The sequence below is a fragment of the Aythya fuligula genome, chromosome 11 (assembly GCF_009819795.1).
Source record: "Aythya fuligula isolate bAytFul2 chromosome 11, bAytFul2.pri, whole genome shotgun sequence".
NCBI classification, from domain to species: domain Eukaryota; kingdom Metazoa; phylum Chordata; class Aves; order Anseriformes; family Anatidae; genus Aythya; species Aythya fuligula.
In genome coordinates this window covers 10,883,169-10,999,950 of record NC_045569.1, presented here as the reverse complement: position 1 = coordinate 10,999,950, position 116,782 = coordinate 10,883,169, and the positions used below count along the sequence as shown (strand labels likewise).

General features: G+C 48.5%; 4 protein-coding genes across 6 annotated transcripts; all 4 read left to right on the top strand.

Moving 5' to 3' along the window:
- Positions 1-4,095: 4,095 nt before the first annotated feature.
- On the top strand, positions 4,096-31,080 carry LOC116493726 (mucosa-associated lymphoid tissue lymphoma translocation protein 1-like). Its single transcript, XM_032195291.1, has 14 exons — positions 4,096-4,125; positions 4,559-4,677; positions 5,022-5,175; positions 5,832-6,010; positions 7,506-7,602; positions 9,886-9,912; positions 10,733-10,936; positions 15,774-15,951; positions 19,516-19,590; positions 20,182-20,309; positions 20,581-20,712; positions 20,829-20,980; positions 27,133-27,258; positions 28,788-31,080. The coding sequence occupies exons 1-14, from the start codon at positions 4,116-4,118 to the stop codon at positions 29,115-29,117; spliced, it is 1,911 nt and encodes a 636-aa protein (XP_032051182.1). The 5' UTR covers positions 4,096-4,115; the 3' UTR covers positions 29,118-31,080.
- A 14,035-nt stretch (positions 31,081-45,115) lies between these two features.
- Positions 45,116-84,358, top strand: ZNF592 (zinc finger protein 592). Of its 3 annotated transcripts, none has more exons than XM_032195214.1 (10): positions 45,116-45,194; positions 46,006-46,120; positions 50,083-52,421; positions 67,483-67,661; positions 72,037-72,213; positions 73,002-73,161; positions 77,012-77,290; positions 78,489-78,601; positions 82,322-82,457; positions 83,773-84,358. In XM_032195214.1, exons 3-10 carry the CDS (start codon positions 50,091-50,093, stop codon positions 84,307-84,309), a joined length of 3,912 nt encoding a protein of 1,303 aa, XP_032051105.1. In that variant the 5' UTR covers positions 45,116-45,194; positions 46,006-46,120; positions 50,083-50,090; the 3' UTR covers positions 84,310-84,358. The 3 variants fall into 3 exon arrangements, with proteins under 3 accessions (XP_032051105.1, XP_032051108.1, XP_032051107.1); XM_032195216.1 differs by lacking the exon at positions 45,116-45,194 and adding an exon at positions 45,388-45,411; XM_032195217.1 differs by lacking the exon at positions 82,322-82,457 and having other exon boundaries at positions 83,773-83,926.
- Positions 84,359-85,845: 1,487 nt separating this feature from the next.
- On the top strand, positions 85,846-94,752 carry SEC11A (SEC11 homolog A, signal peptidase complex subunit). Its single transcript, XM_032195289.1, has 6 exons — positions 85,846-85,935; positions 86,056-86,165; positions 88,529-88,678; positions 92,355-92,474; positions 94,061-94,118; positions 94,278-94,752. Exons 1-6 carry the CDS (start codon positions 85,885-85,887, stop codon positions 94,326-94,328), a joined length of 540 nt encoding a protein of 179 aa, XP_032051180.1. The 5' UTR covers positions 85,846-85,884; the 3' UTR covers positions 94,329-94,752.
- Positions 94,753-104,731: 9,979 nt separating this feature from the next.
- NMB (neuromedin B) lies at positions 104,732-109,026 on the top strand. The gene is made up of 3 exons (XM_032194926.1): positions 104,732-104,903; positions 105,367-105,569; positions 108,744-109,026. The coding sequence occupies exons 1-3, from the start codon at positions 104,768-104,770 to the stop codon at positions 108,789-108,791; spliced, it is 387 nt and encodes a 128-aa protein (XP_032050817.1). The 5' UTR covers positions 104,732-104,767; the 3' UTR covers positions 108,792-109,026.
- The last annotated feature ends 7,756 nt before the right edge of the window (positions 109,027-116,782 follow it).

The following is a 116,782-nucleotide window of genomic DNA, read 5'->3' as shown; positions in this document are numbered from 1 at the left end:
CCCGATGTGACAGGCAGGATGCTAGGATGGGACGCCCAATGTGTCATTCTCCTATCCCCATTTTTTTTTTTTTCTGAAAGGAGGACTTTCAGGTCCCACAACTTCAGGAATCCTGGACTTAAGTCCCATGATATGAATTACACATGTCATTTTACTGTGCCATCACACTGAGCTCTATCTTTCAGGGTGTTGCCCTGATAGAATAGACACTCATCTTGAGAAGGGTGTGCAGAACAGGTGAGTCTTTGTGTTGGGGATGAAACTGTGTCCAGTTTCAGACTCTCCAATACAGGAAACACATTGATATACTGGAGTGAGTCCAGTGAAGACCACCAAGGCAATTAAGGGATTTCAGGCGCATGCCATACAAGGAGAGCTGGAGGGAACTAGGCTTACATCTTAATCAGAGGTCTAAATGGAGACCTTCTTGCTGTGTTCAGTACCTCTTGAGTGGGCACAGACCAGACGGAGCCAGCCACTTCCCAGAGGTCCAGAGTGATAGACTGAGAGGCAACAAAAACAAGCTGCAAGGAGGAAAATTCAGATTAGATGTTAAGGAAAAATAAATAAATAAATTGCCCCATCAGGGGGATCAAACAATGCAACAGGGGCCAAGAGGTAAGCGATCTCCATCCTTGGAGATTGTTAAATGTGGATGGGACAAGATGCTGGCCAACAGATACAGGTCCTGCTTGGAGTGAGGGGCTGGATCAGAGACCTGGAGGTGCTCCTTCTCACCCCAGTTATACTGTGGTTCTGCACCTCGCCCCACTAGCAAACGGAAACCTGGGTGGCGGAAGCAGGTTTAACACCTAGCAACTTAAGTGTGGTGGGATGGATCCTGCTGCAGTGTTTAAGCCTTCCCCTAGACACATGGTGAATGTGTATTTCTCTGCCCTTTCAGGCTCTGTATGGTTCCTGTGCCAGTCACCCTGCTGAGACAGAGCTTTCTCTTGCAGCATTTGCTCTCCAGTCATTCTGTTTGCAGAGTGACAGTGCCCTCTGCTCCTGTCTCCACTTGGAAACTCGCTCTCGCAGCATTTAGTTTTTGAAGTCTAAGCCAGTCAGCCACAAGGCTTCAAGCCTTGTTAGCAAAGCTTTCGTCCTCTGCCTGCAAATCCAGCGCTGACTCACAGCAAGTGTCACAGATGTTTTCTCACTCCTCTCACACAGTATATCCTTCCCTTTCTCATCCTGCACACACACACATGGGTTCCTCCCTTTCTAAAATAACAGGTTTCTTCCTGCTCTCCAGCACAATGTCAACAAACTACACCATTGGCATGCAGAAAAAAACATATTCTTGACCAAATATTCATGCAGAATGTGCCATGGCAGGGCTTTTAATGACCCAAGGACAAGCAGAACAGACTAGGCTTATAATAGAGGATGTTAGCCCTGAAACCCAAAGAAGTGATCTATGGGGAATGCAGCAACCTCTAGCTGATTGAAAAGACACTGCATCAATCAGAAGTGTCATTTTTAGCTCACGGAAAGTGTTCAGGTTAATGTAATGATCACTGTTATTAGCTGCCCGTGCTGTATTTATGTTGACTCTGCATGAGAGATGTGACAGAGCTACCGGAACATGCTCAGACAGAACCTTCATTTGCAATACATTAATATCTGTATTTTAAACATGTAGGGTATATTTCTAAATATGTGTGGAGGGAGAGCATCCTTCTTCCATCCACCAATTCTGTTGGTTTTATCTTTTTTCTGCAAACTGCACCCCCATCCTTTTTAAGAGAAAAGCAGCAGGAAGAGTCCCCTCCCTGGAGAGACATGGCTCAGCTTTGTCCCTTCCCCAGGTAAGCACATGGTGGTGGACCCCCTTGTGCCCAAGCTCCTCTCCTCCACGCCCTCTCTCCATCCCTTTTCTCTCAGCCGTAACAGCTTCCCCCTGTCATCCAGACATCCACCTGCACCCTTCCATACTGCTAGTGAAGGTGCTTGTGGCAAGAGCTGAGGGAGAGACCCAGGGGGAATTTGTCTGCTGGTGGGAATTTGTCCATGCTGGTCCTGAGCCCAGACCTGTTTCATCCCCATTGGTTTTGTGTCATATTCCCTGCGTGGTCACATCACAGAGTAACAAATTTGTTGGGAATTATAGCCACCCCCATGTCCCCCTGTGTTCTCTCAATTCACAATTGCACAGAGCTCAGGTTCAGCTCCAGCTCCTTTCCACTTGGCCCAGTCTTTTGAAAGGTGAAGAGTTTTGGTTTAATGAGTCTCTTCTTACAGAGGCCACTCCAGACCTCACATCGCCTTCACCACGCCTCATGTACCTTCTGTAACACCGCCGTATTGTGCTGCAAGGGAGAGCAACTAACCATGACTTGGTTGTGCCACAGGGCCATGTAGCAAAATTAATTGTAACGAAATATAATGATGGCGAATCCTTTTTATTTCATTGTTCTGGATGCATTTGCAGCCTCACCCAAGATACTGGCGGCAGAGGAGATTCTGCCTTTTGTCCTAAGTGTGTAAATAAAAATCACAGCACAGCGATAACAATTCTTACATTCTGCTTCTCCAAGTACAGCCTGCATCCGAGTGTAATTCATTTCATTAAGCTGTAGCTCTAGAAGGGCTCAAGGATCTCTCATCCTGCTATAACGGACTGTTTGCGATAGAAATCCGACAGGCACAAGTGTTCTGGTCTCAGAAGGCCTCTCTGAAATTAACTCCTAAATCAATTGGCTGCTTTATTAATGAACCCTCAGACCCATTTCCATGGCCAAGGAGGGAGATTTCAGGAACCAGGGGAGCAATTTCACACTTTTCCTTCACCAGAAAGGTTAAGTTTGGGATTTGAGTAGAAAAGCAAATAACTCGGAGACCATGAGTAGGGCCAGTTCCCAGCCCAGACTCCAGAGCTCACGGCACCGGCCCTGCGGGGCTGGGCTGTGGGGCCAGGCTGTTCCCAGTTGTCCCCATCTGTCGGCTTTCTGCCCTGTCCCGAAGGGTCTTGTGCAACCTCTGTGAGGGCTGGCCCAGCCACACTTCCCCTGGAGCCCTCGTGATAGCCAGCCCAGGCGGCGGGGGAATTTCGTGGCGGAAACAGCCCAGAAGGTTGTCGTCAGTGCAGGCTGGGTCTCGCCACACTTTTCCCAGCTGAAGGAGCGGGGACAGCACGGCTGGGGTACCACCATGAGCCCCCGGGCGGTGGCCTTGGGGACAGAGGTGGGGCCAGCCGTGGGGATGAGGGGAGAGGGGCTGGGGGTGGCCGTGGGGATGGTGCCGGGGGAGACGGTGGGGATGGGGATGGAAGCAAGAGTGGGGCTGGAGATGGAAGCGAGGGTCGGCAGAGGGACGGGTGAAGACACCCGTGGGGACAACGGGGAGGGGACGGGGACAACGGAGGGGACGCGGTGCGGACAACGGAGGGGTTGGGGATGGGGACAGCTGAACGGATGGGGCGAGGACAGCTGAGGGGACGGGGCGAGGACACCCGTGGGCACGGGATGAGGACACCCGTGGGCACGGGAGGACACCCGTGGGCAGCCCCGGCCCCGGGCGGAGCCGCCGGGCTCCGTTTCGCTTTCGGAGCGGGGCTGCGGGGCGGGCCCGGCGGCGCGGAAGTGCGGCTGTGGGGGCCGGCAGGGCCTTCCCCGGGCGGCGGGGCCGGCGGCAGGTGAGTGCGGGGCCGCGTCCCCGCGTCCCCAGCCCGCAGCGGGGAGACCCCCGGGTGGCCCCCGGAGGAGCTCGGGGGCCGCGGCGGGGCGAGCACCCCCCGGTGAGCGCCTCCGCCTCTCCGCAGGGCCCGCGGGAGCCCGGCCGGCTCGGGGAGCCTGAGCCCGGCGCTGCCCCCCGAGGACGGCGGCTCCTCGGAGGTCACCATGCCGGCAGGTGAGAGCCCCGCGGCACGGCTCGGCTCGGGGAAGCCGCCGCCGTCGAGGGGAGCGGGGAGAGCGGGCGGCTGGGGCTCCGCCACGCCGCCCGGGGCCGGGCCGGGGGACCGGGGGGGGGGTCCGGGGGCCGCCTGCCCACCTCGTGCCGCTGCTTCTCCCCTCCGCAGGTGCTCGGCGGGGCCAGGAGCCGCCTGCCGGGCCGGCGGCTGCAGAGGGCGGCCGGGGCTGGTGCGGTGCGGGGGACGAGGCGCCGGTAGAGCGATGCAGCCAGGTGAGCGGCGCTGGGCACGGAGCCTCGCGGGTCACCCTTGCAGCTCGGGGTGTTGGTGTGTGTTTCGCAGCCAGCAGCACGTTGGTAGCGGCGATGCTGGGGTCATAGGTTGGGTGATCTGCACCCAAGGTGCTGCTCACCCAGCTGCGGCACAAAGCGTGCACCGCAGGGTGCTGCTGCCTGCGTTTAAGCTCGCAGAAGCCGCCTTTAAAACAGCGTGGCAACCCGCGGGAGGTCAAGCATCCTCGTTTTTCAAAGCTTCCCTTCCTCAGTAGGCCCTGTCTGCACTCGGGGCCTCGCTCCTGTTGTGAGTGGTTGAGTGCCGTGGGTTGTGCTGGAGGGTTTCTCCTCGGAAGGAGAAAAAGTGACCCACACAGTGCCTCCCGGGTTGTGGCCGTGCTCCTGTTTCAGACTCACTCCTCTTTCTCCGTAGCCATTGTGATCACCGAGCAGCCGGTCTCCGTCTCCGTCCCCGTCGGGTATTCCTTCACGCTGCGGTGCAGAGCTGAGGCTCGTACGTCGCTACAGTACCAGTGGTTTTGTCAGCGCCAGGTAATGCTGTGAGCAGAGATTACTCCAGTCCTTGTGCCAGGCTTGCTCCCTGCCCCGCAGCATGGTGGAGATAGCCCTTTGTGGGCAGACTGGGTGGGAGGCAGGAGGCTAGGACAGAAAGGAGGAGGGGGAGCAGCATGCAGTTACGTGACCATGCTAAGGGCTTCAGCAGGTGCCATGGGGAGTGCCATAGAAAACATCCTTCTCCTTGTATCCCTGTGGCGGGAGGAGGTGACAAAATGAGGGATTCCTGCTTTGCCTGCTTTTAGCAGGAGCCTGCTGGTCCCTTCTGCTGCCAGCAGTGAGTGGCAACTCGCTGCCCACCACTTGTGTTTTCCCTTTAGTCTGTCTGCCTCCAGATTCCTGGTGCTACCAAGCAAGACTTGCCCATCACTGCACAGCAGACCCAACTCTACACCTGCAGAGTCAATGACCGCTACAGAAACGCCGTCTTCTCTGACTGGGTGAAGGTGGAGGTCCATCCGTGTGTTGCCAGAGGTACTATCATGTCTCGTAGCTTTTCTCTGTTTTCTGCTTTGCACAGATACTGCCAGACATCACTACAGTCATCGCTCTGTGCTTCCTTGGACAGTGTGTCCTCCCAGCTTGAAAATGACTATACAGAAAGATCGCCCCAGTGATGTGAGCATGCAGGTCTTAGCCAGACTCCTGTGTCCATGCTATGGATGTTTCAGGTCCCTGTCGTGGTCCCAATAACCCCAGCTGTATTTATCTGCTCCTCCTGTTGATTACTCGTCATGGGTTTATCAGAGGGACATTATACTGGGTGTGCGTTGTTTTGCATTGGACAGAGGGACTAGAAGAGGCAATCTGGCAAAAATACCTCTGGGTGTTGGCTGCACCCTTGACAGGAAAGGGTGAGCATCACCAGGAATCAGGGCATGTTTAGGACTGGGAAGCATGAGGCAGGGCTTTGGTGTGTCATGTTCTGTTGTGGGTGTTGCTCTCAAGGATTCCCTGCAGAAGGGTGCAGCGGTGATGCTGCAACTACAGCCGTGCCACGGGATGGCATCTCTTGGTGCGGATGGAAAATGTTCACTTCTCTGGCAATGCACACAGACTGCAGGGTACAAAAATACCATTGTTTTCTCTTCTCATGGATGGGGAACCAATTTTGTGTTCCTGCTTCATAGGACTGCTCCCTCAGCTCTGGCAAGGAGAACCAGTCATCATCCTCAACCCCACTGAGCAGAAGGTGGAGGTTGGGAAGCCACTACTGCTACAGTGTGCTGCCATGGGGGTCCCAGCCCCCAGCTACCAGTGGTACTGCAATGGGAACGTGCTGGAACACCAGAAGAAAAAAAAGCTCTGGGTAATGTTACTTCGGGATGGTTCAGAAACCTTGACTACTGGGCTGGGTGGTGGGAGAATCCTGACGGGACAGTGAGTGTGAGAGAGCTTCAGAAGCCTTGGAGAGACTTCTGAAAATCCTGTGCTGTTGTCATCCTTGATAGGACAGGTCACAGTCCTTAAGCCTGGCTCTTACCTGTGTGTAAAGGCTCAGGCATACTTTGATCTGTGTGATCAGGTGAATGGGGTCAGAAAGCAGTCTCTGCTTGCCTGTCCTCCCCCTCTCTTCAGCCCTTGAGAAACAACCTCATGCTCAGCCGTGTTTCCCTGCAGTCCACAGATTACGCCTGTTGCTTTGATAGCCCTGACTGAAGGATTATGGTTGAAGAGGGAATACATTTTATGGGCTTCTTTCAAAGCTGTGGATGTTTCTGTAAGAAATAAGAGACTGATGCCTTGTGCTGGCATTGAGGGCTCTCAGCAGGCCTCTTGTGCTTTTTTGCAGTGGCCCAAGAACAGCTATTGTATGTACATGCAGGGGGCTGTAGGTGTAAAGTGATGGAGCTGCAGGAACAGTGTCTGCCTGCAGGAAAGCTAGAAGGAAAAGTGGTTAGTTACAACAGGAAAGAGTCAGGGAGTCAGAAAAAGGTCTGGTTTTGTGGTTGGTCCCTGGCTGAATGTGCTGTCTAGTCAGTGCTGTCTTCTGTGCGAGAAAGGTGGATTTCCTCCTGGGGCATCACTTAAAGCATGGTAACAAGAGCCAAGCTCTTCCTAGGTGGTGTTACAGGGGACAGTGGCCTCCAACAGAACTTTTCCCAGGGAAGTTCAGCGTGGGGACTAGGAATAGATTCTTCATTCTGGGGTGGGTGCAGTGGTGCAGCCTGTACACAGAGAGGCCACAAGATCTCTGTCCTCAGAGGTTTTCAAGACATGTCTAGACAGAGCCACAGCTGCTTTGACCCGCTTGTGCCTTTAGTTCCTCTCTGGGCAGGAGGCTAGGCTGGGCTGGAGAGCTGCAGAGGTCCTTGCCAGCCAGAACTGCTGGCATTCTTGTCCTGCTTCAGGAGGGATGGATATGAATTAGAAACTTGCTAGAATAGAGCAATGGGCGTGATGGATATCTAGAAAATGCCACCTAAGAGAAAAAATGGGCAACCTTCTGATGTTGGCCATGTGCTGTCCTGCTAGTGTGGTTCATGGGGCAGAGTATGGCCATGACACAGCGTTTTAGGGCTGCTGGATAAAGAAAAGAGGGCAACTGGGCAGAGCATTCTTGCTCTCTAGAAGTTGGGGTTTGCAGCAAACATTACTGTGTGGCCTTACTGAGCTTCTTAGGAAGACAAAAGTCATGGAAAAGATATCTTAGGTATCTTTCTGAGGCGATAAATGAGGTTGCAGGAAATACATGTAGCTACAAAAATATTTTATTCCAGAAACAAGGGTGCATTTGTCAGATACTGTTGAGAGGGTGCAAACTGTCACCATAAATAATGTGATTTAACTTTTGATCTGTCTAGATCTCCCATGCCAAAGTGAGTGACTCCGGCACGTACCTCTGCTGTGCCTCCAATAGCCACGGAGAGCACTGGACCAACGCAGTGGACATTCACATAGGTGAGCAGAGCCAACCCACATCTGCTTTGCTGCAAATCATCTCCTACCTTGAGAAGTAATTACAGGATTTTAGTGCTCTTGCCTGGAAATGCCATGCCGGTGGAGAAGGAGGCCAGTGCCAGGGTGTTACCCCGGGGCTCACTTTGTGCAGGGGAAGCTGCGCTGAGGGGTGTGGGATTAGGAGAAGTAGGGTGCATGGCTCTGCCACTCTCACCTTTCTCCAGCTTGAACAGACTTTTAGTAACACAAAAAAAAGACCACTGGTTTTAAATAACACTTACATGGGGAGCGGAACATAAGACACTTCAGAGTGGAGAGGCAGTATGGGGCTCTGCAGAAACCCTGGAGTGTCCTGGCAGTCCTGTGGCAGCTGTCACAGGAGCAGCCTGCAGAGCACAATTTCACACCCTGGATATACTGGACGATCTCAGCAGAGCTGCGTAAACCCTACTGAGCTGGGAATGCAGGCATCGGCCTCCCCATGATAAATGGGACCTCTTGATAACGGGGTTCAGATTTGGCGAGGGAAGTAGCAACTGTAAAAGAAAAAAAACAGCATTCTGTCTGCCTGGCTGTACCGCGGCTTGGGATGCTGCTGTGTCCTGTGGATGGTAGGAAAACAGCCACATTAGGGTGCACTCTCTGGTGCTCACTGCAGTTTTTCTTGCCTTGCCGAGGTGCTGGTTTAGTAGATCCCGCAACAAATTGCAACGGGGCCCTTCACTAAAACTGATTCACAGCCTTGCCAAGACGAAGCGATGTGCTCAGACGCGTGGAGCTGGAGAGGATGGTGTTTATTTCAGGAAGGTTCAGCCCCATCGGGCTAGCAGCCCGGGGCTGATGCAGCACGTGCTGTGTGACCTGATGGATCCTGGGGAGAAGATGGATCCCCGGAGCCTCGGGCATGCTCCACCTCCAGTGTGATGGCTGCTTTGGCCTTCTGCCTTTGCAGTGAGTCAGAAATAGCTTTGTGGGCTCTTTACTCCATCTAGAGATTTTTCTATGCTATAAACTTCTCATCTGGCCTTACAGGCTGTCTTTAAAACCTCTCCAGGGAGCAAACTGGTCCTGTATAATCAGAGCCTTGTGTATTCTCCCTGCCTTCTTGCGTCTGGCAAAAACAGCACCCAGGAGTAACAGTCAGCATGAAAGGGACATCAGACTGGGTTGGGTTCAAAATGCTATGGCTGAGTAGCTTTAAAACGCAACAGGTAGCTCTGTCAGAGGGCAGAAAAGGACAAATAGGCTTGCTCTGATGGATGTCCAGGCATCCCTGGAGCATTACCAGCACTGTCATCACTGTGTGTTCAGGTGCTAAAGGTCTTCCAGACTCATAAGATTTATGCAATTAAAAATATGCCCTTTCTTCATTTAGAGCTTATAGAGTTCCAGGCTTTTCTCCTGTGCTGGATTTTTTGTTTTTTTAAATAGGGAAATCTGGAGCTGTCAGGGTAATGATGATTTTCAGAGACTGCATGCTGGGAGCACTGAGGGGTGGGATTCCTGCATGGACTCCCCACAGGCACACCAGCACCCACAAAATGCAGTGCTCAGACAGGGGAGCTGATGAAGCTCATGAAAGTGAGTCACATTTTGGGGTGGCCTTCCTGAGCTGGAACTACTGAAAGGCAGGAAGAGACAAACCAGGGTGTTGAAGGTGCTGGGAATATTATCACCACCAAGAGCAAACAGCCAGCTTCCTTCCCGCTTGCGGGGAGCAGCTTTCAGTCCTGAGGCTTATGTTGACTGAGTTTCTTCCTGGAGTCATTCTGTTTCCTTTCCTTTCACTGCAGCGAGGGAGCAGCACCGGCATTTTGGGAAGCACAGCAGTCCGGGCAGAGCTGGTCCAAGCAGCACAGATGTCCTGATAGGCAGCAGCTCCTCCACGCTGGCTCTCCTGCCTGCTCCTTCTCTCAGCTTTGCTTCCTGGCTGCTCACACACAGGCACCCTCCTTTCCGACATGCCCTACCTTTCAACTCCAACCACTTGCCGTTCCCGTTTGCTGCTGACATGGGGTTTCAGGTCCCTCCCAAAGGCCAGCTCAGGCAGGCTCCTGAAATCAGCAGACAAGTGTCTTCAAGGTTACCAAGCAGACAGTGAAAAACTTGCCCAAGGAGCAGCCTGTTTTACTTCTACAGATGCGGATGAGATGCAGATGCACCGCATGATCCAGCTTTGCATTGCCAGAGGCCACAGGAACAGGTTTCAGACCTGTTGTGGGGGCTGGCACTGGGATGCTGAGTGCTGAGCACTGGCTTATCGTTCCCCTCTCTCTTTTCCAGGTTCCTGTCATTCAGAGAAGTTTTTTGGTGAGTGCTGTCATCATTTCTTCCTGAGCAATTATTCCCTTGATTAAAAGGCAAGCTCCAGGGTGCATGGGAGGGCAGGGCATAGGGGTGCTTTTCTTGCAGAGGCCATTTCAAGCCTTTATGGCCACATCGTCACAGGCTCCGCTGGCTCTGAGCTTTCTGGATCAGAGCTGTGAGGCACAGGATGAGAGTCTTTTTCCCTGCCAAGACCTGATCAGTCTCAGCCAGTGGAGTAAGATTATTCCTAATGAGTAACCCAATCTCAACCTCTGCGCTTGCCAAATGACTTTACGAAGTCTGGGTCACACAACGCCTTTTCCCTTCTTTGAAATACCTCCTTGGACCAGAGCAAAGCTCCATGCTCCCACAGCTGCTGAAAGCCAATCTGATTTTCCTACAGGGGAAGCTGGGGGCTAAAATGAAAGCAAGAGCCTTGGCTTTCCCTCTTTCAGTCCTGTGGGGGGAAAGGACCTCTGGCTCAGAGCTTCCCCCTCCCAGGCACCGCCAGCATGCAAAACAGTCACAGTAGGGCTGGTGCCAAATAACCTCAGTAGTGCAGATCCTCCTCCACTCCTGCGGTTTTGCTTTCCACCTGGAAACTTTTCTGGTCTTTCTTTCAAAATGATGCCTTGCACGTTTTGCCAAAGTATTCAGAAGGCTGAGGGCTTTTTGGAGGGCACTCCAGGCTCGTGACAGGGTAAAGTCTAACCTTCCTGCCTAAAAGTGAGAAAGATTTCCCCTGCCCTCACACCAGCCGAAGGAAGTGAGACCTTGCCACCTGCTGTGTGCTTACAGCTTTTTCACTTGGTGTTTCTGTTAGCTACAGGCAAGATAGCACTTTTAGTGGGCAACAACCGCTACCAGCATCATCCAAACCTGATGGCTCCCGTCACAGATGTGTTTGAGCTGAGCGTTCTTCTGAAGCAGCTGGGCTTCCAAGTTGTCTCTCTTCTGGACCTGAACAAGGCTGAGATGGTGACAGCAGTCAGTCGGTTCCTGCAGCTCCTGGGAAAAGGAGTCTATGGTAAGGCATCAGTTTGTGTACACGTAGCAGTGGTTGATACAAGGGAGGAGCAAAAAAATAATAATAAAAAAAATACCTTTTCTCTTCAGGTAAACGTTTTGTCTAGGTTACAGGCAAGCAGAACAGGTTTTTCACTGTCACATGGCTACCCTGTGGCTCAATTAGCATGGTTTTCTGCTGATGTTTTGGGGAGTTAGTGCTTCCAGTTGGGGTTGGGAGAGGGTGTTTTAAAATTCAGGAGATTGTTGATTGCCCCACTTGGCCCTTTTCCAGGACAGGAGCTCCTGTTGATCTGTGATGGCTACAGCTGGCCACATTTTGCTTGTTTCTCATTCCTCATGGTCCAGCTTGAGCCTCTGACAGCCTTTTTTGCAGAAGCGCGTATTCCCAGCTGCAGATGGCTTTGGGGCTGGGCTTCAATGGGAAATGTTCCTTAAACGTAAAACCAAAGAGCAGATCTTGTGGGTCTTAAAGCAGGTGTTCAGATTTTGGTGGTGAGAAGTAGCTTCTGTGAGGTTTCTAAGGGTCTTCCAGCCTGATGGATACCCCCAAAACACCTGGCAGATGTTTTTTGTTTTTTGTTTTTTTTTTTCCTTTGAAACCTCAGCATGAGGCACAGCCTGCTTCGGAAAGTGCTTATCGTCACCACCCTTTCAGCTGCATGGCGAACCAGGGTATTGAGACAGCAAAAGTCAACACAGGCCAATTCCAGCACTCGGTGTGAGGCTGGGAGGTTGTGCAATGGATAGGGACGAAGCCACAGATGGAAACATTGCAAAGCTACCTTGTTCCGGGAGGCACTGAGTCACTCAGGGAGGCTGAGCTGGCAGGGAAAGGCATCATGCAGTTATTGCTGCTCCAGCCGTGTGTCATCTGATGACAGTGTATTCCTATGACTTCACCTGCAGCTTCCTTTTGTGGTTGCTGTCTGAAATCCCCTTGCACCTCAGGCTTTGCCTCTCCTGGGCTAGTGTCCTCCCTGGGGAGGTGCTGTGCTTTTTCCATGTCTGTGTAAGGCACTGCCATTCCTACCTGGTATCTGTAGCAAGCGAGGACCAAACGGCATTATTTTCCATGGCAATTCCCCTGTTTTCGTAAGCAATGGAGAAGAAAAAGATTTGGAAATGGTGAACCTTTCATGCTGTCATGCCTTATTTAAACTTCTAGTGCTTTTCTGCATTTGTGGCCATTGATCCTTCCTGGCAAAATTGATTTTGTGCACTGGCAAGGAAAGCATTAACAGCTGAATTACTGAACCTTGATAATCCTCAAGTGTTTGCTAGGCATAGTCCTGCTTCAAATAGTAGTTTTCTTTACAGCTTTCTAAGCTGAGTGGTCTGCTATTATTCTGAGGCAGTGAACCTTGGCACAGGCTGGTCCCAGCACTGTGTTTGAGTGGAAGACTCTTGCAGTAAATGGGTGGCATCCAGGCTTAGGGTGGGGTGTTGGGTCAGTCTGCCTGCTGATTGCCCCAGGGCTTCTCCACCTGAACTGTGCTGCATCTCACTGTGATGCATCTGCCAGTAGTTTTTCATCTGTTTTCTTGCATGAGATTAAAAAAACAGGTGAAGCACAAATCCTTTAAATTACCTTGTCTTGTTAATGCATATTTACAAGGAAGTCAACAACTCCTTCAACAACTGCCATCTTTCAAGGCACTAGCTCCAGGATAAACACCTAGAAATGATTGAGAAATTCAGGTTTCATGCAACTCGTACATGGTGGATGATGGTGGTGAGGCTGCAGTTCCAGTCACAATCTAGGTAGCCTGTTAGAACTTCTAAGATCCCAGGGGTGCCCATGTGGGAACCGATCCTGTACATCCATGTGGGCGTGTTGGATGTGCACAGAGACATCTGCACAGAGACATCTCAGTGCCTCTACCTGTGGGTGTTTTCTTTTTTGGAGACCTCACCTCTCCACCTGCCCATTTCAGGGCAGACCTCCTCCTGGGAAGTTGTTTCTGACCCTCTGGAGCTGAGGTTGCCCTGTTTTATATGGCCTGTGCTGATGAGGAGAGCTGGGCTTTGCTGTCTCTTTAATTGCTCCTACAGCAGTTGCAGGCTCTTGTTAGACCCTCCCTTCACCGCCACATCACCATCCCACCCCATCTCTCCTTGCTTTCTTCCCAGGCCCTGGACCCCAGCATCTCAGTAGCTCCCACTGCCCTTTTTCTAGCTTCTCCACCTTCTTCTTGAACTGAAGTCCCTAAAACTGGACACAGGACCTAAGTGGGGTCTCCTTAGGGCCAAGGAGAGTGCTGAGAACTTCCCTTGCCCTGCTGGTGCTCTGTCTCCTAACATAGCTCTGTTCCCAGGTGCTGGCTCATCATTATCAGGGTGTCTGCTGTGACCCCAGGTCCTTATCTCCAGGGTTGCTGGTCAGTCAGCGCTCAGCCCCGGACAAAGCACGGCCTGGTGTTACCTGCCTGAGTGCTGGACTTTGTGCTTTTTTGTTATTGAGCCTCATCTGAGATTTCTCCATCCCAGAACAAAACCAGGCTTCATTGTTAGGCACAGAGGTATCGTATGTCTGGATGTTTGAGGTGATTCAAAGGCTTCTCTAATTCACTGCATGGAGGTGGTGGCTCATCTGGCTGCTTTTCCTCCAGACCTCCTCTTAGAAATGGTGATTTTGAAGGCCCCAGACATCCCCTGAATAGTCTAATTATATAGTCCTCGGATAAACAAGGAATCTCCCTAGTAGTTATTTCAAGCGTCCTAAAAAGTCCTGAGTCAAAAAAATAATGTCAGAAATGCAATAAGAGCAGAAAGTTACAAGCGAAATACTAGGAATAAGCTGTCATGTGTTAATTAAGCATCATGCTGACATTTCCTGTATTATAAGCAGTGCCTGGAGCTTCCCCTTTTTAATTTGGTACTCGGAAGCTTGTCTCTGTTCAGCAGTTTTGACTCACAAGATGTGGGAAGAGCACTGAAATGTAACTCAGGGAAAACAAAAACAAAAAACAGCAAAACAAAAACAACACCTTTTCCCCCTCTAGGCAAAATGTTGACGTTCCTGTTCAGGAAGAGAGATTAAGTCTAAGGAAGATTTGCAGCAAAGTTGTTCAGCTGATGTAAAGAACCTGTCTTTCTGTTTGAACTCAAGTCTTTGTGGTTTATATAGCACAGGGAGCATTCAACAGTGTATTCAGGGTGCAAAACAGGACCCCCAAAGTTAGGGGATTTAATGATTTAATGATCTCTTGTGGGCTTTTCTGTAATATTTCAGGTCTTTCCAAGCGTTGGTGACACTGTCAGGTAAAGGATGTCATCACCTCCATTTTATGTGCAGAAATGGAGGCAGACAGACAAAAGCCAGAAGTGCTTGACTACTTTAGAGCCCAAGCCTGAAATGCCTGCATCTGATTTTTCCAGAATGCTTCCCATTTTATACTCTTTTTTTGGAGCAGGCTTTTGTGGCTTTGATTTGTGAATTATGAAAGTTTAAAACTTCTGCAAGTCAGAGCCCTCTGTCTCAGGCTGGCAATCCATAAGAAGAGGAACCCAAACCTTGTGGGCATCTGTGAAAACATCTATTTGAGTAACTTTCCATCGTACCCTGAGAATGGAAACCCCTGCTGACTTTAGGCCTCCATACGATGAGATCATGCTTTCAGTCCTTCAGCTCCTGCCCCACTCATTGCACCCCTTCCAGCATCAGAGATCAAAGTGAATTTCCTGCAAACTACAGGGGCAGGAAGAGGGGAAGGGAAATAGAGGAAAGGTTACCTAATGAAGCGTGGGCTTTGGCAGTGAATCTGGCTTATGAATTTCTCTTACTTTTGCCTCTTAGCTGCTTGTTCCCATTTCTGACCTCATTCTTCACTGTCCCTCAATTGCGGTAGTGCAACTGTTTGCGTCACCTCGTGGAGCTATTTTTAGCAGATTTCAGTTCCCCAAGCTGTCTTTCGACAGCATCCCACAAGCAGTTTTATCAGTGCTGGGAAGGGGCAGACAGCCACTGCGCAGCTTCTTTTTGGGAAGCTACAGCCCAGCTGGGGGTCCCAGGGCAGAAGGAGAGCCCATCCCTCAGCACATGTGCAGGGGCTGGAGAAGCACCAGCTTTGGCTGTGTCACCTTCCTCAGTGCTGGCTTTCCAAGCTGGATGTTCCCATGTTCTCTTGTAAAGGCAGAAACCATTGTTGTGTTTCATATGCTCGAGAGTAAAACTCAAAACCAAAATTCGCATTGGATGTTGGACTTCCCACAGATGTCTGGATGAGACATCTGACTCCTCTCCCACCTTACAGGGCTGGTATCTGGCTTGAGATTGTTGAAGTCCATGGTTTACATGATCCGGACATCTGGAGAACTCATCTCTCTGTCTTTCTAAATCTCATTTTCCACTGGCTCATAGTTGTATAAATGCAGGCTGACTTTTCAAACCAGAGGAGTGTTTCCCATCACCTAAGGTGCTGATAGTCTCTCCTCCAAAACTAGGAAGCTGTGGTGTTTCTTACTTAAAAGGTTGTTAATGTGTTGTAGCACAAATAATTACATTTTAGCATCCAAGCCTGGATGTTGTAGCACAAATGGTTACAGTTTAGCTAATGTATACCCAGCGACTTTGGTGTCTCCTGAAGAACTGCTGGAAACCACAAGTACAAGAGAGCTTCTTAGGCTACTGTCAGCTCTGCTGAAGGGAATGGATTTGGAAAAAGCTGAAACTGTGAGGCCAACATGGCTTAAGTTCTCTGCCTGTAAGTGCTCCTGGTGTAAGTCTGTCCCATGCCAGTATCCCTCAGCGTGGGAGGTGAAAGATGGCCATGGGAAGCTGGTTACAAGCCTACAGGTTTGCACCGTGACTCATCCTCTCCTCTCCTTGTTTCCAGCTATATTCTACTATGCTGGGCATGGCTATGAACATCTGGGGAGGAACTACATGGTCCCCATCGATGCTCCACAACCGTATGCCCCTGAGAACTGCATCAGCGTGCAGAGGATCCTCCAGAAGATGCAGCAGCAGCAGACGGCCCTGAACCTCATCCTGCTGGACACCTGCAGGAAATGGTAGGGTGCTCTTCCCCCTTCCTCAGTGGGGCAGGCAGATTGTGGCATCTCGAGGGCTTGGGGAAACAGCTGCCAGCCTCATCCGCCCTTCAGCAATGGGCTCCTGCACAGCCACGTGAGATGTTTGTCCTCTGTTGCACAGCTGAGGGCTCTGTGAAAGGTTATCCGTCTGTGTCATAAAATCAGTAAGGCTGTCAGGTCTTGCAGGGTCTCCCGGGAAGCACAGTCAGTCACGTGCTAGATGTGGTTTTGTAAGCATCAGATCCTGTCTGAGATGTGCTGGAGAGAAGGGGAATGACAAAGCCTGACAAATAGAGGCTATTCAGGCAGGTCAGCTGCAGTCTGCAAAGGGCTGGCTGCACTTTGGCATAAAGTCATAGCTGAAACTCAGCGTAGCTATAGTACGGGTTGGCCTTTTATGTCTCAGCCACCTGCACTGACCCACCCAGCCAGGCAGGCTGTAGCAGTGTCCCCCTGTCATCTCACTGAGTTGCCCCGCATGCTCAGCCTGGGGCCATTTAGCTCATCTCTTTCTCTCGGCTGTGTTTTTGTTAAGATCTCAGTAAGAAGAGGCAACACAATGTGAAAAGTATTTTAAGCCATGCCACTTGATTTTACTGGCCTTAAAGGCTTCTGAAGTCGTCATGTTAAGTGGGACCAAGGCTGCTGCTGAGGTCAGGAATCAGCTTTTTTCTTCTCAGTGTAGAAAACCTATCATCCTGCCTTGGCCTGCACATCTCCATCATGCATCTTGTGGGCTGCAGAAAGTTACTACTTGCCCATTTCCAACAGAGGTAGTTAGGCTTAGCCAGTAGAAGCCGTGATAGTTTCATTTATTTGGGGCTCCTGAGGTAGATTTACAGGACAGAAAGGACCTGGAGGTCAAAGGCAGAAAATTCTCCCTCTTCCTTCTGTGGTTCCTGCACTGAGCATTGGAAAGACAGTAAAGATTTTGATAGCACTGTCCCAAAAGAACTGCTAGCCCCTGGAAAGACATTAGGTCTTTGACATCTTTTAGCTGCAGAGCTGGGAACACTTGCTTTGAATAGCTTGCAAGCTGGTTGCACTGGGACTTACCTTGCATTTTGCAGCTCTGAGTTGCCACCACTGATAGAGCTTGCTGTCCCTGGATACATGCCCCAAAAGCCCTGTGGCGAAGCATCCCTCTCCTCCTGCTGTCTCACTGCCTCTGCCAGCACACGGCAGGAGCACAGCGCCTTGATTCCCTGCCCTGTGCTGCTGAGAGCCCTTGCTGAGGGGCACTGCTGAATCATCAGCCCAGCTCCTGCCAAATCCGAGGGCGGAGGTTAGGCCAGGAACTCACCCAAATGTCAAATGCTCCACCTGGAAAGAGCAGGGCAGTGCTGCATTGGGGTTTCTAACACAAACAGCGACAACCCATGAAGTGGATTTAGGGCTGATACCTCCGTCCTTGGTGTCGCTGGCTGTTTATGTGCTTCGTGAATTCGTACGGTGCTTTGGGAAAAGGATGCGATGTGAGATCTGCTCTGATGTTTAGGCGTGGTGATGTGGCTGTTTTTCTCTCTTCCTCCCCCAATCTCACACTTCTTTTCTACCCTTTCCCACAGCAAGCGCAGCACTTAGTGCAGAAGGTGTTATCCCTGGGCTCACAGGGAATTGTGGCAGAAGCTCTCTGCCCAGCTTGTTTTTCTTAAGAAGTCACTGCTTCAGCTCAGCAAAGCATCTGGATTTCATAGATGCATGTGTTTACAGCACTCAGTAAAACAGGGCTCCCAGGGCCCCCTTTCCCAACACCCTTTTGGTTAAACTGATGTTGTGAATTGCAGATAGCTGTTGTCTTTTGGTGGCTTGCCCAGCTGTCCGTGAAGCAGGAGGAGCCGTGTGTGTGCTAAGAGGGATCTCACGCGGAGTATCTCTTCGCCCCATATGTCGGCATCAGAAATGCCAAGGCGATGAGAAATACACGGCCCTTTGCCAAGTGGTGGCAGATGTTCAGCTTCAGCACAGAACGAACCAGGAACAAGGAGCCTGTGTGTAACCTAGTACATGTATATGTTCATTTAGGGTGGATGCGATTGCCTCTTCCAGGAATTCCCTGATTTATGAAGGTTTCTAGAGTGTGTTGCTTAGGACAGGAGGAGGACACTGTCTTCTGTCTGGGGTGCAAATCAGAACTGGGTTGTATGAGAAGTGCTGTGTGAATGAGCCTCTATAGGGCCTGAGGCAGGAGGAAGCTCTGCCACCTTCTCTGATGTCAGACATCTTCCTGTGCTTAGTCATGGTCTGGAAAAAAACTTTGTCTTCTCATGGGGCAGGGAACCATGGCCAGAACTTCTGCTGCATGCACCAGCTGCATCTGGAGCTGTGGATGCCTGCTGATGCCATCATAAAAGGTTTGCATCAACTTTTGTCTGTGCAGCCTCAGGTGGATGTTCCCAGCATGTGGACAACAGGCTTATTTTGGGATGTGCTGTCTCATTTCTTCTTGGACCCGGCATCCCAGATTTCTGTATTCATTTAGGAGCACCTGGGAAGCAGATAAATCTCTCCATTCAGTGTTCATATTTAGAAGTGTATCTCCTTTTCAACATTTTCTCTTTTGATCATCTTTAGAAAACTTATACAAGCCAGATGAATACTGCCATTGAACATCTTCTACAGGCTGTGCCGCCAGCAGTAGGTAACTCACTGGCTGCTGGCAATACAACGATCCCTTCTGCTCTCTTTAGCGTGCCAGCTTCAGTCCCAGCAAGCTATGCTGGAATTGAATAACACCAAATAATGCCATCTTTGTGCCTGGCTTTTATCCCTGTGTGATTGGGAACAGCTCCAAATCACTGGTGTAGACCTCCTACCTCAGAAGCAACCAGTGCTTGTGCTCTCCAATATGTCTTGATTTGGGCGAGCTCCTAGGTAAGGCTTGCCAAGAGTGCTACCAGGACATCTATTTTGGTGGAAACCAGGACTATCACTTCAGATATAACTGATTTTGAAAATAGCAGGCCTGTGCTCACCCTGCTGTCAGAACCAATACTGGGCTTCCAGCTGTACTGATCCCATCCCCCAGTGAGACCTGGCCATGTATTCGCTTTGGTTTCTTGGGGCAGAAGGTATGTGTGTGGGCTGGAAAAGAGCTGTGGAGTACCCCAGAACCCTGAGACAGGCAGTCAAGCCATAGCCACAAGCTGTGCTTTGGTGCACACCTCCAAGTCCTTCATGGCCAGCAGTCCCTTGCAACCCACACATTCTCTGCAGTGTGCTGCTGCTTGGATTTGTGAAAAACTAGCCTCAGAAGGGAGGAGGCATGGTTGCACCCACAGCGCTAGGCTCACTTGCAGGATAGAGAGCAGTTACCAGTGTAGATAGCTCAGAGGTGACCCTATCTGCTCATTTTCCCATGGTTTGGGTTCTTAGGACTCCTAGCTTTAGTTTCAGTTGCTGCCCAAGTAACATGAGTATATTTGACATGGGTGTTAATATTATTGTCATCCACAGCAGGTGGATTTTGTGGAGCACACTGGCTGTCCCCTCCAGGCACACACTGTTGCTCTCAGCACTGACTGGTACTTTCATCTCTTACAGGTACAACCTAGAGTGTGCCCTCTCCCAGGTACAGCCGCTGGAGCCCTGGGGCAATATCGTTTATGGCTACGCCACGTAAGTGTATTTTGCTATGCCCACACTGTGACACAGGACCAAATCCTGGCAGGAGCTGGCACTTTCCCAGCTGTTTTCGTACCTTCATGCCTGGGGGCTTTGGAGGCTTGAGACTGCTTTTCTTATGTTTTCTCTGGCTCTTATCCTATCTCTAGCATTTCCCGTTTGAACACTTCTTCTCTTCCTCCTGCCATTGCTAGTGGTAGCCTGTTTATCAGTTACAGGTTACTTGTGAAGGTGGCATCAGCTCCTGTCATCTGTTCTTCTAGACCTGAGCCTGATTCCCAAGGCATGTGTGCCATGAGCAGGTCACCAGAAGCCTCCCAAGATGAAGATGAGCGTTGCTTACTGCTCCAGTGCTAGCCTTAGGGGCTGCTCAGCTGCTGTCACCCAGCCAGGCTGACAAAAGAAGTTGTGCTCTTTTCTCCTGTCCCCTTTCACCACTTCTTCCCATCCCATTCCCTTCTCATCCTCTCTGGGGCTAACATCAAGCACTTGGCAGCATTGCTTGAGGAGCTAACTCAGGCTCAGCCAACAAACCCTGATTCCTCCCCATTGCAGAAAGGTAAAGATGAATCATTACCCTTACAGGTGTGAAGATGCGGAAGCCTATGAGTTGCAGGATGGGGAGTTCAGCTCTGGGATCTTCATGAAATATTTGAAGAAACATATTTTGCAGGAGAAGAAGGTTACACACATGCTGGAGGATGTGTTAGAAGGTAAAGAAGTGCTTTTAACCCGAGTTAGAAACCATTCATTTCAGCAGCAGGGATGAGAAGAGAGATCAGCAGAAGCCAAGTCCCAGCAAGGGGGACAGTGAGGATAAACACCCACACTTCCCCTGCCCCCAAAATCAAGTTTTGTGCCATGCCCCGTGGAAAGTTTTAATGACCTGGCAGCAGGACCAGGATGCTAATGTTGGGTCTGAAAGGCAGGGTGGCAAATAAGGAACCTGGAGTGACCCTTGTGCCTCTAAACTGTCTCCTCCAGACATCGGCCGGGATCCCTTGGTCACTGGGAAGCAGGTGATGGAGATCAAACACACTCTGAAGGAAGCCCGCTCCCTGACAGACCCCATCTGCCCCCTGGGAGCAGCCGTGGAGCGCTGGGGATGTGGCCATGGTGAGCTGTGCAGGGGTGGAGGGAGCAGGGGGGTCGCTGTGCCCCTCAGAGGCACCTCTCTGCAGCGGGATCACTGGAGGAACTGCATGCTGACCCCACTCTGCTTCCCCTTGCAGAGCCACCGAGAGAAACAGTGACATTCCCCTGTGGGGCACAGGCAGAGCTCCGCTTCCAACACCTTTTCTCCAATGTGATGTCTGTCTGCGCCAAGCTGCAGGAGCCCCCGGCCCACATCACTGATGCCCACCTCATGCTCCGCCAGCCCACCGTGAGTCTCGAATGGGGAGATGCTGGTCCCATTCCCCTTGATTCCCACTGGGGCAGGAGGGGGAGGGAGGGTTGTGGTGAGCCCAAGGAGTCCCAAGGGCTGGAAAAGGCTGAACCCATCTGAAACAGGATCCCCGCCACTGTTACTGCTGACACTGCCTCCCTGCAGGAGCTTTGTGCTCTTTAAATGCTCCTTCCACACATCAGTGGTTGGCAGACTGCCTGCCTTGCTCCTAATGCATTGTGAAAAGGATTTAGTGCCAGTTTCAATGCCTTTAACCAGTTACTCGTCAGACTGATTTCTGGCCTGCCTGATTAAATTATTGCATTTAATCTGATTGAGATGAAGAGCCTGTCTGTTTTCTGCGTTTGGAAGCAGGTCTGGCTTTCTGAATGATTCCGTCTTAACCCGCTGTGCTAAAATATCTCAACACAATGATATATTCTCATGGACTTGTTCCCGTTTGATCTATACCGGCTTCCTCATACCCCTTCTCACACCTTTCCTAGCAGACCATGCTCACAGCACGGTCTTTTCCAGTGGTCTGCACGCTATTGCCAAGGATTTAATCCTCTTGCTGATCCTTTTTGCTAACAATCTTCCTCATTTTTCTGTAGTCCCTTTGCTGAAGTGTAGCATGACTGTGGTGGATCTTTTGGCCCTTGCTGCTCATGGAGGGATGCTGCCCCTAAGTACGTTGTGGTCACTGATGCGGAGCAGTGCGTCCAGTGGGAGGTTTGGAGCCTGATCCTGCCCCTTAGCAAAACCAGATCATCATTTCCCCTTGTGAACTCCCAAAAAGCACCTGAAAATTTTGTGTGTGGGTGCGTGTGTCCATGCCACAGCAGCGCTTGTGGGAAAAAGGAGACCCATCTGCTTGCTCCTGCATCCCAGACTAGCGCAAGAGGGATCAGGGAGACAAAAAGGGGACCCAGGAAAGCTGGAGTGGTAAAATCCCTGTCCCTGTCTGCTCCATGGCGGTGCTAGCCTACACTGACCTCCAGTGGTGTCTGCTGACATGGCAGCACATCCTCACACCTTGCAGTTCATCGAGCACGCCAACCATCCACCCTGAGGCCACCCACACTCACCCTGGGGACCAACCCAGAGATTCAGGGTGTAGGAGGACACCTGGCTCCTCTGGGGATTTGGGCACTCTGGCTGCATCCTTGCTTGCCAGGGACACTGAGAGGAGCCAGAGGACTGTCTGAGCGCACTGCTGAGATGCGGGAGCTGGAGGCTGAAGGCAGGCAAACACAGGCATGATGTGAGGTGTATGTTTTAAGCCCTGGAAGATGAGTCCAGGGGGTGGTTTGGCTGAGGAAATGTCAGATTTTATAACATTTGCCATATTCTGACTACCAAAGTGACTTCAGCAGAGAGCTTGGGCTTGATGTAGGGCTTGTCAGAGATAATTATGATGGGCTTTTCTAGCATTGTTTCATTTTCTTTAATTGTCCAGTGGTAGTGTTCTTTCCTGTCCCTTGTCTTGCATCTTCCTCAGAGAGAGAAGCTATTTTAGGACATAGGTGGAAATGAGTAATGCTGAGAGCTAAGACATTCAATTTTTTTTTCCTCTGTACTGTTTAAATACCTACTTTTTTAAACTTTTGTGTTGAAGCTCCATATTTTCAAGTCAAGTCACTTGATCTGGAGCTGTTTGACCTAATGGTCTCCCCATTCACCTTCTCCCCATATTATTTAGAGTATCTGAATCTCTGGGCCCACCAAAACTCTGGCCTTGCCAATTCCAGGGCATCATCCTCATTAAATAGTACATTCCATCATGGGGAAACATTTGTCAGTAATTACAAATGGAATATAAATATTAATTCAGAAAATTCTTTTCTCCATTTCCTGACTCCTAGCCAGCCAGAAATGATAAAGGAGACTAATGGAAGGAAATACTTGCCTGTGTGCATTGTAATTAGATTGTGGAAGTCATTGGCGCAGGAGGCTACAGAGGCTGGGAATTTAGCAGAGTGCATGTACTTGTGGATAACAAGTTGCTGTCGGCAGAGAAGCTCTGAGTCTCGTATGTCAAGGCTTTAATTGATCCCTTGAGACTAGGTCACTCCTTGCCCAGATGAATGTCTTGAAGGTCACCAGGCTCAAGAGGTATCTTCAGTGAGACGCAGTCCAGGAGAAATGAGAGGTCCAGCAGAGCTGGTGGGGTGGTTTTTTTGTTGCTGTTTTTTTTTTTTTTTTTTTTTTTTTTTTCCCTTCTCTAAGCTCAGGAATCCCAATGAGCAGGCAAAGGCTGCAGGAAGCCTGCATGGATGTGCCAGGGGCTCCTAACTGAGCTCAGACATGACAAGCAGGAATGTGAGAGGTAGAAGGAAGGGCAGATGGCACAGGAGGACTGTAGAGACATGGATTCAGAGATGGTATTAGGAAAGCCAAAGGCTGTCTGGAATTGAATCTGGTGGCAACAAGAAGGGCTTCTACATCAGCAAAGGAAGGCAACTAAAATACAGCCTTCCTGCTAAATGGGTCACAGACCCTGGTGACACAGGACATGGTAAAGGACAAGGTACTCAGTATCTTCTTTGCCTCAGTCTTTACTGTTCAGAGTGGCCTTCAGGACTCCCAGACACCAGAGAGGAACTCTGGGGCAAGGAGAACTTTCCCCTGGTGGAGGAGAATCAGATCATGGAGCACTTAAAGAAACTAGGACATAAACCATGCCATGAGTGCTAAAGGAGTTGGCAAATGTCACTGCGAGGCCACTGTCAGCTCATGGTGGTCAATGGAAGTTCCTGAGGCTTGGAAGAAAGCCAGCATCCCTCCTGTCTTTTAGAAGGGCAAGAGTAAAGATCTGGGAAGGTGATGGAGCAAATAATCCTGGAAGGCCTTTCCGAACACAGTAAGGACAAGGTGTACAACTTGAATCAGCCAGTGTCGACTACAGTGTGGACTACCAAGGGGAAGCCATGCCTGATAACCTGATAGCCTTTGTCAAAAGGCTTTTAGCAGTCTCTCACCTAACTTCCTCATAGACATGCTGAGATAATGCTGATGAGATAACAGACTAGATAAGTGGATGGAAAACAAACTCAATTGCCAGGTTCAAGAGGTTGTGATCAGTGGTATGAACTCAAATGGGAGGCCAGTCACTAGTGGTGTACCCCAGGGATCAGCACTGGTGCCAGTCCTGTTAAATCTTATTAACGATCTTATTAGATGTTAAATCTTATTAACGATCTGGATGACAGGTCAGAGTATATTGCCAGCAAGTTTGCTGGTGACACAAAACGGGGAGAAGTGGCTGATGCACCATCCAGGGGAACCTGGGCAGGCTGCAGAGGTGGGCTGGCAGCAACCTGATGAGGTTCACCAAGAAGTGCAAAATTCTGCCCCTGGGGAGAACGAGCCCAGCCCAGGGACGTGCTGTGGACACCCAGCTGGGAAGCAGCCTGGCAGGAGAAGGCCCTGGGGATCCAAGGTGAGCAGCAGCCAGCAGGAGGAGGGAGGGGATCCTGCCCCTCTGCTCAGCACTGGGGAGGCCGCGCCAGGAGTGCTGGGTCTGGTGCTGGGCTCCTCACCAGAAGACAGGCGTACTTCTGGGGGGCCAAGGAAGGACACGGGGAAGCTGAAGGGCCTGGAGCATCTCTGCTGTGAGGAGAGGCTGAGAGAGCTGGGAGTGCTCAGCCTGGAGAAGTGGGGACTGCTCAGGGGGAGCTCACCAATGTCTATAACCACCCATGGGGAGGCTGCAGAGAGGCTGGAGCCAGGCGCTTGTCAGCAGTGCCAGTGCCAGGAGCAGGGGCACTGGGCACAAGCTGAAGCATGGGAGGCTCCATTTAAACTTCACAGAAAACTTTTCTACTCTCAGGGTGATTGAATATGTTTCTTCTGGAAAACCAGGGCTGCGGCTTTACTTTCAGTTTTCATTAATGACATCAGTGATGTGCCACAGCATGAGCTTATTTAATGTGCAGATCCCGTAACATGGGGAGCACTGCAGTGTGCTGAAAAAACAGGGTTGGGTTTTAGAAAGATTTGGATAAGCTGGAGGTGCAATCTGACAGCAAGGCTGTTACTTGGCAGGTGCAAGGTCCTGTGCACAGGCAGAAGCAAGCACGAGAATAAGCACGGGATGGGAAATGATTCAGTTGCTCTGGTCAGTCCACAATGATTGGTGCAACCAAAGCAGGGCCAAAAGCTCTGCCAAGAGCTCCCAGGTTTGTGTGAAGCCCTCTCTGGCGCTCAGTGTTGCTGAGGCTGGAGCACTGGGTCCTTGTTTGGGTCAATTTGCTCCCCCGGTCTGTGCCAGAGAGAAGCAGCACATCTGATCTGGATGTTCGATGCCAGGGAATGGCTTTGTCCCGTTCAGGGAGGCTGTGTGGTTCTCCCCATCCCAGATTCCTGGTGCTGCTTGGCTTTTCATGCACCAAGTCTTAACTTGCATTGGAGTCTTTTATTCCTGCTAGTCACATCTGCAATATTTGTTTTTTTCTTAGGTTGAAAAAAAGGGTAGCGTAGCCACAAGGGGCTTGAAGTTGCAGGACAATAGATGTTCAGGAGAAGAGTCTTGTGCATTAGAACAGATCTGAGCATCCCTGCCCCGCTGGCATGAACCAAATTGTGATCTTAATTGCCAAAGATTCATGGTGACCACAAAGGCTGGTAATGCAATTGCAAAAGTAGGCACTTCGAAGTCATCTGATCCACAGCACATCTGTGGATGCAAGGAGAAAGAAGGGAACATGGCCCAACCCCAGCTCCAACAGGCTGATGGATCCCAGAGGAGGCACTTGTGGACAGAGGTTGTGGATGTGGGGATGCACTGGGGAAGTCTGTGGAAGTCCAGCAAGGTTCAAAGATAACTTTGGCACTTTCGTAACAGTCCAGAGATGCTACTGAAAGCATAGGCATGCTTGCCCTGTCCTTCCATCGCAGTGCAATGTCAGCAGCATCAGGTGAGGTGAAGCTGGCTGGGTGCGGTAGGAGCACTCTGCTCCTTTTTGTGGTCCTCTTGCTGAAGCCCTGCATCGGTGGCTTTCAGGCTGCTCCGCTTGGTCCCTCTGTTTGGTCTCCAGGTTTATCTTAACCCAGCTGCTGAGCGCAGCACAGCAGTGGCTGAGTTGAGGGAGCTCGAAGCAGATACCTGATGTGATGAGCCAAAGAAGGAGAGGGCAGGAGAGGGCAGTGTTCATCTGCAGAAGGTGCTCTGCATTGCACTCTGTCTTCTGTTTCAGATGCAGTTCATTCCGGCTGAAGGAACCTTGAGGAGGCTCCCTGAGCAGGAGAGCTGTTCCATCCTCCTATGAGCTGTGTCCTCCCTTTGTTGGCACAGCCATCCCCCTTCCTGCAACTCCATTTGCTGCCCTGATCTCTCCTAAACACCCTCCAGTTTATCTTTCCAGTAATGAGTAGCCAAGTGCAGTGATGGGATTTGGCTTTGCTTTGTCCTGAGATAAATGCTATTTCTTCAGCCTGCCTCTGGTCGACCTGCTGGATCAGCAACAGACAGATGATGGGCTGTTTACTCCTGTTCTGCCAACACTGCAGGCAAAAGTGACTGTGATGCCTGTAGATCCCAGCCAGCATTTGAGATCCAACATTTTAGCTTCCACCCCCGGTATTCTGGCCAGAAACAAATTGCTTTGGCCTTTTGCAGGCCAAAAGGGGAGGCTCCAAGAGACGATGGTTACTGAATAGGATCTCATAGAGAGGGAGCTGTTCTGGAAAAAGTTTGAGTAATTAGGGAAGAATTGACAGTTCTGTAGATGGCAGGGGCTAGCTCAGCACCCAGCACAGCTCAGAGCTTCCTCCAGCTCTGCCTTCAGAAAACTCCTTCCTCCCTCCTCGACACACCCCTTACACTACAGGTGGCTGTGATATGGGCTGTTGCTGCTATCTATACTGCTGGAGATCCCATTACACCACAGATTTCCTGTTGCTGCCCTCAGGGGATGTTTGGCTAGGTTTTCCCACAAGGCGTGTGTGTAAAATCTCTGTATTTCTTCTGTTTGCACTCTGTACTACTTCCCTTAGGGTACGCAGCATTGCCCCTAGCCCGTGGCAAGGGCACAGGCCAGCCCTGGTCCCTGCCATGTAGAGAAGCATCATGTTTGATGGGCAGTTGTTCCTCCAGGCCTAAGCTGACACTGAAATTTCCTTACATTTCCTTTGTCTTTCTGACCCAGGAGGTGGATGATGTGGCCAACCTGGAGGAGAGCCGCCCGGATCAAGTGGAATCTCTGCTGGCATCTGTGTGCAAGGAGGAGGAGCAGGACTGCATCTTCCAGCTCTGTGGACTACAGAAAATTCAGGTAGAGGGCTGCCATGTGCAAATCTCTGTTGTTCCCTTGCTCCCTCACACAACTGGTACTCCCCATCCCCACTGGCTGTGCCCCTCTGACCATGCATCTCTTGGCTCCATGCAGAAAGTGGCCAGCATCTGGGCTCAGACCCTCCTGTGTTGCAGTATAGTGCCCATATTGATGTTAGAGGAGCTTGTTGGTCTCCAGGGCACAAAAGCTGACTTCTTTCTCTTGGCTTATCCTGTCCTTCTGTGCTGTCTGGCCAGAGAGGCTGTTCCTTGCCTGTAGCAACCTCGCAGAGGTCAGGATTAGCCCAAATGTTTTGGGTGAAGGATATCTCACTAAGCATTGTGCTTGCCTGAGAGATGGGCACATAGGCTGGCCAGGAACTCGAGCAGCAGGAGAGTTCATCCCCTGCTGTCAGAGTGATACTACCAAACCTGGGCCAAACTCTGCCTCTGGCACACTTCAAAAGACTCTCAAACTATTTAAAGACCATGAGAAGGCAGAATTGCTAGTTGCCTGCCTTGTCTCTTCCAACAGATTCTCTCTTTGCAAATAGCAGCATGCACCTGCTTTCTCCCTTATTTTTTTTCTCCCTCTATCACCCAGCCAGTGGATCTTGCCAGGTGCTTATCTGCTCTGCTCCATGCAGGCTCACCCTGAACGTTGCTCCCGAGCTGCTGTGTGGATCTGCCTACAGTGAGCTCCATTTGCTGAGAACAGTACGTGCCTCGGCATATGGCAGCTCTTTCAGCCCTTGATTGTTCCTGGAGCTCTTTTCTTGAACCCTTCCCAAGCTGTTAAATGCAGACAAGAGAGCTGGACCCTGTGTTGCCTGCCAGGCACACAGGGAAAATCTCCTTGCTGCATGATACATTTTCCTGCTTTGTACAGCCAGGCATCTCAGGCACAGCCCCATGCTAGAGTTTCACGTTCAGGGATTTGGCTGCCATGAATCTGCTATTTTCTGATTTTTTTTTTCACCGTATTTTATAGAGATCTAAAGTAGTACTAGACTGCAAATGGATCCCTGCAGAGCATTGCTGTTTTAAACTCTCATTTTTTACTCTGTGATGTGAGTTTTATATAAGTGATTCATATGCCTGCCCTTGCACGCCTCCCTCTGTGTGTGCAGTGCTGTACTGTGGCTAGGACAGACGTCATGACCAGGACAGATGTCATGGCCTTCCTTGTGTGGGTGCAGTTTGCCTGGGCACAGTCCCTGTCCCCTCCAACTCCCCTGCACCAGCGCCCTGGGGTGATGCTCTCCTGCACTGATAAGGTCTTAAGTGAGGTGGCATGATCTCAGGAGAGGTCCTGAAATCCAGAAACCATGGCTCAGGCCCTCGAATGCCACAAGCGTACACAGCAGCTCATCTTCTGTGGCAGCAGCATTGCTCCAGCACACCACAGCATGGGGCTGTGAGCCTGTAGAACAGCCAGCAGAGTCCGTCAGGATTTTTGACTGAGCAAAAAAGCTGTGCTTCAAGTCTTAGTCTCCGAATCACCTCGTGTCTTTTGCTCTCCCCTTCTAGGTGGATGTGGTCCTACAGTTGGATTTGCATTACACCCAGCTGAGCACAAAGAAAAGGACTTGTGAAAGCCTTCAGAAAATCCTCCCAAAATCTCTGCTGGGGCAGTTTTTCAGCCAGAGGAACTATGCCCAGCCAAAGTACCAGAACACTCCTGCCTGGGCGGACCCGAAAGGGCAGCAGGCATCCTTGAGGACAGGCGCTGGCCACAGCTTGCCCAGCAGCAACCCCTCCAACTCCAGCAGTGAGCCAGAGGAGAATGATGAGAGCAGCCTGAGCGAGCTCTGCTCAGCATTGCTGCGGGCTGGCCCCCGGGCAGGAACAAATCCTTGACCCTGCAGGCTGGTGTACTCAGCTGAGGGGTGGCTGCCTTGTAGAGGTAGCAGTTATTCAAGTGCTAAAGACGGCGGAATTTATCTGCTTCCCAGCCGCAGCGATCGCCCTGTCCAAATGAGGCCAAGGCTGCTTTTTTGGAAAGGCTTCTCCCATCTGGTCCTGAAGCCTGCTGGAAACGACCCCTGTCCCACATGAGGCTGTAGGCCAAGGAGTCGCTGTCACGTCTGGTGGAGGACCCAGCCACCCGACAAGCCATAACATCTCCAGACAGAACCCAACAGTGCTCACAGTCAAGGGCACGGGATGATGTTTTCTGCGAATCGGAGTTTGTGAAGCAAGTGCCTGAAAGCGAGCGTTGCAGCATTAGTTGTGTTGAGAAGCCCACAAACACTACAGTCCTGTGCTACAGCAGAGGCACCATCTCAAAGGCCACAGCTGCTGTTACTGCTTGTGCAAAGGACACAAGGAATGACCAAGGGACCCAGATAAAACTGTGTGAATGTGTAAGCTTTCCCCTGGGGTTGCACGGGGGGTTTCCTTCCTTCCAAATCCTGCTTGTGTCCAAGCAGGTTTTAAATTATGTGTTTATATATTTCTACAGAATGTATTTATACTCGAGGCAAGAAAAGTGCTTGCTAGGAAAAGGAGGCTCAGACGTCCTGTCGGGTGCATGTTTACAGTGAAGGCTGGTTTTCCGTCAGTAGTAGCCCCTGGGCAGGTAAATTTCTGCATGCCCCTTGTAGCATGTTACATAAAAGGGTGTTAGATTCTGCATGGTCCTGAGTTCCTCTCAGATGCAGAGGCTCTACATGTGGGAGATGGAAAAAAACAGGATGGAGGAGGAAGAACCTCAAAAATAGTTATTACTGCGACTGTTTTTTGATGTTGTTGTTTGGTAGGTTTTGTTTTCTTTTGTAAGTGCCTGTCTCAGTGTGCATGCACTGTGGGCAGCCTGAAGCACTACTTTCTCTGGAGAACCAGCTGTCCAGGGAGGAACACAGGTGAGGAGGCACAGCTTGTGTGGTTGCAGTCTCCTCCCTGCCTGCTTCTCTAATTTTTCTTTAATAAGGATTGTCCTGGGAGGACAATCAAATAGCACACGGAGGCCAGTGACCCTGTTGAGGTGTGGGATCTCCATCCTTGGAGACGGTCCACTCCAGACTGGAGAAGGTGCTGGTGAGCTGATGGAAGTTGGCCTTGCTTGGAGCATGGAGCTCTACCAGAGAGCTCCAGACAACCCTTCTGGCAATTGTGATCCTGTGGCAGGAGGAATTTGGAGCTCAAAGACTTCTTGAGAAGTCAAGGATGGTGGGGTGGGATGGGGAGAGTGCCCGAGCTCTCTCCACTGTCTTGTTCTAAAAGAGGACTGGGGAGAACATTTTCTGAGTTTTGGTTCTTCTTCAGCAGTGAAGATAACAGCATATCAGTGTACAGTGGGGACTGCCTATTGCAGCATGGAAAAATATGAAATGCTTCTTCCAGATAAACCATCCTACAAATGCTGGAAGCCTGTCCAAAGAGAACAGAGGAGGCTTTTATTCTCCTCACAGTGAGTAGAGCCAAGGGAAAGAAGAGAGGCCCCATCTGGCTGAAGTCTAGAAAGCCTACTAGGAAAAAAATGTAAAGCTCCAAAAAAAAATAAATTACAGGATGAAGTTTAAATAAGATGGGCTGATAGAGAAACTAAACCAGAAAATAATAAACTAATTGAGAGGAGAACCAAAGATTAAATCACCACCAGCAGAAATTTAAGACGGGTCAGTGGGAATTGCTGTGGAGCCATTTAGGAGGAGTACAGTACTCAAAAGGAGGGATTATACACACCCTTCTATACCGGTGGGGCAAAGTGTGTCTCTGGCTCGTGTAATTACGGCAGATGTCGTCTCATGTGAATGTTAATCTCATTCAAAGCAAGGCTGTTTATTTTTTCTAAATAAAACACTTGGTGTTTTTGAATGCATAGTTCCGTGCGGCTCTAAGTTAATGGTCTTTGTTTTTCCCTCTAAGTGCCAGGGTGTGACGTGTGATTTAATATTGCCCTAATGCTTTTTATGCTTTTTTATGCTTTGAACTGTGTCTTCTAACATTTTATGCATGAGGACTGCTTCCTTTAGGTAACAGTATACTGAAGTGTGGATTTAGCAAGTGGATCAAATGTCATTAGGTAGGATGAAATCCTACCTAATGGACCCTTTGAGCGGGTGCAGAGAAGGGCGACGAAGCTGGTGAGGGGCCTGGAGAACAAGTCCTATGAGGAGCAGCTGAGGGAGCTGGGCTTGTTCAGCCTGGAGAAGAGGAGGCTCAGGGGCGACCTTATCGCTCTCTATGGGTACCTCAAGGGAGGCTGTAGCGAGGTGGGGATTGGTCTGTTCTCCCACATGCCTGGTGACAGGACGAGGGGGAATGGGCTTAAGTTGAGCCAGGGGAGTTTTAGGTTAGATGTTAGGAAGAACTTCTTCACTGAAAGGGTTGTGAGGCACTGGAACAGGCTGCCCAGGGAAGTGGTGGAGTCACCATCCCTGGAAGTCTTCAAAAGACGTTTAGATGTAGAGCTTAGGGATATGGTTTAGTGGGGACTGCTAGCGTTAGGTCAGAGGTTGGACTCGATGATCTTGAGGTCTCTTCCCACCTAGAAATTCTGTGATTCTGTGATTCTGTGAAATAATGTCAGATGAAATGTAGAGATAAAATCATGTCAGCATTCATCGTGAGTTATCCCCCTCCTTTGTAAAGGGTGGCCCGCAGGTGGCAGGGCCAGGCTTAGCAGGCCTCCTGTCCTGGTGCCAACTGTAGGACGGGGACTTGTCTCCCTCAGCAACTCTCCTGTTCTCCAGTCTTGCCAGCACTCTGCATTCACCCTCGAGGGGGTCCTGCACCTCCTTCACCCAGAGGTCAGGGTCATCCCCAGCCAGCCTGATGGTCACTCCCATGTGGGCCTGGATTCATTGTAGGAAAAGGTGAAGCTGTTTCTATATTCCTACCGTACTGTACCCTACCGTACACATGAAATGCTGTGGTGGGATAAATGTTTAGTGCCAGTAAGTCTTCCCTTCAATCTGTGGTTCCGTCACGGTTGTCCTCTGCTTATCCTGATCCTGGCCCAGCACTGACCCTGCAGCCTGTGGCCATTCCTCCTACTGCATCTGTTTCTCACCTGGCAGCATGTATCCCACCCATCTTTCTGTGTCATTTCAGGTTATCCCTCCATCCCCACCAATTCTGAGTAGATTTCCATGCCTGTTCGTACATTTCCTGAAGTAGCTGGTGATTGCTCCAAGCTTAGAGACCTGGAAATGTGATGCTATCCCACTGCATTTCTTTACGGGGGTCAAAGCTTGGGCAGATCCTATAGCTGAGCAGTACGGGTGGGCTCACCTGTCTAATTCACGCTACCTTTACTGAGAAAACCACCCCATTACTTGGTCTGTTTCTCCAAGAAGGACTATGAGACCCACTGAAGGCTGGACTCCTTCATTAGCTGCACAGCTACAGGCAAGGTGGGACCCCAAAGCAGCTCCAGTTACATTCCTTCTCTGCTTCCATGCCTCCATATAACTGTGGCCACCACCCTCTGCCTGCAGCTGTTTCTGGGCCAGTCTGTGCCCAGGGGCTACGAACAACAACTTGAGCATAGCATTTTGAAGCATTTTAGTAGGTAATAAAGCTGCCTTCCCTTTGCCAAAGTCTGCTATGCTTTCTTTAACAAGCGAACTGAAGCTTTAAACAGTCATTAAACTCGTGAAAATAGCATCATCTAAATGTTCAGTAATTTGGGGATTAATTTTCACTTTTTTTTTTCCTCTGTTCATGCAAATGTGTTGAAGGGAAGCACCTTGGTCAACAGCCTGATGTGCTCGTCCTGTGCTACATGGTTTGTCTGGGATCAGTTCTCAGGTTTTTTTCTGCTGATGTTTGGCAGTTCCTGACAAAACAAGGCAGATGCACCCAAACAGAGTGAGAAAACAAGGCAGTAAAAAGCAGGGAAATGCCATTTTGTCTGTTTTATTTAGTTGCTGGAAAATCACTGGCCCAGCACGCAGCTGAGAATTGTGTTTTGTGTGGGCTGGCATATATACTCGAACCTGGCGTGCTTCCATAGGCAGCAGATTCTTCAGGGTTTGGTCTCAGCTGGCTTTTTTTTGTGAATGGATCAACGAAAGGGTAGATTTGTCCCAGATCAGCCACTCTCCAGACTCAGCCAGAGAGATAAGTGTAAGGCAGCTCTCTCTCCACCTGAAGAGCTGATCATGCCTGTAAACTCCCAAGTTAGGGATGAGAAGAGAGCAGAAGCAGTGGGTTCGTGTCTCGGGACAGGCAAGGACACCAGCTATTCCCGTCTGGTGGTGCGAGCTGCTGCTGCTATGTGTTGGCAATGGGAGCTGCCTCTGAAAGAGCTGCATCTGGTCACCAGCTCTCTTCATCCAGATGAACATATCATGCCCGGTAGCTTTGGGCCTTCCATATCAGCAGCTCTATGGAGCGTGTCCCCATGCCAAACAGATCTTCCTGGCACATTTGGGTAGCTGAGACATCAGCAAGCCATGCCACCGGGGCATTAATGACACGTATCCAAGAAGCAGCATGGAGTTGGGGCAGAATGTGGGCTGTTTCTGGGTTAGAACAGCCCCTCACCGGCTGCTAATCCCACCTGGATTCATCCCCGTTTGCTCTGGGTAAGAGCTGTTTCCTACTGGACTCATCAAAACTGCACAGGAGAGAGCCTGGGATCCACTGACCACGTCTGTGAACATGCCTTGAATAAGATAATGACTTGAGTTGGTCCCATAGAGGAACTTCTCTATTTCTAGAGCACCGTTGTAGGTTGTGAGCCGAGGCTCACTTCTGAAATATGAGGCAGTGGCAGTCGACTTCTTAAGGCACAGCAGGACCGTGCACAAGATGGTAATCAAAGACAGCAGACTCAGGACTAGCGGGGAGCTCTTGAATCACTGAATTCGGGTGGTACTCTCAAAGGCAGCATGTCCCAGATGGCCTTTATCCATCATGCCTTGCACATGCTGACACCCACGGCTGTGTTCTCCTCTCCTAACACTGGCAATCATCCTACTTTGAGCAGGAGGTTGGACGAGGTCCCTTCCAACCAACGCTTCTGTGATTCTCCTACCAGATCATATGTCCAATAGAATATACGTGTTCTGGGTGTCTCTGAACAACAGGCAGGCTGGGAGATGCAAGACTGTGAAATATCCCTACTGCCTGTCCAGAAGGCAAACAAGAACATGGGTTCAGCTCAACTAGTTCTGAAACTTCGTTTTGAAATTAAAATAAAAATAAATAAAAATAGATCAGGTCTAGAAGACAAGGGAAAGGTGGTGAAACAGCTCATTTGGAAATGTGAGATGGTTCAGATTCAGTCATTCCAGGCTTCCTCAAGAAGCAGATTGTTCAGTAATGAAGCCAGGAGGATGGTTTTAAGTAAAAAGGGTGAGTGAAGTCATCCACCATGAAGGCAATAAGCCCAGGACTGCTCAAATTTAAAGGGCTGATCTGCATTCAGGCAAGCTATCCTTCTGCAGAGTGCTGTGATGCCTCTTTGGAAAGCAAAGGCAGGGGCAGGTTTGGTGGCATGGTAAAGCCTGCAGACGAAGACTTCATCAATGGTGATAAAATTATTGATAGCACAGCCTCCTCACATGGTCACAGAGGTCTCTCCTCTATCAAAGATTATTTCAGTGACTGCTTTGCCATTGTTACTAATCGCTTGAAATTGGGTCCATGACATCATGTGGCAGTGAAGAGAAAAGCATATCACTGAACAAATGAGACTCCTTGAAATGCTTGAAGTTGCTTCTTATCTTCACAGTTTGGATAACCTTTTGCATAGTAATCAACAATTTCAAATGTATTGGTCATATCACCTCCTCAAAGAGATGGAAGACTCTCTTTGAAATTACAGACCAGACTTCATATATGCGAGAAGCACTGATGCGGTGTCACGCAGTAACGATGAGCTAATGTCTCTTTGATAAAGCTGTCTTCACCAAGTTTGATTTTCTTGCCATGGTGTCAGAAATAGTTGACGAGACAGACGTGTTATTAAGTGGTAAAAATAAACAGATGGAAGAGGCAAGTGAGAGATTTCAGCTATGATTTTCCAGAATGTTTCAGCAAAGAATAACCTAATTTCCATTCCCTACTGGAGATGAAAGATATGAGGTACTTACCCAAGTGTTGTGTGGCCGCCGATCTCGTGCATCAGTGGGGCCGACTTGCACCCACTGTAATGCCTCTGCTTGAAGGTCACGCAGTTGATGGAGCAGTTGGTGGGCCTGGAGAAGCGGTGCTGGTCCTGACCTGCTGCTACCTTTGGAGGCAAAGCCATCACTGTGGAGAGTGTTGCTGGATGTTCAGGTGTGTGCCTTGGTTCCTGCTGGGCATCACCACCTATTTCTGAGCCCCCCCACCTCTGTGCCCTGCCTCTTTTCTCATCCTCCCCAATCTGCAGCACATCTTCTCCACAGCTTTCTATTTTGTCTCACCCTTCCGCAGCAGTTTGGCCAGGGTTGTCAGACCACACCTGACCAGGGGAAGGGCAGATCACAGGCAGGCCAAGCATTTCTCTTCCCCTGGGATTCCAGCAGCTGGAGCACTGCCTCATGCAGAGATGTGACGCTGGCACAATGCTACGTGGTGACAGTATGAGCTTGGAGGAGCCTGCCTCTGAATCTGGGTCCTTGCCACAAATGGGCTTGAGGGAAATCCTTTTTTTTTTTTTTTTTTTTTTCTGTGGGGTCTGTAGAGGAGGGCTGTTGTGCCCCGACCTGGGCAATACATTACTGGAAAAGTAGAGGGCAGTTTCTGCCATGTCACTGCAGGGCTGCAGCCATCTCCAGCCTGTCTGTCGGATCCTTCTGTGTTGCTTAATATCAATTATAAAATATTAAATCAGATAAATACCTTTGGCCTTTCTGGATGATAAGAAAATACATTGTTCTCCCTCCTCAAATGCTGTTGTTTTCACTGGAAATGCTAATGGGATTATATAAAGGTTATTTCAGCCTCCTCTCAAGACTGGAGACATGGCAAAACAGTCACAATGCCCTTTGTGCCTTTTCAATGACTGCTTTTATCTCCAGGTATAGGGCCTATGCATCTTCTCAGGTGCTCACTTGCAGAGTCCTAGGGCTGAGTTTGGGAGGGAACACCATGGAGAAGATAAACATATCTGCACTGTCAAGTTGGAGATCTAGAGGAGAGCTGGCAGAGCAGAGACCCCTGGGCGTCTGGCAAGGATCTGATGTGCATGCCCGGATGCCCTCGGTTACCTGCCCTTCTGCATTTTTCATTATGAGCATCCAGGAGCTCGCACCCATGGCTCCGACGTGCTCCTGCAGTACGTCTGCGCACCAGTGTCCACACGTGCAGCCTGGGGCTCCGTCTTCTGGCTTGCTTTCTTGGAGGCTTCTGTCTGTGAGCCTGTGCTAGGATGCACGCATGAGCGCACGCGGCTCTTGCGATGAGCAAGTAGCGCGGCACGGTCCCTGCGTGCGACCTCCAGTCTAGACGGGCCTTCACCACAGCATGCAGAAGCGACAGGCTGAGTAAGAAGTGTAGCTCATGAGCCAGAGACAGCTGCAGAAGTAACTGTGGAGTGCCCTTCCCTCTGTTCTCTGGGAGAGTGCTTCTAGATGCATATTCTCCTCTTTTTTTTGTTGTTGTTTTTTTCAGCCCAGGCCATTGATTTTTACCAAGTCACTCCCTTGCATCCCAAAAGCACCCCTGTGACATAGGGAGGGCTTCTGATGGCCTGATAGCCATGTTGCTTTCCAGAGAGCAGCAGTGTACCGACAGACTATAGGAATTTGGGTGGTCCTGTGCGAAGCCAGGGGTTGGACTCAATGACCCTTCTGGGTCCCTTCCAACTCAGGACATTCTACAATTCTACGACAATTTCCAACACCAGAAATGTCAGGAAATAATCTCTTCTCACTGGAGAACCCCCCCAGCCCTGCCTCTGTGTGGGCCGATGAATGTATTCGTGTAGGCAGGCACTGCCGTGAGGGATGGGGTCACAAACCTCATAGGCATCAGGCTCTGAGCAAGAGGCTGTCACTCTGTCAGCAGCCTCTCTTTGAGCAGGAGGCTCAAAGGATTTTTGGCCTGGGGATCTTCAGAGTGGCCTTCCACCCTGGGTCCTTTGAGGAATCTAGAAAAATTGCTTCAAAGTTATGCTTGGCTGTGGTCTCCTGCCTTCGTATGTTCTCCTGGAAGAGACGACGTGAAGATAAAAATGGGTATGTGGCCAATGCAAGTACACCATTCCCTGCCTGTACCACCTAAAACTTCATGTTGCTCTGGGTCTTTCATGGTAGTCAGTGGCAGATGGGCTTGTGCTGATACCCAGGGGGTTGCCAGAGCTGTAGGATGGGGATTCACGTTTTTCCTAAAAAGTGTAACTTCATTGTGTCAACACATTAGATTGAGAGGAACAAGAGGTCCTGGAGAGCAGGGGGACATTAGGTAGGACAGCCAGGATGACATCTTTCAAAGAGAAGGAGACGGTGGACGTCACTGCGTGTTGCAAAGAGCAACATTTGCTCATGTAGCAAAGAGCATGGGCAGCAAAACGGGTGCATTCCTGGGGTTCAACGGATATATGAATTGTAAATATTGTTGCTAAAAGTTGTAATTCTCTCTTTCGAAGTTATTTTGTTGGTGTCCCTGGAGGATCATGCCTGAGAGGTCAGAGACAGCGCAGAGCAGCTGCTTTGGGAGGACAGATCGCTTGCTGCTGATGGGGGGTTTCTGATGCACGTTGACTATGCAAATTCAGATAGTAGGTTTGGTTTCCTCACCTAATTTCGCACCTAACTTCAGTGAGACCGTTTGAATCCTCCCAGACTGGAGAATCGCACAGCAGAGGAATCCCACAGTTTGATCGTACCCTAACAGGCTGTGATCTTGGCCACGTCTGCAGAGGTGCATGGATGGGATCCGCGTGCTTCTGTGTGACTGCTGCTCCCCACCAGGCTCTTTTGGATGATCCTTATGGTGTGCTTGAAGGGAGAGGAGGGAAAAGGCTTCAGAAGGCAGACAGCCCTTGCCACGTTATGTCCTTAAACCACCACCGCTCCTGCTAAATTAATACCTTCATTCCCTGTGCTGTTCCCCAAAGCCCCACTGCTGCTGTGTAGTTCTCATCCTTTCTCTTCCTATACTTCTTTCAATAGAGTCTCCCCGGCACCTGTGTTAATTAAAGAAAGCCTGAAATCTAATTATTAACTCAACATTTCCAGTCTTGAGATCATCCTTTCAATTGCATTGCTGATATAACAGAGCCACCGAATTCCCTCCCAAGACTGCTGAGACCCACAAGATCACGAGGAGCAGCAAGATGAACCAAGCTGCAGCCAGCTCCCTGGAGCAGCACTGTGGGCAGGGAGCAACCCCACCCAGGGCTCAAATTTCAGTGAATTTTGGGTGCCCATGCACCATCAACTCTTCTGTGCATCTTGCTCATGAAACAGTAGGGTCAAAGCTGGAAATTTCACATGAGAGGTGAGATCTCATCTGGAGGTCCAGTCTTGGCACTGTTTTGGGAAAGCGCTACTGAGGATGTGATAGACAACACCAAGAATAACACTGGAAAATGTACTCCATGAGGAAAAATGGAAGGTTCTTGGTTGTTGAGACAAAGAGAAAATTCATAGAAGGCATAAAATCGATCCCTCCCAGTGGTCTGCATACTTAGTCTGACAGACTTTAAAGTACCTCAGGTGATGGATGCTTATCACTCAGTGAGACAAAGCAAGAGCCTATTTAATGCTCTTCCCTTTGATGTCAGCTGAGGCAACGCACCTCAGCTCCTCCAGCTGGAAATCAACAAATGCACTGCAATCCCACAGCACGTCAGCAGGCTCTGGAGGCTTCCTTTCAAGTGGCTGAATCAAAAGGACTATCTCAGACACCAGCAGTCCCCATGCAACCTGCAGTAGTGCTTGTCCTGAAGTGTTTTCGTGGTGTGCACCACATTTTGCCAGCCCTGACTCTGCAGGGCCTGACCCAAAACAGGCCTAAGCCTGGCTGGACATTGCTTCTGCTCCCTGCCCTGGTGACCACTGTGGAGAAATGCAGAAGGGTGGGTCTGAAAAGAGACCAACATCCACTCCAGACCCTCCTCACCATGCTTTGAGTACAGGCGTGTTTCGGCCATGAGGAATGGGTGCTGATGCTGGATATAGGACCTACCAGATCAGCCCTCTCCACCTCCCCTTGGAAAAGTGCCTTAAATCTGGGGGGTTGTAGGAAGCTATGATAGTAGCAGTGGTGTTAGATGGCAAAGCACCGATGCTCAGAAAGGACTCCACGAAGCCTGGGAGGAGACGCCCCGAGAAAAGGGGATACAGGAATGGAAAGGACAGTCACCAGGATTGCTTTCAGCTCAGTTCGTCACCTGCAGCGATGCGACATGGCAAAATGCTCCAGGGGAAGACTTGAGAAACCTCCACCACCCACACAGGCCAATTGATTTATTGCCTGTTTCCTTCCTACCTCAAAGCCATAGGTTGTAATTTTACCCTGTCTTCCCCATTGTAATTTTACTCTTTGTCTTTATCAATGTTTTAATGAATTCTGCTTGACCCTTTCATTGGAAAAGGTAGTTTTTAATTCCCTCCCCCCCTCCCCGGCCCGTAATTCAGCAATGAAATAAGGCAGCTTATTCATTCCTGGCTCCTCTCCACAATTTTCTCTTGCAGGAAACACTTCTGCTTCCAGGTAGACTGCAATAAGAGCGCTTAGCACAGCTCTCTGCTGCGCTGGAATGAGTCAATGTGAGTTCAACCTTTGGAAAATTGTTTCTTGAAGGCCAGAGACATTTGTTTGTCCTACCCTTAAATGTCTTTCACTGACATATCACAGCAACCACAGCCCATCACTTAGCACCCTGAGTGACAGCACTGTGTAACTGATGGCCCAGTGGATGCCTAACAGGATAAAAAAGAACATGAAATACTCTAATGTCCACAGTTAATGGGGTCAAAAGAGGCCTACTGTAGACAACTACATCTTCAGATGACTTTTGACTGTGCTAGTACAATGCTTCCTTATCATCACAGTTCCTAGTGTTTTTAAAGCATTAAAAATATAAAACAATGAAATGAAATGAAATGAAATGAAATGAAATGAAATGAAATAAAATAAAATAAAATAAAATAAAATAAAATAAAATAAAATAAAATAAAATAAAATAAAATAAAATCACCACAACAAATCCTACAATTGTTCTTATTTTTTTCTTTCTGAAAAACCTGCTTGTCACAGCCCCTTTTAGCTTCATATCTTTCTTCATTTTCCTACCAAAGCTTGGTTTGAGCAAAAAGTACTCAGCCTCCTGCACCGCTCATGAGATGCTGTGTCCTCATTCACAGCGTTATTTTTTTCTTTCTTCTTTCATAATGGACTTGTAAACAGACAAGGTAGCTTCTATTGTTAAACAAAGCAGCGAAAGCCTCCAGGACACATGAGAGACACCACCGGTAATCTCACTTAAAATCAGGTTTGAATTTAAGGACAAAGTAAAACGAGAATGGAAAGATACGGAGATAAATTCCCAAGGTCCTTCTCTCCCTTGGGACTGCAAAACCAAAGGTCTGGAGAAGAAGGAGGAGAAAGCCACTGGCAAGTGAAGATCAACTTTTAGGAAACAGATTTTGCATCTCACATGCAAGTACTACAGGGCTGAGAGGGGTTGCTGAAGGCTGTGACTTCTCCAGGGATGTAATTATTGCTGCTTAACACCAGCCTTCTGCTCGAGGTTTTTCTCGGTAAGGCCTACAGAGGAGCTCCGAGCCTCATGCTGGGCTCCCCAAGCTGACGCAGCTCTGCCCTGCCACAGCACGTGGGACTGGCAGTGCCGAACCCAGCAGCGTTACAGATGGGGTCTCCATCCACGGGGATCTTCCAAAAATGTCTGGAGGTGGCCCTGGACAGGGGAGCAGGGATTAGACCCAGGGATGCCCCCAAGCTCAACCATGCTGTGACCCTGTGATTCCGTGAGAGATCAGGCATGGAGGATTTCTGCCTCCCCTGGGATTCCTAGAAACTGGCGATGCTTGAAAAGCAAGAACAGGCTGAAGGTGTTGCATTGCCCAGCTACAAATCCTCTTGGCTGCTTTCAGGGAAAATCCCACACCAGCAGCACAGAGCATCCCCACGTCTGCACCTACATTGCTCTCTCCTGCCTGTGAACATGCAAAGCAACTTTCTGAGCTTTCTTGGCAATGATTTTCTAGGTACAACTGCACTAAAAATGCTGTGAGCATGCTACGGGCAATTTAGGACAGGGAGTCCTTGTAGAATTATTATTATTTTATTTTATTTTTTGCATTTTTTCAAGCTTTGGTTAAACTTTTCAGCAAAGTCCAGGAGCGGTGTGGGCTGCAGCTCTGGATGCTGCTGGTCTGGCCTTCCTGCCCCAGCAGCTCCCACTAGGGCTGGTTCCCACCTGGTTGCAATGTCCCACTCCTCATTTTTGCCCACACGACCACAACATGAAAGATGATGGGGGAAGTATCGAAGTTTAATTTCTTCCCCAGAGAGGTTTATAACGTCTGGATCAGCTCTCTCTTGTCTGTAGAGTGGTTCAGCTGCCATCACATTGTTCCACTGGGGGCACAGAGGTGAGAACAGCTCAAGCCAGCCTTGTCCCTGATCATTCTGCACCCGGTTCACGTTCAGCAATCAGGTGTTGAGCCCCACAAGCAGTTGTGTTGGCAACACTGAGGCACAGCCACACAGAGCGCAGGGCTTTGCGCTGTCTCTGCTGTCAGCACAGAGGATTGTGCAAGGGACTTTGCCTGCCCAGGCCTTGGAGCATGTTCGTACCGCACCAGAGCCTGCAGCTCTCATGGGTAAAGAAGGCTGTCTGGAAGTTATTCCTCCAGTTTTCTTGTTGAGTAGTAAAACGGGTTCGATATAGCTCCTGTGAAAGCTGGTAGGGGAGAGTTGCACTGATGCCATCCCAGCAGCCCTTGACTACAATCTCCTCGTGAGAAATCAGCCAACCTCAATTCCCAGTAAATGGGAATCAGAAGAATGGCAGGGCACAAAACAGTTCTATAATCCTAAAATATAAGGGGGAGAACCCGAATTAGGGTTCTCACTGCAGTTTGCAAACTCCCAGGGATACAGGGCTTTGCTCTGTTTGATTTGGTGCAGGAATGGATCTGGAACAAGGGCAAGATTTTCCATGTTGGTGGTTGATCAGTGTTTGTACGGGGCGCTCTTTGTTGAACAGTCATGTTGGCTCGTTGGTGTACATGCCAAGAAGCCAAAGGGAGAAAAATCTGCTTGGGGCATGCCCTTGGAGTTGGGGAGACCAAAAAGCCAGAATGAAAGGTGTAAATGGTTTTAAATGCATACAGATGACATCTGTATAATTAATTACCTTGATTTAAGTTACGCTGATTTTTTTTTTTGTGTATGTGTGTGCGTAGATAATGCCGAAGGCTACACTGTTATCTTAGATAAATGTTTGTGTCTGGGGATTCGTTCTCACCCTGCCAATAATAAACCTTCCCTGGAGTTTCTGAAACATTAATTACAATTTTGTAACACACAAGTTTTGCAACCAGCTCAAGGTAATTCTCTATAACACCAGGATCTGACAGAAACAAATTAATCGGTGAATTGAAAAATGACAGTTGCCTAGGCATGAGTGCTCAAGACTTTGCTATGTTTGTTATGAATAAATAAAATGGGTCTCACCGTGCTTGCCAGCCCGTTTGCCTACATACGCACACACACACCCTCTGACACAGCTTGCACCTGGGAAGAGCCCACCTCCCCCAGACAAATGCAAGCTCAAACAACCTCAAGCAGGAGAAGAAGCTGAAAGCGAGGCTCTCAGACATAGCTGGACAACACAATGTTTCCTTCCCTGCCCTAAAAAACTGGGATGGATAGCTGCTTGACTTGTCAGCCCACCTTGGCCAATGGATGGAGTGGGGAGCGGTAAAAACCCCATTCTGAATCCTCATCCTGCTCCTAAAGCTAGCTCATGCTGTAGTGGGAAGCGTGATTCCCTTGGGCAGGAGCTGTCTGTTACAGGCCCATCCAGGTCCACCAGAGCACAGGTCCCATCCAGGTGCCATCAGAGCACAGCTGTGCCCATGGAAGCTGCTCTTTGCAGCACCTTTTAATACTTTTTGGGTTTCTGCTGTCATATGGAGAGGAATTAGCCTCTCAGCCGGGCACTCTATGGCTGCCTTTCCTCCTCATCCATTTGGGATGGAGCTAAATTCCCATTGGCATTATATTTCTTAATTAGCACAATCACTCAAATTACAGTGGCTTCCCTGCAAGCCACAACGTGTTCAGGACTGTGGCAGGTCTTCATAAATTGTATAAGAAATGTCAGCTATCTTAGCAGTTATAGCTTACAGCTCCCAAGTAGCTTTTTATAGAGAAAAAGACGTGCTAAAAATATAGGTACCAGTCGTGATACTGAAACTCTTTTCTCAGCGCAACTTCCTTTGCCCTTTCATTAGTTTCAAGGGACTGGCTGTCACCTCCTAAAGGAGAAAGGTGTTAACATCAATTCAGAAATGAAGGAAGGGAAGCGATGGGTGTACACAAACATATATGTCTGCATATAATATACACATATACACGTCTATATATAGTATATGTATATATATTACCCACTGGACTGGGGACAAGGAAAACAAAATTACTTAACTGATGAGAAACAAATGCTGTATGATCAGTACTGTACATGTAGTATGCGATATAGATGCTAAGGTTGTGTCACAGGGAAGACAAACACAATAAATATTTCTGGCTTTTATTTACAACAGAATGAAAATGACACAGTCACACCTTAACACCAAATGCTTCACAGATTCAGACTTGTTGAGGTTGGAGGCACGTCTGGAAGTCATCTGGCTGAATCTCCCTGCTCAAGCTGTGTGACTCAAGAGCATGCCCAGGACCACGTCCAGGTGGTTTTTGAAGATCCCCATGGATGGAGACCCCACAGGCTCTCTGGGCAGCCTGGGCCAGTGCCCCATCACCTGCACAGCACAGGAGCGCTTCCCGATGCTCAGATGGAGCCTGCCCAAGGAGGTGGTGGAGTCACCATCCCTGGAGGTCTTTAGAAGACGTTTTGATGTAGAGCTTAGTGATATGGTTTAGTGGAGGACTGGTTAGTGTTAGGTCAGAGGTTGGACTCGGTGACCTTGGTGGTCTCTTCCAATCTAGGTGATTCTGTGGTTCTGTGAAGTACGCCTCTGGCTCTCTTCTGGTGAGGACCCAGCACCGGACCCAGCGCTCCAGGTGTGGGCTAACTGGTGATCTGGTGCTTCTGAATCTATCTGTAACTACGGAAAGCACTGAGCATGAGCCATCACAATAACCTTTTTTTATTTTTTTTTTAACTGTAGGATTTGAAAACGAGTATCCCAAAAGTGCTAGCAGTTCAGGAAGTCACCGAGCAATCAAAACCAATAGTCAACAAATCCTAACGACTGACGACGCAAGCTCCATAGGATTGGGGAAAAACCCAGCCCTGGGTTTTCACATTTCTGAAAAGCGAGTGGGCGGCCGCGAAGCCTAGCCCCACTCACCCGACAAGAACCCTAAATAAAACCGTGCGACCGCCGACTTTGGGGCAGAATAAGGACAAAAAAAAAAAAAGAAAAAAAAAAAAAAAAAAAAAAAAAAAAAGCCACGGCGTTAATCAGGAGCTGACGAGCACCCTGCCCGCCCCAGAAGCCGGATTTTGGGCGAGCGGAGGCACGGAGCGCCTCAGAGCGGGGCCTGCTGCGTGTGCGTGCGGGGACCCAAGCACGGAGCGGGGGCTCCCGGTGCCAAGCAGGGCCCGGCCCGGCCGCGGCCCCGTCCCCGTAGGCCCAGCCCGGTGGCGGCGGTGAAGGGGGGTGCGGAGGGGAGGGGGGGGGCGGTCTCGCCGTGCCCCGTCCCGGCCCCGCCCCGCCCCCGGCCCCGCCCGCCGCCGCCGCCGCCATGTTGCGGCCGTTGGTGCCCGGTGCGGGGTGAGGCCTGCGCGGGGCCCCGGCGGCTGCTCGGTGGCCGGCGGAGGAGCCGCCTGTGCGGGTGAGTGCCGCCCGCCCGGCCGGCCGCGCCGGGGCCCGCCCTGCCCTTCCCTTCCCTTCTTTTCCCTTCCCCTCCCTGCGCTGCTTGCTCGCCCTCCGCCCAGCCCCGCGGCTGCCTCCCGCTGCCGGTGCTGCTGCCGCCCCGCGGGCAGGGCAGGGCGGGCGGCCCCACCGCCGCCACCGCCACCACCACCGGCAACCGTGGAGCCGCGGTGGCGGTGAGGAGAGGAGGAGGAGGAGGAGAGGAGGAGGCGGCTCCCGGCCGGCCTCCGCGGCCCGGCCCCGGCGGGCGAGCAAACTTCGGCGGGGCTCGCCCACGTGCGGGGCCGCGGGGCTGGGCCGCGGCGGGCTGACAGCGCGGCCGGGCTGGGGGAGGAACGGGAGGGACGGAGGGAGAAAGGGAGAAAGGGCGGGGGGGGCAGCCGCCTGCCTGCCTGCCCTTTGTGTCGGGTGGCGGGGCCTGAGCGCTGCCCCCCGGTGCCGGCTGCGGGTTGCAGCCCCCCGGCCGGAGCCTCCGCTGCCTGGCAGAGTTCGCCGAGCTTTGGGCTCGCTGCCTCTTGACAGCCCCTGGCCGGCCCCGCTGCCAGCTGGCGGCTGCTCCCCGCGCTTCCCCGCTCCTGACAGCCCAGCCGAACCCCTGGCAAGCGGTCCCGGCCTGCCTCCGCGCCCGCTCCGGGAAAAAGCTGCTTTTTTCCGGGCCTGCCGTCACAGCAGGAGGTGTTTTTCCGTTGTACCTAACTGTTGTCTTGCAGCTGTATGAATATTTATTGTCTTGAGACACCCAGCCTCATGTAATTGTGCTCTCGTGTTAGGTGGCAAGCCTGAACTTCCTCCTCGAGCAGCATGCTACGCGCTGGTTGGAAGTCTGGAGAAGAGGAGCCGCTGCGGATCTCCCAAAGTCCGCAGGAATAACGCTGCTGGTGAAAGGTTTGTACAGGACGTGTGCGGGAGACACCGGGTACTGAGGTACCTCTGCGGAGTTGGGAAGCTTAAGCCAGAGCAGAAGGCCCTAGGCTTTGCCATAGCGCCTGCAGCAAGTTCGCAGGGATGGCATGGAGACATCTAGGTTCCCTGCCTCCTGGAGAAACACGCTGTTCTGCGGTTGGCTTTGCACAGTGAAATACATGTGTTTTACTCCATGAGTCCTTGTTCTCTCCGTATGTTACTGATCTAACCCGTTGCTTTGGAAGTTTCAACCTCCATGTCTTTTATAGGCAACCAGAGAGAGAAACTTGGCTTCTGAGCTTTGTTTCTAAGGCAAGTCTTTAGCAATGGAAGGACGGAGTAAGGATGGAAGTCCCTATTTTCTGCTTTCCTCATAAGCCAGTTCTTGGAAAGTTTGGGCAGAATTTCGTCAATATACTTGTCCCGTTTGTTATCTAAGAGCAGAAATAAGTAGTGTCTAATCAGAGTTTTAAATTTATGTCTTTTAAAATCTCTTCCATTGGCAAGATGTTTATGCAGTCTTCTCCAGAATTTGTGTCCAACTTTGCTTTTCTGAAGGAATTGTAGCTTTGACAAGTTTAAGATGCAGTTTTGTGTAGAAATGCTTGAATAGAGGCTTCTTCTCATAATAGTAAAGAACATGAACTCGTCTTTTATAGGCCTGAAGATGTACACGAAATCTGAAAATGCAGGGTTTCTTCCAAGAAAAGCTTATTTTGTAATGCTGCGGATACCTTGGATTCATTTTTGCCTCGTGTTTTAAAATACACATCCAGAAATGTGGATAGGTATTTGGGGGCGAGAAGAGAAGGGTCGAGTGATTGGCAAGCTGATTTTTCTGTATATAAAACTTGGGTGTTCCAGGTTACGGAACGAAATGTCTTCCTCGCGTAGGGATTTGTGTGCCAGGAATCTCAGCAGCTGAACGATGCCTAGCTCCTGCCCAACTGGCACAAGTTTTCCCACCCAAAGGAAAGGGAGGTTTCAGGTCTGCGCTCCTTGCCAACTGCAATAATCTGTGATGTTTCTAAACTCATTATCAAGTGCTGGTGATTTGAAGCATATGGGTAATCCTCTGGGCTTTGGGGACTTAACTCAAAGCACCGTTGCCCTACCTGGCTGAGGGATGGGACTTGTAAATTACTGCAGAGCCCTGTCTGGACATTCATATTTGTGGTTTAATTTAAGAATGAGAACAAGTTTAAGCTAAACCACAGCGAGCCACTTTTAAGCCAAGTAAATCTCCACAGAAGTGTGTTGGAGTAGATTAACCAAAGCAACACCTCCGGGGCTTGTCTGTAGGCATGGCTGAACTAATGCTTGAAGACCAGTATGCCTTGTTCTGTGCTGCGGTGATTTCTCCTGGCCCAGCTCTAGAAATAGAAATGCTGGTTCCCTGTACCAGCAGTCTGCCAGGAAGAGTTCTGTTTTGTTTGCTTTTAAATGTGGCATTTGATGAACTTTTTTAACCCAGTCACAAATAATAAAAGCAGCCTTCAATTAGCAGCTCCCAGCCTGCTGGGGGAGGTGTCAAACAGCTACTTTCTCTCCCTCTGCCTCATCCCAAGGTCCTTGTTCCTCCCTGCCTGCACCTCTGCTCTCAGCTCTTCCCCCTTCTTTTGGGCTCTTGCCACTCCTTCCTTCTCTCTCACTCCCTGCTGGCTTTGGCAGCACGGATGCAGCCCAAGTCAAGTGAGTGTGGCGGGACTGACTTTGCCTGTGGGTGCTCCTTGCCAAGCAGGAACTGGTGCTCTGCAAGTTTACTTGGTGCTCTTTGGGCCTTTTCCTCCCTGCATACATCAGTTTGCTTTCAAATGAAACGTGTTAAATGATGGCTCATTAAATGTTTGGGAAGTCTATTTGTTGCACCAACATTTCGGTTAAATGTGGGGGCAAAACCCATACAGCAGTGAGCACAAATGTTCAAGCAATTCTGTGCTGTCAGTTCTCATCATGCATCTCATCAGAGCTTTATTATTGCTGTCATAGGGCTCTGTGGCTGGTGTCTAAGCTCCACTCCCTTCTGGAGGGCTTGTGAAGAGAGCTGGCTGGGAACGTCACTTCTTGTTACGATTCGGATCTGATCCTTTACTTTGTCTTTGGGCAGTTTGGGCCTGGTGGCATCATTATCTAATTAAGGATTGCCCCCTGTTTCAAATAACCCCTGCTTGGTTTGCAGTTTGCTTTGAGCGGCTGTACTGAAATATTTACTGAAGACTTGTATTATTTAAATTGCCCTGCGTAGGGAGTCATCTCAGTTTTCAGGCCTATTTCTCTTGGCCTACCTGTTTACCTCTAGCTTTTTGGCCTTGAAGGAGGACTGAATTCTTCAGATTATTAGCTCTCAAAAAAAAAAAGGAAAAAAAAGAAAAAAAAAAATAAAACAGTAATGTACTTCTGAATCTTTTAAGTTGAATTTCATGATGACGGTTGTTCTTGGAGGTATCAGGTTGAAACAACATCTTCTGTGTGGGCTTGGTGACGTTCAAAAGGTTGTGTTTGGACCAGAGGTGAAGGGGATGCCATCTCCCACTGCTTTGCTTGCAACAGCAGGAGCAGCTCCGCAGACAACCTGGAGAGGAGAGGTGGTGTTGCAGGACTGTAGATGAACAGCTCCTGTCATTTGTCATCTGTCCCTGTGGCTTGAGCAGGATGGGAACTGAGCTTTTGCTGATTGTCCAGGAGCAGTGCAGGTAGAAGAGGTTCCTTCCCCATGATTGCCCTCCAAAGCAGCACAGCAGAAGGGGTGAAGATGACAAAAACTGAGAACTGATGCTAGTGGGAGACCCTCGGTGTGGTGAAAATTGCCTGGTGGCCGCAGTTTGAACTGATACTGGTCACTGATGGGCCTGGAGGAGCCAGAGTGGGGTTCCCTCTCCCTAGAGAGCTTGCTTGGCCTGCATATCTTTGTGCCAAGCAAGCTGTGTTTAAAAAAAGGTGGGTCCCGCAGAGCAAATATCTTTGTGTGTCAAAAGTCAATTTTGGAGTAGTTGAAATGGAAGTTGAAGTGTCTGCAGCAGATGTTTCTAGCCTTTGTGCCATGCTGCGTTAGTGTTTTGGGTAGTTTGTGTTTTTTGTCACATAAGAGTCATTTGCATCAACATCTTACAAAGTTTGTCCTTGAGAGAAATAATACCTATTGCATTAAAGGGTAAATTTATTGGGGACAATGCTTAATTCATCCTAAGTCCAGCCACACTCAGAGTACTGAACCATCACGATGACAGATGCACAAATAACGTAACACACCCTTAATCTAGTCGCGTTCCATGAACTACCACGGCCACACTTGAGGAGTTTGGTCATGTTCAGTGAGAACTACCATGGCTTGATTAACGAGTAGTGCAATTTATTAGAGCAACAGATGCACAGGTTCTTTGGATTGCTGGTGATAAATTCACTGTCTGCAAAGCAAGTGCAAATACCAAGAGTGTGAGTAACACTATCTGGCTACAAACGCATGAAAAGATATAAAGTGACTCTGTAGAGACTTCTGTTTCCCAGAGAGGCGTGGTTACACCTTGGAGGCAAGTAGCTTTTGGGATGGAGGTGTGTTTTGGTATTAGAATGGACAAAGTTCATCAAAAGGACAGCATTTTGTCTAAAACACGGCAGGCAGTTGGCCCGGGGTAGCAAATATGCAGCTTATCGGTTCCGATGTACGTTCACGTTCCCATCTTATCACTGAGCCTGGCTGTGGTGTCTCCACTCTGCTCCACCCTCTGTACATTTCCTCTTAAAGTCAGCACACCAGGTTCCTCTGGTGTGGTCAACACCTAAGGTTAGAGGCCTAGGGAACTTCTGTGGAGTGCAGCTACACTCCGCCCTGGAGGCTTCTTCAATGCTGTACCTTTTCTTTAAAATGTGAATATAAGTTTAATTTCTAAGGCGCCTCTGGCAATTACACCTTAGCAACTGACAACATATTTTGCTTTTAATTGTAGCTTTCATCATGGGGGACATGAAAACCCCAGACTTTGATGACCTCTTGGCTGCTTTTGACATCCCTGATCCGACAAGCCTTGATGCCAAGGAGACCATCCCGTCAGCTGGGGAGGAGAACGAGAATCACCTGAAGTCATCGGGAATCTGTATAGATGAAAATGTGTCCTTGTCCCACTCTTTGCCTCCCTCCGATGCTCCTGTCGTGAGTGTAATAGTGAAGAACACGAGTCGCCAGGAGTCCTTTGAAGCAGAGAAGGAGGGAAATCACCTGGGGACTGGTCTGCTGCACAACGGGTTTCGTGGCTCTGATCTGCCATCAGAGGCTCATGCTTTAGTGCATAGTTATGGGAAGTTTGAGTCGACTTTTATTAATGGCGATAGCTCAAGAAGTTACTCTGAAAAATTGGACCAGTCCAAATCAGAGCCTTTGCCAACATTTAGTCAGTTTAGCCCGATTTCCAGCCCTGAACCAGAGGATGCGTTCAAAGAGAACAGTATTGGTGATAAACTGAAACATGCCCAAACTCCGTATTTTCCACCGCCTTCCATGTATATACCAACAGGAGCCTCAGTACTAGATCATTTTAGGAAGGTGCCAGAGCCTGAATTAAGCATGTTTGATCAGTACTGTAAAAAGGATCAAAAGATGGAGATCCACTTCCAGCCAGATAGTAGGCTGGAAATGAACAGGAGAGACCAAGACAAAGCAGCAGAGAGGTTTGTGGAGTCAAGCAAGGACTTGGTAGATACTAATAGCTTTCTTGGAGAAGGCTTGGTGTTTGGAGATCTCCCTCACAATAATTTAGGAGAAGATAAAGGGTCTGTGCCTGACCTGAACATGTCTTCGTCAGTACCACCTCGCCAGAGGTTAAAGCCAACTCATTCGAAGTTGTCATCCTGCGTGGCTGCGTTAGTAGCTCTTCAGGCCAAAAAGGTTGCCTGTATTCCAAAAGGCGATCAGCCGAATCTTACAAAGGAACCTGGTCCTTTTAAAGATGGGACAAAGGGAAGTCCAAAAATGCCCAAGTCGCCAAAGAGTCCGCGAAGCCCCTTAGAGGTGGTGAGGAAGGCCAGCAAGCAGCCCGAGAGTCCTCGAAGCGTGTGCAGTGACAGCAGTGGGAAAGGCTCCCCTTCCATGGCAGCCGGCTCTCCGCCAGCTATTCCCAAAGTTAGAATAAAGACTATCAAGACATCCTCTGGTGAAATCAAAAGAACTGTTACTAGAATTTTGCCAGAAAATGATGAGCTGGGTAAATCGTTAGAAGAGTCACCTGCAGAAACCTCATCTGCTGAAGAGTTTATCAAATCCTTCCCTTCCCCTGACACTAGCGCAGTTATGGAAAGCGAGGCTAGCAAGAACTCAACCAAAAATGGGGCTGCTTTGGCTATCCAGCTGTCGAACATAGCGAGCCCTTACGCAGATAGTATGAAAACAGATCTTGCTGCAAACAGCACATCTGCTGTGTCTTTATCTCCTCTGCCAAACTGCAGCGGTGGTGCCATAAAAGTCGGTTTCACTGGGCAGCAGCTGAGCAAGAGGCAGCAGCAGAGTATCGTGGTGCAGCCGTCCAGCGTGACCACCTCCAGCCTTCTTCCCAAAGCCGTGCACTTGGCAAATCTCAACCTAGTTCCGCACAGTGTTGCTGCTTCTGTTACAGCGAAGTCATCAGCGCAGAGGCGGAATCAGCCTCAGGTGACTCAAATGTCGGTGCCGCTGGTGCATCAAGTCAAGAAAGCTGCTCCTGTCGTTGTGGAGGCATTTAACAAAGTACTGCACAGTGCCAATCCGGTGCCAATATATACTCCCAACCTTAGCCCTCCACCTGACACCAGTATTAATTTACCTGCCTCTGGGTACTGTTGCCTGGAATGTGGGGATTCGTTTGCCTTAGAGAAAAGCCTGACTCAACACTATAGTAGGCGAAGTGTTCACATTGAAGTCATGTGCACTCAGTGTTCAACTATGCTACTTTTTTTTAATAAGTGTAGCTTGCTTAAACATGCAAGAGATCATAAGAGCAAAGGATTTATCATGCAGTGTTCTCAGCTGTTGATGAAACCGATCTCCTTAGACCAAATGTTTTCACCTTCTACAAGCTCTTCAGCATCTTTGGCTCCTCAGACTTTGCACTCGCCCTCTCCTTCACGTAAACCCAATGCTACTTCAGGAAACGGGGTAGGAATTTCTACAAACACTCAGCCCGCTTTGCCTCTGTACACGGACCCATTGCGACTAATCCGTCAAGGACTCAAGTGTTTAGAATGTAACAAGCAGGCGCAGGATTACGTTGCTTTAGCGGCTCATTACCAGAGAACCTCAGAAGATAATGAGAGACTGGTAAGTCATCATTTTAATGTTGTTAGTTAAATCTGAGTTTAAAGACACTGTCCTCTAGGGAAAGAAGTAGGTGTCATAGTGGCAAATGAGTCGCTTTGTTTAAAAAAAAAAAAAAAAAAAAAGTGCTTGCAGGGAACATTTGGGATATGTGTGGGGCCGGATTTGTGTGCATCTGAAGGGATGTCTTGGCATTGCTTGCTTACCTTCTTTTTACCCTTTGCCAGTAAAGAGTGGATAGTGTTTAATTATGGGGATGACAAGAAAAGAGCCAGAGGGAGACTATGGAGATCTTCCGAGCATCAAAGAAAGATGGTGTTGGAGATCAGAGATCACCAGCAAGCACATCAAGTGCTGAGAAGTGCCTTCAACAGGCTTTTGTGCTCTAGGCTTGGGTACAGGAAACCTGACAGAGCTTAATTTTACCTTTCCTAGAACTTGTGCTAAAATCTTTGCATTATACTTTGAACTTTTGATGCTGTTTTTTAACTTTTAGACTGGTAAAGCGTATATTGGGATGGAACTAGCTGAGAGGTTAGCAGCATCTACTGATGAAGAGGAAGGGGATGCTTTCTGTTATATACCATGATGATACACTTTGGTGTGTGTGTGTGTAGGGTTTTTTGTTGTGGTTGCTGTTTGTTTTTAATTTATTTTAGAGGATATGGTCAATTCCGTTTAAGTATAAACCGTCCTAAAGTTGAACAGGAGGAGGAATCCTTTTTGCTTACTTCTTTGCATGAAATGAAAACTTTCCACGTCCATCTGGCTGCCAGCTCCACTTCCTGTGCTCTCCTCCATGAGCTCCGTGAATGAGGACACCGTGCCACCCCATGACCTTCTGGGGTCTGACCACCATTTTCTGCTGCGGCCGTTGCGGTGTCTACATTCTCCAGAGCCTCCCTTTACTTGTTAAATGTCCACCAGGAGCATTTAGGTTACTAGCATGGGCATGCAGTGGCCCCGTTTAGATGCTTTGTTATCTTTCTCTTAAATTCATCAGCAGCAAAAAATAGATTATGGCTGAATGGTTGTGTCATGAAAAATAGCGAGGCCGGAAGGGATTGACGTGGCCACGTAATCACATTTCTTACCTGAGGCAGACCAGTAAGCACTGCACTCTTATCAATGCCATAACTTGGTTTGGGACTATAATACATTTCTAGGAAATGTCAGCAGTCTGGAATGAAAAGCCTTCAGGTGAGGGGATACAGCGAGTGCTCCTAAGTGAGCTAAAATGTTAATCAGTGGCATTAAAAATGTATTTCCTATTTTTGTTGTGGGATTATCAATTCAAGAGCTCCTTAAAGAGAGAACAAATGTCTGATAGTATTTTTAGACTGTAATCAAATAATTTATTCTGTAACTTAACCAAGAAAAGTTTATGCCTCTCACTTTGAGTTAGGTTTGCTAGATGTGAGATCTTTTTTTGAAGTGCTTTTCCGAATATAGCTGTTGAAAAACTAGAAAAAGAGGGGACGTGAGAGCTTGCAAAGCCCTCTCCTCCCTGTTTGGTCTTCCCCTGCTTATACTCGAAGGGCTGTGTTCACCCTCGCTGCAGTGTTGTGTTGGGAGGCCCTTTTCAGCACATCTCCTGTCCCTGCTCCCCATTACCCTCTGGTGCTCTGCGCCCTTCCCGGAATCACAGAATCATTCAGGTTGGATAAGGTCTCTGCGATCACCAAGTCCAACCTCGAGCCTGGTACTGACAAGCCCACCATAAACCATGCTGTGAAGTTCTACAGCTACGTGTGTCTTGAAGACCTCAGCGGGTGGTGACTCAGCCACGTCCCTGGGCAGCCCGTTCCAGAGCTGGGCAGCCTTTTCAGTAAAGACATTTCTCCTAATGCCCAACCTAATCCAACCCATCCCACAGAACATCCATTTCAGCAAAACTGTTACATTTCTAAAGGAAAAAAGAACTTGGGCCTGTATGCCCATTGCTGTTTGTGTCCAGATTTATCAGTAGCACATGGAAGATGTCCCTTGGCCTTGTGGCAGTACCCAAGGTGTTTTGTGTCACCACTAAGGCTTTCAGCAATCAGTCCGAAATTAGCTGGTCTTGGAGGGGGTCCATGCAGGAGATGGGTGCCACACTCAGCTTCTGAGTCATCATGGCAAAAAGGTCCTGGGACAGGGAGGAGCTGAAGGTTTTACACATCATGGAATGGTTTGGGTTGGAAGGGACCCTAGAGGTCAGCTAATTCCAGCCCGCATGGGCAGGGATTCCACCAGCTCTGCATTTGTTTCTGAGGTTTCTACTCTCACATAGTTCAGAGGAAAAAAAAAAAAAAAAGAGGAACGTTGGTAGGAGCAGGAGATGACCTAACAGCTAGTTTCACAAACACTTTCTTAGGTGGTAGAAGCAGCCACAAAATACTCTTGAGATATTTTCTCCCCTCTTGCAGGTAATGTAGAAGCCTAAATCTGGCACAATTTCCATATTGTGTGCTCCAGTGAATTCAGCACATAGTTGTGTGCCCGTGCTTGATCTGGAGCGTGCTCCTGTTGTGGGACGATGCCAACATGCAGAGGTGGTATAAACAGTTGTGGACAACCTCAGACGTGAACCACATCCCCATGTCTCAAGGGACTGTGTGTTTGTTGTAATTTTAAGCATTTGAGCAAAAACTCTTGTGTACTGCTTTCGTCCCTGACATCCTTCTCAGCCTACTGAGATGTTGATTTAGAAACAGCTGTCTTTGGGATGGGGAAACACTGTCATCGTTTCTTAACGCTAGCAGAAATCACACTATAGTATTTTGGATTTTTTGGTGTTTTTCAGTATCTTGCTCTATGCCTTCCTCGGGATGCGTGGAGAAGAGCTTGTGTCTGAATTCTGGGACTGAGTATCTTGCTATTTTCAAAGTAAAGCTGTGGCTTGGCTTACATGTTGTAAAGAGCTTCAGGAAACAGAAAAAAAAATCCCTTTAACTTTGGTTGTAGCAGAGCAGGTCCCCGTTGTGTTGTTGCCTGAAGTGATTATTCAGGTACCTGCTTCCAGATTATCCCAGGAAAGGGAATTCTTGGGAAAGGTCAGTGGCTGAAGACAAAGGGTGGCAGTGGCATATTTGCTGTTCCCAGGTCTGTACTAAAAGATGGTGACCCCTTGACTTTCCCAAATGGAAGGTAAGCTGGGTTGATGTTTGATTGGTGTTCTTTAGAGCTCTTGTGTGAAATGATACTAAATCTGGATTATTAACTATGAAACGTGCACATCTAATGTGTGCACAACCCGAGAAACAAGAAAATAAGAAGCTTTCTAGCTTGGTATGGAAGAAGAATGTCACCTTGTTTGGAAGGCAGGGAAGATGTCTTATCCAACAAGGTTGTTCAAGAAAAGAAGTAGAAGGCTAATTTTTTTCAGTATGATCCTTTACAGTTACCCAGTTTCAGGCTGCAGTGAAATAACTGAAGGACAAGTGAGCTGCAGCGAGAGGCAGGAGTGATTGGATTGAAGAGGGGATGCAGCTTAAGCTGGCTTCACTCCATGAGAAAACTTATCCTGTATCGTACCTAAGACTTCTCACTTTAATTGGAATTTCTTACCGCGACTGTTTGAATTAGTTAGACATCTTCATGTGTCTTGTATCTGTTCACAAGGAAAGTAAGGCAAAATGTGTGCTTATTCCTGCCAGTGGTTTGGAAAATACTGTCTTATCTTTCTGAATGGCCTTGGGTAAAGTCCGTGTTAATGGGGCAGATAACAGGTAAATGAGTTCCCTAGGTGAGGCCAAAATGTGAGTGACATCGGTGGATCCTGGTCGTTTTGGAGAAGGGAAGAGGAATGTGGATGTGGTCCCGGACAGTCAGGACAGGAGGAGATTGGGAGCAACTACGGGGATGAGAAGGCGATGATGCTGGGAGTGAGAAGGTGGAGCGGAAAGACCTTTAGAGAAATGATTGAGAGCTTGGCTGTAATATTACATTTTGGGCTTCCAGTGGCTACGTGGTTGCAGTTACTCAAAGTACAGCAGGGAAATCCGACTGGACTTCGTTTCATATAGAATATGTGTAAGATGAAGGCAGCTAAATGGCAAGGTGGGCTCTCTGGCTTTTAGCGAGGATATAGGATTGCGAGTTACGAGTTAATCCATTTCAGAAATAGAACAGGACTTACTGGATGTGTGTTTTAACTGGATTGTATTAATGGATCTGTTATTTTTACTTTTTTTTTTTTTTTTGGAGACTTGTGAGGCCATTTTTGCAATCATCACTTGATAGGATTTATTTACTCCTCTGTTGCAGAATCACAAGAAGAAAACAGTGCGAGCTTGAATATCTGGTAGGTTGGATTTTGATCACACAGGCTGCCATGCTGCGTGCAGGTATTATCTCTAGCCAGATGTTCCAGAGGTGGAAGCAGATGTGTCTTGTAACTTCAGGTCTGTTTGGTATGTCTACAGCAGTGTTATATTCTAGAGCAAGTTGTGTTTTTGAGGGGGGGAGTCTGATTAAATAGTTGCTAGATTATGCCAAATTAATCCAATATGCATGTTCTGCAATTTATTTTTGGATTGGAGAACTAGGTAGATCCTAATTGTCCAGATGTTCAGCGAAATGGCTGACAGGAGTGCTGTGTGAGGAATGGCTGTACTGAAGAAGTAAAGTTAAGAGGTTGGAGCAGAATCAGGTAAAAGAGGAGGGAACTGCAACGGGGGACAGGTTGCCTGTAGCACTGCCCGAGGGGTGGCTGTATCCAGCTCTAACATCCTAGCTGATGTTTGTATTAAGGACCTTGGAGGCTGGATGTGTTGGAGAAATTTGTGGAACCAACAGAGTTAGAAGTCATCGGGGGAAAAACTGGCTGTATTACAGGAGGACCTAGGTGGTCATGAGGACTGCATAGGAATGGGGTGAAGCAATTGAGAAGCAGGATATGTGTTTGGTTGCAGGAAGGCTCTGAACAACCACTTTACAACCACTTTGTGCAAGGGATTCGAGTCAACCTGCAGCACCAGCCAGGGTCTTGTTAATGCTCCCTGTCGCTGCTAGCACTTACTTACTGGGAGGAACATGCATTGTTCTGCATGTATCAGGGAGAAGCTGGAATAAATGAAGGCTGGACGACTGGGGAAGTGGAAAGATGATGTTACGAGGGGAAATTAAAAGACCTTTATGAGTTTAGCTTGGCAAAGAACTGAAGCGTTACGATGGGTCTCCTTCAGTACCGCACAAGACACAATATTAAGGTGAGGGTTGTGGCGCTTCCTTCCAGAAATCCAATCTTCAGAAATGAAGTGCTTCCCTTCAGGGATCAGCCCCTGTAGTTTGTCAGCATCAGACAGTTCTTGTAGCCTTTTCGGAACTGAGCTCAAATTCCAGATGAACAAAACCCGTGCAGATCCTCATGCTTTCATTATAGGTCTGCTTTTCCTCACAAAGCGGGTGTGTGAGGCTGCTCTGTGTTCACTGTGATGTTTACAGAGTGGAGCTTTTTAAACCTACGGGCAATGCTGATGCGAGAACAGACTCATAGATTTACATGGAAAATTAGGAGCTGGTTTGTCATCATCAGAGGAATGAATTCTGGAAGAGGTTTCCCGTAGAAGTAACGAACGAAGGTTACAAACTGGTTTTGAGACAGAGCTTATTTGTTTTTTTTGGCAAGGACAGAACAGTGCACAATAATGTGCAAGAATTCGGAGTACTGTCTGACCCTCTTGGGCATAATTGTCCATCTAGTAGTAACCGGAGACATTTCCTACTTTGCTTTTTGTTTTTTTTTGATGTTACCATCCGAAATCTGCAGAGGTAGCAAAGACTTGAAGTACAACACGTAAACTAAGGACCTCTGAATTTTCCTCCACCTCTGTGCTTTTGTTCTTCCCCCTCTCTTTCTTCTTCTTCTGTTCTTTATTTGTCCAGTAAGATTTTTCAGTGAGACATGACGTATCCTGTTTATGCACCACCTACACTAGAGTTACTTAAAAGCAATTTTATGGCTGCCTTTTCTGTTTCTTCTTCCTTCCCCCTTTTAAATCAATGTTTTATAATTTATTGGCTAAAACTTGCCAGAAGCTAGTAGGACCACATGCTGCACTGGTAAGCTCTCAGCAGTAAAGTAGCAAGTAAGAAAGCAGCTATATCTCTGCTGTTTTTTTCTTCCTTTTTTTTTTTTTTTTTTTTTTTTTTTTTCCTGCATGTTCGTGTTTTAATTTGGAAAACAAGATTAAAAATCAATAAATATTCTCGTGGCCCTGTAGAGTACTGCTTTCTTCCTCTCCCAAGCCAACTGCGATGAATGCAATTCCTAGGTACCAGCAAAGGCTGACTTTGTTTGGTTTGTTTTTATATGGAGGTTTTCCCTCTGGATTTTATGGAAGCAAAGGGTTGGAGGATGTTATGGTGAAAGCACATGGAGGGAATGAGGCTGCTGGGAGCGCAGACAAAGAGATGAGTGGCAGGATAGGAGCCAGAGCCTGTACCCTGAGGCCAGAACAGTGTGCTGGGATGAGGAGAGGCTGGGGAGGAAGGAGGCTTGGGTGCAGCTCTGTGGTCCGCTTAAATCAGCGTGTGGGCTGCTGCCACACAGGGTGACAATCCCACCCTCACTTGGTCCCACAGCCCCCAGGGGATGGAGGTCAGCACGCAGGGGAACCAGCATGAGAGCGAGGAGGGGATCGGGGGCAGAGGCTGTCCCTGGCGGGATGGTGCGTGGGAGCTGTGAGGCTGGAAGCTGAGGGCTTCTGGCACCAAGAGGGAAGGCTCCTGCTCCCTTGTTGTTCCTCCATATGGGCACCAGTGATGCTGACAGTGTCCAGAGCAGAAGGGCTGGGTGGTGGTGGTCTCAAACCCTGCTGGTGCAGGGAAGGGCACGAGGAGGAGGAGGAGGAGGTGTCCTTGTGGAGTGCCCGTGCACCAACGCATGCAGCATGGGGAGTGTACACGAGGAACTGCAGGTGTGTGTGCAGAAAAAATGGGAAGAACAGACGAGGCCCTGTACAGGCAGCTGGCAGCAGCCTTGCGCTCACAGGAGCAGGTCCACAAAACATCTGTAGCACCAGAGGGCACGAGCAGGCCAGGAGAGCCCTGGACAGCATCAGTGCCAGCCTCCTGACCCGAGTGCAAGGGCTGCCAGTGCTCTGCTGCATCTCACATTCACTGGCAATGAGGGGCTTGTTGGATGTGTGAAAATCAAAAGCACTCGGGATTCTGAGGGCAGGGGGAAGTGTGGAGAAGTTCACAGATCTGGATTTCAGGGGAGCAGACTTAGGCCTCCTCAAGGATCTGCTTGAAAGAGTCACAGAATTGTTTGGGTTGGAGGCACCTCAGGGTCCATCTGCCCCAACCCCTGCTCAAGCAGGGACACCTGGAACAAGTTGCCCAGGACCGTGTCCAGATGGCTTTGGAAGATCTCCAGGGAGGGAGGCTCCACAGCCTCTCTGGGCAGCCCGTGCCAGTGCTCGGTCACCCACACAGTAAAAAAGCACTTCTGATGTTCATTCCATGTTACATTTTGTGCCTGGTGCCTCTTGTCCTGGCACTGGGCACCGCTAAGAGCCTGCCTCAGTCCTCTGTACACCCTGCAGCTATGTACGGACACGGGTAAGCTCCCCCTGACCCCCACTGCTCCCAGCCTCTCCCAGGAGAGGTGCTCAGCCCCTCTGTCATCTCCATGGCCCTTTGCTGGACTCTCCCCAGTCTGTCCAGCTTTCCCTTGCGTTGAGGAGCCCAGCACAGGACCCAGGGCTCCTCCCCAGAGCTGAGCAGGGCAGGATCCATCCCCTCCCTCCAGCCCAGACCGCTGCTCGCCGCCTTCCCAGCAAGGGCACACTGCTGGCTCCTGCTTGGCCAGGCTGGTGGCCTTCCCTCGTGGTAGACGAGGAGGGAGCAGTGTGTGCTGCCCAGCTTGATGTCAGTGCAGCTGTTGTTGCTGTCCTCTTTAGGAACCTCCTAGGAAAGCCGTGAAGTATGGGCTGGGTCAGCAGCCAGCGCGGCGGGCTGGAAGCTGGATGCGGAGCCAGGCCTGGAGGGGTGGTGTGCAAGTGCAAAGGCTGGTTGGAGGCCAGTCAGGCCAGTCACTAGCAGTGTGCAAGGGTCAGGGCTGGGTCCAGGCCTGTCAAACAGCTTCATTAGCAGTCTGGGTGATGGGGTATGGTGTACCCTCAGCACCTCTGCAGGTGCCACCAAACTGCTGCCATCCAGAGGGACCTGGGCAGGCTGGAGATGTGGGAGGGCAGGAACCCGAGGAGGTTCACCAAGAGCTACAAAGTCCTGCCCTGGGGAGCACCACCAAAACCCAACTCCAGGACATGCTGGAGCACCCAGCTGGGAAGCAGCCCAGCAGAGAAGGTCCTGGGGGGTCCTGAGGGACACCAAGGTGACCGTGAACCAGCAACGTGCCCAAAGAGTAAAACGGTGTCCTGGGCTGGGTCAGGCAAAGCCCTGCAGGTGGAGGGAGGGGATCCTACGAACCTTCCTTCTGTGGAAGGGCTGGGATCTTGTAGTTGGGATTAGCAAATAGTTGGCTGGCGAAGTAGGAAGGGAGTCAGTGAAAAAGCAATGTGGTGAAGATCACAGTAAAAATGGTGTGTGAGCTGCCATCCTCCTGTGTGTGATAGGACACAAAGCATGAGGAAATGCAGGGTGAGAAGAAAGAAGCAGAGCTGAGAGACTAGATGGGCAGAAAGAGGTTGGACTCTATGATCTTGAGGTCTCTTCCAACCTAGGAATTCTGCGAAATCTGCCCTGCAGGGTGGAGGGCAAGCAGAGGGCTTTAACGTTACTGTCATGAGAAAGGAGAAGGAAAAGTGCCATGTAGTCTTTGGGGACGTACTGGTGACTTGACAGTGGGGATGTGAAAGCCCAGTGTCATCCAGTAAGGGGTTGTTTTAGCAACTGGGAGTTCAGGTTTCGAGTTGCAATACGAGAGGCAGAGTGGTTGGTTGGCGGCTCCGAAGAAAAGATGTGGAAACTGAAATTCTTAAAGTTAGGGCTGACAGCAGGAGAAAAGCTCTGAGAACGTTCAGAATTAGGTTGGTTTGATGCAGCATTGTCTACATGTGGGATAGTGTCATGAAACTTCATTTTGCATTGAAATTCCTTTGTTCCCTACAGCTGGCAATTCCTAGAGCTACACACTTCGCTGCAAATACAAGAACGTATTTTGTGGTTATTGAAGAGCCTTAACTTCCAGGGAATCAGGTTTTACTTGAACGCCTTAGTTGACTGGGGCTTAATCACCCCGGTGTCTTGGGAATATTTAGGAGTGTGTGTGGAGGGGTCAGTCTTGGGAGGGTGTGAGAAGGATGCTGGGTTTAGGAGCATTGTGTGCTGGACAAGGTGCAGGAGCACTGCTGAGAGTGAACAGGAGAGGTGGGATGCGACAAAGAGCAGACGTGGTGGAGAGGGGGGTGAGCCAGAGTGAGCCGAAGAGGGGAGAGATGGAGAAGTTCCTCACTGAATTGTAATTAAGTCCTTTAGGCTGACGGCCAAGCAGGTTCCCGTGGTGGCGTTGGCCCTCTGGGCTGACATGTTAAAACAGGCAGCTATAACCAAGGAAACAGAAGTATCTTTGTACTCCGCGAGAGTACAGAGTTAATGAGGTTAAAAGTGTCCACGTTAGGGCTGGACTTGCGTGTTCCTTCAAAACTTGAATGCCTTGGTCTCAGGGTACCAGTTTGGTTCCAGAATTTTCTTTTAATTAATAACTTCAGGTTTCTTTTGTAGCTTTTCAGATCTTTAAGTTGAACATGCTAATGAAATACCTATTTATTCAAAGAGAGCCAGGGGGAAGGATGCAGTTTGTCTATCACAAAGACCGCAGAAGAAATCCTCTGCTGGCCGCTTCTGCTCGCAGAGGTAAAATTTTGCGTAGCACCGTTACAAACTTGAGACCATCCGAGTGAAAAATCATCCTCCAGGCGTCTGGTTTGCTCAGAGACGGGTGGGCTGGCAAGAAGCTGTGCCTGCAGGAGGTGTGGAGCTGAAGGTGAGGGCTGGAGCTGCGGGCTGCCGGAGCTGGCGTGCTACCCAGCCGTGCTGAAGGATGCAGCTTGCTGGCATGCAGCCCAGTGAGGCAGTAAGTGAAAGCTAATGCAAAGTTAACGGTTAACACGAAGTGGTAATTCCCTTCTATTTTTTTTTTTTTAATAGCAGAAACATCCTGCTAATCTACATTGCGCCGCTCAAACTGCCTGCAGTCCCTTGGCTGCCAGAAGTGTTGGTTGTCCCCTCAGTTCTGCTAAGGCAGGAAAATAAAAGCTATTGAAAGGCTGGATTTGGGAAGGACAGGGGCTTTAGGGCACCTCTGGTGGGGGATTTTTGATATGAATATGTAAAGGACAAGTGCACTTGTGTTCCAAAAATACCAGTTCTCTTCCCCTCAAACTGTTTCACTCTGAGTCCTTAATGATTTTTTTTTTAACATAGAGGTTGTTAGCCTTATGAAATTTTTCCTCTTTTGTAGCCTCAGCTCTATGCCTTGCAATCAGCACGACCCCATGTTTTCAGCTGAAGCTACACAACGGTTGTGTCAAGGAGTCTGGGGTCTTCTTGTTAAATAGATGTGAATTTTGTCAGCATCCCTTAACCCTCTGTAGCAGCAGAGGGTCTGAACCCAATGTGAAGTGTCTCTGCTTGCACCGAAGCTGGTTCCCTTTCGGTTTGTGTCAGAAGTAGTGAAAGCGAAGGGTTTCGTGCCCCGGGTTCAGCCTCCAGTGGGGTGTTAATGGGATGGTGCCCTGGCTGCTTGCAGGCTTTGTCTGTAGCCACCGGGAGGATTGCCCACCGGGATTTTGCGGCACTGCCAGTGTGTGAGAAGGGAGATGGCTCTGACTTTGATCCGGTGTGCTGTGCACAGCTGGGCTGGACGAAAACATGCTTGTAAACGGACCAAATGTGAGGCAGTCATTTAGTCAATTGTTTTAATGAAGTGGAAGGGTCAATGATGCTGTCTCTATGCAGACACTTCCCACAGCAAAACTGGGCTTTATCCTCAAGTTTCCTGCTTTATGAATACCTTTGTGGCTTCAGGATTGCAGTTAGCACTCTGAAAGAGTTGGTCTAGCATGTTTTTTTAACCTTAACTCTACTTCAATGAGTATTTAGGGTTTTTTTTAGTAGTTTTTTCCCTTCTGAAGACGTTAATAAATAGAAATGGGAATAAAATTAAGTATTCTGAAGTGCCTGAGCTTCTGAGCACTTTTCTGTGAGTGTGATTGTGACTTCTGAAAGAAAAGCCTGAATGCTGTGTGGCAGGCGAACCAGAATTAAATAAAACTTGTAATAAATAACTCTTGATTAAAGTGTAGGTTATGGGAGTATATGAGAAACGCAGACATTACACAACTCAAAATCATATCCTGGTAACACGCTTTAGAAATAACTGACTAATGAATGTCTCAAATTGCTGCCAGACTTCTTTGAAAAGTCATGGAAAACTAGGAGAGAGATAAAAATGTGACATCTGGAACCAAGTTAAAATTTCTCGTACAAAGCAGAAGCGTTGCAAAAGAGAACGCCAATTGGGCTCCAAGATGAAGCCTTAGGGACGTGGGGAGCTGAAACAGTGCTGCCCCTTGGCTCCTGTTCTGCCTCTGGGCAGCTAAATGGCAGGATTTCTGGCCTCAAGTCCTTTGCAGGCCTTAAAGAAAGGATGAGAATAAGCTTAAAGGCATTAGTTACCGGTTTTATTTTCTTCCACTGAACCTTTTTCAGCATTACTGTGTACCTTGGAGCGAAGGAGGAGACCACCATTCATACAGGAGTCAACTGTGGGCATTATGTACAGGGGGGAGATGTTTTCTGTCTCATCCTGTGCTGGTTTTTGCTTTTTTTTCTTTCTTTTTTTTTTTTTTTATTCAGTCCTGACATCTAATTTATTTTTTTAATTGCTGCAGATCACTGCTGATGGTTTCTCAGAAGTGTCTCCTTCCTGTAGTGGCAGTGGTTGGCTTGCAGGCTGTTGCTCCATGTGTAAAGCTGACTGCTTTTCCCATGCACATCACGTTGATTCGATAGCCAAACGTAACCTACTGTGTGCTTACCTGGATACTCAGTCCTCTGTGGTCTTTTTGCAGTTCTTCGTGACTGGTTCTTATTTATAGTACACAGAGTTAACCAGGCTATCATCAGCCTTCCTTGTCATTTTACTGTTTGTTCCCCTTCCCAGATATTTTGTGAGTATTTTGAAGAGCCCAAATTCCAGCAGACCTTTCCTAGAGCCCTTCCTCCATGAAAGAGCTGTTTATTTCTGTCTTCTGACCGGTGATTTATCCATGCATAAGTCATCTTTGTGTATGCCCTAGCAGCTAGTTCCCTTGAAAGCCTTTAGAGAAGGGCATTGCAAAACTCTTTTTGGAAATCCAGGTAGACTGACCCATCTGGAGGGCACATCTTCCTTACCTTCGTGGCTTTGGAGTCCTTTGGAGAACTTGGATGAAGCAGGGAGGGAAAAGCGGTGTTGACTCTTCCCAAGTACAGTACCAGCAATGCTGGTTAAAGATGACAGTTTTCATTACTCTTACTAATTCATCCGTGACTCATCGCTCTTCGTTTTGTCTGTTTGCTCCCTAAATTCTCGTCTCTTCCATGAGACAATCTGAACTCGGAGGCTTGGTTGTTTTTTTTTGTCCCCACTCTGCAGCATGGTGTCAGTGTGGGAATCCTTCCAGCTCCTGCCATGGCATCCATAGTCGCAATAAATTCGTTTCTCCTTATCCTCCCCAGACTCTTGCTTTTTATTCCCTATCATGCATGTGCACTCTCTGGCAGCTTTCCTGCTGTTGCAAGGTCTGAGGAAGATAACCGTTAGTGTTGATGCCTCTTGCTAGGTGGCCCCCAAACATTTCTACCCTGTGTCAGCATATTTTGGGTTGTTGACAGCCTTTCATGTTGTGGGGAAGCTCACTGCTTCTGTGTGTAGCCTGCACACCTCCAGGCAGCACTGCCCAGCCACAAAGCCCCTTGAATGCTGCAGGCAGAGGGGTGATTTGGGCACGTTTCAGATCAAGCACAAGCACTCCAGGCAGTGAAGAATCAGGTTTTTCTGTGTGTTGGTTGCCCAGGGGCCAAGGGAGCCTCTGGGGGTGCCAGATAGAGCATGTTGGGATGCAAGAGGTGAGCCCCAAGCTGTCTCTTTGCTGCCTTAAAATCAAAATTTAATCAGCCTCAACAAGGCAGTTTTTTGGGTTTGTGGAGAAGTATTTCTCGCTACAACAGGAGGGCAAAGGTGCTTTCTGCTTGTGTTTGTGCTGAGTCTGCTTTAAATACTAGGTGGGGTCAAAGTTGACGAGTCCTCTTCTGGCAACACCAAAAAGTGACACTTCTCACTGCAAATTGAAACCCGGTTAGAAAAAATTCTGTAAAAGACAATAAAAAAAGCTGAGACTGCCCTCAACATCAGTTTCTCCTTGTAGCTCTTCTTTGGCGATTTGAGAGCGCTTTGGAGAATTGAAGGTTGAGCTCAGCAGTTAAAATATTCCTTGCCTAGAGGTCCTGGGGGTATTTTAATTTCCCATTTTCCCATTGCCATTTATATTTTGTGGGTTCAGACCATGACTGAGTAGTGCTGTTGTTCCTTGCTGAAATTAGGGCGTTTTGGGAAGGGCTAAAATGCCCTTGAATGTGGTTTAGGTTTGGGTGTCTGTGTGGGGATTCTACAAAACAGTTCCTTCCAGCCATTCTTCTCTTTCCTATGGAAATCTTTTCTGCTTTAAATTTATTTTGTAACATCTCAAATCACGTCTTTTGGATAGTTTGACAACTTCTGAAGTTTCCTCCTTCCTCAAGGGCCTAATTTTTTATTTCCCCCTCCAAAACAAAACAAAACAAAAATTTGGATTTGTTGTAGCTGTGCATTTTATTATAAATGATGTTCTCTGATACCTGCAGTACTTTTGACAATTCTCTAACTACGTACTGGAGCATCAGAGATGCTCCATGACGTAGCAATGGTGTAGAAGACGTAGCTGACCCTCACTGCATTTGGTTTTATTTTACTTTTTGTCAGATTTAGAGAGACTTTGTCAAATCTCTCCCAGCTTTCTACCCTGGTTGCCAGCAGCGAAGTCTGAAGGACTTAGGCTGGTCCAGCTATGTGTACACGTGCTATGTTAAAAGCTTCACTTGGCCACAAAGATGTACTCCCTTCTTCAGAGCCTTCTTTAACTGGAGTGGAAGAAATGATGCAGTTAAAATATCCAGTTTGATAATGCATAATTAGCTGCTTGCTGTAGCTCATTCTTGAGCTGGAGTTAGGAGCAGAGGAATAATTTTGCATGTGTTTATTAATGACAGAAGAGACTTTAAGCTCCTAGAGGGCTCAGATCAGAAGGTAGGTATCTATTATGGCTGTTCACACGTACATACTGTTATAGTACTGAACTCTGTGTCATGTACATGTAAATGATGCTTGTTCTGCAGAGCTGTATTGCTATCAGGTGAGGCCCTTCTAACAGCAGAAAGAAAAAATTGGATTTCATAAGAGGCACAGAAACAGGGAGAATAAGCGTCTTTGCATCATTTCCAATACAAGGTTATCAAGCAGTACCTATAAGGATATCATAGCACACATGGCTCGTGTTCTTTAAAAGTTCAGAGTTGGTCCAGTTAGAAGAAATTTTGCAGGAGGCACAGATGTGGTTTTGGTAGGGAAGGCACAGCAGCACTGCGCTGTGTTCGGTGGCAAGCATTCAGAGCCAGTGTAAGGGGAGTAAGTCTGCGCTCTTGGTGATTTGGGTGCAGGACGTGGGCATGCTGAGGAAAGTGCTTTCCTTCTCAGATGTCCTAATGCTGAAATGAGGGCAGTGGCTGCGTCGGTTTTCAGAGCTAAGAGCTGAAAGTTGGTGTTTTCTTTTTGTAGAAGAAAAAAGGGAAATAAATCACATGGGTTTGGTTTTAGAATGGATACGCTCACTTGAAATGGCTAATTAGAAAAGTTGTTAGGTTTGTTATGGAAAAAGATGGCAAAGGTATGGCATGGTGTGTCATAGGGCTAATGCCAGGTAGGCAGGGGAATGTGCTGGAGCTTCCCCTAAGCCTGAAAGATTTCTGGGATGAACTGTGGGGGAGAAGCAAATAGAGAATAAATAAATAAATAACATAACCTTTCTTCCATCAGACTTGCCAAGTGTGCCAGATGATGCTGCCCAACCAGTGCAGCTACTGCGCCCACCAGAGGATCCACGCTCACAAGTCCCCGTACTGCTGCCCGGAGTGCGGGGCCGTCTGCCGCTCTGCCTACTTCCAGACTCACGTCAAGGAGAACTGCCTGCATTACTCCCGCAAAGTCGGCTTCAGGTTTGTGCCAGCTCCACAAGTTCTGCGCTGGGGTGGCAAGAGGGAGGGGGAAGTTGGATTTAGGTCTTTGGAAATGTGTCTTGCTTGTGGTGGGAGCAAAAGGGGATGTGTCACAGGACCACGTGGTTCTCAGTGGGACGAAACACATTTGGAACGGGAAATGACTAAAAGAATTTAAGGGGAGGTTTCTGAGCACAGAAATGATTTTGAGGCAGCTTTAAGTTGAAAGATGCTTGTATTAACTTCGCGTTGCAGACGGTCCTCTCAGGATTGATATTTACAGCAAAAAGATTGCAGAACTTAATCCTCTAAATCTCTTTAAGGGTAGAACTTATATATATGTCAGTTATAATGGACTGAGGGATGTGTGCCTTCACAGGAAAGGTACAGATTATTTTATTGTATGTCCCTGAAACTCTGCAAATGCTTCTCATGAGCTGAGAGAAATGGAGGAAGGCTCCCAAGGTGGTGTGTATGTGTGCTTGTGCTGTCTTTTCTCCAGCCAAATTGATTGCTTTAATAAAAGACATTACTTTTCCCTACAAGCCTTTCCTGCTTTGTATGTGTAGATCACCTCAGCTGCAACACAGCTCATGCTGAGATGCAGATGATTTGCTCAGGAGATGAATGATGGACTAGGTGACCTTTCAAGATTCCTTAAAGTCCTGTTTTTTCTCTGATTACCGTTAAATACTATGAAATTCAGAGTGCATAGGGCAATTTCTGCTCTTGGAGCTGTTCTTTTAAAATTACAAATTCAGGAAGCTTCCACTGTGTGGCTTCTAAAATCACACTTAAGTTTTCAAGGGCGTTTTCTTTCGACCATGAAGACAAGAGACGTATCCAGCTGATTCTGAATTTAATTAGATAGTTTTTTTTTCATGTGGGATCAGATCTGAGGGTGCACAGCCCACAATGAAGAATTAATTCGATTGCAAATTAAATGGCTCTGATACTGAGGCTGTTCGAAAAACGAATTAATTTGTGAGAAGGATGAAGGAAGAATGCTGGAAAAAGCAAACAAACATTTCCCTGAGGTGGAAAAATGTGAATGGGAGTAGACATCAGAAGACTAGTTGTGGTTTTAATGTAGTTGTTTGTACTTCACTGGCACTTGAGAATCCCAAATTTAGGCGTAGCTTCATTGTGCTGAGCCACTTGTGTAGCATCCCCATCCCTGGAAATGCCCTGGTCAGTAATGGGTCACAGGGTTACTCTGGCCTGAGCTTGCTCTCTTAGCAAGGATCCAGTGCTAGTCCTTTCTCTTCTGTTTCCCATTAATGGGCTCACAGTCAACAGCAACCAACAGCAGAGGTTGCTCCTGATTCTTAAATGTGTGACATTGTGTTTTTTTTAAACATTATTCATTCCAGATGTATGCAGTAATATCTTTATGATGCCTCCTTAATGCCTGTCAGCAATGCCAGCTTCCATCCATCTGCAGATGTCATAAGCAAATATCTGCTTTCTGTGCTAGGGACAGTAATGAAGATCTAAAACAAGACAGAGCTAGAGAATGCTACTTACGGTGTTTGAGCTTTAACCGGTTTCTCTAGCAGTTAAGTTTCTTTAACTTCCCTAACTTGTATCTTCTGAAGTTCATTTTTGAAAACTGAATCCACTGAGTAGGTGAACATCTGGCTGTGCCATCCTTGTTACCCTTCCTGTCCATGCTGCTGGGTTGATGTCATTGCCATTGGTGAAAAGAGAAGAAATAAATTCAAGTTGTGGAACGATATCTAGATAATCCATGGCATCTGTCCTGTGGTCACTTAGGGACTTCTTTCTTTTTGTTTTTGTTACTTGCAGAACTGAAAAGCCAAGGATTTCTTTTAAATCTTCTCCAGGGTCAGCTCAGCTTTTGCTGCTTCACGATAGATATCCATTTTTCTTGAATTTCTAATACATATGTTTGGTTTTGTTTTTCTGATCAATCCTTGTTCTGTTTCCCGCTGGTATCCCAATGCATCCAATGAAGTTTGGAGCAGGTTTGGTTGAATTTGAGTTTTAAGTGTGGATTACATTGAAGATGAGAAAGGTCTTCTGCAGTTTAGCATTAAAATTAACGAGACTGTCCTAAATGCTGCTTTCCACTTGGCTCCAAGTGTCACCTCCCCCCCTTTCCAGGCACTGTCCAGCTGTCCCCACAGATGTGGCACCATGTAGCACCCCTTTTCCTTCTTGGTGCCACCGGGAATGTTCAGGGGCTGGGTGATGACAGCGTAGGAAATACTCAGAAGGTTAAAACAACATCTTGTAGCCTTATCTCCTCTCACAGGATTCTTTCCAAGACTTGTACGCCACCCTTCCCTGCCCTGAGGCTATCCTGGAGCCTTCTCTTGCAAGCTATTCCCCCGTGCTTGGGATATGATAGCAGAATTTGTAATTTACAGAAATTACATGGCAAGCCTCTGACATCCTCCATCCACTTTGCTCTGCTAATTAGTTTACTTTATCAAAGTTTGTCCTTCTGGCACCGGGATTCTTGATTACAAAGTGGCTTTTGTTTAAACTTCCATTTACTATAAATTAAATTAACTTGTGATCATTTGACCCCAAGTTAGAACTTATTTCATCCCTAATTCTTTATGAAGTCTTTAGTGCTTGCCAAAACTGAACATAATGCAGAACCGTTTCATGTTGATTCGGGAAGTGTTTGTGGAAGAAGCCTGTTGAATATTCCTGGGTGTACCAGCTAGAGCTTACTGGCAGGGTTAGTGCTTTTTCTCCCATTTGTACTTGGAAATTTATTCTTCCCTAATAACAGGGTTCTTGGTGTTACTACAATAGAAGCCTCTCTCCCTGGCTCACATGATTGAGGATCAGGCTCGAAGGCAGAACTACTTGAGCAGAACATTTTCGTGTTTTCCCAAGGACGATACCAGCTGTTGTCACCGCTTCCCTCTGTAAATTCCAGAAAAGAGCGTTTCTGTGTGTATTTTGGGGGGAGAGGGTTCGGCTCCTTTGGGCTGGCTTCTGCCTAAGGAGCTTTTGAAGTACAACTTCAAAGCACAGACTGGTTTCCTAAGCGCTGTCGGGAGGCTCATTTGGAGGGAAGAATAATCAGGCGGCTTGTTTGTTTTTGATACAGGCTTGGAGCTCTTCCAGTTGCTAGATAGCTGGGGTCCATCTGCGGCGGTGCCGCTGGTGTGGCGTTCGTGCCGCGGTGCTGGTGAGCACACGAGCACTAACAGCACCATGGGCAAACGGCAAACCTCAGAACGAAGGAAAAAAACATTCACAAAGCAGCTTAACTCCAGCCTCGCTGGAGGAATTTACCCCTTACGTGCCTTTCGTATCCTGCCAGCACGAGAGCTGGTCCCACACGTGCCCAGCCGGGCTCCTCACAGGGAAGTTCCTTCATTGCTGTGGTCAGGACGCCCAGCGTTTGGCTCGAGCAGAGCTCTGCCACGGCTCGTTTTGACTGAATCTTCTTAACAGCAGCTATTCTGGTCCTGGGCCAGACTGGGTGCTGCCACGGGGATGGTGACCCCTGCAGCTGGTGCAGGCGAGGGCAGGTGCCTGCATCCTCATGCGCCCCTGCAGGGTCGGCGTGTGGCTTCCCAGCAGCAGGGTGGGTGCTTGGGAGGAGCACTGAAGCCTAAATGTAGTGTGGCTGCAGGCAGTTGTTGCTATCTCAGGGCAGGCCTGTCACAGGAGCGTGCTGGGTGACCCTGGCCCTCCTCCTGGCCCCAGGGCTTTGTTTTAGGCTGCCAAGAAGAACCCTCTGGCTCCACCTGCAACCTCTGCTGCTTCGTCGCAGTCCTCCCAGAGCGTCCCCCCAGCTCCCAGACAAGCGATATCCAGACAGCACCTGGGTCTTAATGATTTTAATGAGCCTAATCAGTTTCTGTTGCTGTTTTCAGTATCTTTGCTGTTGCTGTCATCATTTGCTGTTGCTTAGTGTAGTATGAGAAAAAGCAATTGTACAGGGTTACTGAAGATTTCTTAGCTGAATATTCTTCTTTTGTGTGTGAGTGTGCTGGGGATTAACTTTATGATGCTTGTTACTACCTGGAGACCTCATCAGATGCTTCTACTTCAGTTCTTCGTTTGCACCTGTAAAAGAATTGGCTTTCAGAGATACAGGGATGCATTTTGCTCTACCATATCTTCCTTTGTTCTTTCTGCATCATTGTAGTCTCCGAAGGCTTCTTTTATAGATGCATTCACTTGCCAATTTGTAAGATCTGCCCAGCTTGTGAGTTCCTGTATCGTATTCCTCCTTGATTCTTCTGCGCTGTTACTGAAGAGACTAAACGAGGACCTGCCATAGCCTGGTGCTTGCCTCCCTCTGTGCTGCTTTCCCTTGGTGTGTGCCTTTTGAAAGCAGTATTGCAGCTTTAACTCAGCTGCTTCTTCATGTGTCCCCCAGGTGCATCCATTGTGGCAATGTCTTCATGACCCTCGCATTGCTGAAAGTGCACATTCATGAGAAACACTGCGAAGTCTTCCACAAGTGTTCTTTTTGCCCAATGGCCTTCAAGTCAGCAGACAGCACCACGGCTCACATGACCAGCCAGCACCCAGGAGAGCCTCACAAGACGACTCAGTGAGTATTTGTTATTACCCGTTCTTTTCCTTTGCTGGGTAGTTCCAGAGCTCCCCCTTTCCATCCCATTTTTTTCATTTTTTTTGGTTTCTGTCCTCATATCAGAAAAATAGCTGCCACTGTCTGCTGGCAGAGGTTTGTTCCTAACAACAGGGTGCTCTCCTTGATAGGAATGCAGTCTGCTTGGGTAGGAGGAGAGGAGTTGGGGCTCCTGGTTTTGTTTACATCTGTAAAAGGACCTTAATTGTTACGCTTTGTCCATCAGGAGTCAGAGTGGCACCTTGTGGTAGGTGTCTCCAGGGTAACTGCTGAATCTGGCACTCAAAAGGAAGAGAAAGCTGTGCCATGCAGCGTTGCCCCAAAAAATCACTGGAGAGAAACCTCCTGTTTTTTCCACTTTGTATCAAGCCCTGAGTTAGTGCCAAAAATGTGTAAGGGAGGGAGCATGAAAAGGCAGGATTGAAAGTAATGTGTAGCTAGTATACTTGTGGGTCTGCTCCCCTCCATCTGCACTTACTGACACAAACGTGTAGGTAGTTACACATATGCATATAAGTAAACTTATTTTTAGCAGGCTGTGGTATGTGCCTGGGGCATTTTGTAATTCTTCCCAGTTGAGTTAATGGTTTGGTGGTCCACGTGGGTGTATGTTGACAATACATTGGGAGCGCAGCCCTCGTTAGAAGCCCATCCCTTTTTGAAGTTAACTTGCCGAGATAACTTCTTCCGCTGTCTTCTCAAGATAACTAACGAAGAGAGAGTGAGTTTTCTTTTTTAAATTGTTCCAGGGTGATCTACAAATGTTCTTGTGAGACTGTCTTTAACAAGAAGAAGCTGCTCCAAGAGCACTTTCAGCAGAATACCAACAAGTTGTTAGTGGGCGTGTTTAAGTGTCCGCAGTGTCAGCAGGTGTATATGCAGAAACAGCAGTTAATGCAGCACGTTAAGGTAGGTAACTCCCACCACTTACTGATACGAGGTCCTAGTTTTGAGTTCACGAAGAGTTTGTGTCAACTGTTAAAGGAAATTGGTTGAAGAAGTGGAAGGTTCTTGAGCAATAGTGGAAAAATAGACTGCAAAAACTTACAGTATTATCTGGATACACCAGTTGAGCAATTAGTTGGTAATATTGCAGGCAGTTACTCTCATCTATATCTAATTTAGCTTTGTGACAAAGGCGTACTTTCTACATGTAAATCTTTTTGATTGTTAAACTATTCTATATTAAACCAAGGAAGTGATTAAGCTTGGTAGGAAGCTTTATCTTTGCTTGGGAGGCAGGGAGAAGTGTTCTCTGCTCACAGTATTGCTGGGTTTATATAAGAAAAGCTGGATCTTTTCTTTCTGGAATTCAAACAGGGGGAAAAAAAAAAAAAGAGCAGCTTTGGCTCTTTGGCCACTTCCCCAGCTGCTCCACTTGCCTGCAGAATCACAACAGATCATGAGATGAGAATGACCAAGGCAGAAATAATTGCCCTGGAGTTGCCAGCCTTTGGGATTAGGGTCCCCTGCTTTGTGTGTCCCTGCTGGCACCGCTCCATGGCAGGCCCGGCACAGCATGGGATGCTCAAGGAGATGGTCTGAAGATTGATAGTTCTGGGTGAGCCCAAAAACTTGGTGGAAGTGGTGGTCCAGAGAGTGCTCCAAATCTGCACTCCCACAGTAATAGCTCATATTGCAATAAGCAATGCAGTGATTTCACTGCCATTCGTAGTTCGGTTATACTGATGGGTGAAGTTGTTATGCCACTGTCCATCATATTTAACAAGTTGTGGCAGTCCAGTGAAGTTCCAGGTGGCTGGAAGAGGGAAACATAACCCCCATTTTTAAAACGGGACAAAAGGAGGATCTAGGAACTACAGGCCAGTCAGTCTCACCTCTGTGCCCAGCAAGACCACAGAGCAGATCCTCCTGGAAACTGTGCTAAGGCACATGAAAAACAGGTGATTCGTGACGGCCAACATGACTTCACTGAGTGCAAATCATGCCTGACAAATCCGGTGGCCTTCTACAGCAGGGTTACAGCATTGGTGGGTAAGGGAAGAGCAACTGACATCATCTACCCAGACTTGTGTAAAGCATTTGGCACTGTCCTCCATGATATCTTTGTCTCTAAGTTGGAGAGACATGGATTTGATGGATGGACCATTCGGTGGGTAAGGAACTGGCTGGATGGTTGCACTCAAAGAGTTCTGGTCAACAGCTCAGTGTCCAGGTCCAGTGCCCCAGCGTAAGGGCATGGACCTATTGGTGCAAGTCAGAGGGGGCCACAAGGGTGGTCAGAGGCTGGAGCCCCTCTTCTATGGAACCAGGCTAAGGGAGCTGGGGGTGTTTGGCCTGAAAAAAAGAAGGCCCTGGGGAGACCTCACAGCTTCTGCCAGTGCCTGAAGGGGCTGCAGGAGAGCTGGGGGGGACTCTTTGTCGGGGGTAAGGGATAAGACAAGGGGTAACAGCTTTAAAATGAAAGGGTAGATTTAGATGAGATATAAGGAAGAAATTCTTCACTCAGAGGGTGGTGAGGCCATCGCCCAGGCTGCCCAGAGAAGCTGTGGGTGCCCCATCCCTGGCAGTGCCCAAGACCAGGCTGGGTGGGATTTGGCCAGCCTGGGCTGCTGGGGAGGGGTCCCTGCCCATGGCAGGGGGTTGGAACCAGATGGTCTTTGAGTCCCTTGCAACCCAAACCATTGTGTGATTCTATGATACGTGTATGAAAAGCACGTTATTGCCCATTTGGTGGTGATTTTTAGCAGGATGCATATGAGGGCTTGCAGATTCGATTATACCATGAATGCGAGCACCATGTTTTCCTGTTGTTTCAGTCAGTATATTTCTGTGCATAGTATCTAACACTGGAGTGAAAATTGTCTTGGAAGACTTGCTGGTATCATTCTGAAGGAAGAGCTTGCAAAGTCTTATTTCCCTTTGATTAGCAAAAAACAGTGACTTTCTTTTTAATTGGTGACTTTGTTTATACTTACACTTAAAATAGCCAGACAATTCCTTAGCTCGCTCCTAAAAGAGAAAAACATTCAAAACTACTACTTTGCTCTCTCCCCCTTTGCCTTTAACATGCAAATCTGGAAAGTCTTTGCGTGTGTTAATGAATTAAAATTTGAAGCCCTCCTGTGAAGTTGATGATTGCTAATCTTCCTGTATTATAGCTGGGGAAACAGAGTTGAGATTAAGGCTGGGACCTTCAAAGAGGCATTCAGCCCCGATGCTGATGGCTGGGTTTGAGTTGAAGTACTCAGCTTGTTGCAGCTCATTTGCAGATGCCAGGCCCAGGGACCTGCCTGCAGCAGTTTGTGCACCAGCACCCTGACATCGACAGTACAAAACTTGTAAAATATTTTAACCACTGTATTTGGCCATCAACATGTCTTTGAGATTTTAATTGAAAAAGGCTTTTTGGCTGTGGCAGGGTAGTAATTGCATTAACCCATCACTTCTACTTGGTCCCAGTCCTTTATGCAGTATAGCGTTTGTAGGAGGTGTTGTCTGATCTGTGCCCCCATGAAAAACAAAGAAACCGTATGGCTTCTCATCTTTCCTGACTTTCCGTTGTTAAAGGATAAGAGAGGAGTTGGAAGGTCTGGGTCCTGTTATTGATTCTGCAATGAAGTCAGTTCACTTTTCTGTGCTCCTTTCTTTTTCCTCCAGTGGTGTAATAACAGGAGGAATGGAGTAATGGGTGCTAATGTACTCCTTGCTCATAAAACACTCCTGAGAGTTCCAGATGGGGATAAAGGTGAAGTGTTCATGTTACCCTAAATAGCTGGCCATGCTGCGGAGCAGCTGCCATTGCCCTGCGATTTCGTGAAGGAGCTTCTGCGGACAGCAGCTGGATCAGGTGCAAAGCGCAGTCTTCTCAGATGAGATTTTGTGTTTTGAAGTTTGTGTTTGGTGTCTAACCCGAGGAAAGACTTCCAAAGGCCTGGGGCCTTCGTGTGTTGAAACATTACCCGTTATTAATTACTGTGCACAATTAAACCTCTAAATTATCCTTTTGTGTGGATGAGCTGTTGTTGTTCCTAGGGGAATTTCTTGAGGTTTCTTTGGTATGTTGCTATTTTATTTCCTTTTGCTTTCCCACAGCTCTTCAATTCTGGATTATTTTCTTTATGTTCAATTTTCTTTGTTAAAACAACTTTTTTTGGGGGACAGGGATTTTGGCCTGTTGAACAACCAAAGAGCCTGAAAACATATTCCATATAAGGCTGGTTTCTGGCTTTGTGCTTGCTTTTATTTGTCAGGAGCAAAGTTTTGAACTGTGAAAATGTAAATAGCAGTAGGCATTGTGGAATTAAAGAAAATAAGGTTGGAGAAACTGAGAGGTTGTCTCTTCCCTTCCCTTGAGCAAAGATCAAGCAGCTTTGGAGCCCCCAAGATAACAGCAAACATTTCGCTCGGCATTTACCAAAGCAATGTGTTTTTAGAGCTTAGGCTCTTGAAATAATGACAATTAGCATTTCTCTCTCATTACATCTTCCCTTTTTAACCAGAGTTCTCAGAGCTCATCCAAAATGTTAAACAGACAGCACCAAGGAGCTGCTGTTGTCACGCAGGAAGCATAAATAGAAGCTTCGTCTTTCTTGGGAAAATCTCTTGTTGGGGAAAGCGCTGCAGCCAGCTTCAAGGGGAAATGGGACAATATACGAGAGTAAGACACTAACATAGTGTTTGGAGGGGGGCTTAAATTATTTATTTAGATAATAGGTGTTAGTTATTTATAGATAAAGGTGTATTATACAAATTATATATTAATGTTATGTTTGATTTGATTATTTTTGTTGTCCAGGGTGTTCATGGAGTCCCTCAGAATCCTGAGGAGCTTTTAAGCTTTCGCCAGAAGTCTGAGAAGTCATCGAGGAACCAGGTTCATAACCTACCAAAGGAGCTGTCAGTAGCCAATGGGACGTCCCACTCGTCTCTGCCGAGGAAGGACATGAGGATGGAAGGACACAATCCCGAATCCAAGTCCAGACTGAGAAGAACTGGTTGGACTTGCAAGGAGTGTTCACAGTGGATTCCTGATCGGGAAACCTACGTGTCCCACATGAAGAGAAGTCATGGAAGGGTAAGGACTCATATGAAACACTTTAGCTAGGTAACAACATTTTTAGCAAGCCAGACTGATAATCATTAATATTTGAGGCAAAAAGAAACTGATAATCTGTTTGCCAGCTCATTGAGGAATAAGAGTAGAGCCAGGAGAAAGAACAAAGTAGCCTGTTGTAAGCACACTTTCTGTCCTTGATCATATACTGCACAACCTGTGTACCTTATTGGTTTTTTTGTTCCTTCTCCCACTACATCTAATGCCAGGCTTTGTTGTTTGGGTAAGCGGATGGAAAGTCATATCTTCTCCAGTTGCTGGTTCAACAGTCGGATCTAAATAAAGCTGGAGAAGGACATACAGTTCCTCTCTAGTGACACTATTATTTGGTAGATATCATGGTACATCTAATTGGGGAAGGCTCCTGTAACAGATACATGCTGTGCGCAGAGGTATCGTTATAGGAACCGTAAATCTCAATTTTGTTGGTTTTATCCAGCTCAGGCCTTGTGTTGCCTTGACCTAGTTCTGTCAAGTTAATTCTTAACTTGCTTGCAGAACACAGGCCAAGATGTCGTGTGTGCCAGATTTTGTAGTACTTTGGCATCAGGACTTCTTGTTTGATGTACTGAATCACCCTGTTTTGAGTCCCATGAGAAGAGGCTGTCAAAATCTGGATCATCGTCTTTGATTCCTTCTAGCTTGACTGGGGGAATGGAATGCTAGGTTGCCCACCTGACAAATATCAAGAGAAGAAGATTAGGGCAGGGTGAGAGTGCCATTTGAATTCTATAGGTTTGCCAAATAGTTCAGTAAATACTTGTATTTATTTAAAAAGTCTAAGGGAAGGGTAGACTTGGCAGATGTGTACTTCGCACTGGGGTCTTGCCTTTGTCTGGGTGAGAATGGACCTTCCCCTGAATTAATTCTGCAGAGGGTCTTGTAATGAAATGAGCCCACAGCAAAAACATCTAATGCAATTCCCATTTAATAATATTAATTTTAAAAAGCATATGCTTTAACTAATTCCGTTTTTTATAATTAACTAACTGTTGGGCTGGGTATAAGTGAAACCCCAAAATATCAGTGATCTTTAATAGTGGAAGAGCAATATTCTGCACGTGAGAGGTAAGGTCCAGATGTACAGCATGGGAAAGTTAGAATCCAGTCAGTACCTTTTGTCTCCCTGTTACTAAAAGATGTTTCTGTTCTTCTGTAGTCTGTGAAGAGGTATCCCTGTCGACAGTGTGAACGCTCATTTAACGCCTCCAACAGTCTGCGTAGACACATCCGCAATAATCACGACACAGCAAAGAAAGTTTACACTTGCTGGTATGTACTAAATACCACGTTTCAAATTTCTACTCAATAGCAGGCTAATCTTTCAAGTTCCGAGCTATTTGTAATAGATCGTGTCTGCTCCAATCTACTCCAGGATAGAAATTACTGAAAGAGAGTGAGAAGACTATTTTAGACATGAGAGACTTGGTGGCTAAAGTAAGTCCTTGATTTGGACTGCATAATACCTTTTGGAAACTTAGGGTAAGGTTTGATTTTGAGATCTGCAGGTGCAAAGAGAATTATGTTGCATGCCCTTGTGGAACAGCTGATAAAATCTGGGGCCAATCCTTTGCTGCTTTGTGGCTTGTGTAATTGTGCATCATTCACGTGCCTTCCCCTTGGAAAAAAGGTGTGTAAACTGCTAATGAATCTAGGGCACCAGGTCTTGCCACCACTTTGCACAGGCAGAACTGACTGCTCAAACTGCAGGGCGGTGGAGAATTAAGCTTCCTGGGTTTGTTTCAGAAGATGCACCTCAAAATTGGAAAATGGATTTGGAGACCTCAGAGGAACTACGTGAATCAGCAGTGAATGAAAGTTGTTGCCGGTGAACATATTTTAACTGTGAATACAATGTCAGTTAAGGACAGAGCTCAGTGCTTACAAAACTGCCTCTGCAACTGTTCTCATCTACTGTTGCAGAATAAGTCATACAGTGAGCAATCATGCGGACTTGATTCCTGTCTCAGGTTCTCAGATATCCTTCTAAAAAACATGGAATTAAAGTACATTTGTGTATGAAGGGAAGTTTGCAGTGACGTAGGGTACAGGATTTTTTTAAACTAAAATCTTGGCTTAATGCAAGTGTTTCTGAAGAGTGTGCTATTGCTTTACTGCACTTAAATTACTAAAAGCCTATTCTGAAGAGTACATCTCTCATGTACTCTGTCTGTGGATTGCATAGTGAGCCACAGTAGCTTTTTAAAAATGGATGAAGGATTGGTATCACCACAGGGCCTGATAGGAGTAAATTCCCAACCCATTTTCCAGCCAGGAATTATACATTTTCCATTTCCTGTAACTGCGCTGTGACTTGCAGCCTCTGGAGGAAATGAAACATTGGCTCCCAGTACTCCCCGAATTCATTCTGCTTTAAGTTTGTGGACGATGGTCTTTGGAGTCTTTGGAGATGGTCTTTTTGTGCTCTTGGTTTGTATAAATCTATTCTCTCTGGATCGGTTGTTTTCCAAGTGGGGTGTATAAGAATCAAAATGAAAATAAGGTCTAGCCAGGAAGGATTTGCATACAAATAACCTGGGGTGTGCCAACCTACTAGCTTGTACAGACCCTAGAGTCCAGTTCTTCTGTTACTTCTCAGCATGCAGTTGTGGATCCATAGTTTACCCAAGGGTTTGTGGTCATGCCATATTTACATCAGACGCAGCTACGAATTCAAGTGAATTGTGGTTGTATTTAATTCTCAAGTTCATAGTTGCTCCTTCTCAAAATCTGCTGATGAAGTCGTAACTGGACAGTGGTTGTGTCCTCTTTAATTGTTCTAGTGGAAGACTTAGTGAAATCATAGCACCCTTCACATTAGGTCTCTTCCTTGAAAATCTTATGCCAGAGTCTCCAACAGCTGCTTTTTATTTGGATCCAAGGTCTTCTGGATGGTCTTCCCTTTGTCAGCTAGTTGACCTCAGTGCATCTCTACCAAGCCTCTGTGGCCATGTTCCTCCCTATCTACATACCCTGTCTTTGTCTGCCCTTGGTGTCTCCTCCAGCTGCCTTTATGCCTGTGTGCCTTAGACCCGAGAACAGCTTCTACACCAGGAGATGTGGAAGACTCTCCGTCCCTTGGGTCTTTTCCAAAACCTGTTTCTGAACTGGCTCAATCCCTTTTAGGTAGTGCAGAGTGCTGTTATAAAAATCACCTTCATTACTACCACTTGTGATTCCTTCATCTCTCTGAATTCCTCTTTGGCTCCTTTCTGCACTCAAAGGCATCATGTCTCTGCTGCTGCTTTCCTTTTTTGCTTGGGTGCTGTTGTTTTTCTTTTTCCTACCAGGCACTTTGTATCAGTCCTGATGCCTTAACTTCACATCATCCTCTACTCCTGAATTTCCACGTGAAGGCCAGGAAGTATAAGTGAAGTTTGTTATTGAATCCATTAGTCAAGTATTTCGGAGACTCCATTGTGCTGTCTTGTAGTTGTCCTCTCACTTCTAACATTTCAAGCTGTGATTTCCCCTTCTCCCTTGGCCATGCGTAGGCCTCTGCCTTCTGTTAACTTTGTCGGGCAAAATCAGTGCTGGAGGTTTTGATTAAACACCCTCATGCCAAGTTTGTCACTGGAATAATTAGGAAAGCATCTTTTAGCAACTTTTCCCATCTTTTCCCATGAAAAGAATTCCAAATTAAAACAAGTTGCAAGATATTCTGATGTTTTATGTATTTTCTTTCATAATGCACTTGGTTATTGTTATCAGAACTTGCTCTGGTTTTCCCAGTCTCAAGTACAAACTGTCTGGAATGCTTGATTTTCAACTTGTTTATTTTTGATAAATGCCACTTAATAACCTCTCGTCTTGCCTTCATGAGGGAGAAAAATTCCATCATTATTAAATATTGATTTATCATCCAACCGGTTCCTTTTAAAAAACAGAAATATTCAGTGAGCAGTTCTGTCAGTAACAATATGAAAATACAGTTGTTTAATTTCCATCCAGTAGAGAAGCTGGAAGATCAGTAGGAATCATCCTGTCTGCTGTTAAAAATGTCTTTGTTGCCCAGAGACACTTAATCTCCGATGTGCTGCTTTTCATCCCCTGCTGCCTACATTTCAGCTGCAATTTTGTGCATTTCAGAGAAGTCTGATATTACTTGCCTCATTGCTTGGGTCAATGCATAGCTTATGGACCGTCCCTGTGTCATGCTGGCAGCCTGCAGAAGAGCACAAAGTCCATCTTGGGTGTCCCAGTTGCTAATCATAATACTCTGCATGCTTGACTGTGCTGCAGAGGGGTGGTTTATGTGCCTGCGAGACCTGGCACTTACTTGCAGCAGACCTTGGTCACCCAGGAGGGCCGGTGAATAGCTGGCTCAACCCTTCCGCATCTCCTTTTGAAATGCCACCGTGGTTTCTGGCACCTCTTGAAGCCTTCCAAGTTTTAAGGTGCGGTTACGCGTAAATGATGCATTTGTGAGTGTTCCTGACTAGATTCTTGTTATCAAGGCAGGAAGTGCAGAGGTTTTGTAAGAATTTTAAGCGCGCTGTGGTAAATATGGTCTTGTGGATGTGATGCTGCACTGGTGTGTGTTCTGGAGTTCTGGGTGCAGGACCTGGTTTTGCTGCAGGGCTCCCCTGTGTTCCACAAGTCATGAGGTCTCTCAACTGAGAGCTGTTTTTCTCCCATTCTTTTTCCATCTTGATTATTTACCTTGTGCTTGTGTGGCATGTATCACGGTGGGCCTGATCTCCACTCATCCCTGTGTTTATTAAGTACTGTACTGTAAATAATGTGTGTCCTACTTTCGTTCTCATTCATACTTACTGTGGTAAGCTCTAAACTGTTCTAGATTCGTCAGGGATAATATTTTATTATTAAAACGGTGATTTGCTGCCTCTTTCGGTAATCTAATAGTACGTTACTCACCAGCTTCTGTCTTCAATGACACCTCTTGGTTTGGCACGTAACGAAGAGCTGTTAGGATGAAATGAACAGTTGGGCATCTCCCTTAATAAATTTTCTTCCTTTTTTGTTTCCAAGGTACTGCACAGATGAGAATCAAACATTTCCTCAGCCATTCATGCTGGAGAATCACATCAGCCTCATGCATGGCATCAAAAACCCAGACTTATCCCAGATGGCCAAAGCAAAAGCTCCAGAGAGAGACGCAGCAGAAGTAACTGATATTCTTATTTTTTTTGTTAAAGTGTACCTTGCAAGCAGCTGTCCACTCAGGGTGTTGTGTCGAGCTGCAGCCTTGTGGCAGTAAAGCCCTCTCACATCCATTGGGCAGATTGCCCTCCTCTTCTGTAAACTCCATACAGTTTGTTGCTTTCTAGAAGTGTTGTGATATGAACTGAAAGCGCAGCTGAGCTGTGGCAGCACAAGGGCAATGTATTTTGCATTTTTCAATTATTTTTGAATGTGTGGCCCTGTCTCTAACTGACCATTTTCCAGGCTGCTTTGTAACCAGAACTAATTTGGGTCTGTTTTTACCCTCATTTTCCCTTGCCATGGTGTTGTTTCATTTAGGTGTATGAGCATGGTGCATTTTTCTGCTTTCTCTCGTTTTTTTGTTTGTTTTGTTTTTTTTTTTTTTACTGTATGTTACATAAGAGAATGGTGTTCCTCCTAAGTAGGACTGTGCAATTTTTTTTCAGCAAACATTCAACTGATTTTATTTTGGGTTGATTTGGAGTGCAGGATTGCCTGGCTGGGTTTCTTTGTTCCGTTTACTTTAAAAATAGCAGTAGGTTTTCCTTATTACTGCTGTTTGTCATTCATCAGTACCGTAGCACAGAGGGACTATAACCAAGACTGAGTCCCCTCTGTATTTATGCTGTATTTGTATTGTGGTCACAGGCATAGTGAAAGGGAAACCTGGAACTCACTTCCATGAGCTGGTGGCTGCTTCCTCGAAGCAGAGCTGATGTGTCTAGGGCAGTTTGCTTCGTACAGCTCTAGTTGTGTCTGCAAATACAAGCCTAAGTGTGTGTAAAACAAAGACTGCACAATCCTGCTGGATAAGGAGATAACAAAATCACATGAAGGGACATATGTGAGCAAGCCATCCTTGTGGGAGGAAAGGCACGCTGTGGGATTGTAAGACAGAGGGGATGAGTTAATGAGAGATGGCACAAAGAAAATGCCTGAGTAGAGGGGAAAATGTTCAAGTTCACCTTCGCATCACGTTTCTGCCCAGCCAGCCCCTCCCAGAGCTCCCATCTCACTTTGCAGGACAGCAGCTGAGATCCTGTGTGTTGGGATGGAGGATGGACTAAGCATTGCAGTAACCCCGAGGTGTTTAGGTGGTGTTAGGGAAGACAATGCAAGAAGAGCCCATAGGCATGCCATTATTTAGTTTGTAACGAAAGACATAAATACATTCGCTCTCAGAGGTCTTCAAATGCATGTGTGGAATTTAGCAAGCTAAGACTTATTCTTACATGGTTTTGAACAATAATGTAATGTTTTCCATCTTACTTTTTAAGGCAAGATCTCCAAAGAGGATGGCAACAGATGAGCTGGGTCAAGCAGAGACCACTGCAGGTTCAGACGCGCCGTCAGCCAAAAAACTGAAAGCGCATTGGAAATGTGCTAAATGTGGATTTGCAACAGACATCAGTACTGAGTTTCAGGAACACATACCTCAGCACAAGACAGACAGCTCCACGTATCAGTGCTTGTTCTGCGGCTTGTGTTACACGTCTCACATCTCTCTGAACAGACACCTCTTCATCGTTCACAAAGTAAAAGATGAGGAGGAAGAGGAGGAGGAGGAGGAGGAAGAAGAAGAGGAGGAGGAGCAGGAGGAGGAAGAAGAGGAAAGGGAGAAGTTACAGGCAGAGATGAATGAGAACGGACATGAGGGGTATAATGGTGAGATGAACACTACGGTGGAAGAAGAAAACCTGAAATGCAAAGAGTGCAAAACTGACTCAGCTCTTTGTGAACACAGGCAGACGTGTGGTGTGGAGGGTCCTAATAGCACCTCTCAGAACAATCATTCAAAGTCTCTTAAGACTTAAAAACAAAAACAAAATGAAACAAAAACCCTTTTGGTCTGTTGGGGTTTTTTTGTTTGGGGGTTTTTACTTAAAATACTGGGTGGGGATGGGGCAAATCTTTGAAATATTCTGTTGATTTCTTGGGATGGACATTGCTTTCCGTTAACTTCCATTTGTAAGGGAAATTTAAAAAGGAAAAAACCCTGCCATTTCATCCTAAGCACTAACTCTCTGCCAGATCAGAGAGGTGAAAAGGGAAAGCAGGGCCAGAATCCTCGCTGGAGCTTGTCCAACTCCTGAGGATCAAGGAGCACTTTCTGCAGCTGCAGTTTCCTAAAGATGAGCTCTCCTCCTTTGAGTGTGCGCTGCCTCAGCCTCTGCCCAGAGCCCCTGCCTTGCCTTCCCTGTCTCGCTTTCTTTCTTCTCCTATTTATGACTTATTTTTCTCTTCCTATCCTGCCTTTGTTATACTCATTTTAATTCATAATGCTGTCTCAGCAGAACACACTCCTCAGAACTGCCCTTGGCCGATCTGAGGTTGTCTGTGTTCCGCAGGACAGGCTCAAGCTGTACCCCAGCTTCCGTTTATTTTACTGCCCTAAATAACAACCTTATTTTCCGAAAGGTAACTTAATGAAATGTCACAAATCTTACTCACCCTGAAAGAGAGTTTCAATCACTGTCATCCAGTGTGAGAGTGGGTGGGTATGGCACTTCGCCTCTGCACCAGGAAGGCACAATGGGGACGGGGTGTTGTGGTCCCTGGAGCAGAAAATCTTCCCGCCAGGGCTGCCCATGACCACGGTGTCTCTGGGTGGCCAAGGTGCCCGTGTCCTGGTGGCATCAGTGGGGAGAAGTCCCCAGAGAGGTGCTGGCAGAGCTGGGCTGCCCCTGCTGCCACTCACCCTTGGGCTCAAGCTCCTTCCCTAGCGCTTCTCCCCCGGGCTCGGTGTCATCCAGTTCTTCGGAGGCGATTATTTCCCCGTAGTCATATTGACTCTGTCCCTGCTGTTCCCTCGCTCGTCCCCCTGGCACACACATGCTTCGTGTAATATAATTATCTCCTGTACCATTTTTTTTTTGTTATGTTGAGCCAGAATCCTGCTCGTTATTGTTTACTATGACAATGTTTAAATAATTTAAGAACTATTTATCTTATTGCATTCGAATCGCTCACTTTCTTGTCTCAATGTGTTTTGATACGAACAGTTTGGACTCTTTGTATTTTTTGATACTGTGTACATTAGCCTAGGGAATGTTTTACGAGGTAGCCTACGTAGAGTAACGATAGCGGGGGGCACTCCCAAGCCATCACATAACCTATTTAATCCGCAGCGGCGTTTGTGCCTTGCTACGATGTTTACTTCAAAGTATTTCAAATAAAAGCATCCAACAGTGGTCCGTGCTTGCTTGGCGGCGGCGGGGGGGAGACGGAGGGACCGAGGGAGCCGGGGGGAGCCTCGCCCCCGTCCCCGCCTCGTCCGGGGAGGCCCCGGGGCCGCCCCCTCTCTCCTCCCCCCGACGGGGCGGGATCGGAAGCGGCGGGGAGAAGCGGGGGGAAGCGGAAGGGGCGCGGGGCCCGGCGCGGCAGCGGCGATGCTGTCGCTGGACTTTTTGGACGATGTGCGCCGCATGAACCGCCGGCAGGTGCGGGGCCGGGATGGGATGGGATGGGATGGGATGGGATGGGATGGGGGGCGCCGGCGGTGGGGTCCGGGCTGACCTCGCTGCCCCTTCTCGCCCCCTCCCCTTCCCCCTTTCCCCCAGCTCTACTACCAGGTGCTGAACTTCGGCATGATCGTCTCGTCCGCGCTGATGATCTGGAAGGGGCTGATGGTGGTGACGGGCAGCGAGAGCCCCATCGTGGTGGTGCTCAGGTACAGCCGCGGGTCTGCTGCGGGAGGCGGCCTGGGCGGCGGGGGGGTGGTGGTCGCGGTCATGGTCATGGTCATGGGGTGATGGTCGTGGCCATGGAGATAGTCACCAGCATTCGTGGTTGTGGTCGTGGGCACAGTCCGGGTGATGGGCATGGGCACGGTGGTGGTCGCAGTCATGGTCATTCATGGTTGTGGTCATGGGCACAGTCATGGTCGTGGGCATGGTGGTGGTCATGGCCATGGCCGTGGGCATAGTCCTGCTCAGGGTGGTCGTGGTTGTGGTCATGGGCGTGGTGGTGGTGCTCCAGGCTCTCCATCCCCCCTGGAGGATGTTATCTGAAGACACACGGCAGCAGCAGACCCTGCCTGCAGCCCAGCCACCAGGCCCTGGCTGGGCAAGAGCCTCTCTAAGAGGGGAGAAGAAGTAACACCCAAAGGGAGGCTGCAGAGAGGTTGGAGCCAGGATCTTCTTGGTGGTGCCCACTGTCAGGACCTCTCAACGTCAGGAAGCACTCCTGTGCTGTGTGAGTGACTGAGCACTGGCACAGTTGCCCAGAGAGGCTGTGGAGTCTCTCTCCTTGGATCTTCAAACCCACGTGGATGTGGACCTGGGCGACCTGCTCTTGGTGTCCCTGCTTGAGCAGGGTTTGGACCAGGTGGTGTCCAGAAGTCCCTTCCAACCTCAGCCGTTCTGTGGAGGAGGTAGGCAGAACGTGTTGCCTGATGTAAGAGTAACATCTTACTTTTCTGCTTCTGTCAGCCGGCAAACGTGTGTGTTACAGGGGTAACCCTCAGGAAGGAGATGCAGAAGAAACCAGAGGACTTCAAAGACATATGGCAGGAGCTCCACCCAGCCTCTTCTGCCGAAACTTGTGGAAAAACGCGCGGCAGTGTGGGTGAAGGCAGACGTGGGGAAAGAAGGCCTTGGAGCAGGGAGCCTGGCATCAGTGACAGAGCCACTGCTTGGGGCATCACCACTGTATGAAAGCGGAGTTTGTGGTGGAGCTCACGTCTCAGCGAGACTGGTGGCTGACAGTCCCCCTGGTACAGGCTGTAGCAGCAGGACATCGCAGTGCATTTACCTCCTGCCTGCCTCTCTTGTTGCTACACGAGTAGCTGAAGTGTGTGACAAGTCTGGATTAATGTAAAAAGAGGTTGAAATCTTTGAGGTGCCAGGAAATAAACTCTTACAGTGAGGAGGAGTTTATCTTTGAGTGGGAGCAGGCTTGCTGCTAAAATACCCAGTGAGCGTTGTTAGTGTTGTGTTGCATCCTCACGAGTATCCACTATCTGTCCCTTCACGGCTGCTCATTTTTTTCCCTGGCCTTCTAGTGAGCTGTAGCCATGCCCTCATACATGTGTGGCTGAAAATAAGGGATACCACCATCAGTGAATGTGTTTCAGATGTTGCACGTTGCCTCACAAAAGCACGATGCCGTGGGTACTACCACTGTTATTCGTGTCCTCCTGCTTACTAGGACAAATTCCCGTTGCTGGAGTTCTCAGGCAGCTGTTGGGTGCTGGCACTGTCAGGCGCCGCGTGCGTATTGCACAGGTCATGTTCTGTCGCTGCCTTGGCCTTTCGGTGCGTTTCTACATCAGCGTTAATTGCGGCGTGCCATTTAGCAAGACTCATACAAATTGAAGGAGGTGGCACTCCTGACGGATCTGTGAAGTTCAGGGGAGACATTCCGCCCCGCACCTCCCAGTGAGTAGGACGGGGGCCATTAGGTCACGTCCCTTCTTCAGCAATGCGATCTTATCTTCTGAAGAGCAGCTTCTGCACTGTCTTGCGATAAAACAGAAGTACACCCAGTACTTTAAAGTTCATTGTTTCCTTTTGTGCTGCATTATTTATTTGGAATTAAGAAGGTTAAGTATTTTGTAACAATTGCCATTTACAAGACAGGAGAAAAATAGCTTGAATAGCAGTGCCTGGGATGAGGCAGTTAAGCAAAGTGATGAATCACAATAACAAATTTTTAGCACACCCGTCTGTTTGTTCCAGATGGGAATATAAATGCCTGTATGTTTTCAGTGCTTTGCTCACAAAGATCATGTATCTACCTGTACAAAAAAATGAACTTTAAAATGCTACCCATCGCTGTAGTACTGCCAGTGTAGCACTTCGAGCTGATTGCTCAGAGGCAGAGTTGCTGCTGCTTGTCGTCAGCCCAGTTACTATGAAGAGAGCAGAAGGCTTTTCCTATTTGGTATGTTCTTAACGCTGGCTGCTGGCAGTGCTCTTTTCCTAATGAGTCCAAGTTAAGAACCTTGCAAGATCTTTCTTAAAAGACTATAAACTCCAAAGCCTGATTCTGAGTGTTTAAATATTGCTCAATTGCTCCTCTTCTCTTTTGCAGTGGAAGCATGGAGCCTGCGTTTCACAGAGGAGATCTCCTGTTCCTAACAAACCGAATTGAAGATCCAATCAGAGTGGGAGAAATCGTGGTCTTTAGGATAGAAGGAAGGGAAATTCCTATAGTCCATCGTGTCCTGAAAATTCATGAGAAGTATGTCCAAATTTGTTGGCTTTTGCAGTTATCTAATTAATTGTATTTTTCCTCATCTCCTTGGCTAAAAGAATGGTGAAAGTTCAGTAACAGGTATCCTGCTGTCGGAAGTAACATTGAAGTTTCAGACAGACCAAATCTGGCCTCTGGTTTCCTTATGAGGGTCAGCTGGCAGAATTCACAAGCTGGGGAGTCTGTACTAGTATCCTGAGCTCCCTGTGTCACTTAATGTCTCCTGTGCCATGGTTTCCACCCCAAATTGCTGTGTTGTCTCCTCTAGGTGTGGCTGGGTTTGTATGTGTGAAGTGACTCTTGTTTGTAGAGGTAGAACTTTATGGAAGAAGGGCATTTTGTGTGTAGCATACGCTACTATTTCAAAGCTTCTTTTTTGGTCCAGGTTCCTGCTCTCGTATAGGGGCAGGGTGTTTCTGTAGGAATTTTTGCATTGCTATGCTCAGGGCTCCTAGATGTGCTGCACTGTGTACTCTTCATTCTCAAAATGTTTAGCAGGGTGCGTGTCTGAAGGACTGAAAAACAATGTCGTTCCCGTTTGGTTTTCCATGCAAGGCTTTTTCTGCAGTTGTGAGCCTTCAGGGGCAGTCCAGGGGGATATGAGCCAGCCCCGTGAGGGATTCAGGTGAAAACCAAACCTTGAACCAAATCCCTCTTTATTCAAGCAAGCTCTGAGAAGAGGGCAACAACTGGGTGGTGTCCCAACACCTGCTTCTGCTGAGTAAATGCCTGCTGCATTATGGATGGACTAGAGCTGTACCAGGGCTCAGAGATCTGTTCATAGATTTAGTGAATCACCTGAATCACATGTAAAGGTGGCATTTGAGGGTTGCTGTAGACAGATGAGGTTGATGGGATGGGGAGGTTCTCTCTCCCCAAGCATTCGTAGCAGCCACAGCTACTGGGACGTGCAGACCACATGTCTGACCCAATTTCGAGCTCAAACAGCGTCATGCATGTGAATAGTTCAGCTTAAATCTTGGCTGAGAGAGGGTGACATCTCCCCCAGTTGACAGAACAGATTGTTTGCTGTACCGAGTTGTTCTGCACCCAAAACTTGCAACGATGGTTTAGTCACTTTTCAGAGTACTGGTTTTGATACCATTAATTTAAAAATCAAAATAAGGTCGTTATATGTAGTAAATCTGGTATCTAATGCTGCACATGCACTTTTTAAGATGTCTTGGGAACGCTTTTAGGTGAAACGCTACTTTCCTTCTCCCCTCATCAGAGCCTCATCTGGGCTCTGGTGCTGCTGCATGGGCTGATGATTGAAGAGGCGAGAAAAGTCAGGGTCCTCTCTCTGCTCTCAGTGTATGGGAAGGAGGAGCAGAAATCTACACGCAGTGTGACAGTCTCTCTCCAGATAATCACCACCTTTTTTTTTTTTTTTTTTGCCTGGCTTTATCTCAGCACTAGGTATTAAGGTATCCATCACCTTTTTTTTTTTTAATTAAAATGTAACAGGACCATAGTACCAGTCCTAGATGTTGTGAAGTCAAGTCATTCTCCTGTATTTTTCCTTTCGTTTTAAAATAAGACAAACCCTTGGGTTAGTAAAGATAAAACTGAAAAATGAGTACTGTGACCTGAAGCTGGGCATCGAAAGCAGCTCATACTCTAAGGTATCAGTTGCTTCACTCACTAATTGAAGAATATTTTTCCAGTGAGAATTTCGAATTCAGGAATGTCCTCCGAGTAGACAGAGTCCAGTTTCTTTCTGTAGTCATGGACAGTATGAAAACTGAAAAGTCTCTGTGAAAGCTAATGGGGGTGTCAAAATGAAGGTAAACAGGACAACCCTGTTGCCCATGATTTTGCGGCAGCTTGGGTTCCAGTTCACATCACTACTGTTTCAGTGCAAAAATGTTTTTTTACTTGCTAGCCTTTTCTTCATGTTCAGAGTGAAATGGGGTTCATTCGTTATCACTAAGCACAGAGTCTGCGAAGTTAGGTACTTAGTGGTTTTGGTGCAGGAAAGCCAGACCAGCTTTCACTTCACCTTTCGGACAGCAGAGCAGCCCTACTGAGAGATTCTCACACTGGTTCGTGATGCAGCATTGAACCTTTCCAGTAAGATGTTGTGCTACTACACCATTAGTTTTCAGAATTGAAACTACATTATCTGCACCTTTGGGTATCTTCATCTTTTTCCAGACCGTATCTGTAAGCTCCTAGGGTTTTTGCTGTTCCCACACTGGGAGCCAGATGTGCTTTGAAGAGAGATCTGTCCTTTTTTTCCCTCCTCTTTTTCCCTTCCAAGCGTCTCATGTCAAGTAACACAGATTGGTATTCGGAAATGATGAAAACGGTAGGAGCTCTGAAGGTCTGCATGCTTTCCCATGCTGTATTTGATCTGTTGTTTATGTGAGCAAGCCGACAGAATCAAGCAACAGGAATGCTGCCGCTCAGCATCTGCCTTCAGGTGACACAGGGAGATGACAGGGGCCAGCTGATCTCTGAGCAGTGGCACAAGCTGCTGCTTCGACACAAGCATTGCCAGGTGTCCAGAAAGCAGGATGGAAATGCCTGGGGAAGTATGCAAAGCATGGTGTGTAAGGCTAGAGCATAACAGCAGCTGTTTCCGGGTCAGAGCAAAGGTTTGTCTACCACTGGATCCTGTTTCTGACAAGCTAACTAATTCACCTAAGGACAAACTAAAAACTGGAGAGTGTGCAGTGATGATTTCCCTGCTTTCTGCAAATTATGGTTTCGAGCAAGAAGTGATAGATCTGTATTAATGGCCCCACTTACTCCTTTACGTGGGATATCTAGTCACTTTTTGAACTGATGTAATTTTTTGCCATCCAAACTATCCCACCACAGAGAGACGTGGTTTAGTTTGCACTGCGTTAGTTATGCATTGCACCTTCTCTCACTTGTTTTAACTTGTTACCTCTGAGTTTTGTTTGATGTCCTCTAGGTGTTGTATCAGAAGAGGCAGTGAAAAGCTGCTTGATAGTTGCTCATTTAAATTGGACTACCATCATATCTCTCATCAGTCCTGTCTGTTCCAGGCTGAAGAGTCCTGGTCTGTTGCTTCTTGTATGGAAATGGTTCCAGACCTCGTTAACTATTTCTGAACCTTTGCCAGTTTTCCTCTTCATTTCAGAAAAGGATGTAGGGGGTTCAGAACTACACAGAGCATTCAAGATGCAGGCACATCGTGAGTTCATACAGTATCATAATGGTATTGTTTGTTTTGTTCTGTCCCCCTTTCTTAATAATTTCTAAGCTTCAGCTTGCTTCTGACTGCTACTGAGTAGAGCTATACCCTTGAACGCCAGAATCACATTTTGGGTGGTAGTGCCGAGCCCAGAGTCCAACATATGTATATAAAGCACAAGAAGCATCAACATGAGAGGGGTCAAAAACAGAGAGACAATAGCTGCACCTTCACTAGAAATGGCTCATCCTGCTGGTTCTGATCTTAAACTCTGCAGGAAAGCTTGGCTTGGGCCAGAATTCATTCTTCCATTTGCATTTTTTTCCCCTCAAACAATCTTCTTTCCTCTGCGCTCAAGAGTTTCCGTCTTTCATCCTGCTCAAACATCAAGAACACAATTGCTTTAATATCTTTATGTTAGTCTCAACATGCTTGTTCTAAAGCAGCTCTTGAAAAGTTCTTTTTCTCTGATTTATCTGTCCATCTTATCTTTGCTAGGCAAAACGGTGACATCAAATTTTTGACAAAGGGAGACAATAATGCTGTTGATGACAGAGGGCTGTACAAACGAGGGCAACATTGGCTGGAGAAGAAGGACGTAGTAGGAAGAGCAAGAGGGTAAGTGAAATTGAGGAAGTTGCAGCTTTTTGCGTTGCTCTTCCCCAACGCCGGCTGTTAATCCCGCTCTCCCTGAACTCACCCTGCTGGGTTTTTGTGACTGTTTCAAAAGGTACCACCAAGAGTTAAAAGACGAAGGTAATTCAGTTCTGAGCTTGTTTAAGTGAAGGTGTCAAGCTGTGAGCTGCATCCTGAGATTTTGACGTTGAATGGACACCAGTGCAAAGGCAGTGCATGCTCAGGCATTTAGGCACGATGAGAATTTTTATCAAAATTGTTTTGCAAGTCAGAGTCTTTCCAGGGAAGTGAGATCTGACTTTCTAATGTGGAATCCCCTGTGTGCAAGATAAGGTTCTCAATTGGTACAGGCTATCATCAGTTGATGGAGGCCCGAGAGCATGCTTGCTTAGTATTTCTTTCCTCCTTCTCACAGGAGGAAACAACCACCTGTTTCTAATCTCCATGGCTTGGTTGGCCTTTTGGTCTAAGAGTTGTCCTTTTTCCTGAGGACCTTCCTTCAGTTAGACAAAAGAGCTTCAGTACTCACAATATCGACAGAACTTGGTCTTCCTGATAACTGCAGTAAAATTAAAACAAAAACAAACAATAACCAAACCAAACCCCCTCCCCTCACCATTAAGCTTTTTTCATATTCCAGATCATGCATAAGCATGTCACTTCAGTTAACCATCAAGAGTATTAGAATAATTGGGATTAGATAGCTGACTCAGGGCTGTTTAGATTTTGCTCTTTGCTATAGCAGTCGATAAGGTTTCTACAAGCTAAACTGTTTTTGTGCCAAATCCATCCATCCCAAGGCAGGTCCACTGTTGTTCGTTTATTTTAAATCGATTCTTTGCAAACCTGATACTAATTATCCCTCCCTCCCTCTTCAGAAAACAAGCTGCTATTACACCCATGTTTTATTTCCAGTGGTTGGCGTTAGGAGCCTGCTGGCACCTGGATGTGGATTTACTGTGTTGAAAGGAGCTGGGGAAATAGGACCAGTGACAAGCTGCAGGTGGTGACTGCTGAACTGGGTTGAATTGCCTTGCAGCACACCACGCATAATGAGCAATTTGATTGACTTTGCCTTGTTCGATCCAAGGGAACCTGCCTTTTGGCCAGGCCTCTGCTCCTTTTACAGTGGCCCTCAGGAAAGCTAGCCTGTTTGAAGATGCAAGCAAGGGAGCACTGGTGATAACCTTTTTCCCAGCAGTACCTCAATAGGTCTGATTGCTTCAAGGTGCCATTGAGCTCTTGAGGGCCAAGAACCTAAAGGGTTGATAGGAAAAAATCACCACTTATGTTAGTAGAGGTAAAGAACCCCATAAGGCAGGAATGAAGGCAGCCTGCTTCTGCACCTCTGCTGAAGAAGGCAGAGGCTAAAACACGCACTGGGGTTGCATATCCACTCAGTGCCTGCTGCTGTGGCTTTCCTGCTTGGCAGGAAGAATCCCAAGATGTTTAACCATAACAGCTAGCTATACAAAACATGCTTGTACAGCAAGCACTTCCTTTGTACAGAGCAGTGCCTATTCCGTGTGCAACCTTGAATACTCTCCTTCTTATTTCTGTCTTTGTAGATTTGTGCCCTATATTGGAATAGTGACCATCTTAATGAATGATTATCCAAAATTTAAGGTAAGAGTTCTTTAATCTTTTCCCCGCTTCTTCCACCCCAGCTAAAATTACCTCATGAGAACTTGGTGTGCAGAGTGCTGTTTGCCCTGTATGTTTGCTGCTGTTTCTGCATCTTTAGATGTGAGTGCACACTCTTGTCTCTTCTGCTTTCTCTTGCAGTACGCAGTCCTCTTTCTACTGGGTTTATTTGTGCTGGTCCATCGAGAGTAGCCTGTTGCAGTGAAGTACGCAGCGAAGATGCCATGGATTTTGTAGAGGAACATTTTAAGTAGGTGATGGTCCAATGTGCCGGGAGGAAGAAGAAAACATACATTTCAAAGCTTCTTGCAAGTTTGGGTTTGTTTTGTTTTATACTGCGTAAGGGCAAATGTTTGTCACAGTATTTCCAATGGTTTGTCACATTTTAGCATTTTTAGTGAGTTTTTATATTAAAAATTTAAGCCAAACTGTTCAGTGTTTGTACTTTGAAGCTGAGCTTCCTCTCCAAGTGCCTACAGGACTGTGTCCTCTAAGTCTGTGCCTCCACTGGGCAAGACCTCTCCCCATGCTGACTGAACTGTCAAATGGTGATGTGTGGAGGTGATTTTTTTTTCCAATTCAGAACTGGAATAAAGATTTTGCATCTCGCCCAGTATGAGCCCGCCATGTTCGTTGTTATTGCCCAGCTTCCCTGTGCGAGGTTGGGTTTTGCCATCGCAGACTGACTCCTAGAGCCCAGTGAACTGACTTGTCCCCTCGTTACAGATCGGCAGCTGCCCCTCTCATTTGTTTTTGGAGAATAAGCAGTCCTGAGCTGTAGATCTCTTCAACTTTTCTGTGTTCCTGTAAATCACACTGAAATAATCTGCTTAAGGACTGCGATGTCTTTTGGGCAGAAGATGACAAAGGATTACTTTGTGCATAAGCACTAAGTAACAGAAGATTTGTGATGGGAAATATCCATAGCTGTTTAGCAGGGATGATTTAGTAGGATGGAATAGGCTTTTTTTTTTTTTTACACTTTAGAAATAGGATTTGGGTCTCCACAGCTGGCCATGTCTTACAGCTCATCTGGAAGCTACTTTCTGGCTGAACCCCAACTACACAGAGGTTTTAAAGAAGAAAACACTCATTGCCACATGCAATTGCTTGTTTTCTGAGCTTCCCTGTCTGGTTAGTGATCCTGCTTGTATAGATGTGTCAGAGGAGAGTCTGACGAGGAGATATAAAGCAGAGGCTCAGTACTTATCTGCTTCTAAGCAAATTTGTGCCGCTTGGCATGGAGTGTGTGACCATATAACTTACCTCTGTGCTATCTATACTGACTTATGGAAAGACTTTACTTTCCCTTTGTTAGGGCAGCTCTTCATGAGAACAGCCACTGGGATCGTGCTGCAATTGCTGCCTCCAGCTCAGGCTGTCTGACCCTGTGTGCAGTTTACTTACCGGTTGCCTTGCTAGACAGCTTCCCCTGGCAGCAGAAGCCTGTCTCCTCCCCACTTGTGCTCTCCCTGGATCAACAGCTCTCTTTTCGATCTTACAAAACCTGCTGAGAGTTCAAAGCTGGTTTTACTTCAGGTGCATTTCACCGCATCCTCTATTTCCCCTTCTTCATGACTGCTCTAGGATTGCACAGCAACAGGGATCACTGAAGATGATTACTGCTGTCACACACACAGCTTGTGTAGGGTAAAAGCAGTCAGGAAGGTTAAGGACAAAACCCAACAGGGCATTTATGGTCTGTTTTCAGATTCCTGCATACGTAGCTTGCTAGGCTTGTGCCACCTCTAGGGGTGGATTGTGCTGTTAGCCACGACCACGGGGCCATTTGTTTAACACTCGGTAGCTGTGCTGACCTGTGGTATCCCAAAATGAGTAGAGACAGTTGGTTTAACCACGTGGTTTGTTCCCTGGGTAGGCTGCAGCAAGGAAGTATCTTATATTTGGGACAGTGCTAAGAGTCTACAAAAAGGTCCAGCCACTAGCACTGAGCCTTGGGCCTTGTGGCTCTTTGTTTTTTCTAACTTAACGTTACCCAGTAATAAAAATCTATATCTGCCACTCCAGCATTGGAGTCCTTGAGAAGACAGTTCGGACGCAGTTTGTCCAAGATGCTGGAGTGAGGGAGGGAATGTTTTGTCAAAGTCAAACCCAGGCAGCAGTGAGGGAACATAAAATCTCTCTCTGAGGGCTGCTGAGCACCTTCCTGAGGACTTGGAGCAATGTTTCTGCATTTGCAGGTAGCGTTGAAGCTGAGGCTCTGTTCCCCAGTTTGCCTTTGGCTTGAATTGCTTTGTGCAGAAATTGTTTTAACTTGGTATCATATGAAGGACGGAGTCAAGCTTTTCTGAAGTCTGCTAATCAACACCTCTCAGCGAAAGCCTGCTGAAAGTGCTGCAGGTGCTGTTCCCTGAGTCCTCTCACTTTCACACCTTTTGCAAGAACCTGAGCACACAGGAGCAGTTGTGTTACTGTCACTGAGAATTTAACAACAACAATAACAAAAAAGCTAAAATGCAAAGGAATTCTGATTGTAGAGGATGTAAGGGTTAGCTCTGAAAGAACCCCAGCTCCGAGAGATAGGTGGTCACTTCAGTTGTTTGGCAATACCAATGCACCTGTCCTGCTCATGGCATGGTCACCCCGCTGGCGATGCGGGCTGCTGGCAGCAGGTGTCAGCAGTCAGTGTGGCTGAGGACGTGCTCCTTGCAAATGTGGGCGCAAGGCCATGCTCAGGCTCTCGCAGGAAGGTGTGCCTTTCCCAGCCTTGCTCTCACATGTTGCCACACGGTGTAATTGAGCAGGGAGATTTTCAAACACTCAGGGTGGCTGGGGTAAGGGTGGAGTATTTCCCACTGCAGTCCCCAGCTTCAGTGCTTGTGGGGGCCATTTGGGAAATTACTCCTCTGGCCCCTGTTCTGCCTGTTTTCAGCTCAGCGTAGCTGACAATGTGGTTCTGTGTTATCTGCAGTCATAAAATGAAGTGTTGACTCTAATTAGAGCGAGGATAAATAAGCAGTTAATCCACTCACAGCTCGAACTCCCACCAGCTCCCGCACTGCCTCCCACATCACATCCCGCATCCGTGTAATGCCTCTCCTGCCGCTGTGAGAAGGGAAGGTGCCGGGAACGAGCCTGCACAGGCTGGAAACTGGGAACGTGGGGGCAGGATGACAAAGAGTTGCTGCTGGCTCTGTCCCCATCTCTTATTCTGCTTTGCTGAGCAGAAAAGCTACGGAGCGTGCAGGATCTCTGGTTCAGCTGGGTGCTAATGCTGTAATGTCTGGTGAGTGCTGTTGTGCTCCTACAGAGCCAGGGGTTTTGCTGCTAGGACTTGCTGTGTCTTTGTGTTTTATTTCAGTTTTATTCTTCTTTTAAAGGTGAAGCTGCCTGGCCAGTTGCAGCAAAGCCTTTGAGACTTAAGGATCTCAAGGTGGCTTAGGAAACACGGAGACCTTTGTGTCACAGCAGGAATAGGATTTGTTTGTAAAGTATGTGGGTGTTGAAAGGTCTGGTGTATAAAGACAAAAAAAAAAAAAAATAATAATAATAATAAAAAAAAAAATCCACCAGGTCTAAGACTGCCAGAGGCTCTGTTGTGGTTACAGCCAAACAGAGCAGGTTTTCTGGTAGACAATGTCATTGCCTAATTACTGCTCCTTCACATCCGCAGTTCAGGGCACAGGTCTGCAATGTACAGATTCCTTCATGGGCAGGAGCTGCCTCATCAGAACAAAGCAGTGCTGGAGTGTTTTTGATCACTGCTAGAATTCAGTTGGTGAACTCTTTTTTCAAATCAAAGCTGAATGCTTAAGCGAAAGCATGATGGATGGGAAGTGAGCTGTAAGGAGTAACATGCTGAAAATTGAAGCTCCTGGAGACAAAGGCTGTCTTTGTAGGTTTATGATGCTTGAATGCACAGTTGTTGGTTAAGCAGTGATCAGCTTTGCCCTGTTTTCATCTAGATCTGCCATTGCGTATTGCTTAGCAGGGCGATTCTAGAGGTTGGATTTGTAGTGATCGGTTGCGTGCTTTCTTTAGAAAGACCTGGTGATCTCATGGTGGTTTTACTGCCTTTATAACCAGAAGAGGTCAACCTTATTTCTTCAGAGAAGACTGCAAGGCAATGCCTTGTTTGTGTACGGTTAGAAGACAGCTTCCTGCTAGAGAAATGCGTGACCACAAACTCACCGTGCAGCTCCTGGGACAGGCTAAGCAGAGGTGCCAAGTGAGGAGAGGTGGCTTAGGCAGAGCTCGTCACTCAGAGGTAGCTCCTGTGCCAACGCAGAGCAGATGTGTCCATCTCCCCAGCTGAAGACCCACACGGTGTGGGTGACTCAGTGGCTGAATCAGATGAGGAATGTCCTGGTTCCAGTCCTCTGACTGCCAGGTGCGCCTGGGTGATGCCAGACAGGCACAGCCTTCGGTTCCCATCCGTGTCAGCAGATCCTGGTGCTGGCTGATGTGTAGTAGATGACTGGTCCGCATGTCTCAGCTCCGGCTGCTGGGAAAAGAGAAACAGCACCTACATTGCGTCTTGGGCCAATTTAATAGCTTCCTGCCTCCTTTACCTTCTGCCCTCCCTTGCAATACTTCCGTCCCTTCTGCCCTAGGCACGCAGCCACTCTGCTTGCTCACCCACCAGAAAACAGCAGATCCAGAGTCAGTGTGTGGGAAGGAGCAAGGCAGATCTTGTTGGATCTCCTTAGCCACAGCCAGGTGGCTGCACCACTGTTGGTAGCCTGCCCAGCCATGAGGAGCCCCTCGTGTGGCTTTGCTGGTGCTGTGTCCTTGGCCCCACTTGCCCCTCAGGTCCTGCAACAAATGCTCCTTCGTGCACAGTCCCATCTCACCACGGTGCGCAGCCTGCCTGTGGGTCCTGCTGGCTGAGCACATCGTGTGTTAGCAGTGGAAGCTGTCCCGCTCACAGGGCAGTTCATGCACGTGTTCAATTCCAGCAGGTCTTCTGAATGCTTGATCTAGCAGAGCTCCCTAAACCTTGGGGGAAATCAAATCTCTGCACAGACAGCTGCCTAATTAGGGACAGATTACCCCCTGTGGTCCAGGACTGCACAGACACACTCACTACCTCTTGCTCTCTCTGCCGAGCTCCTCATCTCTTGACTTTTCTGCTCATTCTCTTTAATAATTTAAAAGCACTTCCTGGAGCACTTTCTGCTGAGTATCTTGCTATCGCTTTTCCTCTCCAATCTCTCATTCTCCTATAGAAACCAGCCTTGCAGGGCTTTAGTTTCCAGAGAGACAAAAGTAAAAATAATGCAGAGAAAATGAACTTCAATTTAATTTCTCTAAGCCTCACTTCACTCAAACAGGGATGTCAGCCTTCTGCCACGTAATTCTGGTTGGGACACTTCTGAGCTAGGCCTGGATTTGCCTGCAAGAAAACAAGATTTTCTTCTAAGTCTTCTTGCAAAGCCGTTATTTGTACCATGTCCAGTGGGTGTGGAGTGAGTGGGAAACCTCAGGGAAAACCACAACTCATTTACTGCTTAAATGAAAATTGAAAAAGAGTTGAAAACAAGATGTGCAAGATTTCAAGATTTATCTTTTATAAACAACAGTTGTTGCCTGTGGAAGAATGAATGTAACAGAGGGATTTAATCTTTTGTAAATAAGAGACAAATGCATCAAAACAGACCCTCGGGCATATGACAGGACTTTAAATTTGACCTGGCTTTGGAGAAGCATTGAAGAGGAAGCTGAAAGAATGTCGCTGCTGCTAAGGGTTTTATTGGCACCAGGAGCTCTGAGAGAGACATATAGCAGGATTTGAGGCCTTTACTCTTTGTTTTTTATTAGAGCCATCGGTTTTGAGTATGCATTTGCCTGCCCAGTAGATATTTGCAGGGCCTGGGAGCATCTGCGCTGTGTTTCTGGAGCTCTCCAGCTCAGAGTCCCTCCCAGGCCAGACTGGCCACCTCACTGGGAGATGCATTAGTCAATGCCAAAGTATCAAAGTGTAATTCAATAGCGAAGACACAAAATGGACCTTGCTTTAAACCCTACGAACCATGGCATTTCCAGATTGGTCTATTAAGTTTGCCCGATCTTAGCTCAGTGTTAGCAAGGCCTTCTTAGCTGTGCAGTTTTTGGATACGCTTGTTTTACATAGCTATGGGAAGGTAGCTGTGCTTTCCCTGGCGAAAACTTGCTTTGTCTTTGGTGCATCTGCAGGATTTTTCACTAGTGCCTGTTTCACAGGTCTGTTAGTACTCACATCAGCCCTACATAGACAAACATTGCTCTTTGATAAGGAAGGGGACACCCCAGGTGTACTGTGCTGCCATCAGCTTCTGGACACCAGCAGTATAAGAACCTGCAGAAGAAATCAGTGATTGAGAGAATAACAACAAAGACCCAGGCCTGGGACACAGTCAAACAAAGACCCAGACGCGACACAAACCTGAAAGCATCAAGCTATTAGCTGTGGCAAATACCTGTCCTGTAAAACCCACCATGGCACCAGGGGACAGAGAGATGGCTGGGCTGGAGCCACAGGGATCTGCAGGCTATAAACCAGATCTGTGGGCTGGGAAGAAGTAGGACTTCTTGTCAGAGTAAGCTTGGAGCTCATTGAAGGATTCAGGAGGTGTGTGGGCAAGTGAGCCCACTGGGATCATCCACCTGTATTTCTCAAAGGTGTTTGGCAAAGTTCATCAGCAGAGGCTCCTAAAGAAAGGAAGCAGACCTGGAATAGGAGGGCAGGTCTTTAGAGGGAGAAATCGTTTGCTAAAAGGTAAGAAACAAAAGGTAGGAGGAAACAATCTGTTTCTGTAGCAGAAAACATCAGGGAGCTGTGCAGGGACTGCGCTCAGCATATTCAAAAATGATCTGCAAAAGAAGGCAAATATTGAAGTTCGGTGCTGATACAAAGTTTTTCAGGGTTGTGTGGATGAAGGCCAACTGTGCGAAGAGACTGGGCAATAAAAAAGATGAAATTCAAATGTACATAAATATAAAATGGTGCACAGGGGGAAAAAATAATTTTAACTCTATTTATAAAACAACGGGTTCTGAGTTAAGTGTTACCATCTGGAACGCTGGGGTTGTAACAGACTGTGCTATGAAAATGTCATTTCAGTGGTCAGTAGCCATCGAGAAAATAAATCACAAGTGAGAATCATTAGGGAAAAATAGAGAGCAAAACAGACCATCTCTGTTTCCTCCAACTGGAGGCATCAGAGGGAGCCAACGGCGCAAGCTGAAGGATCTTTAGAGCCTTTAGGCTGCTTTGGGTGAGACGGAACAGCTCCTGGAGGTTGTGGGTCCATGTAAGGCTGCAGAGAGGTGGCTCCAGCCCTGTCCCAGGGGTTAATCCTGCTGGGAAAGGGGATGGTGAGATCTCTGCAGACACACTGCCTCACGGACAAAGCCATCTATCAGAAGTCCAGCGTATGCTGAGTCACCTCTGTCCACCCCGGCTCCATTGCAAGGCACTTGCAGGAAGCTGGTGGCTGACAGGCAACCACCTGCGGAAGCCAGTGTGGTGACCTTTGCTGGCAAAATCAATTTCTAAAATAGAATTTGTACTGCCTTTTTTTTAATATATTAGCTGGGAAGATTTCTTTGGCGGCTGGTAGCAGTTGGTAAAGTGAACTGTTGAGTTGCAGAGAGCAAGCCACGGAGGAGCACTGGGGTGACAATTCCTGCCCAAGTGCTGGAGGTCCCAGCAGGGCCCAGATGAAAGCTGTCGCATCGGCAGTCTCCAGCCCCCACTGCCACCAAGCAGCGGCTGCCTCTCTGCGCAGCGGGGAGGTGTGCAGCCCCTGGGGAGCCCAGCTCTGCCCGCTAAAGCTGAAGGAAGGCAGCAGCAGAAAATGTATCACAAACCGCAGCAGGCTGGTGGCTGGGGACAGGGGTTTGGGTCGCCATGCTGCCACGAATCATACTCCCACGTCCAGCCTGCACCAAGCCCCTGAGCAGCTGTTCCCCGACTTTCCTTTTCCCAGCCTTTCCCAAGCCTGGCTAGAAATGTCGTGCCTTGCAGTCCCTCCTCAGTAGCGTGGGGATCAGAAATATCCATTCCTCCTCTCACACCCTGGCTGAGATAACACCTGCAGATGCAGGCTGAAAAAGAGGAAAGATCCGTGTCAGTTCAGTTGTGCATCGAGTTAAAATCAGATCAGAACAAAAGCCTTCACCCTGTTTGAAATGCTGTGCTGATTCCTGCTGCTTGGCAGGTGACAGTCCCTGTCCCTCAGGCTGCCTTCCCCTCCCAGTTAATCTCCCAGGAGCACTGCGCTGCCCTGCAGGAGCAGGACTTAACCCCGTCACACTTGGGTAGGTGCTGTAATTGCCCACGACTTGTTTCTCTGCCCTCTCTGTAATTGGCATCACTTCATCCCTGGCTTCATCCTCCGTAATCCTACAGGTATCTCCTCATCTCGCTCTAACCCGCTGCTGCTCGCGTGCAGTGACACAGCAGCTAACAGCATGCAGCTGCTGGTTAAAACAGAGGAAAGTTCTGTGTCAGTTCTGGTACTGTATCCAGTTAAAATCAGACCAGGGTGGGATCACAGGGATCACATCACCCCAGGCAGCCCAAATGCTAGTGAAAGCTTCCCACAAGGCTTCTGAGGAGTGACATGGGACAGCAGAGCCAAAGCTGTGGGCACAGCCACCTGGCTACACCAGGAGAGCAGACTGAGGGCTTTTTGGCTCTTCCCTCAGCTCACCTGGCAGAGGAGAACATCCAGAGATCTCTGGCTGCAAAGGGTCAGGGAAGGAGCATGGAGAGAAAGAGGCACGAGATTCCTGCTGCTGCCCAGGGCCTCCAGCAACACTGGCATGGGACCCACAAGCAGGGCATGTCTCCCAGCTGGCCTGCTGGCCCTTCAGCACGGCACACCTCCCCGACAGAAAGGGAGCCCACAAGGACAGCAAAGCCACCTCTGGGGAAACCTGCACCTCCTGACCAGCCAGCTGGCATCCTGGGACATGCACACAATTGAGAAGGAGAAATATTCCTTGTGCAGGAATATTTCATATCATTTGTTTATTTATTTATTTTTTCTTCTTGTAACATTAAAACTACATTTGCAGTTTTCTCTCTACCCCCTGCTGTGGCAGAGGAATGAATCTCCCCAAGACCTTTTCTCTTTAGCAGCAGTAAAACCCGAGAAGGGCATTGCTAATAAGCCTCCCCTGTGCCACCTCCCAGGAGAACTGGGTCATCTCAGGCATCTCCTCCCCCACAAGCCAGCACCTCCCTGCAAAGTGGTGAAGCTGCAAATTTGGCAGAATCTCTCAGGGGACTGTAGTGGGTTTTTTGCCTGAGGGCACTGATAGATGTTAATGGGTCCCACCTGGGCTCATGGCCCCAGGAACTGATTTAAGCTCAGCCCTGGGTCTTCATTCTCTCCTTAAGCTATGTAGTGGGGGTGCTGACCTCCAGCTCAGCAGTGCCTGGCCATGGACTGACTTCTGGGCTTGATCTCAGCCCTGCCTTATTGCTAGGTTGACCTGAGACTTGTGTCCTTGCTGTGAACCTGCCTGATGATCTGAGCTCTTGTCCGAACCTGGTGGCCATCTCTGCCTGCATTGCTTCCCTCTTGGTGGGACTGGGCCTCAGGGGTCTAACGGGTCCTGCTCAGCCCCATCCCTTCAGACGTTTTGCTCCCTGGCGCTGGTCTCTGTGTGCTGCACAGAAGAGGAATAATTCAAAATTCAGCATGCCAGGTGAGTTCTCTGGGCACTGTAACTTATCTTTGCTCTTACAGGTTGCTCTTGCACCTTGCTATTCACTGGGAACACCTCGGTGTGAGTGAGGAACCTGGAGGATCCTTAAAATCCCTGTGGGTTGCAGAGGAAACCAAGCACAGTCTGTGTCTCAGGGTCCTGTTTGACCAAGTTTTACGTGGATTTCACTGTATTCAGCAGTCACTGCTTCAGGCCCTTACTGTCACAGCTCCTGGCATGGCAGGGTGTGCACAACCTCATCCATGGTGTTGCTGGGTATGCACAACTCTATCCTATTCATGCAAAAAAGACAAATTTTGGGGGGAATGTGATAATTTATGGCAGGTGTGGCTGTGGTGCTAAGGTCTTCAAGATCCTGAAGTGACTTAAAAAGGCAAGCAGCCACCCTTTGCTTTGGGAAACAGATCTGCTTCCCATAGGAGGCCACAGACCAAAAGGGTAAAGGCACTCAGGAGAGCTGGTAGGTTTAAAGACAGAACCTTCCAAAGCCATCCCAATAACCAGGTAAAAACATACTGGGAGATGTCTTGGCTAAGCTGGGAGCTTGTGACTGAGCTCCAACGTCTGCAGGCTATATGTGGAAGGTGGAAGCAGGGACAGGGCATAGGGATTTGAAAACATGTGGACATGTAGGGATAACGATTGGAAACTCGGAGCTCAGTTTGTTGAGACGCATCAGGTCTTCTGCCGCTACTTTAGTTGTAACAGGCTGAGCAGCGGAACTGGGATCTGTCTCCGCAGGGGCCGCCCCGCTGAGGGGACGCCGAGGGCGGGAAGCGGGCGGCTGAGGGGGGAGCGCGAGGAGCCCAACGGTTGGGGTGGGCGTGGCGAGAAGCCCACGCGCTGGGGTGGAGGGGGCGTGGCTCGGCGAGGCCACGCCCCCCGTGGTATATAAACCGGGGCGGCGGCAGCGGAGGCGCCAGGCGGGAGCGGGTCCCGCCGAGGCGGCCATGGCGGCGCTGCGCTGCCTCCTGCTGCTGCTGTGCGGAGCCGCGCTGGGGCCCGCCGTGCACCTCGACTTCGCCGAGCACCGCAGCCAGGCGGCCAAGATCAAGGTCAACCCCCGCGGCAACCTCTGGGCCACAGGTAGCGCGGGTCCCCCTGGGGCAGAGCGGCTGGGGGTGGGGGTGAGGGGTCGGGAGCGGGGCTGCGGTGTGCAGGGGGGGGTCCCGGGGTGGTTCCCGTCCACGAGGAGGTTTTGGGGGCTCTCTGGTCGCGCTGTCATTTGAGGTGGTGGCATGGGACATCTGGTCCATGCCCACAGAAGGTGGCTGGAGAGCCTGAGGGCGGAGGTGATGCTCCCTGGTGAAGCAGGTGACATCTCCTGGGGGTGGTAATTTCAATCCCCTGAGGTCTGGTGTGGAACGAGGACCTGGGATCTCCGTGTTTCTCTGCATTGTATCCAGCTGTTTTAGACATTAGGGTTGCTTGGTGCATCTCACAGAGGGGTGTCAGCATGCGGTAGCAAATAACAGCTTAATGTCATTCAGCCGGAGTCTCTGACGCTCTCCAGCCCTTTGTGTAGCCACACAAGTGCGTTGTGTTGCAGGACACTTCATGGGGAAGAAGAGCGTCACGGGCACCCCGCGCCTGGAGTCACCCGAAGAGCCCGCAGTGCCGATGGTTTTTGGTCCCTCGCTCAGAGCCTTGCTGGAGGACATGATGGAACTGCTCACCCGCGAGCTCCTGAAAATCCTCTTGCAAGAAAGACTTTTGGATGAGAACCAAGGAAAATATGACCTCGCTGATCAGGTGAATATTGACTAATATGGAAGGAGATGCCCAGAGCAGGGAGGTGGTCGTGATGTTAATCTGCAACAGCCAGCCTTGCTGGGAACACCTGTACAGCTGCTATAGGTTTATTTCCCCTCTTGCTCCCTTTAACCTGCCTTAAATTACTTCCCTAGAGCAGCCACAAAGGAGCAGATAAATCTGTCAAGGCTTGCGTCCAGCTGGACAGCGGCTAGTGGTCCCAAATGTTTGGGAAGGATGTGAAGCTGGGCAGGAGGGGATGTCATGATCTCCAGCCCAGGGGTTGTTAATGAGCATCTGGGTCCTCCTAGATGCAGAGGAGGACAGCTGGCTACTGCGGCTCTCATAAAGAAATAATTCTCCTTACCCAGCCACCGCAAGGACCTGGAAATCCTGCCTCCCCTTGCTTTCTGTAGAGAAAGGCGAAGAGGGACATGGCTTTGTATTTACAGGGAAAAGTCTGCCCTACAGAGAGGTCTTGGGCTTCTGATTCCCCCTTCTGGGGTGGTTGTGTTGCTGTGCTCAGGATGCCTCATTACAGAAGGGGCATGTAGTGTTGTTAGCTTGGTTTGCAGAGGGAAGGTGTGAACTATTCTGCCACAGAGTGGGTATCGGGCAGCAGGCAAGTGCTCTGTCTGCAGCGGAAGCTCCATCAGCTATGTCAGCAGGTCCTAATTCTGCTCTTTTAGCTCCTTGGTGTGGCTTTTGCCTGAGAGCTCACCCAACTCCTAGTGGAAAATTAAGCCACTGGGAGCAAAGCGAGCCCAGATCCTCTCTTAAAACATGGAGATGGAATTGCTTGGTCCATGTGGTTCTGCCCATTTGCTGTCTCGTGTATGCTTCCCTGGTGTCTTGCCATTTCTATTCACAGCAGGAAGTAATGGAGAGCCTTGAAGGGATGAAATCCACTTAGGTGGGTCCTGTGTGTGCTGTACCACTGAGCTGCTTGCTTGAGGAGCTTATCCAGTAACAGTGAATACAGGTAAAGCTGCTTCTGTCATCCAGGTTTAGGCAGTGCTTGCTCCTATTTCCTTTTTTGTAGGGAAGGCACAAGTGGAGCAGAGCTGCAGGAAGGTCAGCCTGAATGGTTTATTTGAGCATCTTCCTGACTTGATTCCTTCAGATTAAGGTAAACTGAGGCTCTCCTAGGGAACTAGCCCCAGTGGGATAGAGAGGGATAGAAGCTGGATGTGGCCGAAGACATCCTGCTCTCCTCACATTGTGCTGTCCACTGCGGTGTCACAGCTTGTGCTCCTTAGATGCAGCTGCAAGGGAGGAGAAAGCTCTGCAGATCCTGGACTTTTCGTCAACCAGCCTTGGGGAGCCTTTGAGGAGGTGGAGGGTATTTGCTGCATTAGCTAAATGAGATGTGAGAGCTGGATGTGTGATCCTCGTGGATCTCCTCCATGTAGGTAAGTCGTGCCGTCACTGCTCTGTCACGGATGCACTTGGGTGGATGTTTCCTCAAACAGTGGTCCTGTGGCTTAGGCTGCCAGCTGGGGGTGCCTGTGCTCTGCCAGCTATGGCCGTGCTCATTCTCAGTGCTCAAAAGCAGGTCCTGGCCAGGGTTAGCACCCACTGTTAAACATTCACCTTTGGTGTGTGATCTGGGTGTCGAAGCTCCATTGCTGGAGAGCAATTTGGCTCTCCATGAAGCAGGCACTTGCCAGCTGTCTGCCTCATTGCTCTGATGCCTCTGGTGGCTGTGTGAGAGGTGGTGTTGCAGCTTAGGTGCCTGGTGTGCTGCTGGCTCCTGTCCCTCACAGTTTCTTCCCAGAACCTCTTGCCTCTCCTGCCTTGACCTGGTGGGTACCAGCCATCCTGGTGGCAGCAGGGACCCTGCTCTTTGCAGGCGTTACACTTGGTTGTGTCTTTCGACCACCTCTGAGCACCTCACTGGACTCAGTTCCTGCCTTCCTCCTGCCTTCTCACCCTCTGGGGTGTCCTTGCCTCAGAGCTGCTGGTTGATGTTACTTCTCCTTGGTGCCTTTGAGCACTGCACTTGTTACACTTTTCTGTGGGACTATACTTCTTGCTCCTGTGGGTGACACATTGCCAGTGCAAATTTCTGCCACTTACTGCTTTCTCCCTCACTCTGGCTGTTGTTGGACACCTGGCGTCAGCAGCCAGTGTGTGCCTGAACTGATCTGCGGGCAGTGCTTGCTGCCTGCCTAAGACGATGCTTAAGAGCTTTTTGTTGTGAAACTCTCCATGTGCCCTCTACTTGGGGTTTGTCATTTCCATCTTGACATGGTTTAGAAAAGCCAAGATGCTTCCACCTTCACTGGGACCTGCTGGTCAGCAGGACAAGAACTGACGTGCTACGTGTTGCTCTGCTGCTCCAGCACAAGCTGTCCTTTGTAGCAGGATAGCTGTCAAGGGAATGCAGACTTAATGAAAAAACAAGTGGACCTTTCCCTTCCTGAGGCTGTTGCTAATCATTCGCAGAATGGCTCTTCCTTTCTGTGGGGCTCCTCTAAACATTAAACAAGTCCCAGGGCTTAGTATTTTTGTTTTTCCTACCTGTTGCCAGTGGGATTTATCCCACGATGTCCCTTCCCAAAGCAGGAGCATGTATTTCATGGTTAGTGATGCAAGAAGTCTCACAGAGCAGAAGGGGCTTGCAAACAATATATATATTTTTTTAAATCTTTTCAACTACATGCAATAGGCAAGGCTTGTGCTCAGGGGGGTCCTGGTGCTGCCCCAGTGCTATGTGTGACAAATCTTTGGGAGGGGAGGATCCTCAGTGGGGGTGGGAAGGGCTGGCATCTCCTTGTGTGCACGGCAATATTTCTTCTGGAGGCAACCACGGTGAGACCCGTGTGTGGAATGAGATGACTCCAGGGTAGGGGGAGAGCTCCTCTGGGTGGAAAACAAATGCTGCTCTGTGTAGCTCTGGGCAGCATGCAATCCCTCAAAAATCCATCTACAACTTCTCTCTGCTGTGTTTTGTGTGTTTTTTTGCCTTCTCATGTAGCTCCCTGCTGGATTGGGCCCTGCGGCTGCTCTCATCCATGAAACCCAACACAGCAGTGATTGTCTCAGCGTCAGCACAGCTCACCTCCGATGTCAGCTGTGATCCAGCTGCTAAGCCCCATGCTGCCCAGGCAGTTGATGCCAACGAGGGCTGCATATGGGACCAGTTGCTCACTATTGTACCTTTTCTTGCAGGAGACCGGGCTTTTGACAAAGGTGCTGGAGAAGTATTTTTCAAACTGAAGGAGCAGAGCAGTGGAGGATGGAGTCTGTAGGCTTGGCCATGCACGGCAAACGGAGGAGATCATAATCCTTGTGGGTTACTGTAGCAACATCACTTTTTATTTATTCTTTCTGTAATACTGTTAATAGTGATTGCTTGTATGAAAAGCAGAGCCACCCTGTATATTTCCTGTATGTTTTCTGCTTTCTTGATATCTGATGTGACCCTGCAAATAAAATTAGCTCTTTGCAAACAGCAGCTTAGACTTTATTTGGGGGTGGAAAGGTTGACCCCATGGCTTGTGAAGGAAGAATGGGGAATGGAGGGAGGCTCCTGGATCTCAGCAACCAGAAGGCAAAAGGATATGCTCACTGCTGTTGGATAAAAGTGTGAGCGTGGGTAAGTTTTTACAGCACTGTGCTACTGAAGCACCCTATAAACCCTCCTTGCTGGAGAAATTATTAGCATGTTCCTGTGAAAACAAAAAAGCATTTTGCCTATATCACGGTGATTTCTGGTTGGAGCAGAACCCCAGGGTTTACTATGTTCCTCTGCTGTCCTTCAGAGTGCAGGCTGTGAGCAGCTTCTCATCATGAGCGTTCCTAGCCACCCTGGGCATGTGCTGATGTGTGCAGAGGGAGGGGAAAGCCATGGCAGGAATCTTCAGTCTTGGGGTTTGGAGCCTGTTGTGGGTGCAACCAGTCCAGGTGCATTTGCACTGATCATGTTTGCAGAAAATGAGCCTGCCAGCAAATGCACACCAAATACAGGTTTTAGACCAATAAAAGAGCATCTTTTCTCCCACTTACAGCCCTGCTTTTGAGCTGTTGGAGTTCTCTCAGCTATTTCAAGGTTGGTTTTGGCAGGTGAAAACCAAATGTCCTATAACTGGTTTGCCCCCAGCATTGTCTCCAAAACTTGGAGCTCCCCATCAAACACCCCAACAGTAGGGTATTTTGTACTTGAGGGAGATGTTTTCTGGGAGGCACCTTTCTTCAGTTAATTTTTTATTTTTTTCCCCAAGCTCGTTGCTGTGTGCTGGGATGTGGGTGACCCCCAGCTTGCCTACCGTTAGCTGTATCAAAGCCTTGTCTTATAAGCTAATTATGAGCAAGGAAAAATAATGACATAGCTTATCGTGTTTGACGCTGGAGCAGACCAGATGCCTCTCAGATGGCAGTGTGATGGAGTGACAGCCTTATGGGATTCCTGACCTGATGCTCAGCTGTCTCATGATGTGCTACGGAGTGGGACTGCAGCTCACAGCTTGCCCAGGGAGGCTCAGGGGAAGGTAGGCAGGTTTCTGGATGTCACAGCAGAAACCTGCCATGAGATACCAAGGTGAGAGCCTCCCTCTCCCAGCAGGAACCTCTCTGTTTTACCTGTCTGTCTGTCCACTGTCTGCCCCAGACCCCAAGATAAAGATGAATTGATCACTTAGCAATTATTATTGCAGGCAAAACAGACTCAATTGAGGGGAAATTAATGTATTATTTGGGGAGCTTAATGTATTGCCAGTTAACGTAATATAAGTATTTGAATACTGATTCAGGTGCTGTGCACCTAGGAAAGGTGGTTGTCTGAGCAGAGCCTCTCTGAATGCAGATCAGCTAGAAGGAACAGGTACTTCTTGCCAGACCTATTCATCTCTTGAGCATGAGGTGGCAGAGGATGCATACATCTTCATACGTAGTGCACCAGGGCTGCAGGTCAAGACACAAGAGGTCTCTGTTGGGTAGAGGATCCAGAGATCCAGGCCACGTTGAGCTGCCATGTAAGACCACTGGAGCTGTGTTGGCCCCACAGAGCCCTGTGTTGCACAGAAAGAAGCCTGCCTTGGGCACCATCCTAGGAGCACAGGATAATTTGGGCTGGTGAGGACCTGAGCAGGTCTCTAGTCCAGCCACCTGCTCAAAGGAGGGCCAGCTCTGGGGTCAGAGCAGGTTGCTCAGGGCTTTGTCTTGTTGGGTCTTGAAAACTCTGGGGATGAAGGCTGCATAGCCCAGTACTGGGCCTGCTGCTCCACCACTTAGCTGTGTAAGTTCCCATCACTTACAAGGTCATCACTTTCCAGGGCTAAGCCCTTACACCTAGGCTAGGGAAAATAGCATTTTACTATTACTATTTTCAGTTTTTTCAGCTTTGCATTTGCTCCCCTTGCCACACCTCCATGTTGCAGCTTGGACTCCTGCTCTCCAGGCTCTTGTGCCTCAGTGTTGTCCAGATCCTGCTCAGAGCAGTGCTGGCTGCTTCTGCACACCACGAGCAGAGGTGTAATGCGGCCACTGACTTGACAGGTCCCTGGGATGCCCCCAACCCACACAGACCCTCAGCATCAGAGGCAGTTCAGAGGATGGGTGTCTGCAAAGTGCTCATAGAAGGTGTCCTGGACTTCCCCCACCCCTGTGGCCATGGCATGACTGCAGAGGTGGGAAAAGGGTGTGAAATGAGAGAAGAAAAAAGGTGATAAGCCACTGTCACCCCTGACATTTGTTTCTATTCAGTTGTGGGACTGCCCCGTGAGGAGGAGCTGGCTCAGAGCTATGTGGCTGAAGGTTCACTACTACCACTTGGTGTCATTAGCGTCCCAGGCTTAGCGAACTGCTCCCTGTCATGCTCAGTTGCATAGGACTGGCTCTCCATCCTCAGCAAAGGTGTCAGGCCTCAGGTTGGTCTGCTCCTTCCTCTGCAGTGTTTTGAGACCCCTCTTCCATGGGAGACCAAGAAACCAGGCAATGAAGAGGAGGGAGAAAGGGGCAGAAAGGAAACCAGCTTGTCATCAGGATGCAAAAATGATCTTCATCTTCTAAACACCATTGCCACTCCCCTCATGCACCTCCATGGAAGCCTCTCTCATCCTGATATGGCCACCTAAATCTGACCTGAACAAGTTAAACCCAATTAATCCAAATGCTGAGACAGCTTCAGAAGTGGGTGTCCAGTGCTTGGCACCCCTGTTGTCTTGAAAATGATTTCCAGGGAGCAGGGCATCCTGCTGCAGAGGAGCCAAAGCAAAATGCAGAGTAGGGTTGCAAACCATCTGGGTAGCTCCATCAAGGGTATGATGGTAGGATGACAAGAAGGGCCCAGAGGGATCTCACCAAATGGCAAAGAGCAGAGAGCAAGGATTTGTACCCTGAATCCAGCACTGTTTTCTTCAAAGTAGTCCAGCCCTGTCATCGGCGCACATGTGGCCAGCGTTCCTTGGTCAGCTTTTGGGACTGAGGATGGACTCACCTGGGAGGTGACGAGAAGGGAGATTTAAGCCATGTACCAGCTCTTCCCATCTGTCTGGAGCATGGCAGAAGCACTTTGGAAAAAAACAGATATGGGACCCCAACGTGGATTTAGCACTGCATTGCATCTGGTCCTGCCACCTGAGGTCCCCAGGAAGAGAGTCAGCTGAAGAGGAGCAGGGGATGGGTTCTGGCCTGACAGAGATCTACCTGAAAGCCCCAAGCAAACAGCACAGCTTCTTCTGGATTTGGGTAGTCTGTGGACAAGCAACTGAAACAAGGACATCATAAAACATGGTGTCTGGAAATCTGGTGATTTCTGCAGCTCTTTGCACTAAGGGAATTGCATCTCTCTGCTAGTTTGGGAGGCTTTGGGCCATCTCAGGGCTGTGTCTCACCCAAGGTTGCCTATGTGAAGCGCTCAGACCAGTCTCACAATGTCCATGCAGCAGATGTTGCTGCTCAAGGCTAGAGGGAGATAGAGAGACTGTCCCAGCTACAGATCCACAAAAACTTTTTACAGGCTTTCTTTGCAGCATTTGTTCCTGGCAGACAGAAGTCAGTCTTCAACGGATGGAAAAGGTTCTGGAGCAGCAGGGGCAAAACCAGCCACACGGCCAGGTAAGCGCCTTCCTGCAGCCAGAAGGCCCAAAAACCCATCAGGGTGATGATGTGTGCAGGGGGGAGGTCTGTCATAATGTCATTTCCATTTTCTATATACTTATGCCACAGTTTTGATTTCTGCATGGTGATAATAACCAGGAATAAGAATAAAATATTCATATATTAATTGTTTCTTCAAGCTCGTGGTTTATAAAATATCTTGAGAGGGATAAACTTGATGTAGCACATGGGAGTTGCTTTGTGCAGCACTGTTCCTATAGCATGTGTTCCCTCCTTCTTCCAGATCTGCTCTAGGAAAAATGAATTTAGGACATTCCTTTCAATTTTCCTCCACCAGGAAAAGGACAAACTAAGCTCCCAGTAAACTTTGGGAAGTTTCCTTTTGACAGTCCCTCCAGAAATCTGTACCAGTTCCAGCTGCAGTCAGCACTATTTGCAGCTATTTGTTGCGTCTAAGCTAAGGCAACCTTCTCTCTGCTTGCAGACTACCTTGATCCTATTGATGATGATGATTATTATTATTTAAATATTAAGCAAGCAGTTGGTTGCAAGTTATCTTACAATACTTCTACCCACACACTGCAGAGCAGCCCTCAGGGCTTTCCACCTCTTCGGAATGGTTTCCTATCACACCATGTGCTATTGGCCTTTTTGCCTGGATGGAGGATGCAGATATTCTGATGATCTTCTACCCACAGATAGGGTATGGGGTGTAGAGTGCTTGTGTGTACTCAGACACAGACCTGAATCCTAGGTGGGGTAGCACAGCTCTGTTCATCAATTTCAGGGCTGGAGTGGTGATGCTAAACACAGGAGTTCCATGGAAAAATGCATATCGCTTTAATTAGGCCTCTAACAGCAGGGATTATGAGAGAAAGCTTCTCTCTAAATTGCAGCATGGGCTGAAAGTGCTAATTACCACATAGTGCATCGTAAACAAGCCCCAGCAAAGCTTGGAAAGGGGCAGCTCCCTCTTTGCTACGTCAAGCTGACAGGAAGGGCTGTTATCTCCAGGAAGGGGTTATCCAAGCTGTGGTGGTGAAATCCATGATGAAATGTGTCCCAAAGCCTCATGCCTTTGTCACCTCCTTCTGGGAGGATGAAGGCTCCATCTCCCTGTTAGCCCTCCTGTGTCTCCACCACAAGACACTAATCCCTGGCCTGTAGCTGCATCCCAGCACCCAGCAATGATCCTACCCACTGGCAGCCTGATCCCACCCCTCACCCCATGCTGCAGCCTGGCCACCAAGCTCACTCCTGATGCTCCTTGGAGCAAACCAACTGCACAGGAAGATCTTGGTGCAATGGTTGGCTTTTGCCAGGGCCAGGTCAAGCAGCATCCTGGCCTTGGAAGTGAAGATCACAGTAGCTCTTGCCTCCTTCTAATTAGCCATATGTGTGCAAGGACAAGTCTTTGAGCTTTTATACCTGTTGAGCAGTGTGGACTGGCACAGGATCATGCTCTTGCTTTCAGGGTTTTGCACTAGGATGAAGCATGAAATAATCCAGGTTGGCCTGTTTAGCTTTTGGCATTCTAGGCAGCCCTGGCCCATGGGTCTGCGTTTGCTGGTAGAGAGTGAGCCAAGTCTATCATACCTCTGGATAAGGGAGATGGAGAAACTTCAACCCAGGCAGTTTGGGGCATTTCTCCACTCCCTGTCCAGTGAAGGTACTCACGCTGCTAAGGCCAGGCAGTAGCAGGCCTGGCAGGAGCTGTGGCTGGTGAAAGAGATGGGTCAGAGCTGCTCCCCGTGTCCCCAGCACCGCTCCCCAGGAAGCAGGTGGGCAGGGACGTGATGCACGGCGTGACACACGTCGGAGGTGAGACCAGCCTGCTGCCCAGGCCCGGCTGCTGAGATGAGCCTGCCGTGGATGGTGGCCACGAGTCAGGAGCTGAGACAGGCAGCAGTCACAGGGAGGGGAGAGGAGCCATGCCGTGCCCTGGCCTCTTGGCTGGTCTTGTTTTGCAGGTCTCGCGTGCTGAGATGCCTGGCCTTTTCCTCTTGTGTTTGGCTCCACTGCAGCCGCAAGTGCCTGCCCCGCATCACCTTCGTGGTGATCACCTTTGTGGCTCCATGGGCACCATGCCGCTGCCTACCTGGTGGGCACCCTCTGCTGGGGAGATCTCAGCAGGTTTCCCTTGGGCTGGCCAACGGGAGGCCCTTTCCTCTGACACCCAGACCTCTTCCAGTGATGGGATGTTGGATAGGGGATGTTAGATGGGCTGCACCACAACAGAGCCACTGCCTGGCCCCAGCTGAGGTGTCCATGTCCATGCTTGGGACCAGGAATGGGGATGGCCATGGTGACACCTGGATGCAAACGCCACATCTACCCCATTGGCCCCAACAGCCTGTGCACAAATCCCTTGTGGTGGCCTCCTGGGCTCCTGATGTGTCCCCAGAGCCACCTCCCTGGCTAAGCACATCCCTACGCTGTCCCCGCCTTGGCTCCCAGCACTGCAAGAAATGGTGAGGCAGCTTGCACAAGAGGGGCTGCTCCCACCGCCCCACTCCCTGCCGTGGCCTGGATGGGGTGACTCACCCTCATCCATCACTGCAAATAGGGCGAAGCAGAAGCAGCTTGATAAAAGATGTCTCTCAAACTGTGGGCAGGGTGCTCACGGCAGGAGCAGTGCCCTGGGCACGTGGCTGTGGGCTTCTGCACCTAAAACTCACCCCTAGACCTGTTCCATGGAAGGTGTCTGGAGAATGGCATGACTGCACCACCATTGTCCTCAGAAAATAGGAGAAATACCCAGAAAATTGAAAGGAGAGAGGAAAAAAGAAAAAAAAAGAAAAAAGAAAAAAGAAAAAAGAAAAAAAAAAAAAAAAAAAAAAAAAAAGCTTGAGCTATCATTGTGGCCTTAGGCTTCCCATAAGACCTCTCTGTGGATGCTGAGTGCTGGGGAAAGGCAAAGCCAGCCGTATGCCAATGACCCCACCAGCAGCCCAGAGGTGTGCAGCATCCCCCTGCCACTGCCACACCACGCTCCCATCGCCACCGGGGATGGGGGTCTCTGGGGAAGGATGGCAGCTCCAATTCACAGGGCTCTTCTCCAGGGAGAAGTACAACTATGCTGTGCATGAACCATCAGCTCCCACCCCATGGGGAAAAAGGGTTATGAACTAAGTGGAAATTCAGTGAAATCCTTTCTCTGGGAAGTGGGATTCTAGCAGCTGGACCGGGCATCTCCTTGGTTATCCCATTCCCACACTTCTCCAAGAGGCCCAAAGCCACAAACTCTAGTGATCACCCCCCAACAGCTGCCTCATTTTCTCTGAAGCCCACGTCTCCCTTGCTTTGCAGATGCTTCTGGATCTGGAGCTGACTCCACATCCAGGCATTGCCTGAGCCAGCAGATGCGCCCGCAGCACAGTTCTGCACATGTTTCCCAGCCACGTCACCTTTGCCATCCCTTTGTTCATCTTTTTTTTTTTTTTTTTTTTTTTTTTTTTTAAACAACCCCCAGGGAGGGATTCAGTGTTCAGATGGAGTAGCAACAGTCTGGGACTTGAGGGGAAATGGCAAAGTCTGACCAGGAATGCCTCATTTCCTGCTGGGCATGAACTTGGTAAAAAACAAGACGTGGTTTTACCCTCCCTCTGCCGAGGGGGTTGGAAGCACGAGAAAACTGCTGGGAGAAACACGCCAGGCTGGCTTCTTGCCTGCAGCCCCGGGAGGCAGCGTGGGCAGGCGGGGAGGCAGCACCTCTGAGCAGCAGCCGGCCCTGGGGATCGGCGGGCGCTCCGGCATCGCCGCGGCAGAGGTAGGCTCGGCACGGGGAAGGGGCACGGGTGCTTCTGCAGGTGCTGCTCAGATGGTCCCCACTGCCCAGGGGTGTCCGGCAGTGTCTTGACCAAATGCCTTGGCCAAAACCATGACAGCATGCTTGTTTTCCAAGTTCTCTGCTTGCTGTGGCATGGTGCTGCCACCAGCCAGCTCTGAGGATGCAGGGTTGGAAGTAGTGACACGGGGCAGCTTCTCTGTTGCCTCTGGGTTAATCCTGCTCTCTTGGGGTTGCCTCCATCTGGGGCTTGGGGAGGAGCAGCCCTGATGCATGGAGTGCCTTCTGCACACAAGCAGAAGCTGGATTTTTTGATTAGAAGCCAGCCCAAGGCAGGATGGAAGCCCAGACAAAAGACCAGGGG

Coding starts and splice junctions, on each gene's coding strand:
- ZNF592 (XM_032195214.1), top strand. CDS start 50,091: ATGGGGGACATGAAAACCCCAGACTTTGATGACCTCTTGGCTGCTTTT. Junction 52,422..67,482: donor CAGAAGATAATGAGAGACTG/GTAAGTCATCAT, acceptor TTCTTCCATCAG/ACTTGCCAAGTGTGCCAGAT. Junction 82,458..83,772: donor CAGAGAGAGACGCAGCAGAA/GTAACTGATATT, acceptor TTACTTTTTAAG/GCAAGATCTCCAAAGAGGAT.
- SEC11A (XM_032195289.1), top strand. CDS start 85,885: ATGCTGTCGCTGGACTTTTTGGACGATGTGCGCCGCATGAACCGCCGG. Junction 92,475..94,060: donor GTAGTAGGAAGAGCAAGAGG/GTAAGTGAAATT, acceptor CTGTCTTTGTAG/ATTTGTGCCCTATATTGGAA. Junction 94,119..94,277: donor ATGATTATCCAAAATTTAAG/GTAAGAGTTCTT, acceptor TTTCTCTTGCAG/TACGCAGTCCTCTTTCTACT.
- LOC116493726 (XM_032195291.1), top strand. Junction 10,937..15,773: donor CCTGGGAAAAGGAGTCTATG/GTAAGGCATCAG, acceptor CCTTGTTTCCAG/CTATATTCTACTATGCTGGG. Junction 20,310..20,580: donor GCTGGAGGATGTGTTAGAAG/GTAAAGAAGTGC, acceptor TGTCTCCTCCAG/ACATCGGCCGGGATCCCTTG.
- NMB (XM_032194926.1), top strand. CDS start 104,768: ATGGCGGCGCTGCGCTGCCTCCTGCTGCTGCTGTGCGGAGCCGCGCTG. Junction 104,904..105,366: donor CGGCAACCTCTGGGCCACAG/GTAGCGCGGGTC, acceptor GTTGTGTTGCAG/GACACTTCATGGGGAAGAAG. Junction 105,570..108,743: donor AATATGACCTCGCTGATCAG/GTGAATATTGAC, acceptor CTTTTCTTGCAG/GAGACCGGGCTTTTGACAAA.